Source organism: Podarcis raffonei, chromosome 4 (genome assembly GCF_027172205.1).
Source record: "Podarcis raffonei isolate rPodRaf1 chromosome 4, rPodRaf1.pri, whole genome shotgun sequence".
NCBI classification, from domain to species: domain Eukaryota; kingdom Metazoa; phylum Chordata; class Lepidosauria; order Squamata; family Lacertidae; genus Podarcis; species Podarcis raffonei.
Genome location: NC_070605.1, coordinates 9,031,529 through 9,175,707, shown reverse-complemented (window position 1 = coordinate 9,175,707; position 144,179 = coordinate 9,031,529). Strand labels below are relative to the sequence as shown.

At 46.5% G+C, this 144,179-nt stretch overlaps 1 protein-coding gene across 1 annotated transcript; it reads left to right on the top strand.

Annotated features, from left to right (window-relative positions):
• The first annotated feature begins 37,718 nt into the window (after positions 1-37,718).
• P2RY2 (purinergic receptor P2Y2) lies at positions 37,719-88,669 on the top strand. Its single transcript, XM_053385403.1, has 2 exons — positions 37,719-38,082; positions 86,002-88,669. The coding sequence occupies exon 2, from the start codon at positions 86,006-86,008 to the stop codon at positions 87,086-87,088; it is 1,083 nt and encodes a 360-aa protein (XP_053241378.1). The 5' UTR covers positions 37,719-38,082; positions 86,002-86,005; the 3' UTR covers positions 87,089-88,669.
• Positions 88,670-144,179: the final 55,510 nt, after the last annotated feature.

The following is a 144,179-nucleotide window of genomic DNA, read 5'->3' as shown; positions in this document are numbered from 1 at the left end:
TCACACAGGGTCCCCGGACGTTTCACCGTCTATTGATCCGTGTGCCACCACTTTATTTCTCACTGCCACCACCCAGGCCCCACCTGGTACAATACTGAGTCCAGTCAGGGTTAAATTGGAACATAAACTTCTGTTTATTTATTGCAGTTTAACAAGCGTGTGGTTTCATAAACGGTATCGGTCAATTACAATCATGGGGTGCCTATCCAGTCCTATAACTTCCGCTACCTGCTCTCCCCTCACTAAACCACCTCTCAGATATTGACTTGTCTTCCTAACTCCTAACTGTTCCGGACTCAGCGTATTTCGCTACACTAACTCAACCTACCCACAGACTCTATCCCAATTCACTCCCACTTCAACCAACCACCCAACTCCCAATGAACTCCTCCCTTCGCCCCTCCCAGAGCTGGTTTTATAGTCCCTCTGACTCCACCCCCCTGGGTTCTGATTGGGTAACCTGTTTAACTATTTCACCTCCAGCACTCTCATGTTAACGTCACAGCTATAGGGTGTGCAATGGTCAGGAGCTTGTCCGCCCTGAGATGTTTGCAGATGTGGTATTGAAAGCGGGATCATGTATAACCGGCTCCTAGACCATCAGGAGTGCAAATCCTCATGAATGCACAATAAAAGGGGTATCTGGAGGGCCCCAGAGTCTCTTTAAATCATCATTTTTTAAACATTTTAATGCTTCAAATTGCTGACCTGATCTAAGGCAGCTTCCTGTGTTCCTAGAATGGGCTCAAATAGAGGAGAGGCAAAAGAGGTGTGCACTCAATAGCTTCAAAAAAAATGCAGAGAGCAAAACCAACCCCTGTATATAGTGTTTATTGACCTGACTAAGGCTTTCGACACTAAATTGTAATGCCCTGTGGACTGTCCTTCTGAAAATTGGCTGCCCAGATAAATTTGTGAACATCCTTCGGCTCCTCCATGATAACATGACAGCAACAATCGCAGACAACAATGGCTCTCAAAGTGAACCATTCACAGTGGGATCAGGTGTTCAACAGAGTTGTGTTATTGCCCCACCTCTATTCATTATTTTCATTTGGGAAACACTTATTTCATTCATTATTTTCAACTGGGAAACACTGGCCTTCGAGCATTCCAGTTGGAGAACAGCCTTTTCCAAAGGTGTCATGGGCTTTGAAGACGCTCAAACTCAGGACGCAAGGGAAAAAAGCGCTAAGAGGAAGGTACGCTTGGCAAATCCACACCATGATCAACTCCCGCCCGGAAACCTATGTCCCCACTGTGGAAGGATGTGTGGATCCAGAATTGGCCTCCACAGTCACTTATGGACTCATTGTGAAAACTGTGTTTATGGAAGACAATCTTACTTGGCTACGAGGGATCGCCAAAGAAGAAGCACAAAAGTATGCCACCTTGAACGCCTTGGATCAATGGTGGGATGATGATGATCTGGAAAAGCTGTTAGCTTAAGTATTCTGCCCAAACCATGGTTTGCTGTTTTGTGCAAGCTACTCCACATCCTTTACCCCAGCTGTTTCCTTGTTGTTTTGGTTCTCGCCACACGAGGGAGCGCTGCTCCCACAAACCAAAGTAACCAAACAATTAAACCCCTGTGTTGCAAACAAATACAGTGGTACCTCGGGTTACATACACTTCAGGTTACAGACTCTGCTAACCCAGAAATCTTGCTTCAGCTTAAGAACTTTGCTTCAGGATGAGAACAGAAATCGTGCTCCGGTGGCGCGGCAGCAGCGGGAGGCCCCATTAGCTAAAGTGGCGCTTCAGGTTAAGAACAGTTTCAGGTTAAGTACGGACCTCCGGAACGAATTAAGTACTTAACCCGAGGTACCACTGTATCGGTAATATCCAAAGGCAACACAATGACCAAGTACAACAATGCGATGTCAATATAAACTCTTTATATAATCTATACAGAACATTGAACAATATGAAATATGCACTCTCTGCAAAACCAAATAAACAGAAATCTTCTAAATCTCTGAAAGTCACAAAACATGCACTCTTGATGGATTCTCTTGAAAACATAGAACCAAATAAACATAAGTCTTATAGGTCTCTGAAAGATTATATAAAGAGTTTATATTGACATTGCATTGTTGTAGTTGGGCATCGTGTTGCCTTTGGATATTACTCACAAACCAAAGGCCAGGAAAGTATATTTCTGAAGGACAAAATGAGATCATATTTAAGGAGCACTGGATTGGTAAAGTGTTGAACATCACGGATTCAACTTTCTGCTGATGCTAGTGTGGTCTCCACACCACTGCAAACTTAGGCATCTGTTCAACCGACAGGCATCCATCAGGTGAAACCATTGCTGCCTCTTCATATCCATGGCAGGATCTGTACCTTTGCGATGGCTTCTTGTCATATGATCCCTGCCCGGTGTTTTTTTAAATAAAGGGGGAGACCATCATAAAAAATGTGTTGACATGTCAGCTGGACGCAGAAAGAATGACGTGCTCGAATAGCCATTCTGCCACATTCCTCAGTGCTGTGGTTTAGGTTGTTGCTCCCATTTTACATAGAGGAAACTGAGGCTGAGAAAGAAAAAAACCTGGCTGTGGTTCCTGGAAAAGGTATATTTCAGGGTGTTACTCCGGTGTTCTTGGGTACAATCTGGGCTACCTTCCCAGGCTGATGAGCCCCCAAACCCTAACACCCCATAGACCATAATTGCAGAAACCAAATTTGCTGGCATGCAATGGAATCTCACCCGAAAATAGTAACAGCCTGGAAAGCCCCCCCTTTGTTCTTTATTATTATTTCAAGCCTGCCGGAGTGCAGCAATTCCGTTCATGCATCCTCCTAGCTTGGCTGTTAACTCTTTGACTCATAATATTTATGTTCCTTGGGTGTGGGTAGCGGGATTAGTCTCCATGGGAAACATCTGCAACACAGAGCCAGCTGCCAGTCGTAGATCTCTCATGGGTTTTTAAATGTTTGGCTTGGGAGAGGTAGACCCGCAGACGGAAAATGAAAACAGAATCCTAGATCAGGTGGACTATCTCCTTGGTTCACATTTGGCCCTGGAGAATATTAACCACTCTCAATTTTACCTGTGGACTGCCATCTGTCCAGATTTTAATTTGTTCTGAACTAGTTTTAAGATTTGGGACGCGGGTGGCGCTGTGAGTTAAACCAGAAGAGGCTTAGGCATGCTGGCCACATGACCCGGAAGCTGTACACCAGCTCCCTTGGCCAATAAAGCGAGATGAGCGCCACAACCCCACAGTCGGCCACGACTGGACCTAATGGTCAGGGGTCCTTTTACCTTCAGTTAGTTTTAAGATGCCTGGCTCTGGCCGGGGAGAGTGGGGTATAAATAAAAAATTCTTATTCTTCTTCTTCTTCTTCTTCTTCTTCTTCTTCTTCTTCTTATTCTTATTATTATTATTATTATTTATTCACCTCTCTGAATGTGATGTCCTGCCTTTAAAGGCTCCCTGCCTTTTGCCCGGCTACTCTTCTCTTGAGGCTTGAAGGAGAAAGTTTGCATTTAAAAGGCGAACCTGCCAAATCAGCGCTTTCCCAAACGAAATGTGAACAGGCAGACAGCTGTCCTGTGAAATTTGCATTTTTCAGAAATGCAGTTCCCCACACAAGTGATGTTTTAAAAAATGCATATGCTAAAGTGCGCAGTAAAGGTAAAGGACCTTTACCTTATAGAACCAGTGCCAGTAAAGGTAAAGGACCCCTGACAGTTAAGTCCAGTTGCAGACGACTCTGGGGTTGCGGCGCTCATCTCGCTTTATTTAATAAGAGAAAACTACCTGAAAATGCACCATAGGTGGTATTTAACACCGGAGAGATTGGCTAAAATGAATAAATTGCTTAGTAATAAGCGTTGGAGATGCACAAAGCAGATTGGAACCTTCTACCATATGTGGTGGACATATCCAGAGATCAAAAGGTTCTGGGACATGATCCATGAAGAAATAAAAAAGTTACTAAGAACTTCACATAGCAAAAGACCAGAAACATACCTTTTGGGAATATTGAATAGTGATATTTCTAGAGAAAATACTAAATTCTTTCTGTACGCGACATCTGCAGCGAGAATCCTGGTGGCTAAGTACTGGAAGGGTAACCAGGTACCGACCAAAGAGGAATGGTTATGTAAATTATGTGAATATTTGGAACTGGCCAAATTGACGGATATAATAATATTAAAGCCAATGAATACAGTCAAGAAGGAATGGAAATGCTTGAATGATTATTTAGAAAGACAAGGTTCTAATGTAAAAATTTGGCTGTGTCTAGAATGACCTTGTGAATGCAAAAGGGAAAACATACACACACACACACACACACACACACACACACACACATATCTATACAGTGGTACCTCAGGTTACATACGCTTCAGGTTACATATGCTTCAGGTTACATACTCCGCTAACCCAGAAATAGTACCTCGGGTTAAGAACTTTGCTTCAGGATGAGAACAGAAATCGTGCTCTGGTGGCGCGGCAGCAGCAGGAGGCCCCATTAGCTAAAGTGGTGCTTCAGGTTAAGAACAGTTTCAGGTTAAGAACAGACCTCTGGAACGAATTAAGTACTTAACCTGAGGTACCACTGTATATTAAGATGAAAATAATACTGAAATACAGATAAATTATGAAATGTGAAAGGAAGTGTTGTGAGAGTGATGGAAGTCTATTACTATTATTATTTTGTAAAATAGTGTTTATTGTATTGAAATATTATACTTTTCTTTATTCTTTTACTGTCTACTTTTCTTCGCTTTTTGCTTTCTTTTTTCTTTTTCTTTATATTATTCTTTATGTATGGCCTGGTATTGATGTATTTACTTTACAATAAAAATTCTAAATAATAATAATAATTAATTGCTCGCATAATAAGGCACTCTGGCCAGGACGCAAAGGACTGTGAGATTTGGCCCAAAGATCGCAAGGAACTTGTTCGTCTTGCATCTACCTTTCCCCACATGAGATGGCGTAAGCTCGTGGATGAAAATATACTGGCATGCGGATGAAAATATACTGTGAGCTCGGAGACCGAGTGTCATCAGCAACTGCAGGCACGTTCTTCTTCTTTCCCATTCCTACAGGCTATTTCTTGCTGCGTGATGATGCATCTGGTGTGAAGCACCCTGCCTTGATTTAAGAGCCGAGAGGGTGTTGCTGCTTCTAGTTTAAAATATACTAGACGGTGTAATTGCCATGCAATATGTTTTCAGCAGTTCACAATATGTCATGGGTGGTGCGGTGCGTGAAGCATAGCTGTCAACTTACAAATTTGAAAATAAGGGACCAGCAGCCCAAATAAGGGACCTGCAGCCTCACCTGTTCCAGGCACTCCAGTCTTCCTGTCCTCCTGCAGTCTGGTCAAACTCATGCTGGTAGCTTCAAGAACACTGTCCAACCAGCTTTCTAACCAGAGGTTCAACTGAATAGAATCTGAATCACATGCACCACAAGGCCTATGCAGCCTCGACTTAAGATGGCTCCCCAGCCTGGCTTTGCACTGCAAAGTTTGCAGCGGCACGTGCAACAAAATGGCATCCAGCATTCAAAAACCCCCTCAGCTTGCATTAACTAGCCACACACAAGGCAATGCAAGCTCCACCCCCCAGTCATTCTTAGACTTCTTATTGGGGGAGCAACACAGCCAAGCAACACAGTTGGAGCCTCCCTCCTCCCTGGCTGGCAGGGAGGGAGGGAGAGGAGCAGCTTCCTTTGAAATTTAAGGGACATCAGTTAAGGGACATCCATCAATAAGGGACAGCAGCGGGACATGGCGCTGGAATAAGGGACTGTCCCTTCAAATAAGGGGCATTTGACAGCTATGGCTTGAGGTGGCAGGCTGTGGCGTGCATTTATCCAGCTGTGTGCTGACGGTGAGACGCTGGCATTCCTCACTCAGATATAGAACCAGTGCCGGATTTACGTATATGCTGAACAAGCTATATCTTAGGGTCCCACTCTCTTGGGGGCCCCAAAAAAATCAAAGGGAAAAACAACTGGATGCACATTTCCAAAATGTAAGATAAAAAACATTTTGTTGTGTGCAAATGGCTTGAGATACCTATTAGTTCCATAAATTACCATATAGCATACCGTATTTTTCGCCCTATAGGACGCACCGGCCCATAGGACGCACCTAGTTTTTTTTTTGGGGGGGGAATAAAGAAAAAAAATTATCCCCCCCCCAGCCGCGGCTTCAGCGCGCCCCGCGCTCCGGGCAGCAGGCTGCTATCCGCAGCCTAGGTAGCCCTGCAGGAACTCCGTGGGCTCCCCAGGCTTGCTGATAGCTTCCTGAAGCCTGGGGAGCGAGAGGGGTCGGTGCGCACCGACCCCTCTCACTCTCCAAGCTTCAGCGAAAGCCTGCATTCGCCCCATAGGATGCACACAGATTTCCCCTTCATTTTTGGAGGGGGAAAAGTGCGTCCTATAGGGCGAAAAATGGGGTATATCCAACACCAAAAACTCCTAGGCTCCTAGGATGTAAGCCATGGGCCCCACCTGCTAGCCTGCTCCCTAAAATATCACTGGTTTGCTCATTTCTATATATAGGGTGCCTACATTCTACATGGAGGGGTTGCATAGCAATATGTAGCATGCAGCTGCAGACTGCAGTGTAGCTCAGTTGAATGTAGGTCAAGCTGTTGTACCTGTTGTTTAGTCGTTTAGTCGTGTCCGACTTCTCGTGACCCCATGGACCAGAGCACGCCAGGCACTCCTGTCTTCCACTGCCTCCCGCAGTTTGGTCAAACTCATGTTTGTAGCTTCGAGAACACTGTCCAGCCATCTCGTCCTCTGTCATCCCCTTCTCCTTTCCCAACATCAGGGTCTTTTCCAGGGAGTCTTCTCTAGCGGCAGCTAGACTGGTGACTGGGAGCAGCCGCCAAGACCACATAACACCGGTCTTGAAAGACCTACATTGGCTCCCAGTACGTTTCCGAGCACAATTCAAAGTGTTGGTGCTGACCTTGAAAGCCCTAACAGGCCTCGGCCCAGTATCCCTGAAGGAGCGTCTCCACCCCCATCGTTCAGCCTGGACACTGGGGTCCAGCTCTGAGGGCCTTCTGGCGGCTCCCTCACTGCGAGAAGCCAAGTTACAGGGAACCAGGCAGAGGGCCTTCTCGATAGTTGCACCTGCCCTGTGGAACGCCCTCCCACCAGATGTCAAAGAAATAAGCGGCTATCTTATCTTTAAAAGACATCTGAAGGCAGCCCTGTTTAGGGAAGTTTTTAATATTTAATGCTGTATTGTTTTTAACACTTGATTGGGAGCCACCCAGTGGTGGCGCCTGCCCTGTGGAACCCCCTCCCATCAGACGTCGAGGAAATAAACAACTATCTGATGTTTAGAAGACATCTGAAGCTTTTAATATTTGATGAATTATTGTGTTTTTAATATTTTGCTGGAAGCCGCCTCGAGTGGCTGGGGAAACCCAGCCAGATGGGTGGGGTATAAATAATAAATTATTGTTGTAATAATAATAATAATAATAATAATAATTATTATTATTATTATTTATTATTTATACCCTGTCCATCTGGCTGGGCTTCCCCAGCCACTCTGGGTGGCTTCCAACAAAATATTAAAATACAGTAATGCATCAAACATTAAAAGCTTCCCTAAACAGCGCTGCCTTCAGATGACTTCTAAAAGTCTGGTAGATGTTGTTGTTGTTGTGTGTGTGTGTGTGGCTTTATTTGGGGGGGGGGATATTTCTTAAGGCTGTCCAACGATGAACAATGCGTTCCTAGAGGAAGTGATTCAAACCCCCAAGAAACACCCAGAGAAAAGGAAGGCTTTAATTCTGTCTCCAATAAATACTCCCAAAGGAAGCCGTGTTTTCTTCCTCCTCCCTGTGATTTTCAGTAGGATTGAAATGCATCCTTTCCTCTGCCAGGACGCATCGTTCTTTGCAATGTACAGTGCTTTGGCATGGCTTCTGCGTGGGCTGAATGGGCTCTCTGAATGCCCAGCACAAAAGCCTGGGTTTTCCCCTTGTCTGAGTCAGCCAGCACTGAAGGCTCGTTTGTAGGAACAACTGTGGCTTCCTTCAGATCACACAGCACAGAGACATTCCTACTGCCAGCTAACATCCCCTTGTGCTTAAGCTGTGGTTATCAAGTTCAGGATAGAGTGCAAAGCATACTGAAAATGTGCAGAGCTGCATAGATTGGCATTTTGAGCCTAATGCAGGTTACGATTGCTGCATGTCTCGCTTGAGAATTTCATCAGCCTTTTCTTCTTCCCTTTGATAGTTTTCTTTTACCATTAATACATCGAAGAGATCAAAAAGAAACCTTGTTTGTCAAATAAGATACCATTAGACTAGATTAAAATCACACAGGACTGAATGTTGTCATTAAACTAATCATTACAAAGAGCACCTATTTTTCTATAAACTTATTACATGATTTTTTTGGTAGTATTTTAACTTAATCAGTGTTACAATAGACCAGACCTTTTTTAATCCCTTCGTGTTTTGTATGCCTTCCCCCAACTCTTAGCAGTCATTATTCTTGAAGCTTTCAGAAGATTAATTACTATTTCTAGATCGTTTTCCAAAATAATATCTAAGCAGGAAGGCTTTAGGTTCCAAAGGTATATGACATTCCATCATTCTGCACTGTTTTCCAAAAGATTTGGAGCTGTAGACAAGAGATAAGTATAAAATCAGCTTTAGCTGAACCACGTCTCCAGCAATTGTCAACTCTAAGCGCATATTAGCTTTGATCATTTTCAAATGCAATTTCTTTTGTCTTCCATTGATGGAGAACAGTAGAAAGAAACACAAGGAAGGTATTTTAGCACAGCACTATCAGGAACATGACCCCTGCCCTTCCAAATGAGCGGAGCAAACCCAGGTTTAAATGAATCATTTTGCTCCCATCAGGAGAACCCTAGAATTCTAGAATAATGGAATTGCAGAGTTGGAAGGGACCCCGAGGGTCATCTAGTCCAACCCCCCACAATGCAGGAATCTCAACCAAAGCATCGAGGACAGATGACCATCCAACCTCTGCTTAAAAACCTCCAAGGAAGGAGAATCCACAACCTCCAGAGAGAGACCATTCCACTGTTGAGCAGCTCTTACTTTCAGGAAGTTTTCCCTTATGTTTGGCCAGAATCTCCTCTCTTGTAACTTGAGGCCATGGGTTCAAGTCCTGCCTTCCACAACAGGAGAAAACAAGCTGCTCAGTCTTCCATGGGACAGCCCTTGAGATATTTGAACATGGCAATAATAATAATAATAATAATAATAATAATAATAATAATAATATATTATTTATACCCCGCCCAGGGGGCTTCCAACAAAATAATAAAATACAGTAATGCATCAAACCTTAAAAGCTTCCCTAAACAGGGCTGCCTTCAGATGTCTTCTAGAAGTCTGGTAGTTGTTCTTCTCTTTGACATCTGGTGGGAGGGCGTTCCACTGGGCGGATTCCACTACCAATAAGGCCCTTTGCCTGGTTCTCTGTAACTTCGCTTCTCGCAGGGAGGGAACCAGCAGAAGGCCCTCGGCACTGGACCTTAGTGTCTGGGCTGAACGATGGGGGTGGAGACGCTCCTTCAGGTATACAGGACCCGAGGGCGTTTAGGGCTTTCAAGGTCAGCACCAACACTTTGAATTGTGCTCGGAAACGTACTGGGAGCCAATGTAGGACTTTCAAGACCGGTGTTATGTGGTCTTGGTGGCTGCTCCCAGTCACCAGTCTAGCTGCCACATTCTGGATTAGTTGCAGTTTCCGGGTCACCTTCAAAGGTAGCCCCACGTAGAGCACATTGCAGTAGTCCAAGAAAGAGATAACTAGAGCATGCACCACTCTGGCGAGATGGTCTGCAGGCAGGGAGGGTCTCATCCTGCGTACCAGATGAAGCTGATAAACAGCTGCCCTGGAAACAGAATTGACTCCCAGGCTGCGCACTTGGTCCTTCAGGGGCACAGTTACCCCATTCAGGACCAGGGAGTCCTCCACACCCGCCTGCCTCCTGTCCCCCAAAAACAATACTTCTGTCCTGTCAGGATTCAACCTCAATCTGTTCGCTATCATATCTCCTGTCAGTCTCTGCAGGCTGAACATACCCAGCTCCTTCAACCGTTCCTCATAATGCTTGATTTCCAGACCCTTGATCATCTGGGTTGCCTCTTCCACGCATTCCAGCTTGCCAATATCCTTAAAGTGTGTTGTGCAGAACTGGACACAGGACTCCTGGTGTGGTCTGACCAAGGCAGAATAGAGTGGTACTATACCTTCCCTTGGGACGCAGATGGCGCTATGGGTTACACCACAGAGCCTAGGACTTGCAGATCAGAAGGTCCGCGGTTCGAATCCCCGCGACTGGGTGAGCTCCCGTTGCTCGGTCCCTGCTCCTGCCAACCTAGCAGTTCGAAAGCACGTCAAAGTGCAAGTAGATAAATAGGTGAACGATGTTTCCGTGCGCTGCTCTGGTTTGCCAGAAGTGGCTTAGTCATGCTGGCCACATGACCTGGAAGCTGCACGCCGGCTCCCTCAGCCAGTAAAGTGGGATGAGCGCCGCAACCCCAGAGTCATCTGCAACTGGATTTAATGGTCAGGGGTCCCTTTACCTTTACCTTTATACCTTCCCTTGATCTGGACACTATACTCCTGTTGATGCAGCCTAGAATAGCATTACGTTTTTTTGCTGCTGCATCACACTGTTGACTCATATTAAGCTTGTGATCCACCAAGACGCCTAGATCCTTTTCACATGTACTGCAAGTGAGCTAGAGACATCCCTGCCTGATGTTTAGCATTATAAAAATCTCTGGCCAGGCAGCAACAGCCTGGACATCCAAATCTTTCCTTAACAACAGAGAAATCTGCCCCAACAAGTTCCCTGTTACTTATTAATCCACTGAGAAACAGAGGTGGCATATTCGGTCTGCAAATGGCATTGCGGCGCCAGCGACCTGCCATGGTTAACAAGCGCAGAAAGATTCCTGCCTTGTGTAATACGTATATTGCTCCATCCATGTTTAGTGGCACATCACTTAAATGTTAGAGCAGTGGTTTCCAAAGCCTTTTCAGGCCACTGCCCTCTTGGTTCCATAAACTCGTCCCCAGTGCTGTCCACCCTAAGGTAAAGGTAAAGGGACCCCTGACCATTAGGTCCAGTCATGACCGACTCTGGGGTTGCGATGCCCATCTCACTTTATTGGCTGCAGACAGCTTTTCCGGATCATGTGACCAGCAGGACTAAACCGCTTTGTCTGTGACTGTGACCCTGGTGCAAACTCCTATCTCAGACATGGCCTGGAAAGAATAATTAACATGATGATTCCAGTAGTTGCAGAGAAGTTCGGCACGCTCATCCTAATGTTTACCAGCAAAGCTTTCGTTATCCTCCTCCAGTAACTTCCTCATTCCTGGAGAATTTTGGGTTTGTATAGGTCCCTAAGCTGTTGGAAGAAGCCAGAGCGCCTTGTAAGCTGCTCGGCTTATTACACAAGCTACATTTCACCAGACCTCTGTGGCAAATAAACTAGGATCAGAATTTATTGTGATAATCACCATCCGTTTATTAATCACTTTCTACACAATTGTCTCAAAGTGATGTACCAAAAAACATCAACCAATAACATGAAAAACAGCAGGAAAACTGATATTTAGAAGGACTTGATGGAAAGAATCTGGTAGAACAGCACCTATGTGCTGCCAATGCAGTTGAAGATCTTTATCACTATTTACTATACCGTCCCTTGCATTCTGAACCACAGGCAAAGTTTATTTTGCAGTTGTTGAATAAGAAACCTGATATTGATGATCAAGCAAACATTCCGTATTTGTTGTCTGATTCTGACAAACTGGTGACAGACGACATTACAAGATTTGCAGGAGTAGCCCAAGAGCGAAGGATAAATCTTACTGAGACGAGTGTGCCAAATTGCCTTGATTTAATTGGATCATTTGATTTTCAAATTTATCTGGATGCTTTTAAATGTATTAGCTCTCCTAACCGTTTGCATTTTAATATATGGTTTGTTTTATTCTTTTTTAACCTTTTTATTATTATTAATAATAATAATAATAATGTGACGACATTTTGGTAAATGCTGTTTTTCAATATTGCACTGGTATATGTTGTTATTTTTCTGTGGCTTGTCAGGAGTGCGTGCAGGAGCCGGGCCCTGTGACCAGTAGTGCTTCGCAGGACCAGGGCCTTCCTAAGTTTGTTCTGGAGAGGCAAGGCGCACAGGTGAGGCCACTTGGTAACTCACAGCACCTGGTGGCTAGAGCCGGGAAGGGATATAAGGTCAGCATTTTCCTACGGCTCTTTGCCACAGCAACATGCTTCCTGCCTTGCTGCGTTTGGCTTCTTGCTTCCTGATCCTCGGACTTTGACTTCGTGACTCCTTGCTTCTCGACCCTTGGACCCCTGACTTCGTGACTCCCTGCTTCCTAACCTTCGGACGCCTGGCTTCTGGACTCTCGTTCCTGCTCCCATCCTGCCATCTTGCCCCCAGTTCCAACATCCTCAGCTGGGACTTCGATCTCCCGTAGACCGGACTGTGACATGGCTGATATAATAATAATAATAATAATAATAATAATAATAATAATAATAATAATAATTTATTATTATTTATACCCTGGGCCTCCCCAGCCACTCTGGGCAGCTTCCAACAGAACACTAAAATACAATAACCTATTCAACATTAAAAGCTTCCCTAAACAGGACTGCCTTCAGATGTCTTCTAAAAGTCTGGTAGTTGTTCTCTTTGACATCTGGTGGGAGGGCGTTCCACAGGGCAGGTGCCACCACCGAGAAGGCCCTCTGCCTGGTTCCCTGTAACTTGGCTTCTCGCAGCGAGGGAACCGCCAGAAGGCCCTCAGCACTGGACCTCAGTGTCCGGGCCGAACGATGGAGGTGGAGACGCTCCTTCAGGTATACTGGACCGAGGCCGCTTAGGGCTTTAAAGGTCAGCACCAACACTTTGATATGACCATGATGGTCAAAACACCAACAATATAAAATAGACACTCATGGAAAAGACTGATTCATCCTGCTCTGAGTTCCTACGGAGCAGATTTCTGGGATCCTTGCAACAGACAGAACAAATACGTTGTGGGTGGGGGTGTAAACCTATTACGTAACTATGGCAATGCAAAACTTCCTGTGCTGATACTAAACACATTGCCCAAGAACCGGAGATCTTCCACTTTGAGGATCCATTTTTCCGCATTCAAACAGCTGGTGCAACGAAAGCTGAGTAGCACCTGGAGAATTCCCCCCCCCCCCCCGAAGCATATTTCACATAGTTAATTGTGCGTGAAGCATCTGCGAAAATTTGCACACCAAAACTGCCCTAGATGCGTCGCATTCCTGTTTGTAACCTTTTGCGGCCTAGCTGTTGCCAGTGTGTCAACCCCAAATCTTCCTTACTTGGTTTGGGTCCAATCAAGGAATGACCCCCTCTCTCCTTTCTCCATCCACTGGAAGAGGGAGTCGTTTTGCAAGGCATGTCAGGAATTTGTTACAGGATCCATGCTTAGCCGAGTTTCTTTTCCAGCATATCTCAGGGTAGCTGGAAGGCCCCTTTACTGCTCATACCTATTGTTATAAGAATTTTAAGGTCTTAGATATATAGTAAGGTAAAGGGGAGCCCTGACCATTAGGTCCAGTTGTGACCGACTCTGGGATTGCAGCGCTCATCTCGCTTTATTGGCCGAGGGAGCCCGCGTACAGCTTCCGGGTCATGTGGCCAGCATGACTAAGCCGCTTCTGGCAAACCAGAGCAGCGCACGGAAACGCCGTTTACCTTCCCGCCGGAGCAGTACCTATTTATCTACTTGCACTGTGACGTGCCCGACTCTTCGTGACCCCTGGACCAGAGCACGCCAGGCACTCCTGTCTTCCACTGCCTCCCGCAGTTTGGTCAAACTCATGCTGGTAGCTTCGAGAACGCTATCCAACCATCTCGTCCTCTGTCGTCCCCTTCTCCTTGTGCCCTCCATCTTTCCCAACATCAGGGTCTTTTCCAGGGAGTCTGCTCTTCTCATGAGGTGGACAAAGTCTTGGAGCCTCAGCTTCAGGATCTGTCCTCCCAGTGAGCACTCAGGGCTGATTTCCTTCAGAATGGAGAGGTTTGATCTTCTTGCAGTCCATGGGGCTCTCAAGAGTCTCCTCCAGCACCAGAATTCAAAAGCATCCATTCTTCGGCGATCAGCCTTCTTTATGGTCCAGCTCTCACTTCCATACATCACTACTGGGAAAACCAGAGCTTGAACTATACGGACCTTTGTTGGCAAGGTGATGCATAATGTTTGTATAGACATGCAAATCTTTTAATCAATAAAGAATAGATAGTAAAAAAAAAAAAAAAACTCCCAAGAAGCAGCAGCAATTTGTTTCAAGAAAGCGTCATTTACACCATCCTTCGGCAACCTGGGGCTCTCTAGATTCTTTGGACTGCAACCCCAGCACAAATGATGCTCAATGCTTTTATTTCTTCCTTCATGTGTAGTATTCACCCAGATGCTCACTTCAGGCCTCTGGGATTTCTGCGCAGCTGTATATGCGTTTGACAAGCAGCGCCCCCCCTCCTTTTCTTTTTCCGAAGAGGTTCTGTCCTTCAGCTGCTACATTCCAGTCCTGGGAGTTGTCCTACTAAGTCTCTCATGGACCTATCAAGTCAGGTTTACTCAAGGTGGGGACAGCGAGGCAGGGGGTGGATGGTCACAAAAGAAGGATTTGCATTCCTCCCACCCACCCGAATTGGAAAAAAAGAGGTCTGCAATTATCAATGGCGTATGGTTGTTTGTATATTTAGCCACGAAGTTAATTGCAATACAGTGGTGCCTTGGTTCTCAAACGCCTTGGTACTCAAACAACTCAGAAACCAAACACTGCAAACCCGGAAATTAAGTGTTCCGGTTTGTGAACTTTTTTTGGAAGCCGAACGTGCTCCGTTTTGAGTGTTACACTTCCGTTTTGAGTGCTACGCTGAGGTCTGTCTGTTTTTGCTATTTATTTTGCGTTTTTGTTTTTGTGGCTTTTTTGTTTTGTTTTTGTGACTGTGTGGAACCCAGTTCAGCTACGGATGGATTGATTGTGTGACTGCAGTACATTGTTTATTGCTTTCGTTTTATGGATCAATGGTCTTGTTAGATCGTAAAATTCATGTTAGATTGCTGTTTTAGGGGTTGTTTTTAAAAGTCTGGAACGAATTAATCCATTTTGCATTACTTTTTATGGGAAAGCGCGCCTTGGTTTTGGAACGCTTTAGTTTTGGAACGGACTTCCGGAACGGATTAAGTTTGAGAACCAAGGCATTACTGTAATTTGAATGGAAATACATCTCCCCGCAGTAGGGAAGACACAAAGTGACCTGGGTGGCTGCTCATTCTTTTGGGGAGCTGATGAGAGGCCTTACCTCAGTGGCCAGCTCTGCCCCTGCCTGGATCACATGCAGGCACATCTGCCCTGGGCACAGGCAAACAGCGCTATGCCCCTGTCCTCTATTCCCAATTTGCTAACTACTGCAGACCCCCTGTTTTTCAAAAAACCAAAGCCATGGACCCACTACTGCCTCGGTCCAGTATACCTGAAGGAGCGTCTCCACCCCCATCATTCTGCCCGGACGCTGAGGTCCAGCGCCGAGGGCCTTCTGGCGGTTCCCTCATTGCGAGAAGCAAAGCTACAGGGAACCAGGCAGAGGGCCTTCTTGGTAGTGGCGCCCACCCTGTAGAACGCCCTTCCAGCAGATGTCAAAGCGATAAACAACTACCTGACATTCAGAAGACATCTGAAGGCAGCCCTGTTCAGGGAAGTTTTTAACATGTGATATTTTATTGTATTTTTGGTTTTTATGGAAGCCGCCCAGAGTGGCTGGGGAGGCCCAGCCAGATGGGCGGGGTATAAATAATAAATTATTATTATTATTATTATTATTATTATTATTATTATTATTACTACTGTTGAAAATGCGGATATCTCCGTGGTATTTTTTGTTATGTTCACGGTGCCACCTACCCTCCAATTTGTGTCCTAGCGCAAAACTGAGACGCGTTCCATCGTCGTAAGTTGCATGACCCACTCAAGAGCATGGTGCCCCAAAAATGCACGCAAGATGCTCGTCTAGCAGCAATCTCACCTGTTTTGGGGTGCTGTGCTCTTGCAAATGAGATGTCCTGGACAGTTGACGGGTATGTGCCACAGACCCCCTGGGTATGTTATGCAGACCACCAGTCGTGAACAACTGCTTTATTTGATTCTGACCCTCACCAGTGTGGTGTACTGGTTAAGAGCGGTAGACTCATAATCTGGTGAACCAAGTTCGATTCCCCACTCCTCCACATGCAGCTGCTGGGTGACCTTGGGCCAATCACACTTCTCTGAAGTCTCTCAGCCCCACTCACCTCACAGAGTGTTTGTTGTGGGGGAGGAAGGCAAAGGAGAATGTTAGCCGCTTTGAGACTCCTGAAGGGGAGTGAAAGGCGGGATATCAAATCCAAACTCCTCTTCTTCTCTTCTTCACTGACTACAGGACCCCAAGTTTCGGGAGGGAGGCAGGGCATCATCTAGACTGATGCCTCCAAACCCACAATATCATCATTCATTCCCAAAGGGTGAGCCAGAGGGCGTGATGATCAGTGGACTTAATATACTTAGATTATTTACGGGATTAGAGTATTTACAGGACCACCTCTCCTCGTATGCCCTGCAGAGGACCTTAAGGTCCATGAATAATCATAGGTCCCGGACCCTAAAGAAGTCAGATTATCCTCCACCAGGGCCAGGGCCTTCTTAGTAATGGTTCCACCCTGGTGGAATGCTCTGTCCCACGAGACCAGGGCCCTGCAGGATTTAACTTCCTTCCACAGGGCCTGTAAAACACAGCTATTCCGCCTGGCTTTCAATTTGAACTTATCCTGATATTTTATTTCCCTTCCTTCCCTCCCCCTGCCCTTTTTATGAAGATTCCCCGCTCTGGGATCCCACAGCTAATTCTCCCCTGGTCTCCTCGCTGGCCCAAATAGTACTAATTTAGCCAGCTAGCCCTGGTGATCATCTAATGTTTATTGGATGGATTTCCCCCCCTAAATTGATTTTCGAATTCTGAATTTATTGTTACTTACGTTTTATACTGTATTTTATGCTGTTTTTTTGTTGCATCAATTAAGTGTTTTAAATTTGTTGTTAGACGCCCTGAGCCTGGTTTTTTGAACCAGGAAGGGCGGGGTATAAATAAATTTTTATTATTATTTATTATTCAGAGACCTGTCCTCATACATACCACTTATTTATTTCTTTATTACCTGCCTTCACCGTAGGGTAGCAGGGTGGGTGACATTATTTGAAAAAAAAATTAATTTATTTTTTTTAAAAAAGGTGATTTCTAAAAATGTACACCTCAAGTGTCAAAAGCCAGGCTTAAGAGGTGCGTCTTCAGTATCCTCTGAAAGATGTGGAATGAAGGACATACCTCTGAACACATGCGTGGAGTTCCACAGATGTTTTGTGCTACAGCTCCCAATCAACTCGAGCCGCCAGCATCTTGAGAAGTCATGGGGCCCAGTGATGGAGCAGGAATGAGACCTTTGGGCCATCGTACAATCAAATTGCAAAATATGCTCTGAAGCTCAACATCAAAAAAACTAAGACCAGGGCCACAGGTCCCATCACCTCCTGGCAAATAGAAGGGGAAGAAATGGAGGCAGTGAGAGATTTCACTTTCTTGGGCTCCATGATCACTGCAGATGGTGACAGCAGCCACGGAATTAAAAGACGCCTGCTTCTTGGGAGAAAAGCAGTGACAAACCTAGACAGCATCTTAAAAAGCAGAGACATCACCTTGCCGACAAAGGTCCATATAGTTCAAGCAATGGTTTTCCCAGTAGTGATGTATGCAAGTGAGAGCTGGACCATAAAGAAGGCTGATCACCGAAGAACTGATGCTTTTGAATTATGGTGCTGGAGGAGACTCTTGAGAGTCCCATGGACTGCAAGAAGATCAAACCTATCCATTTTGAAGGAAATCAGCCCTGAGTGTTCACTGGAAGGACAGATTGTGAAGCTGAGGCTCCAATACTTTGGCCACCTCATGAGAAGAGAAGACTCCCTGGAAAAGACCCTGATGTTGGGAAAGATGGAGGGCACAAGGAGAAGGGGAAAACAGAGGATGAGATGGTTGGAGAGTGTTCTTGAAGCTACCAGCATGAGTTTGACCAAACTGCGGGAGGCAGTGGAAGACAGGAGTGCCTGGCGTGCTCTGGTCCAGGGAGTCATGAAGAGTCGGACAGGACGAAACAACTAAACAACAACAACATAATTGAATCACAACTTTCCCATACGGAAATCGAACCTGCAACCTCAGCACTACGCTCTTAACCAACTGAACTATCCAGGCTCAGCCAAAATAGAACTCTCAATATCGCATTTCCGTTGTGAAAATCTGTGCTGCGACCGCATTTGCAATCCTGTGTAATGTTCTGGTTGCCACACCTCAGAAAGGATATTGTAGAGTCCGAAAAAGTTTAGAAAAGGGCAACCTAAATGATTGAGGGGAAGCGGCAACTCCTCTCTGAAGAAAGGTTACAGCGTCTGGGACTTTTTACTTTAGAGTAGAGGCGAGTAACAGCTGATAAGATAGAAGTTTATAAAATTATACATGGTAGGGAGAAAATGGGCAGAGAAAGCATTTTTTCCTCCCTCTCTCATAACGCTAGAATTCCTGGAAATGCCATGAAGGTGAAGGTTGGAAGATTCAGCCCAGATAAAAGAAAGGTCACGTAATTAAACTATGGAGCTCCCTCCCATAGGTGTTGCTGAAATCATCACCATTATCGCAATCCTTGCCAAGTCCCAGAAAGATTCCCAAGTTGCACATCAGGAAATTGCTTGAGTGCATCTGTGGAGGTGACTAAATCATCCTTCCTTCTGCTAATAGCAAAACAAGATCTTTATTTGGGCCAACCGGAAAACATCACGGTCGTGTGCCAACTTTCAAGCAGCCTGGAACTTTGTGATTTCGGCTGTTTTAATTACTTTGTTGTATATAATTTTTATTAAATTTTCTGTTTTACAATTTAAACTACTTATTTTACATCCTTAAGATATCACCTTGCCAACAAAGGTCCGTATAGTAAAAGCTATGGTTTTCCCAGTAGTGATGTATGGAAGTGAGAGCTGGACCATAAAGAAGGCTGATCGCCGAAGAATTGATGCTTTTGAATTATGGTGCTGGAGGAGACTCTTGAGAGTCCCATGGACTGCCAGAAGATCAAACCTCTCCATTCTGAAGGAAATCAGCCCTGAGTGCTCACTGGAAGGACAGATCCTGAAGCTGAGGCCCCAATACTTTGGCCACCTCATGAGAAGAGAAGACTCCCTGGAAAAGACCCTGATGTTGGGAAGGATGGAGGGCGCAAGGAGAAGGGGACGACAGAGGACGAGATGGGCGGACAGTGTTCTTGAAGCTACCAGCATGAGTTTGACCAAACTGAGGGAGGCAGTGGAAGACAGAAGTGCCTGGCGTGCTCTGGTCCATGGGGTCACGAAGAGTCGGACATGACTAAACGACTAAACAACAACAACAACAAGATATCAATAACTTCCCTTCTCCTCTTTCCATGGTTCATTTCTGCATATCATAAATCCCTGAATAGTTTACAAAAACTACACCATTCAGTATTCCATTATTGCATCCATCAAAACTTATTTACACTGTTGAATTTCTCTTAATGCTGCCATTGTTTTCAGTTGTACACAATTATTTCCCATATACTCAGTATATGTTTTCCAATCTTCTTTAAATGTGTGTTCTTCTTGTTCTCGCATTCTATATGTTACGTCTGCAAGTTGTGCATATTCTGTCAACTTAAGCTGCCATTCTTCTTAAGTTGGGACCTCGCTCGTTTTCCATTTTGGGGCTAACAAAACACAGGCTGCAGTAGTAACATACATAAAGAACCATTTTTGACACCTGGGAATTCCAGTCTGAATTATCCCCAACAGAAAGGACTTTGGTTTTTTGGGGAAAGTACTTTAAAACATTGTTTTCAATTCATTATGGATCATTCCCTAATGCTCTTTTACCCTTTTACAAGTCCACCACATATGAAAGAACGTTCCTTCCACTTCTTTGCACCTCCAGCGCCTATCTGATTCAGTCTGATACATCTTTTTTGGGGAAATAATATTTATTAAGTTATCCATTTTAATAATCCAATAAAAACCACATTAAAACATTCCAAATTACAATGCAATCAGAAATGCCAAATATAAATGCCAAATTGTATAACTTTGGGTGACTCCCATGCTCTGAATTTTGCGAAGTGCTGATCATCTAATATCACGTTGCATTTCTTAATTAGTCAATAAACCATTCCAATGTGAATCCTTCATTTAATTTTAATTTATTTTTACAACCACTGGTCTGTTCAGCTTTCACCGTCGTAGTTCTGTGTGAAATATTTTCCCCAGTCTTATACATCTTAGCAAGACGCCTCAGAGTTAAATACCACCCGTGAATCATTTTCATGTAGTTCTCCTTCGAAGAATAACATGCTGTAAACTTCAAGTCCCTTTTACAATCCTTATATGGGTTTAAAAGTGAACCAGCTTGCACCACTTGTGCATTTGGGTTCATCATTTAGTTCAGGGGTCCCCAAACTAAGTCCCGTAGGCTGGATAAGGCCCGAGGGACTTTTCCCAGCAGACTGGAGGAGGGCAAATGTTGTCCCTATTTTCAAAAAGGGGAAAAGAGAGGACCCAAATAATTACCGCCCAGTCAGTCTGACATCAATACCAGGGAAGATTCTGGAGCAGATCATTAAGCAAACAGTCTGTGAGCACCTAGAAAGGAATGCTGTGATCACCAATAGTCAGCATGGATTTCTGAAAAATAAGTCATGTCAGACTAACCTGATCTCGTTTTTTGACAGAATTACAAGCCTGGTAGATGAAGGGAACGCAGTGGATGTAGCCTACCTTGATTTCAGCAAGGCATTTGACAAGGTGCCCCATGATATTCTTGTAAAGAAGCTGGTAAAATGCGGTCTTGACTATGCTACCACTCAGTGGATTTGTAACTGGCTGACTGACCGAACCCAAAGGGTGCTCATCAATGGTTCCTCTTCATCCTGGAGAAGAGTGACTAGTGGGGTGCCACAGGGTTCTGTCTTGGGCCCGGTCTTATTCAACATCTTTATCAACGACTTGGATGATGGACTGAAGGGCATCCTGATCAAATTTGCAGATGACACCAAACTGGGAGGGGTGGCTAACACCCCAGAGGACAGGATCACACTTCAAAACGACCTTGACAGATTGGAGAACTGGGCCAAAACAAACAAGATGAATTTTAACAGGGAGAAATGTAAAGTATTGCACTTGGGCAAAAAAAATGAGAGGCACAAATACAAGATGGGTGACACCTGGCTTGAGAGCACTACATGTGAAAAGGATCTAGGAGTCTTGGTTGACCACAAACTTGACATGAGCCAACAGTGTGACACGGCAGCTAAAAAAGCCAATGCAATTCTGGGCTGCATCAATAGGAGTATAGCATCTAGATCAAGGGAAGTAATAGTGCCAATGTATTCTGCTCTGGTCAGACCTCACCTGGAGTACTGTGTCCAGTTCTGGGCACCACAGTTCAAGAAGGACACTGAGAAACTGGAACGTGTCCAGAGGAGGGCAACCAAAATGGTCAAAGGCCTGGAAACGATGCCTTATGAGGAACGGCTAAGGGAGGTGGGCATGTTTAGCCTGGAGAAGAGGAGGTTAAGGGGTGATATGATAGCCATGTTCAAATATATAAAAGGATGTCACATAGAGGAGGGAGAAAGGTTGTTTTCTGCTGCTCCAGAGAAGCGGACACGGAGCAATGGTTCCAAACTACAAGAAAGAAGATTCCACCTAAACATTAGGAAGAACTTCCTGACAGTGGAATTTGCTGCCAAGGAGTGTGGTGGAGTCTCCTGCTTTGGAGGTCTTTAAGCAGAGGCTTGACAACCATATGTCAGGAGTGCTCTGATGGTGTTTCCTGCTTGGCAGGGGGTTGGACTCGATGGCCCTTGTGGTCTCTTCCAACTCTATGATTCTATGATTCTATGACTCGTTTATCTGGCCTGCGGCAACCCCCGCTGCCCGCTCTTACCGGCGCTGTGCTGCGCAGCTGCCCACATCCAGGTCGGAGGAGCGCCGGTAATAGCATGTGCGCATGCATTATTTGCACATGCGCAAGCGTTATTCCCGTGCACATCTGGGTCGGAGGAGGCCTGTGCACATGCACACAAGCTATTTCCGGTGCTCCTCCGACCCGGAAGTGCGCTGGAAATAGCGTGTGCGCATGCGTATGGGCACGCGCTCCTCTGCCCTCTGGCCATAACTGTCAACATTTTCCTTTTTTAAAGGGAAATCCTATTCGGAATAAGGGATTTCCCTTTAAAAAGGGAAAAGTTGACAGCTATGCCTCCAGTCCGCTGCGCGATCGGTGCTGGAGATCCCGGCCCAAGGCACAATTGACTGATTTAGTCAATTGTGGCTTTGGGGGAGGCATGTCGGACGACGGCAAAATGCCGGAGGGAACAAAACGAACGAGGATGTGAAAATGCAAAGCCCCTCTGCTCCAGCAAACAAACAATAGTGACCTCGACGCAGGGCATGGAACCATCAGGCCCTGCCAGTCAATGGGATGACGCAACAGCATTCTGCAGCCTCCTGGTGGATTTAATCCATGTGCAGAGGGCTCAGATTTCATCGCAGGGCCGGCGCCTGCCAGCAGCAGCAGAAGCCACCAGCGGCACCCTTACTAAGCAGTACAGCTTTCCTGTTTCCCCTGCGTTGCTGACAAGGCAGCGGCAGCCAGCCAGCAGAAAACATGGGAATGGCTCTCGCTTGGACCGCAGGGAAGGCCAGTCGCATTAGGAGCAAAATAGGCTGCAGACAGGCCATCTCACCCGGATACTCTGCTCTCTGACATTCGCTTTCTAGGTTCTCAAGCAGGGACCCCTGCAATCAGGAACGAGCAGATCAGTCAATCTCAGACCCTCCAAGTGTTCCCAATTTCCAGGGACAGTCCTGGATTTACAGAAGCTGTCCCAGTTTCTGACTTGATCCCAGAATGTCCCGCTTTTCCTTAGGACGTCCCTACTTTTAACAAAGAAATGTAGGCAGGTATGGTAAAGTAAAGGTAAAGGGACCCCTGACCATTAGGTCCAGTTGTGGCTGACTCTGGGGTTGCGGCGCTCATCTCTCTTTATTGGCTGAGGGAGCCGGCGTACAGCTTCCGGGTCATGTGGCCAGCATGCCTAAGCCGCTTCTGGCGAACCAGAGCAGCACACGGAAACACCATTTACCTTCCCGCCGGAGCGGTACCTATTTATCTACTTGCACTTTGACGTGCTTTCGAACTGCTAGGTGGGCAGGAGCAGGGACCGAGCAACGGGAGCTCACCCCGTCGCGGGGATTCGAACCGCCAACCTTCTGATCGGCAAGTCCTAGGCTCTGTGGTTTAACCCACAGCGCCACCCGCGTCCCTGGCAGGTATGGTAAAGGTACCCCTGCCCGTACGGGCCAGTCGTGTCCGACTCTAGGGTTGTGCGCCCATCTCACTTAAGAGGCCAGGGGCAAGCGCTGTCCGGAGACACTTCCGGGTCACGTGGCCAGCGTGACGAAGCTGCTCTGGCAAGCCAGCACCAGCGCAGCACACGAAAACGCCGTTTACCTTCCCGCTATAAAGCGATACCTATTTATCTACTTGCACTTAGGAGTGCTTTCGAACTGCTAGGTAGACAGGAGCTGGGACTGAAAGACGGGAGCTCACCCCGCCGTGGGGATTCGAACCGCCGACCATACGATTGGCAAGCCCTAGGCGCTGAGGTTTTACCCACAGCGCCACCTGCGTCCCGCAGGTATGGTAGGACGTCCCTATTTTCATCGGAGAAATGTTGGAGGGTATGGTTATGCGACCCCCGAGTGAAGGAGATAAGTAACAATGCAACCTTTAGAAGACATCTAAAGGCAGCTCTGTGTAGGAAAGTTTTTAAATATTTAATGTTTTATTGTGTTTTTATGTATGTTGGAAGCTGTCTAGAATGGCTGGGGCAATCCAGTCAGATGGGCAGGGTATAAATAATAAATTTGTTGTTGTTGTTGTTGTTCTTTTTATGATGATGGAATAGGACGTCCCTATTTTCACCAGAGAAATGTTGGTGGGTATGCAGCCTCTCTCTCCATTTTTTGTCCTTCCAACCTCAAATTCAGTTCTGCATTTGCGAAAATGGCATTTAAAAACGTGTTGTATTTCTTTGTGGGGGGAAAATGTGCATCTTAGGCAAGATTGCATGTGAAAAGGTGTAGAGACAGTATGAGATTAAGAGCCTCATGCATGAGTCTTGAGGGGCTGCCAGGCTCAAAATGAGGGGGAACAGGAGGATGATTGATTGATTGATTGATTGCCATAGTGGAAGCTGACACATGGCTAAGGATGTACAAATCTGTGAGTTTTGGTTTCTTCCAGGCTCTTATTTTGCCAAACGCAGGACTCGAACTCACAACCCCGAGATTAAGCGCCTGATAGATTCTATGATTCTATTATTTGCATGCATGCCTTAAAGGGTAAAGATAAAGGGACCCCTGACCATTAGGTCCAGTCGTGACCGACTCTGGGGTTGCGGCACTCATCTCGCTTTATTGGCCGAGGGAGCCGGCGTACAGCTTCCGGGTCATGTGGTCATCATGACTAAGCCGCTTCTGGCAAACCAGAGCAGCGCACGGAAATGCCATTTACCTTCCCGCTGGAGCGGTACCTATTTATCTACTTGTACTTTGACGTGCTTTTGAACTGCTAGGTTGGCAGGAGCAGGGACTGAGCAACGGGAGCTCACCCCATTGCGGGGATTCGAACCACCGACCTTCTGATCGGCAAGCCCTAGGCTCTGTGGTTTAACCCACAGCGCCACCTGTGTCCCTTGCCCTGGCGCATATGCATTTTTGCACACATTACTTGGCTGGAGAGCTGCCTTGCAAAAATCAGAGAAGTGAGGATACTGAAGGATTCCTGTGTTTGGGCTCACCTCTTGTTTCGGGAAGTGCATAGGTAGATTCACCTGATGCCTGCAACCTGGTGCTTTTAACTGGGGAGGGAGGTTCGGCATCCAGCCAGGAGCCTTCTGCGTCCAGAACGGTTGCCTCCCCAACATGGAAACATCTATTGTCGCTGTTGGGATACTGCCAGGGAGATAAAGTCCATCTGAGCCCCAAGCTCGGTGCCGGACGATCCATCGACCTCCCTTAGTCACGCAGTATCTAGCAATTATAGCGACACGAAGCCTCAAGAAAAGATAGCCACATTCTTGGACTTGTGCACACTCTATCAGCAGAATTCACACAACAGAAGTTGCACAGCATGAGAGCAGAACATGCATATTTACAGTTTATTAGGCGTTGGTCAGAACAAAGAAGGCATGACCGTCTGCTCCGACTGCTCAGGCAAAACAGCTGAAAACGAAACGAACTTACAACATAAACATCCTGTGAGACAGGAACTTACGCAGGCTGTTATACAAACATCCTGCTCCCTTTTAAGGTGGAACGGAAATATCCTAACAGTCGCAGGTCAGACTATTTGTCCATCTAGTCCAACATTGCCTACACTGGCAGGCAGCAGCTCTCCAGGGTCACAAACAGGACTTCTAAATTACCGTATTTTTCGCTCCATAGGGCACACTGGACCATAGGGCGCACCTAGTTTTTAGGGGGAGAAATAAAGAAAAAACAATTTACCCCCCCAGCCCCCAAAAGCAAAGAAGCCAAGACAGCTAGTGGGATCCATCCCGCTGGCTGTCTTGGCTTCCTCTTTAGCCGTGCGCAACCTCTCCAGCCGGGAAAGGCTGCGCGCGGATTGGCAGAAGCCAAGACAGCGAGCAGGATGTCTTGGCTTCGTTTTTACCCACGGGGCTGGGGCGGGGTAAACCCGAGCTTCCCCCGACCCCAGCCCCCAGAACAGGTCCAGGAGCGGTGGCAAGGTTGCATGCAGCCTTGCCGCCGCTCCCGAAGCTTGTGGGGCTGGGGGCGCACTCTGAAGGCTTGCGGATAGCTGCCTGAAGCCTGGAGAGCGAGAGGGGTCGGTGCACACCGTAGGACGTAGATAAATAGGTACCGCTCCAGCGGGAAGGTAAACGGCGTTTCCATGCGCTGCTCTGGTTCGCCAGAAGCGGCTTAGTCGTGCTGGCCACATGACCCGGAAAGCTGTTTGTGGACAAATGCTGGCTCCCTCGGCCTGAAAGCCCCATAGTTGACTTTGACTGGACTTTTTTTTTTAATTTTAAAAATGTAATTTATTTAACATAATTCTTACAAAATATAAGCAAAATATTGCAAATACATACATATATATTCCAGATAAGCACACATATATTAAAAAAAGAACAAAAAGAACAGCCAGTAAAGCGAGATGAGCGCCGCAACCCCAGAGTGGGCCACAACTGGACCTAATGGTCAGGGGTCCCTTGAGCAGGGAACCAGAGCAGCGCATGGAAACACCATTTACCTTCCCACCAGAGTGGTACCTATTTATCTACTTGACTTTTACGTGCTTTACCTTAAATAGGTATCTCAAGCCATTTGCACATAACAAAATATGTATTTTATCAAAGTAATTGTTGAACTGAAATACAATTAAGAAGAAGTGTATTAACAGTGAAATACAATTGAGAAGAAGTATAATTTTGGGGGCGGGCCAAGAGAGTGGGGCCCTAAGCTGTAGCCCGTTTAGCTTATATGTAAATCCGGCACTGGTGTGGAGAACGTGTTGGCATTCAGTCCTGACTTGGAGAAATGTATCGTGACCATGCTCATCTGACTTCAATCCTGCACCTCGACATTCCAGGCGTTGTTGCATATTACAAGCAAACAGGCCGACAAACAAACTTATGCCTGGAATGAATGCCTGTCATGGATGAGTACAAACAAACGCATCATTTCGCAGGGGCCAATTATGGTTATTTTAAGGTTGTTGTCCAATGGCCCCTCTACTGTTTTGTAAGCATACTCGCATTTTTCTCTCTCCCAGGCAGGCAGGAAAAAGCAAAAAACAAACAAACAAGGGGCTGGAATAATCCCGCTATGGGGGGCGGGGAAGGTTATGACATTTGAGGTTTGGGGTTTCTTTGGTTTAGAAAAAAAGAGAGGAGTAGGGTAAAGGGAAGTGACAAGAAGTATGTGGACAGCAAGAAGTTTTCCTCCATCTCTCAAAGAAATTTAAATTTTATCTTAAAAATTGTTGCAAAATCAGTGAGTGTTAAAATGTCATGGGTAAAGCATAGCAGATTTGCAGCGATAAATGATTGGATAAGAGAAAAAAAGGGTTAAAGAAAGGGATTTATAAGTAATTTAGATCAGGGGTTGCTGAAAAAATTTAAAACAGGGATGCAGAAAAGGGAGGCATGGGGAAGTCGTTGAAATTGGGAATAAGAAAAAATGATTATGAAATTATACATGTTTATATGTTTGTTTGTTTTTGTATTGTTGTTGGTAATGTCTTATAATATATGTTGAAAAACCAATAAAAATTTTATAAAAAAAAAAATGAAACTGACAATTCAGGATGACAGAAAGAACTTCTTCACAAAGTACAAAGTAATCTAAGGCAATGATGGCTGCCTACCTGTATGGTTTTAAGAGGATAAGGCAAATTCACGAAGGATAACAGGGGTCAGCAAACTTTTTCAGCAGGGGGCCAATCCACTGTCCCTCAGGCCTTGGGGGAGGGAATTATATTTTTAAAAAGAAAAAATAATGAACGAATTCCTATGCCCCACAAATTACCCAGAGATACATTTTAAATAAAAGGACACTTTCTACTCGTGTAAAAACACGCTGATTCCTGGACTGTCCAGATTTAGAAGGCGATTGGGCCATATCTGGCCCCCGGGCCTTAGTATGCCTGCCCATGGATAAGACTGTCAGCAGCTACTACCATTATCCCAGGTCCTGAACAAATGGGGTGACTGTGCCCCTGAAGGACCAGGTGCGCAGCCTGGGGGTTATTTTGGACTCACAGCTGTCCATGGAGCGCAGGTAAATTCTGTATCCAGGGCAGCTGTCTACCAGCTCCATCTGGTACACAGGATGAGACCCTCCCTGCCCGCAGACTGTCTCACTAGAGTGGTGCATGCTCTGGTTATCTCCTGCTTGGACTACTGCAATGCGCTCTACGTGGGGCTACCTTTCAAGGTGACCCGGAAACTACAATCAATCCAGAATGCAGCAGCTACACTGGTGACTGGGAGCAGCCGCCGGGATCATATAAATCCGATCCTAAAGGATCTTCACTGGTTCCCAGTACGTTTCTGAGCACAATTCAAAGTGTTGGTGCTGACCTTGAAAGCCCTAAACAACACTGAGCTGGATGGAGAAAAGATTTAACTCTGCAGACGGCCTAGCTTTCTGGTGGTTGGCATGAGGCTGCTAATAACGTGACTTAGGAACGTTCCTCTGAATTTCCCCCTCCAATTTCTCCTTTCCGGCGCCTCTCCTCTCCCTGGCAGCTGGTGGAAAGAGGAAGTGGGACCCCTTTCTCCGCTACCCCCTTGCCCTTCTCCTGGGAGACGCTTCCTCTAAAAACCTCACACTCTGGGTTTTTCTTCTGCATCAAACCCAAATTAGGGAAACAAAAGTTTGAAGGCAGGATGAAAGAAACCACACCCAGAGCCACAAAATTGAAGTCTTTTCTCACTGACATATCTCTGCAAATCTGCTTTTGGCTGTAAAATGAAGTCGGGAACCACCCAGCAATTTGTCTCCTTAAGCCAGAGGTTTTCAACCTTTTTTGGTCCATGGCTCCCTTGACCAACTACATTCCTTCTGCGGCACCCCTGTGGGGTTCAGGAACCCAGTTCTGCCCCCCCTTGCCTGCAGAGCTGGCAGCCCCTCACTCCTTTTCGAACACCCTTCCTTGTGGAGGGTTCCCTCAGCCTCCTCTCCCCTCTCCTGAGTGTCCTCTGGGCAGCCCCAGTTGCCGCCCCTGTCCCAAAGAGAGATGCCTCATTGCACCACCCCACAGGGGCCTAGGAAACACCCCCTGGCCAGCCCCACAGGCACCTTTCACCTGCAGGGCTTATAGCCAGGGCTGCTGCAACAAACAGCTGTGCAAGACTTTGCGTGGCGAGTTCCTGCCCCCCCAGTGGAAATAAAGACACATGACACAATTATTAAGGTTAATGGGCTAAATAATTAGCAAGCCAGAGTGGTGCATGCTCTAGATATCTCTCGCTTGGACTACTGCAATGCGCTCTATGTGGGGCCACCTTTGAAGGTGACCCAGAAATTACAACTAATCCAGAATGCGGCAGCTAGACTGGTGACTGGGAGCGGCCGCCGAGAACACATAACACCGGTCCTAAGAGACCTACATTGGCTCCCAATACGTTTCTGAACACAATTCAAAATGCTGGTGCTGATCTTGAAAGCCCTAAACGGCCTCGGTCCAGTATACCTGAAGGAGCGTCTCCACCCCCATCATTCAGCCCAGACACTAAGGTGCAGCTCCGAGGGCCTTCTGGCTGTTCCCTCCCTGTGAGAAGTGAGGTTACAGGGAACCAGGCAGAGGGCCTTCTCGGTGGTGGCGCCTGCCCTGTGGAACACCCTCCCAGCAGATGTCAAAGAGAAAAACAGATACCAGACTTTTAGAAGACATCTGAAGGCAGCCCTGTTTAGGAAAGCTTTTAATGTTTAATAGGTTATTGTATTTTAGTGTTCTGTTAGAAGCCGCCCAGAGTGGCTGGGGAAACCCAGCCAGATGGGCAGGGTATAAATAATAAATTATTATTATTATTATTATTATTATTAGGCCACAATTTTATTGGTTACAGGTGATGAGCGGTATTGGCTTAGGCATTGGTCCTAACCGACTATATCCGACTTCAATCCGTCCGCTTGAAATCCGGGAAGGGTTAACCACCAGTAGGGGGAGTCCTGCTGATGCACATCAACTAGGAACTCCCCCGGGGACACTGATAGGGGGCGTGCCTTATGCCCTCACCTCCCTAGGCTTCGGACAGAGCCATGCCCACCAGAATCCTTTATCGGACTACCCTTCAATATGTGGGGCAGGTGATGGTGCTACCTCCCCTCTTCCATCTATAGAACAATACCAATGCCTAACCGCCAATACCAAGAAAGTTGTGACGATTTGCTACGAGTTAGGTGAAAACCATGGGACGCGGGTGGTGCTGTGGGTTAAACCACAGAGCCTAGGGCTTGCCAATCAGTAGATTGGCGGTTCGAATCCCCGTGACGGGGTGAGCTCCCATTGCTTGGTCCGTGCTCCTGCCAACCTAGCAGTTCGAAAGCACGTCAAAGTGCAAGTAGATAAATAGGCACCGCTCTGGCGGGAAGGTAAACGGCATTTCCGTGCGCTGCTCTGGTTCGCCAGAAGTCCTCAGTCATGCTGGCCACATGACCCAGAAGCTGTACGCCGGCTCCCTCAGCCAATAAAGCGAGATGAGCGCCGCAACCCCAGAGTCGGCCACGACTGGACTTAAACTGTCAGGGGTCCTTTACCTTTACCTTTTTTAGGCAAAAAACAAGTGGCTAGAAAAATTCCTACCAGGCCCCTCAACGGCGACCAACCAAGGTCCATAGCAAGGTCAAGGAAGGAAAACCTTATAGGGAGGGAGGGTGGCAAACAGGAACAGCTGGTAGGCGGCAAAGGAGGGAGATCCCCGGCCGCATCCTGCCTTAAATAGGGCAGGCCACGCCCCCAGAGCCAGCCTATTGGCTGACCAGGGGGTGACACGGACAGGAATTCCCCCAGTCGTGCAGAGACTGGGCTCCAGCTGCCGCGCGTGTGGTGGGGCCGTGAAGCCCGCAACCCCACCTCCGAAGGGCGGAAGTGGCTTTGTGAGGCAGGTGTTCATCAAATTATAGACTTGGAAGGGTCCCCAAGGGGTCATCTAGTCCAACCCCCTGCAAAGCACATGACGTGTGCTGCTCATTTTGCAACTTTGGATGAGCTGAACTTGGCCTGGTTGAGGAGCACGCTCTGTTAGTGCAGCCCTTGTTCCCCAACTCACACAGTACAAATTCATTGCCGTTGTCGGACTCCTTTTTTTTTTAAGATATTTATTAAATTTCCAATTTTATACAAACAAAAAGAAAAAAGCAAAAAAGTTTAAAAACACATACTGTTCACAGTACTTAATTTTCAATAACATATTTCCCTGACCTCCTCATACCTCCCCTTCTTGTATTCCAATTCAAATTATTTACTCAGCAAATCCTTATTTCAAAACATTGCAGCTGGAAACCCCTTAATTTCAATCCAACATCATTCAACATTCTTTAATTTTACAATATTTCTGTAAATAGTCCTTAAATTTTTTCCAGTCTTCTTCCGCCGACTCTTCTCCCTGGTCACAGATTCTGCCAGTCATTTCTGCCAATCCCATACAGTCGATCATCTTCATCTGCCATTCTTCCAGAGTGGGTAAATCTTGCGTCTTCCAATACTTTGCAATAAGTATTCTTGCTGCTGTTGTAGCATACATAAAGAAAGTTCTATCCTTTTTTAACACCAACTGGCCGACCATGCCCAAGAGAAAGGCCTCTGGTTTCTTCAAGAAGGTATATTTAAATACCCTTTTCAATTCATTATATATCATTTCCCAGAAAGCCTTAATCTTAGGGCACGTCCACCAAAGGTGAAAGAATGTACCTTCAGTTTCCTTACATTTCCAACATTTATTATCGGGCAAATGATAGATTTTTGCAAGCTTGACTGGGGTCATGTACCACCTGTATATCATTTTCATAATATTCTCTCTTAAGGCATTACATGCCGTAAACTTCATACCTGTGGTCCATAACTGTTCCCAGTCAGCAAACATAATGTTATGTCCAACATCTTGTGCCCATTTAATCATAGCAGATTTAACTGTCTCATCCTGAGTATTCCATTTCAGCAGCAAATTATACATTTTTGACAAAGTCTTAGTTTTGGGTTCTAACAGTTCTGTTTCCAATTTAGATTTTTCCACCTGGAAGCCAACTTTCTTATCCAAATTGTAAGCCTCCATTATCTGATAATAGTGAAGCCAGTCTCGCACTTTATCTTTTAATTTCTCAAAACTCTGTAATTTCAATCTGTCCCCTTCTTGCTCCAAAATTTCCCAATATTTTGGCCATTTGGCCGCCGTTGTCGGACTCCTATAGATACAGAAACAGGAACTGCCACAATCTTGAAACCAGCAAAACAGGATGGCTACTTGATTTGTAGTTTCCTGAGAAAAGTCCCTAAAAGAAAAAAAAGGGGGGGGGAGCAAACTGTATCCTCCTTGGATTGCTGGTTGACCAGGAAGTATGTGGGGGGGGGGGAAACCCCACAACTAGCCAGTTTTAGTTTCTAATTCTTATTTTCCCCCACTTTCGGACCACTTGCCAGAAAAGGGAGAAGGCGTTTTTTCTCCCCATAACCTTTGTGTGAAGCAGAAGTGGGCATCTATTTCTCTGTTGGGGGCTGCATTGCATCAGGGTGCCCTGTAGGGGGCAGCACTGCCAGCAGAGGCGGAGTCAAAAGTGGGTGGGGCTAAACTAAGGATGGGCGGAGCTACCCCACATTCTCTGCTTACTGCCCTGTCTGTCTGTCTGTCTTTCTCTCTCTCTCCATATCTGTCCCCCAGAAGGGGCTCTCTCTGTGGTGGCCCCTTGCCAATGATGATGATGATGATGATGATGATAATACAGTGGTACCTCGGTTTTCAAATGTCTCTGTTGACAAATGTTTCGGAATTCGAACACCAAAAAAACTGGAAGTAAATGCTTCTGTCTTTTTTAATTTTTTTAAATTTTCAATGCAAAATTACAACAAAAATTACAAACATTGAATCCAAAATAAAACAGTACAAACAAGAAAAAAAGAACACAAGAGAAAAAAGAACACAAAAAACACAAAAAACAAAAACAAACATGTACAAATAAAACCATATCATCATTCTAATCTCGTCATTACATACATATACACATTGATTTCCTTCCTTTGTTCTAAGACCTTGAAATTTTTACTCTTTTTAAGTTGTCTACTGTAGATTACCTCTATCTTTATACTTTTTACACCATTTTTCTCTTTCTTTAACCCTGCAAAGCATCATTCATTACATACCGATATGCTTACTCCAGAACAATGTTTTTTTCATATACTCTTTAGCGCATCCCCATCCGTTTAATAATTTCTGGTCCGATTGTCCCCTTATGAAAGCTGTGAGTCTTGCCAGATTTATATATTCACAAAATTTAATTTGCCTTTCTTTCATTGATGGAATTTTTCTCCTTTTCCAATGTTTTGCTATGAGCATCCTGGCAGCTGTTGTCGCTTCAGCAAGCTCCTCTCTTAGATTTTAACCCTTGCTGGGGCAAGGATTCCAAGGATTGGAAGGGACTCAGGATGTCATCCAGACTGACCCCCCCCAACCCACAGCAGTGCATTTAGGATCTGGAAGCGGGAAGCCCCACAGTTCTTGCAGAGGCCTCTGCCAGCGTGGTGGGAGATGCTGGGAAGCTTTTTGCAGAGGCTCCTGGGAAATTAAAAATCCTCTTCCTGTGATAAACGATCCCTGGATGGTGTCCAAAGAATAGAAAGCCGGTTGCACATTAAAAGGGTTACATTATTAATGTCGAATTAATGTCACATCCGAAACCACATGCCAATTATATGGGGTTCGACAGCTGGTCGAGGTAGATGGGCTCTTTGAGCCCTTACTTCTGGCAAAAGGTTGAGACTGATTCCCTGGAAAGGCTATACCAATTGTAGACAACCTAAGGCCCGGGGGCTGGATCTGGCCCAATCGCCTTCTCAGTCTAGCCCACGGACGGTCCGGGAATCAGCGTGTTTTTACATGAGTAGAATGTGTCCTTTTATTTATCTCTGGGTTATTTGTGGGGCATAGAAATTCGTTCATCCCCCCCTTCAAAATATAGTCCGGCCCCCCACAAGGTCTGAGGGACGCTGGACCGGCCCACGGCTGAAAAAGGCTGCTGACCCCTGGGCAATACCATGCCCCCCCCTTGATCAATGGATAGATGATATGGCAACTCTTGAAATGTGTGAACGGTATTGCTTTGAGACACACCACCATTTAAGGAGGATGTTGACAAGCTGGAAGGTGTGCAGAGGAGGGTGACCAAGATGATCAAGGGTCTGGAAACCAAGCCTGATGAGGAACGGTTGAAGGAGCTGGGTGTGTTTAGCCTAGGAAAGAGAAGATTGAGAGGAGATAGGACAGCGAGACTGGTGACTGGGAGTGGCCGCTGAGACCTTATAACACCGGACCTACATTGGCTCCCAGTACGTTTCCGAGCACAATTAAAAGTGTTGGTGCTGATCGTTCAAGCCCTAAACAGCCTCGGCCCAGTAGAATGAAGGAGCATCTCCACCCCCATCATTCTGCCTGGACACTGAGGTTCAGCTCTGAGGTCCTTCTGGCGGTTCCCTCCCTGCAAGAAGTGAGGTTACAGGGAACCAGGCAGAGGGCCTTCTCGGTGGTGGCACCCTCCCGTCAGATGTCAAGGAAATAAACAACTACAGCGGTACCTCTGGTTGTGAATGGGATCCGTTCCGGAGGCCCGTTCGGAACATGAAAAGAGCGCAACCTGCAGCAGCGTGACTGCGCATGCGTGGGTTGCGACTCGCCGCTTCTGCGCATGCGCGTGGCGTCATTTTGCGCTTCTGCGCATGCGCGAGTGGTGAAACCCAGAAGTAACCCTTTCCGGTACTTCTGGGTCGGGTCGCCGCGGGACATAACCTGAAAGAACGTAACATGAAGCGGACGTAACTTGAGGTATGACTGTATCTCACTTTTAGAAGACATCTGAAGGCAGCCCTGTTTAAAAAAGGTAAAGGTACCCCTGCCCGTACAGGCCAGTCTTGACAGACTCTGGGGTTGTGCGCCCATCTCACTTAAGAGGCCGGGGGCCAGCGCTGTCCGAAGACACTTCCGGGTCACGTGGCCAGCGTGACAAAGCTGCATCTGGCGAGCCAGAGCCGCACACGGAAATGCCGTTTACCTTCCCACTAGTAAGCGGTCCCTATTTATCTACTTGCACCCGGGGGTGCTTTCAAACTGCTAGGTTGGCAGGCGCTGGGACCGAGCAACGGGAGCGCACCCCGCCGCAGGGATTCGAACCGCTGACCTTTCAATCGGCAAGCCCTAGGCGCTGAGGCTTTTACTCACAGCGCCACCCGCGTCCCTGGCAGCCCTGTTTAGGGAAGTTTTAATGTTTGATGTTTTCTTGTGTTTTTAATATTCTGTTGGGTGCTGGTCAGAGTGTTTGCTGAAACACAGAAAGATGGCGGGGTATAAATATTATTATTATTACTATTGCTATTATTTACAAATATATCAAGGGCAGCCACATGGAGGATGGAGCAAACCTGTTTTCTCCTGCTCTGGAGGGTAGGATCCGAACCAATGGCTTCAAGTTACGAGAAGGGAGCTTCTGACTAAACATCAGGAAGAACTTTCTGACAGTTAAGAGCTATTCCACAGTGGAACGGTCTCGCGCGGGAGCTGGTGGACTCTCCTTCCTTGGAGGTTTTTAAGCAGAGGCTGGATGCCCCTCTGTCATGGATGCTTTGGTTGAGATTCCTGCATTGCAGAGGGTTGGACTAGATGACCCTCAGGGTCCCTTCTAAGTCTGCAATTCTGTGATTGAGTTTGTATACATACTTAAGGCACACATGTAAGAAGCCCATTTATCATTATATTTTGGGAATGATTCAGGCTCTTATGTAGCAGCCTTGCTTTAAACTACCTCGACATCCCCTGATCATATTATAAATTAGTGGAGTTCTAGGTCATAAATCAAGCACTGCTAGGAGTGGTTTATTTCTGTTTTCCAAAGTATCCTTCCCATTTTAAAAAAATTAATCCAGTTTGGCGCAAGCAATTTTTAAAATATTTATTTATTTTTAATCATTTTTTATTAATGTTTATAGAGAAAAACACAAAACTTAGTATCTTTCTCCCTTTTTAAAACCAAACCAAGGCTTTTATATACCAACAATAAAAACACGAAAGGGGGAGGCAGAGAAATAGAGAAGGAAAAAGAAATAAATAAAAAGAGAGAGATAAGAGGTTCTTAATCTGTCTGCCAAATAAAAACAATATTCACTTTGTCCAGACCAAGGGTAGGCAAACTAAGGCCCGGGGGCCAGATGTGGCCCAATAGCCTTCTAAATCCGGCCTGTGTACAGTCCGGGAATCAGCATGTTTTTACATGAGTAGAATGTGTCCTTTTATTTAAAATGCATCTCTGGGTTATTTGTGGGGCCTGCCTAGTGTTTTTACATTAGTAGAATGTGTGCTTTTACAGTGGTACCTTGGGTTACATACGCTTCAGGTTACAGACGCTTCAGGTTACAGACTCTGCTAACCCAGAAATATTACCTCAGGATAAGAACTTTGCTTCAGGATGAGAACGCTGCTCCGGCGGCAGCGGGAGGCCCCATTAGCTAAAGTGGTGCTTCAGGTTAAGAACAGTTTCAGGTTAAGAACCGACCTCCGGAACGAATTCAGTTCTTAACCAGAGGTACCACTGTATTTAAAATACACCTCAGGGTTATTTGCGGGGCATAGGAATTCATTCATATTCCTCCCCCCAAATATAGTCCGGCCCCCCACAAGGTCTGAGGGACAGTGGTCCGGCCCCCTGCTGAAAAAGTTTGCTGACTCCTGGGTCTACAGACCAATCCAATATAATAACCCACAGAGCCACTTTATAGAAACAAACATCTTCAGCCCTCAAATCCAGATGTAAAGGTTTCATTTTCTTTCTTTTTTATGCAAAAAGTCACAGGTTCACAATGACTTTTTTCTGATTAAACATGCATTTTTTTTATTCTGAAATGGTGGCCTGGAGTGGGCGAAAAAAAGTTTGAGCGCCACTGATGCAAACAGACAACGCTGCGCTAAAGTGGACCGAAGTTCTGAATCTCTGTAGAAGGAAGATTCCTGGGTTGCCGGGGGTGGGAAGTGAAATCTGGGCTGGGAAATCCGGCTTGTTTCATAGAATCATAGAATCATAGAGTTGGAAGAGACCACAAGGGCCATCGAGTCCAACCCCCTGCCAAGCAGGAAACACCATCAGAGCACTCCTGACATATGGTTGTCAAGCCTCTGCTTAAAGACCTCCAAAGAAGGAGACTCCAACACACTCCTTGGCAGCAAATTCCACTGTCAAACAGCTCTTACTGTCAGGAAGTTCTTCCTCATGTTTAGGTGGAATCTTCTTTCTTGTAGTTTGGATCCATTGCTCCGTGTCCGCTTCTCTGGAGCAGCAGAAAACAACCTTTCTCCCTCCTCTATGTGACATCCTTTTATATATTTGAACATGGCTATCATATCACCCCTTAGCCTCCTCTTCTCCAGGCTAAACATGCCCAGCTCCCTTAGCCGTTCCTCATAAGGCATCGTTTCCAGGCCTTTGACCATTTTGGTTGCCCTCCTCTGGACACGTTCCAGTTTGTCAGTGTCCTTCTTGAACTGTGGTGCCCAGAACTGGACACAGTACTCCAGGTGAGGTCTGACCAGAGCAGAATACAGTGGCACTATTACTTTCCTACGAAGGATTTTGACCCCGAGCTGTTCGGCTCTGCTCTGACAGCTGGCGGCAACTGGGTGTCGCGTTTGCAGCGTGCGCCTTTGCCAATCTGACTTGAGAGCGCAGCAACTTGCATTCCTAGTCATCTTTGCCCAGAGAGAGAGAGAGAGAGAAAGGAAGAGAGAGAGAGAGAGGCAGGGCAGCCTCCTCTCTACTCTTTCCCCACCCAGGGGCCAGTCTGGGCAGGCCAGTTCGCAGTCCCAGGCACGCCTCTCTGCCTCCACTCCGCTTTGCTCCTGCGTCTCTTTTGCAAACCGAGACAGAAACAAGCGAAGTGTTGGAAAGAAAGGAGCGCAAGAGCGCGCGAGAGAGAGATAGAAGCCAGCCAAGGAGAGGCGGGTAGAGGGGCTGGGATATTGTATTTCCCGGCGATTCCTCCTCTCCTGCTTTTATCAGGCAAAGGAACTGAGCATGGAAAAGCAAAGAGACCCGGCATCGTGAGATTCTCCCCGGAAAAAAGCAGAAACTGTAAGTTTGGGGTGGGTGCGTTTGCAGGTTGCGGAATAGCTCGCGGAAAACGTCTCTGACACACTCCAGCAGCGAGGAGTTCCAGAGATCAGGCACTCCGTGGAAACTTCCACCCTCCTCACACATAAGTGTTCCCTTTGATCCTATCTGGGTCTTTTCCTTCTCTCCCCCCTCCAGGTTTGTGATAACTGAATCCCCCTGCGATGTCGATCGCTCCCTCTTGCGCTATTTTTAGGTTCCTGTTTTGTCAACCGCCGGTTTTAAATAGGTTGTGACCTGCTAGGGAGATGGGACCCAACACCTAGATCAGTTTGCAGCCTTGATGACTTAAAAAACACACAATTAAAGGGCCATTAAAAAAAATTCTTTTAAAAAATAAGGCCATGCAATCAGCCCTTGGGGGTTCAAAGCGGTATATGAACAGGTTTAGAAAAAGGCTTTTGAGTAATTGCAACATAGCTCACATTTTGCACGATAACGTGATTTATTTCATGATGATTCATGGTTTATTTATGATGTACAAGTGTGGTTTGTTTGGTTTTTTTAAAAAAGGTTGCTGGCTGCTTCCTTTTGAGTAAGCATGAATAAACTCTGGCATTAGGTTCTTGCAAGGGGGGTTGTTACACCATTGTATTCCCCACTCACTACAACCTCCGAGGTTTCCCAATAGCCTTCATATCTGACCAAGATTTGAACCCAGTGCTTCTGAGCCCAGTGTTGTGTTGGTTGTTAAGTGTGGGTGGGCTAGGAAGCAGAGGTGTGGGTGGACATTACTTGGAAGGACCCGGCCATTAATAAATCTGAGCAAAAAGTTATTCAACTGTTAGTTATTTGATGAGTCAAATCAAATCCTTTAGTAATCTCTGTGGAGCAACTGTGAGGACACAGGCAGACCTTGGAAAAACACATTTAGGAAGAATATATTGTGATTTCTATTATGCTACCTCCCTGTTCAGCTCAGGTTGTTTGGGTTTGCGAGGAGCTGCTGTTTATTCTTTTTGCTGTATTGGGATTTTTTGTCCAGGCTGAGAGTTTAAAATATATTACTTGACCTGCCCAAGTGGCATGGACACCCATAGTTTGCAGGGGGTCTGGGAATTACTGGATGAACCCCAATTCCCCAGATCCCCAGCTTTCATTAAACAAAAAACTTCCTAGTATTTGTGAGCCTGAGATTTGAAGCAAAATATACTGACACTGTTATGATCATTTGTGCGTGTGCAAAACTAGCTTACTCCTCACTTTCAGAATTTGGTTTCCCCACCCTCCCAAAATTCCTGGGAACACCCATGGCTCTAAGGATGAAGATTCAGACACAGAAATAATATTGCAGCAGCATAGCTGTCAACTTACAGATTTGAAAATAAGGGACCAGCAGCCTCGAAAATAAGGGATCAGCAGCCTAAATAAGGGATCAACAATTACTTTGATAAAATACATATTTTGTTGCGTGCAAATGGCTTTAGATACCTATTAGGTCCATAAATTACCATATAGCATATATTCAACACAAAAAAAACAGCAACAATTTGTTGTTGACAAAGGACAGCTGGACATAGAAAGGGCCCCATTACCTTCAGTAGCTTATTTAAGAGACATCATCAATAAGGGACAGCAGTGGGACATGGCACTGGAATAAGGGACTGTCCCACCAAATAAGGGACGCTTGACAGCTATGTGCAGCAGTCCATCAAACACACAACACACAGCCCCTCTAGGCTTTGCCAACTCAGTGCCCTCCAGAAGTTTGGGACTACAACTCCCATCAGCCTCAGCCTGCACAAAACATCTGAAGGGCACCAGGTTGGTTAAGGCTTTGAGGGTCTTCTGTTTTTGTTTTACAGTTGTGGGATGTATAAATTTTATCAAACAAATAAATAAATTACAGGATGACTCGTTCTCTCACAGGTTTGTCACAACCTGCACATAGACGTCTCCGCAAATTAGTAGTTTCTGCATCCTGCATCAGACAGAAGGAATTCGAGCTAAGCTCTTATTTACTTAGTGTACTGCAAGGTGTTCAGTTGGAGCAAGCCTCCTTTAATTCCCTCGTAGCATGCACTGGAAGCACAACTTGAACTATTAAGCGCACGTTTCCCTGCTTCCCAGAAAGCCACGAGAAACACAGGCTGCTATCGTGAATGAAACGATGCCAGAAAGCAGCATCTAGCTTCTAAAATTTCCAGGTAGGGCAGAGTGAGGCCCCTTGCCCATGAAACCCTGGATAACCTCTGCTAGTCTGGGTAGACAATGCTGAGCTAGGTGGAGCAGCAGCCTGGCTCCTTTTCAATGCAGCTTCCCATGTATTTAAAGCACAATTGTGTTTTGGAATGTCAAAAACAATTGGCTCTGTGCTTGCAAAATGATCCGATCTAGTTTCGAGCGAGTCTTAACGCCCAGTGGGCAATCAAAATAGGCACAGGTGGCGTGTTAGCGACAGGACTGGGAACAAACCTCATCCTCATTGTTATACGCACAGAAAATACCGTAGTTACTTTGCTTGCTTTAATAGAAGGATGAAAGGAAGGATCAGATGACTCCATAGAACACACCAACACACCAACACGAAAACACCCCTTGCTTTGGAAACCCTAACTTAACCCCCCTAACCTTGTCCTTTCATTTGTTTATAATTGAAGCGAAACCTGGTTTTGTTCTTGCGAGACATGAATTTGCTTGGAGTTGTCACGGCACCGTCAATCTCTTAATTTGTTTGCGGCGCAGGCAAGGGGAGCGTTTGCGTAGAAACAAGGATACCGACAGGAACTGAAATCACTTCTTGCCTAGGACCCACGTACCTACGGGACCGCCTCTCCTGGTATGCCCCGTGGAGGACCTTAAGGTCCACAAATGACAACACTTTGGAGGTCCCAAGTCGCAAGGTGGTTAGATTGGTCTCAACTAGGACCAGGGCCTTTTCAGTACTGGCCCCGACTTGGTGGAACGCTCCGTCACAAGAGACCAGGGCCCTGCGGGACTTGACATCTTTCCGCAGGGCCTGCAAGACAGAGCTGTTCCGCCTGGCCTTTGCTTTGGACTCAGTCTGACCCTTATGTTTCCCTCGCCTTATGGTTTTGATGAGGCTGCATTTTAAATTGCATTTTAACCTGTATTTTAAATTGTTCCCCCCCCCCCCCTATTATGTTTTTACTGTAATTTTACTGGTGTTAGCCGCCCTGAGCCCAGCTCTGGCTGGGGAGGGAGGTATAAATAAAAAATTATTATTATTATTATTATTATTATTATTATTATTATTATTATTATTATAAACTCCAAAGTGATAAGGAGGTGGCGTTGCCAGAGTGGTGGATGTTTCAGGAGGAAAACACACTCAGGGAAACAGGGTGCCTATTTGGTGGCCAAACTCTTACTATGCCCGGATTTGCAAAATATAGTCCCCAGATGGGGCATTGCTTCGGCAAGTGAACCCCATGCTCTTTCACTGTTCGAAAATGCCCTGGCTGTTGCTCAGATACGACCGGAGCTGCCACCAACACCTGGCATTTGAGGGCAGCTGTTGGGGCCTCCAGTGTCCCCGGCAGGGCACACAGCCATGCCTGTCCTAATCCCGCCCACTCCCCTTTAAATTCTTTCCTGGCCCTGCAGTCAGTGCTGGATTAACCCCTCTGGAAGCCCCATGGCAGTTGAAATCTTGGGACGCCCCTCGCAAATGATCCGCTAATACATTTTTTTTGTTTGATCTTTCAAGATCAAGGCAATATTACTTCGATTGGTTGCCACGGGACCCCTAAAGAACATGGGGCCCATAGGGCAGTAACCTACTCTGCCTATTTGGTAGGGTGGCGCTGTGATCTAAACCACTGAGCCTCTTGGGCTTGCCGATCGGAAGGTTGGCGGTTCGAATCCCCGCAAAGGAGTGAGCTCCTGTTGCTCTGTCCCAGCTCCTGCCAACCTAGCAGTTCGAAAGCACACTGGTGCAAGTAGATAAATAGGTACCGTTGTGGCGGGAAGGTAAATGGCATTTCTGTGTGCTCTGGTTTCCTGTTGTGCCAGAAGCGGTTTAGTCCTGCTGGCCACATGATCCGGAAAGCTGTCTGCGGACAAACACTGGCTCCCTCGGCCTGAAAGCGAGATGAGCGCCGCAACCCCATAGTTGCCTTTGACTGGACTTAACCATCCAGCGGTCCTTTACCTTACCTTTACCTGCCTATTTCAGCACTGCCTGAATCTGATGGGATTCAAGCCACAGGCCACACAAAAGCCTTCACCCACATGGTGATGTTTTGGACCACATCTCCCACCTGTGTCAGTCCTGAAATTCTTTCCCAGTCCAGTCCAGTAACACGTGAGTCGTAATAACAGTGTTGTGTAGATGTTGCAAAGCGGGGGAGACCTTTGCACCCAAAATGCTCCTCTCCTGGTCCCTTGGCTCTCTAAGCAGCTCTGGGAAGCCCCAGCCTGAAAGGGACTTTGCCCCTTTGGCAACCAGCAGCGTCGTAACCTGAAGCAAGACACACTTCAGCTGCTTATAGGAGCACAGCGTCCGAGAGGGCAGACTGAGGTTAGTGGGGCAATGCCCCATTGGCCCTAATGACCCCAATCCACCAGGTAGCAGCATGGCTTTCAGTGTGCGATGCTTGCCATGCTTCCCTACAGACCCTCTCGGGTGCCAAGATCAGCCAAGAGGCCCCTCTTGGTAGTCCCCCCGCCCTCAGAGGCCCAAAGCGGTGGTAGTCTTCTCTGTGGCCCCTAAGCAGTAGAACTCGCTCCCCACGAAGGGGCCTTGGGCACCTTCATTGTACAGCTTTCGGAGGATGCTGAAGACACACCTGGCTTTTGACACTTGAGGTCTACATTTTTAGGACTCACCTGATTTTAATGATTGTAAGTTGTTTTAAGTTGTTTTTTAATGTTGTACAGTGGTACCTCGGGTGACAGACGCTTCAGGTTACAGACGCTTCAGGTTACAGACTCCGCTAACCCAGAAATATTACCTTGGATTAAGAACTTTGCTTCAGGATGAGTACAGAAATCGCGCGGCAGCAGCGGGAGGCCCCATTAGCTAAAGTGGTACCTCAGGTTAAGAACAGTTTCAGGTTAGGAACGGAGAGTGAGAGATTGAGAAAGAGAAGACATTCATTGCTCCTCTTCCCTGGACGAGGTGGGTGTTAGAATTCCTGCTCCGTGATTGCAGTCATGGGATTGTTGACATCACATGACGGTGGACGTTTTGACTCCACAAAGTGGGAAGTAACGGAGACAGAATGTTTGTGTTACTGTGTTCCATGAAGTGGGACTATTGTCCTTTGTTTTTTCTCTTTGCTGTCTGATACTAGAGAGAGAGGGAGCCATGTTGCAGTGCTCTGTGTGTGTTTATATGTAAATAAAGTAGATTAGCCAAAATGCTGAGTTCCTGAGGTCTGTTACGCAAGCTGCGCAGACTCTGCGGATCCCTAAGTGTGCCGGTGTCGGTGGGCATCGGTCGCTGTGATGTTCGGGCAGAAGAAAGCTTTTGAAGCTCCCGAACGAAAGACCAGGAGGGAGAGAACATGCCAGTTGGGCATGTGTCTCTGCCAGGGCCCTACGCTAGTGTAGGCTGAGCTCCTGACAGCGGGTGAGTTGGGGGGTGGCTGCCCTTTCTCAACGGCACAGAATTAAAATCCTGCTTTCCGTTCACAAATGCATAGGCTCCAGTTAAGTCACGGGGCCCAACTCAGAATCAGAAAGGTGTCTTTGCTCTAGGCAAGAAGGTAAGATTATCGTTATCAACTGAGAACCAGCATGGATTTCTCAAAAGCAAGTCATGCCCGACAAACCTCATCTCTCTCTTTTTTTTAGCAGAGTTACAAGTTTGGTGGATCAGCACAGCTGTCAACTTTTCCCTTTTCTTGCGAGGAATCCTATTTGGAATAAGGGAATTTCCCTTAAAAAAAGGGAAAAGTTGACAGCTATGTGGATCAGGGGAATGCTGTGGGTGTAGTGTATCTACTGAGATTCTATGATCATTAATGCTCAAAAAACAGGTTTTCTGGAGGAGACCTCAGACGGGGAGGGGGAGAGAGGGGGGGCTTCACACAATTTGCAGTGAATGTGCATACAGTGGTACCTTGGTTCTCAAACTTAATCCGTTCCAGAAGTCCGTTCCAAAACCAAAGCGTTCCAAAACCAAGGCAAGCTTTCCCATAGAAAGTAATGCAAAACGGATTAATCCTTTCCAGACTTTTAAAAACAGCCCCTAAAGCAGCAATTTAACATGGATTTTACAATCTAGCAAGACCATTGATCCATAAAATGAAAGCAGTAATCAATGTACACAGCCAATCGATCAATCAATCAGGAGCTGAACTGGGTTCCACACAGTCACAAAAACAAAACAAAAAGAGCTGCAAAAACAGAAACGCAAAATAAATAGCAAAAACAGACAGACCTCAGCGTAACACTCAAAATGGAAGTGTGGCACTCAAAACGGAGCACGTTCGGCTTCCGAAAAAAGTTTGCAAACCGGAACACTTATTTCTGTGTTTGCAGTGTTTGGGTCCCAAGTTGTTTGAGTACCAAGGCGTTTGAGAACCAAGGCACCACTTGGTTTTGGGGTGGGACAGGAAGCCTGCCATGCTCATGCCAGTTCCTGCCGCCCAAAAGCATTTCACCCTAACGCCATCTGAAAAAGGCTCAAGCGCCCAGCAACCAAACTGTGACAACTCAAGTGGCGGGGAGCCATGTGTGAACTGACCCCCGAGAGAATGATCTGGCAAGCTGAACTGGCAGAAATCCTTCCGATACCCAGAGACTGAGGGGACGACCCCTGGGTGGTGGGGGGGAGAACAACCTGAACAAAATGTTCTGTTTAGCCGGACGTCAACACAAATAGTTCACCGTCGGAGCAAGTTTGTTTGCTGTGTCTGCACAGAAGCACGCCAGGGCTTTTGGCTGCAATGCCTGGCTGGTGTGTGGGGCACCCCACTATTCTTCCAGAACCCTCTCCCCACAAACTGCTTCCCCGTCATTGCAAACGAGGGGAGGCCACTGTGAGAACAGGATTCTGGGATAGATGGGTGATCCAGTTACAGAGCTCTTCTTCTTCTTCGGTACAGATTTGCATACTGAAGTTTCTTATGCACTGGTCTCTTCCCATGTTCATACGTTCTGTAAAAGGGACTGGGTTCAGAGCTCGTGCGTGTCAATACGCCGTCCGAGTCCTGTTGTCGAGCGAGCAGGCGCTAGGAATCTCCGACGAACCCTAGCCTGAGATCAGAATTCGCATATTAAGTCTGACAGTCCAGAGATCAGGGAATCCAGATGATCACAGAGCCAAGGGTACAGACAGAGAATAATAATAATAGTTGTTGTTGTTGTTTAGCCGTTTAGTCGTGTCCGACTCTTCCTGACCCCATGGACCAGAGCCCTCCAGGCACTCCTGTCTTCCACTGCCTCCCGCAGTTTGGTCAAACTCACGTTCGTAGCTTCAAGAACACTGTCCCACCATCTCGTCCTCTGTCGTCCCCTTCTCCTTGTGCCCTCCATCTTTCCCAGCATCAGGGTCTTTTCCAGGGAGTCTTCTCTTCTCCTGCGGTGCCCAAAATATTGGAGCCTCAGCTTCAGGATCTGTCCTTCCAATGAGCACTCAGGGCTGATTTTTTCCAGAATGGAGAGGTTGGATCTTCTTGCAGTCCATGGGACTCTCAAGAGTCTCCTCCAGCACCAGAATTCAAAAGCATCAATTCTTCGGCTATCAGCCTTCTGTATGGTCCAGCTCTCACTTAAATACATCACTTTGTATGTAAGCTTTGACTATACAGGCCTTTGTTGTTTGTCTCTGCTAATAATAATAATAATAATAAATTTATACCCTGCCCATCTGGCTGGGTTTCCCCAGCCACTCTAGGCGGCTACCAACAAAAGATTAAAAATACATTAAAACATCAGTCATTAAAAAACTTCCCTAAGCAGGGCTGCCTTCAGATGTCTTCTAAACATCAGATAGTTGTTTATTTCCTTGACATCTGATGGGAGGGCATTCCATGGGGCGGGTGCCACCACCAAGAAGGCCCTCTGCCTGGTTCCCTGTAACCTCACTTCTCGCAGGGAGGGAACCGCCAGAAGGCCCTTCGAGCTGGACCTCAGTGTCTGGGCAGAACGATGGGGGGGGGGAGACGCTCCTTCAGGTCTACTGGGCTGAGGCCGTTTAGGGCTTTCAAGGTCAGCACCAACACTTTTAATTGTGCCTGGAAATGTACTGGGAGTCAATGTAGGTCTTTCAGGACCAGTGTTATATAGGCTTGGCGGCCTTTCCCAGTCACCAGTCTAGCTGCCGCATTCTAGCTGCAGTAAGGTAGGGCCAAGAACCACAGGCGTCGTTTCCAGCACCTGACCATTGCTGAGAGCTCTGTTTCAGAAGGCTGGAGCCAGCTGATTCCCATTAGTGCCTTCTCATAGAATTGTAGAGTTGGAAGGGACCCGAGGGTCATCTAGTCCAACCCCCTGCAGTGCGGAAATCTCAGCTAAAGCAGCCATGACAGATGGCCACCCAGCCTCTGCTTAAAAACCTCCAAGGAAGGAGAGTCCACAACCTCTGGAGGGTGAAGCCTGATCAGCTGCAGATGGAGTCATTCTGCCATCTCCCCCTTCAGGCTGGTATTCAGCAGGTGAAGCTGACCCCTGGCCCATGACTGTGTCAGTCACCCCTTAGGGCAGTGGTTCTCCACCTGTGGGTCCCCAGATGTTGTTGGACTACAGTTCCCATCATCCCTGAGCTCTGGCCTTGCTAGATAGGGGTGATGGGAGTTGTAGTCCAACAACATCTGGGGACTACAGATTTGTTTCCGCTTTCTGCAGCAGCGGCCGGTGGTATCTGCAGGCTTGGCCCACTTCCATCTCTCAACTCTTCTCCTCGGATCGGCAGCTATTTAAGAGTCTGTCTTGCAGATGGTTTAGCAGGAATCAGAGCAGAGGTCTCCGCATGTGTGCATTGAAGGAGGAGCCGGCGAACATCAAGGACTCAAAACACTTCTAGTTTTCAAGGAACCTTTACAATCTTGTTAAAACCTCAGAGAGGACAAAGGGTGAAAATCAGAATATATTATAGAGCTGTTAGTGGTGGGAACTCGCCCTTCCTGGCAGGCTACGTAGGGAAGCTGCCTTAAACTGGTCTATCTAGCTCCATAGTGTCCACACTGACTGGCAGCAACTCTCCAGGATTTTAGATAGGGTTGTCCCCTCCTACTTACTAGACTCAGACCTGCAAAGTGGTAGCTTTGTGTAGCTTCAGACCCATTTTTGTTGTTGTTTAGTCGTTTAGTTGTGTCCGACTCTTCGTGACCCCACGGACCATTGTGCCAGTGTGGTGTGGTGGTTAAGAACGGTGGACTCGTAATCTGGTGAACCGGGTTCGCTTCCCTGCTCCTCCACATGCAGCTGCTGGGTGACCTTGGGCTAGTCACACTTCTTGAAGTCTCTCAGCCCCACTCACCTCACAGAGTGTTTGTTGTGAAGGGAAAGGAGATTGTTAGCCGCTTTGAGACTCCTTAGGGGAGTGATAAAGCGGGATATCAAATCCAAACTCTTCTTCTTCTTCTGTTCAAGAAGGACACTGACAAACTGGAACGTGTCCAGAGGAGGGCAACCAAAATGGTCAAAGGCCTGGAAATGATGCCTTATGAGGAACGGCTAAGGGAGCTGGGCATGTTTAGCCTGGAGAAGAGGAGGTTAAGGGGTGATATGATAGCCATGTTCAAATATATAAAAGGATGTCATATAGAGGAGGGAGAAAGGTTGTTTTCTGCTGCTCCAGAGAAGCGGACACAGAACAATGGATCCAAACTACAAGAAAGAAGATTCCACCTAAACATTAGGAAGAACTTCCTGACAATAAGAGCTGTTTGACAGTGGAATTTGCTGCCAAGGAGTGTGGTGGAGTCTCCTTCTTTGGAGGTCTTTAAGCAGAGGCTTGACAACCATATGTCAGGAGTGCTCTGATGGTGTTTCCTGCTTGGCAGGGGGTTGGACTCGATGGCCCTTGTGGTCTCTTCCAACTCTATGATTCTATGACTTCTATGACCAGAGCACGCCAGGCACTCCTGTCTTCCACTGCCTCCCGCAGTTTGGTCAAACTCATGCTGGTAGCTTTGAGAACACTGTCCAGCCATCTCGTCCTCTGTCGTCCCCTTCTCCTTGTGCCCTCCATCTTTCCCAACATCAGGGTCTTTTCCAGGGAGTCTTCTCTTCTCATGAGGTGGCCAAAGTATTGGAGCCTCAGCTTCAGGATCTGTCCTTCCAGTGAGCACTCAGGGCTGATTTCCTTCAGAATGGAGAGGTTTGATCTTCTTGCAGTCCATGGGACTCTCAAGAGTCTCCTCCAGCACCAGAATTCGAAAGCACCAATTCTTCGGCTATCATTTTTGAGATTGCATCCCAGTACAGCTTCTGCCACTCTTTTGTTAACTATGAGGGCCACTCCATTTCTTTTACCGGTTTCTTGCCCACAGTACCCTGTTCCTATAGGGACACTGAGGATTTTCTCTCAGAGCTGAAGATAAATGGTGATTTCAGTTTATATCCACCTTTCTTCCAAATACCAACCATTTAAACAAGCATTCTCAAAAGAACCGAAAAACATTCCAAACACAGTTTAAAAACATTCACCCAGTGGTTTCACAGGGTTGCCAGGAACAGTATATTTCAGCCATCAAATGTCTGGGTAAATAGGAATGTTTTAAAATTCCTTCTGTGAGACAGCAAGGAAGGAAGTAGACACACCTCACAAGGGAGGGCATTTGGGAAACAAGGAGCCACCGCCGAAAAGACCCTGTCATTGCTCAATGCCAGCCACGCAGCCCACAGTGGTGTCACCACCAGCAAGGCATTGCCTGATGATTGTAGGGCCTCTAGTTGCCTTGGCAAAGTACAGTTCATAATCAAGGTTTGGTTTGTGTAGAAATGAACTTTGTTTGTCCCCGGCTGTTAATAAGTGGCCTGGTCCTGACTCTTCTGTTGGCCCAAATCCAGGTGTCCTCAGCAGCTCCAGGAGAGACTCTGCTTACCGCGCATGTTCTGTGTGTGTGGTTTGGGAGCTGCACGGTCAGGGAAAAAGCCATGCTGTCCAGGGCTGTAAAGACTGCAGAGAGAATAATTGGGTTCCCTCTTCCCACCCTGGGTCAAATCTACGCTTCCAGGTGCCATAAGAAAGCTGCAGAGATAGCGCAGGATAGTGCACACCCCGGAAATGATCTCTTTCAGCTTCTGCCTTCTGGAAGAAGGTCCAGGGTTATTAAGACTAGGACTAGCCGCCTGAGAAACAGTTTCTACCCAAATGCGATTTTGGTTTTAAACACAGTGTAAGGAGTCTATATGGGAGTATATTGTATTTAAAAATGGGGTATCAAGAGATTTTAGGGGGCTAACCAGGTTGGGATAGCTGGGATAGCAGGCTTCTTGGTTTTGAATGCCTTATGTAGATTCCCCCCCTCAATTTTGGGTGGCACTGTGGGTTACACCACAGAGCCTAGGACTTGCTGTTCAGAAGGTTGGCGGTTCGAATCCCCGCGATGGAGTGAGCTCCCATTGCTTGGTCCCTGCTCCTGTCAACCTAGCAGTTAGAAAGCACGTCAAAGTGCAAGTAGATAAATAGGTCCTGCTCCGGCGGGAAGGTAAACGGCGTTTCCGTGCGCTGCTCTGGTTCACCAGAAGCGGCTTAGTCCTGCTGGCCACATGACCCGGAAGCTGTACGCCGGCTCCCTCGGCCAATAAAGCGAGATGAGCGCCGCAACCCCAGAGTCGGTCACGACTGGACCTAATGGTCAGGGCTCCCTTTACCTTTACAGAAGAGACACAGGTGGTGCTGTGGGTTAAAGCACAGAGCCTAGGGCTTGCCGATCAGAAGGTCAGCGGTTCGAATCCCCGCGACGGGGTGAGCTCCCATTGTTCGGTCCCTGCTCTTGCCAACCTAGCAGTTCGAAAGCACGTCAAAATGCAAGTAGATAAATAGGCACCGCTCTGGCGGGAAGGTAAACAGCGTTTCCATGCGCTGCTCTGGTTCGCCAGAAGCGGCTTAGTCATGCTGGCCACATGACCTGGAAGCTGTATGCCGGCTCCCTCGGCCAATAGAGTGAGATGAGCGCCGCAACCCCAAAGTCGTCCACAACTGGACCTAATGCTCAGGGGTCCCTTTACCTTTACTAACTCCACATTTAATGCACATTTATGTCATTTTAAGAGCCATGGCTTCCTGCAATGAACCTCGGGAACTATAGTTCACCCATCACAGAACTAATTCCTAGCACCCTTAACTGACTACAGTCCCCAGATTCTGTGTGAAGCCTCATTCCTGAAACTCATGGTGCGGGTGTGACCTCAATCCCATAATGGCAAGTTCAGGTTGTGTAATTAGAGTTGATTGGGAGGTCATGTGCCACAAACCTACTTCCCCACCCCCGAAGAGCCGGCTTTTAGCAATAAGGAAGTTGGCAGAAAACACACCGGAAAGTGTGAGCCAATATTTGCTTTGACACAGGAGCATCTAACCTAAATCGGAATGCTCATTGAATAACCAAATAGTCTAATTGCCCCACAAATGAATTGGGATTACTCACTAAATAGCCAACCTTTCCTAAACTCCCTGCAAAAAACAACGCAGAACGAATTCTCGTCTAATCTCCCTAAAAACAAAGCAGAACAAAATCTCATTCAAGAGTCAACTTTGTGTCATCTCCCTGCAAAGGAATCGGGATGAATTCCTCAAGAAACAGGTAACCTGGAAGTGCCCCCTCCAAAACAAACAAACAAACAAAATCCTTAAGTGCACCTATTTCATTTGGTCTTCCTCCTTTCAACGTCTTGTCTAAATTGGCCTCTTATCTTGGAAAAGTTCCTTCCCATCATTAAACGCGAAACCCTTTGTCTTTCCCGATGTTCCTCCCACACACCTGAGCGGCCTATAAAATCACCCCACGCTTCACAGCATGATGACTTTGACCTATTAAAGCAATGAGTCACCCAACTGGAGACGCAGGAGGGCAGAGGGAGAGAGAGAGAGAGAGAGAGAGGGCGCCTAGGAAGACATCTCTTCCAGCAGAGCCACACCACTTCTCAGATGACTGATAGTTGGGGCTGGGATTAGGGTTGGGATTAGGGTTGGGATTAGGGTTAGAGTTGGGATTGGGGTTAGAGTTGGGATTAGGTTTAGGGTTAGGGTTGGGGTTAGAGTTGGGATTAGGATTGAGGTTAGGGTTGGGGTTGGGGTTAGAGTTGGGATTAGGGTTGGGGTTAGGATTGGGGTTAGAGTTGGGATTAGGGTTGGGGTTAGGGTTAGGGTTGGGGTTGGGGATAGAGTTGGGATTAGGGTTGGGGTTAGGGTTAGGGTTGGGGTTGGGGTTAGAGTTGGGATTAGGGTTGGGGTTAGGGTTAGGGTTGGGGTTGGGGTTAGGGTTGGGGTTAGAGTTGGGATTAGGGTTGGGGTTAGGGTTAGGGTTGGGGTTAGGGTTGGGGTTAGAGTTGGGATTAGGTTTAGGGTTGGGGTTAGAGTTGGGATTAGGGTTGGGGTTAGGGTTAGGGTTGGGGTTGGGGATAGAGTTGGGATTAGGGTTGGGGTTACAGTTGGGGTTGGGGCTGGAGTTGGGGTTGGGGTTAACTGGAACCTGCTAGATGTTTCAGACTGTTTTTGTTTACCTGAAAGATTTCAAACTGTTGAAAGCAGCCAGTACGCATGCCTGTCTTTGTGCAACAGGAAAAAAGAGGTGCTTTTCAGTTTACTAATATGCTTTCTTTTAACAAAGGCTTTCAGAAACATTTCGATTTAGCAGACATTTGTGGATTTTCTAAGTGATACGGCTGCTTAGAACAGCTGACCACATCAAGAAGTGGTTTTGGCTTGTGGGGAAATGTCAGAAAGGAAGCTTTCTATTTCTTTCATTTCCCTAATAAGATGTTAATATGGGCTGAGAAGCAGAATATCTGGGTGAAGTGGTCGGCCGCTGTGAGTAGAGGATGCTGGAAGAGATGCGCTGCTGGCCTGATCCAGATGCAGCACTCTCCTTATGTACTTAAGGTCTCAGTTCATTCCTTGGTATCTCCAGTTGGGCTGGAAGAGACCCTCTGCCGGAAACCCTGGAGAACTACTGCCAGTCAGTGTAGACAATATTGAGTTAGATGGACCAATTGACTCAATATAAGACAGCTTTCTATGATCTTGTGTTTTTCATGCAAAAGGTCCCAGGTTTCAGTCTCCAACATATCCATTCAGGGATGGGACAGAATCCTGTCCTAAACCCTGGACAGCCACTGCTCAGACAGCAGACCCTCCCAGTGTCACTATTTTCCAGGGACAGTCCTGGATTTACAGAAGGTGTCCCGGTTTCTGATTTGATTCCGGAATGTCCTGCTTTTCCTTAGGTAAAGGTAAAGGGACCCCTGACCATTAGGTCCAGTCGTGGCCGACTCTGGGGTTGTGGTGCTCATCTCGCTTTAGTGGCCGAGGGAGCCGGCGTACAGCTTCCGGATCATGTGGCCAGCATGACTAAGCCACTTCTGGCGAACCAGAGCAGCGCATGGAAACGCCGTTTACCTTCCCGCCAGAGCGGTGCCTATTTATCTACTTGCACTTTGACGTGCTTTCGAACTGCTAGGTTATTTTATTTATTTATTTACGGCTATTAGCCCATAAAATATGTACAAACATAAAAACACAGAGACATAAAGACCGATATATCTGACAACAGAAGGTGAACACCACGATGCAAGGGTGGGTCATTGAGCAGAGCCAAATGACAGCTTGGGGCCAGGAGAGCTCCAAGGGACGGATCACAGAAAAAGAAAAACTGAAGACGAAATCCGACATGCACTCTCATCATAACAGTCCGATTAGTTTTGATGTTTTTGTTGTTTTTTGGTGGTTTTTGTGTGAGAGATAACTGCATTCAGGAATCTCGCCACCTGCAGAGTTACAGAAGGATCTGTATCCTGCAAAAGCAGTGCGGCGTGTAACTCAACAGGCCTGCCAACCAAGCGCAGTAAAGCAGGACCCAGGAATTTAGTCCTGGCTATGCTATGTAGGGGACAGTTGAACATTATGTGTGGAAGAGATTCAACAGTTTTCCTGTCGCACACGCATAGCGGGGACACCAAAACCTTGGAAAATCTGTGGCTCAGCAGGTTCGATGGAAAGACATTGAACCTTGCACGAATAAATGCGAGTCGATGTGGTACTGATGAAAGAGATGACATGTGTCAGCGCTGCCCAAGGTCCCAGCTCACACAAGACCAACGCTGCTTCTTCCTCAAGTAAAAAAGTCTTTATTGAAGTTCAGTTCCATTTCCAGACGCGCAGCGCGCAACGCTACGTCTATGCCTTAGACCGTAGAAGTCCCATCTGAATCTCCTCCCCCCTGACACCAGCTTAAGATTCTAGCCTTACTCCACCTCTTCCTCTGTTCCTTCTTTCTCTGGGTCCTCCTGCTAGTCGGAGTCTCAGCCCTCCTCGATTCCTCTGACGCTGAGTCCCCTGACTCTTCTCCCCCCCTCCTTCGGGCTTTAGGACCTGGCTCCCAATCCGGGTTTTCTGCTGTTCCGCGCTCCTCCACATTTGAACTTGGCGCGCGCGCGCAGCCTCCCACCTTCCTTCTGACCGTTACACTTGTGTCACTGTTCCCTCTTTCGGGGAGGCTAGCTGGACCTGGCCTTCCCTCCGTTTCCCCACTTCCCGATGGGGGCGTGGTCACCCCTGACTCATCTTCTCTCCCCGCTGGAGGAGAAGCTGGTCCTGACTCATGTGACTCTTCCCCCCCACTGTGCTCTGGTGGGGGAACTGGTCCTGATCCTCCGCTACTCCCTTGGGAGTCCCCTCTGGTCCCTTGTTTATGGAGCATCCCCCCTGGGACTCCCCTCACCCTTACCATAGGCGCCCCCTCCTGGGAATCTTCTGATTCGCTGGAGAAGCTCATGGAATCTCTCGGGTCACTGTCATATTCCCCTACGCTCCCCTCTGATTCCTCTCCTCCGCTCTCTATTTGCTCTCTCCCCTGCTCTTCTGCTCCTGAGCCTCTGACAACATGTATGATGGAAGGCCAAGTGGTGGGGTTATTCCGTGATACCTGGGGGAGCAGACACCCCCACCACTGGTGAGGTTGTGTTGATTTTCAATGTCTGCTAATCTTTGCTCAATAAGGCTTTTGGCTGAGCGTAAGTTCATCTTTAAGGAGTCCGCTGGGGAAATTCCGATGCTCAGAAGTTTGGCAGGAGCTAGGTTGGCAGGAGCAGGGGCCGAGCAACGGGAGCTCACCCTGTTGCGGGGATTCGAACTGCCAACCTTCTGATCGGCAAGTCCTAGGCTCTGTGGTTTAACCCACAGCGCCACCCGCGTCCCTGAAATGTGGAGTTATCCTGCTCCAAAATAGCAACAGTGCTAAAGTGCCCTTTGTTTTGTTTTTAATGAAGAAAGGGAACGTGCTGAACATCCCATGTATAAAATGTATGACAAGCTTCTGTTCACTGTTTCTTCTTCTCCTCCGTTTTTTATAAATCTTTTTTATTCAGTTTTACTCTATACATTTAAATTCAGACATTAATCATAATCATCAACATTCACGATTCCCTGAATCCTTGAACTTCCCTCTCCCCCTCCATGATTTCCCTTTTCAAACTTTTTTCTCCCTTTTCAAACTTTTTATATTTTCTCTATTTTCTTAAAATAATCTATTTCCTCCTTAGTTTTTAATACATCACAAGCGTCACTCAAATCCTGCCATAGTTTTAATTTGTTTACAGTGTTCTCTTAAGTAAATTATAAATTTTCTCCCATCCCTTATTAAAGTTTCTATCTTCCTGGTTTCTGATTTTCCCGGCCATTTTTGCCATTTCGGCGTAGTCCATCATCTTCATCAGCCATTTGTCTCTGGTCAGGACTTTAAAGTCCCTGTTCACTGTTTCAGCCAGCCGGGTGAACCTTCTTCCACGATACTCCATCATGTTCCCCTCTCCCCATTTTCCACTCCTCCCTTCAAAAAGAGAAATTCAGTATTCCATGACCAAAGAGCATGGGTTGGCAACCTAAGGCCCGGGGCCGGATCCAGCCCAATTGCCTTCTAAATCTGGCCCATGGACGGTCTGGGAATCAGTGTGTTTTTACATGAGTAGAATGTGCCCTTTTATTTAACATGCACCTCTGGATTATTTGTGGGGCCTGCCTGGTGTTTTTACATGAGTAGAATGTGTGCTTTTATCTAAAATGCATCTCTGGGTTATTTATGGGGCATAGGAATTTGTTCTTCCCCCCAAAAAAATATAGTCCGGCCCCCCACAAGGTCTGAGGGACAGTGGACCGGCCCCCTGCTGAAAAAGTTTGCTGACCCCTGGTCGAAGAGCACAGGCTGCTTTGGGTATCCTTTGGCCTCTTTTCAGTTTGGTTTTCCCCTAAAGATTTTGTGAACTGCTGCAAACTTTGGGGTTCCCCCTGCCCACCTGCAGATCGCTAGCTCCCTCTTGTGGGTCTCTCGCTTGGGGCACCTAAGCACAGGCGCTCAAGAGAACCGGGAGAGTTATTAGTTTAGATATGATGATAAGAAGATAAGAGCGGAAAAGCGAAGGAGAAAAAGGATCGGAGCCAAAAATGCAAAACCTAACGAGAAGAATAGTGTGGAAAGAGCAAAGGACATGAGATTAAGCGTACGGTAGATGAAAACTTAAAAGAACAAAGATAAGAAACTGATTTGCTGTGTCATCATGATATTCCTCTCTCTGTTGTATACTACTCTCCCACAAAACGGTGTCCACAGTTGTGGCTCGTGGCAGATCAAATGAGCAATAGCAATCCAGAAAAACGTATCAGAAACAATTAGGAATAAACATAATGCTAATAAGCAAATGCAAGCCATCCGGCCCCACTATAGCAAAAGAAACTAGCCTAATTTGACAGTTTAAGAGTAAACGGAATACAGTGGACGCTCGGGATGCGAACGTGATCCATGCAGGAGGCACGTTCGCAACCCGCAGCATTTGCAACCCACAATGCCACGTCTGCACATGTGCGGGTTGCAATTTGGCACTTCTGCACATGTGCGGGTTGCAATTTGGCGCTTCTGCGCATGTGCAAAGCACGATTTAGCACTTCTGTGCATGTGTGACCGCCAAAACCTGGAGGTAACCTGTTCTGGTACTTCCAGGTTTCAGTGCGTCCGTAACCCGAAAACATGCAACCTGAAGCATCTGTAACCGAGGTATGACTGTAATGCAAAACACAGAAATAAAATAGTGGCATACAAACTTCACCATGTTGCAGAGGATGTCACCAAAAATTTGGATTGGAGACTAAGTCATCAAACATCCAGGCACCCCACCTGGAGGAGGGCAGACAGTCCCTTCCCGGTTTTCCTTCAGAGGCAGTGCTGGATTTACGTATAAGCTAAACAAGCTATAGCTTAGGGCCCCACTCTCTTGCCCCCCCCCCCCAATTTCACTATTAATATATTTCTTCTCAATTGTCTTTCAGTTCAACAATTATTTTGATAAAATACATAGTTTGTTATGTGCAAATGGCTGCTAGCCTGCTCCCTAAAATATCACTGGTTTGCTCATTTCTATATACAGTGGTACCTTGGGTTACAGACGCTTCAGGTTACAGACTCCGCTAACCCAGAAATAGTACCTCGGGTCAAGAACTTTGCTTCAGGATGAGAACAGAAATCGCTCTCTGGCGGCGGGAGGCCCCATTAGCTAAAGTGGTACCTCAGGTGAAGAACAGTTTCAGGTTAAGAACAGACCTCCAGAACGAATTAAATTCTTAACCCGAGGTACCACTGTATAGGGTGCCTACATTCTGCATGGACTGGTTGCATGGCAACATGTGCAAAAATGGCTTTAGATAACCTATTAGGTCCATAAATTTTGTTTAGTCGTTTAGTCGTGTCCGACTCTTCGTGACCCCATGGACCAGAGCACGCCAGGCACCTCTGTCCTCCACTACCTCCCGCAGTTTGGTCAAACTCATGCTGGTAACCTCGAAAAACACTATCCAACCATCTCGTCCTCTGTCGTCCCCTTCTCCTTGTGCCCTCCATCTTTCCCAGCATCAGGGTCTTCTCCAGGGAATCTTCTCTTCTCATGAGGTGGCCAAAGTACTGGAGCCTCAGCTTCACGATCTGTCCTTCCAGTGAGCACTCAGGGCTGATTTCATTAAGAATGGATGCGTTTGATCTTCTTGCAGTCCATGGGACTCTCAAGAGGTCCATAAATGGTCCATAAATTACCATAGAGCATATATTCAACACCAAAAACAGCGACAATTTGTTGTTGACAAAGGCCATATAAAGGGCCCCATTACCTTCAGTAGCTTAGGGCCTCATCAAACCTAAATCTGGCCCTGCTCAGAGTGGCCTTGCGCCCACCATTCTTGGGGTCTCCCACCCCACATGGCAGCCATAACATCTCTTCCCCCCTCTTCCACTAAGCAACATGTATTCCTCCTTCCCAGAGCCATGCGCAAAGCCTCAGAGCCTCACTCCCAAAGTGCTGACTCCCCAAAGGAGCAAGTTCACCAGAAGGGCCTCTGCTGTTTGCTTTCCACATCTGGCACTCAGAGGCAGACAATCCGTGTACATGGGTGTTCCTCTCCGTTTATTATATTGATATTTCACATCACACACCCCAAAGTGATTTGCAGGACAGTAAAATATGGAGGTACGCCGTGCAGTGGGAAGTTCACACACCTATAGACATACAAAAAGCGTTCGTCAAAAAATAAATAAATGAATCACTTAGAAACGCAAAGTCTCTGCCCACAACAGAAAACAAAAATGAACCCCGACAGCTGCCAAAGGGTCAATTGTTAAAGGTAAAGGTAAAGGCACCCCTGACCGTAAGGTCCAGTCGGGGCCAACTCTGGGGTTGCGGCGCTCATCTCGCTTTATTGGCCGAGGGAGCCGTCGTACAGCTTCCGGGTCATGTGGCCAGCAGGACTAAGCCGCTTCTGGCGAACCGGAGCAGCGCACGGAAACGCCGTTTACCTTCCTGCTGGAGCGGTACCTATTTATCTACTTGCACTTTGACGTGCTTTCGAACTGCTAGGTTGGCAGGAGCAGGGACCGAGCAACGGGAGCTCACCCCGTCACGGGGATTCGAGCCGCCGACCTTCTGATCGGCAAGTGCTAGGCTCTGTGGTTTAACCCACAGTGCCACCTGCGTTCAATTGTTAGTGCTGTCCAAAAAACCCCAGGAAGAGTCAGAACATCTTTCCCTGATGCTGAAAGGAAGGTAGAGGAAGGTCTGGCAGAGAGTGTTCCATAGATGAGAGGCTAATACACAAATCATTGCTGTCATTGGCGGTGATCATTGATGGGCCAACTTGCCTGTCTCGGTTTCTTCTCAGTTTCCAGTTTTTTCTGACCCTAGATTCACCTTAAATGAGATGATCTTAACAGAGATTCTGACTAAATATCAGAAAAAACTTTTTGGCAATAAAAGCTTAGGGCCCTCGTATCTACGGGACCGCCTCTCCTGGTCTGCCCTGCAGAAGACCTTAAGGTCCATGAATAACCATAGTTGAGAGGTCCCGAGCCCTAAGGAAGCCAGACTATCCTCCACTGGGGCCAGGGCCTTCTCTGTGATGGCTCCGACCTGGTGGAATGCTCTGTCCCATGAGACTAGGGCCCTGCAGGATTTAACCTCCTTCACTCAGGCCTGTAAGACAGAGCTATTCCGCCTGGCCTGTAATTTGAATTCAGCCTGATCTTTTCTTTCCCTTCTCTTCTCTGCTCTTCTCTTCCCTCCCCCTCCCCTTTCATGAATAATTCTCCCCAGGGCTCCTCGCTGGCCCAAGTAGGACCAATTCAGCCAGCTAGCCCTGGGGATTATCTAATGCTTATCTCCCCTAAATTGATTTTTGAATTTTATTGTTATTATTGTTTTTATACTGTATTTTATGCTGCTTTATAATTAAGTGTTTTGAACCCTGAGCTCGGTTTTTGAACCAGGAAGGGCAGGGTATAAATTATTATTAAAGGTAAAGGTAAAGGTACCCCTGCCCGTATCGGCAGTCTTGACAGACTCTAGGGTTGTGCGCCCATCTCACTCAAGAGGCCGGGGGCCAGCGCTGTCCGGAGACACTTCCGGGTCACGTGGCCAGCGTGACATCGCTGCTCTGGCAAGCCAGAGCCGCACACGGCAACGCCGTTTACCTTCCCGCCAGTAAGCGGTCCCTATTTATCTACTTGCACCTGGGGGTGCTTTCGAACTGCTAGGTTGGCAGGCGCTGGGACCGAACAACGGGAGCGCACCCCGCCGCGGGGATTCGAACCGCCGACCTTTCGATCGGCAAGCCCTAGGCGCTGAGGCTTTTACCCACAGCGCCACCCGCGTCCCTAAATTATTATTATTACTATTATTATTATTATTCAATGGTGGAACGGACTTCCTCCGGAGGTGATGGACTCTCCTTCCTTGGAGGTTTCTAAGCAGAGGTTAGATGGCCATCTGTCATGGTTGCTTTAGCTGAGATTCCTGCATTGTAGGGGGTTGGACTAGATGACCCTCGGGTCTCTCCCAACACTGCAATTCTATAATTTGCTTCTCCGCATTCCTACATCAGTTTGTGGTTTGGTTTTGTTTATTAAAGAGTCCCCATGAAAATTTGTCAGCATTTGTCAGCGTTTCTCCTACTATAGAAAATTCATGTGCGACTTTTCCCCTGATACATGCATTTTTGCAAAGCAGTTTTCCTGACATAACACATTTTGTACGTTATTTTCACCAACTATGCAGTAATATGGACACTTCAGCCTAGTGCATGTATTCCAGTACACATCACTTGACTGGAAAACAGTCTTGCAAAATTCAGAGAAGTATACATTTCTGGATATGGCTGTGTTTTGGTTTGTTTATTGTTCCAGAAAGTGTGAGTTAGTTAAGATCATCTCTAAGTGTGACCTGAATTGAAGTCTCCCCAGGCTCTGTTGGGAATCCATCAGTGGCTACAACAGGTCTTGCCAGCATCTCGGAGCCTTTTCAGCTGAGTAAGGGGGCTGCATGCTGGTGCCTGGAGATCTGAATTCTCAGCCCCTTTGATTTTGCAGTTCAGCCTGGGATGGTAGATGTGATTTTGTACTCCAGACTTGGCTGGGGAACTGCGTCGCAAAATTCAGAGCAGTGCGAATTTCAAAGGAGAGCTGTGTTTCAGTTCACAAATTTGGCATGCTCGCCGTTCGACACAAACTGATTTGGATCTCTAGTGATTGTTCAATCTGCCATGAGTTTGTCTAAGAAAAAAGCGCACCAAGAACTCTGGCCAATATAAGTTTCAGTAGTGGAAGTGGTCCCTACTCGCAAATCAATAGTCAATTGTAACAAAAACTAATCCATTCAAATGTATTCTGACAAGGATTACAAACTCAAACAGAGATTTCAAACTCAAACAGAGATTACAAACTCAAACTCACAAGGATATGTATAACACAATAATTCGTTACAGTATTAAAAATAAGAGTTTATGAGTAGAGATAAGTTTATGTTAGTCCATAGTAAGATTTGATGTGAAGATCTTAGTTTCAATCATTGAGCAGAAGTCAGAAGTCAATTATGAATCAGAAACCAGGACGGGGCCCTGTTTCGATGTATTCACCTTCATCAGCTAATTTTTAAGGGGTTGTGTAAGTTCGAAAAATTCGCATAAATATATCCTGTTATTTTCTACGTTTCTCAGAGATAACAACTAAGTGTGGGTAGATCAACGTGTATCTTGAGCTTTTCTTAAAGAAAAAAGGAAGGAAGGAAGGAAGGAAGGGAGGAAGGGAGGAAGGGAGGAAGGAAGGAAGGAAGGAAGGAAGGAAGGAAGGAAGGAAGGAAAGCTATCTGAGCCGCACCCTGGAATTGTAAGTTCACGAAGGGAGGAGAACAGTCATGGCTTTCAAAGTTAGGAGGCTAATGCTTACAAAATTAGGAAAGATATCAGTGGGGTTGAAGGGTGACAAGGAAAGGTGTCTTCAAAGCTCTGAACTGAAGGAACAAAACGCTGAACAGGAAGCGAAGTGTTAAGCTTGGGGGAAAGGAAGGAGAGGATTGTAATTCCATTCAAAGCCTGAGCTGGTGCTTGAACACTTTCAAGATGCTAAATCTGCCCTTGGTGTTGTGCTGCATGTTGTACGGCGGGCCTTTCGAGCACAGAGAATCAAAGGAAGGCAGAAGCCGAAGCGATGCTTAGAACATAACAGAAGGACATCAGAAGAGCCTGGCAGCTGGATGAGGCCAAACCCATACTGGTCCAGCATCTCGCAGGGCCCTCGTATTTATGGGACCGCCTCTCCTGGTCTGCCCCGCAGAGGACCTTAAGGTCCATGAATATCCACAGTTCAGAGGTCCCGGACCCTAAGGAAGTCAGACTATCCTCCACCAGGGCCAGGGCCTTCTCAGTGATGGCTCCGACCTGGTGGAATGCTCTGTCCCATGAGACCAGGGCTCTGCAGGATTTAACCTCCTTCTGTCGGGCCTGTAAGACAGAGCTATTCCGCCTAGCCTTTAATTTGAATTCACCTGATCTTTTATTTCCCTTTTCTTCCCTCCCCCTCCCCTTTTTATGAAGATCACCCGTTCTGAGACCCCACAGCTAGTTCGCCCCTGGCCTCCTCGCTGGCCCAAGTAGACCCAATTTGAGGGCCCTTCATTAAATACGAGGGCCCTTCATTTGATGAACCAAAGGGCCAACCAAAATTGTTAACCTTTTTTTAGGATTGAAGTAATAAACTGCCACAGGGGCTGGGTTAAACTGTCTTTGGACATGCCGGGTCTAGCACCTAAAGGTGTATAATGAAGACACCGGGCAAGCCTTCCCGGGGAGATCATCACACAAATGGGGAGCCACTGCAGAAAAGGCCCTGTTCTCGTGTTGTCACCCTGAGGACCCTTGTGGAGGAGGCACACGAAGAAGGGAAGAGGGGTTGATTATTAAATTGTAGTGCTTTCTAGTGCACGATGGGGCCTTAGTTCCTTAAAGGTAAAGGGTAAAGGGACCCCTGACCATTAGGTCCAGTCATGACCGACTCTGGGGTTGTGGCGCTCATCTCGCTTTACTGGCCGAGGGAGCCGGCGTACAGCTTCCGGGTCATGTGGCCAGCATGACTAAGCTGCTTTTTGGCGAACCAGAGCAACACACGGAAACGCCGTTTAGCTTCCCGCCAGAGCGGTACCTATTTATCTACTTGCACTCTGACGTGCTTTCGAACTGCTAGGTTGGCAGGAGCAGGGACTGAGCAATGGGAGCTCACCCCGTCATGGGGATTCGAACCGCCGACCTTTTGATCGGCAAGTCCTAGGCTCTGTGGTTTAACCCACAGCGCCACCCGCGTCCCCCTTAGTTCCTTACAAGCTAAGTAAAAAAAACCCCACAAGAGAAGAGTATCGGGCTTCCTGCTTGCGAACAGAGAGGCATTTACAGCCACTGGCATCTGTGTGACCCTGTCGCTCTTTGCAAACTTGCCAGCGCAAGGCAGATTTGCCTAGTGCATTGCGCACGCACGACCTTCCTGCTCCTCTGGCACATTTTTGTCTGCCCACACCAGACTCCGCAAGAAGGTCACTGTGTTCCAACATCTTTGCTCTGGGCGCCTGTGGATATTCTACCAAGGTCCCCAAGGAAGTAGGATTTGCTTCCCAGGATTCGCAGGAATGCAGATCTAAAAGCTGGTCCAATACCAGCCCAAAAGACGCTATAAATTCACAGTACAGCAGCAGTTTGTGGGTTCAAGATGTCTGGCAGGGTTTGCCGCACATGCCCGAAAACAACATTTGCTGTTGCCATGCGAACGGGACTCCATGGCTCTGACATTTAGAGCGTGTGGGGTTTCTTAGATTTCTCCCTCTTTGCCCTGGCTTTCCTGCCCCATATAATCTGGTGCCCTGCAGTTTGTTGTCATTAGCAGCCAATTTGTAGAAATCTGAAAATCAATTAGAAAAGATTTGGCACAATGATGGACTTTTTGGAGCTGGCCGACCTGACTGGAAGAATCCGCGACCAGAAAGAAGAGGAGATACAAGAGGACTGGATGAAATTTAAAGAACATTTAGCTAAATATTGTGGTATAAGATAAATAGAAAATCCTTGGAAGTATCAGATAGGCTTAGGGGTAGAACAGGAATAGGTGTTAGTAAGTATTAAAGATTAGAATAATAGGATCTTCTTGCAGTCCATGGGACTCTCAAGAGTCTCCTCCAGCACCAATACCAGGAGTATATATGAGGATATTGTGTTCAATACCAGGAGTATATATGATGATAATTATATTAATCTTCTTGTATCTTATAGTGTGATGGTTTGTTTGATTTTTCTGTTATTTGCTTGTATGTTTGTTTACTTGTATTTACGTCTGTTTTTTCATAAATGTATTTATTTTAAATTAAGAAAGATATATTTAAAAAAAGAACTGTAGAATGGCAGTTGAAAGGGACCCCGAGGGTCATCCAGCCCAGCCCTCTGAGACGGGAAGTGCAGGAATGTCAGCCTTTGAAGAAGGCACCGTCGACTAAACAACAACAACTGCTTTAAATGCCAAGTGCCGGTGGGGGTCTCAGAGAGCCATAGCTGAAGCAGCGACATTTTTAGCAGTGAGCTGCCAGTCCAGGCCCACCCCAGGAGATGGAGACTGGTGGCTCATACCTAGCTGGAGAGATTGGGGGCTACCGTGAGATCATGAGACTGAAACTGCTTTGGTCACGCTGGTTGATGATCTCTGGCAGGCTAGGGACAAAGGTGAGAGCTGTTTCCTAGTTCTGCTGGATCTCTCAGCGGCGTTTGATACCATCGACCATAACATCCTTCTGGACCGTCTTGAGGGGCTGGGAGCTGGGGGCACTGTCATACAGTGGTTCCGCTCCTTCCTCCTGGGCCGTGTTCAGAAGGTGGTGGTGGGGGATGAGTGTTCAGACCCCTGGGCTCTCACTTGTGGGGTGCCTAAGGGTTCTGTCTTCTCCCCCATGCTTTTCAACATCTACATGCAGCCGCTGGGAGAGATCATCAGGGGGTTTGGGCTGGGTGTTCATCAGTATGCGGATGATACCCAGCTCTACCTCTCTTTCAAATCGGAACCAGTGAAGGCGGTGAAGGTCCTGTGTGAGTGCCTGGAGGCGGTTGGAGGATGGATGGTGGCTAATGGATTGAGGTTGAATCCTGACAAGACAGAAGTATTGTTTTTGGGGGACAGGGGTGGGCTGGCGTGGAGGACTCCCTGGTCCTGAATGGGGTAACTGTGCCCCTGAAAGACCAGGTGCACAGCCTGGGAGTCATTTTGGACTCACAGCTGTCCATGGAGGCGCAGGTCAATTCTGTATCCAGGGCAGCTGTCTACCAGCTCCAGCTGGTATGCAGGCTGAGACCCTACCTGCCCACAGACTGTCTCGCCAGAGTAGTGCATGCTCTAGTTATCTCCCGCTTGGACTACTGCAATGTGCTCTATGTGGGGCTACCTTTGAAGGTGACCCGGAAACTATAACTAATCCAGAATGCGGCAGCTAGTCCGGTGACTGGGGGGCGGCCGCCGAGACCACATAACACCAGTCTTGAAAGACCTACACTGGCTCCCAGTACATTTCCGAGCACAATTCAAAGTGTTGGTGCTGACCTTTAAAGCCCTAAACGGCCTTGGCCCAGTATACCTGAAGGAGCGTCTCCACCCCCATCGTTCTGCCTGGACGCTGAGGTCCAGCGCCGAGGGCCTTCTGGCGGTTCCCTCATTGCGAGAAGCAAAGCTACAGGGAACCAGGCAGAGGGCCTTCTCGGTGGTGGCACCCGCCCTGTGGAACGCCCTCCCTTCAGATGTCAAAGAGATAAACAACTACCTGACATTCAGAAGGCATCTTAAGGCAGCCCTGTTCAGGGAGGTTTTTAATGTGTGACATTTTAGTGCATTTTTGGTCTCTGTGGAAGCCGCCCAGAGTGGCTGGGGAAACCCAGCCAGATGGGTGGGGTACAAATAATAAATTATGATGATGATGATGATGATGATGATGATGATGATGATGAGAGCCTGCTAGACCAGGCCAAAGGCGTCTCATCGAGTCCAGCACCTGTTCTCGCAGAGACCAAATACTCATGAGGAATCGGGAATAGACTGCCTCTAGACCTGGAGGTTCCATAAGAGCATTGGGAAAGAGTGCTGGATCAATGGCTCACCTAGTCCATTCTGTTCTCGCCATGGCCAACCATGATGGGGAACCCAAAGTGAGGCCTGAAAACGGGACCCAAGCCGGGATCGCTCTCTCTGCTTATCTGAGCCCCTGTTGACCGAACGCCCAGATTCCCCGCAATCTGCAGGGCGGTATCTCCCCTCTTCCACCCTCAGCTCACAGGAGGGCAGAGCCATTATCTCCCTCGCGCACACGAGGAGGCCCAGGGAGGCCAGCTGCCGGGGAGATGGGCTGGGCAGGCAGCCATGGGGAGCTGGATGGGGAGGTGTCCTTGCCTATCCGACTTTGAAAAGCTGTCACCACTGGATCAAACCCACCCGCTTTGTTGCATTAATTAAACTGAATAGTTTTCGCTGGGTTTTGAATAGACGTGCATTTAATTGTTGCAGTTTTGAACTTCGTTGGGTCCTTATCTTCCTGAGTGGGCTGTGCACTCTGCTTTTCTGAATCATGGTTTTGGTAGGGGAGGGGCACTGGGGAGGGGGTCATGTAATCAAGAGGGTAGTCTTTTCCCACCCCCCCAAAATATTCCATCAACTTCCCCCAAATTCCTCTTCTGGTACGTTAGGTGTTTACTTCCCCTGCTTGTTTTTCCCTACCTTGATATTGCAGTCTTTAAATTAAATATTGTTATATCCCTAACATTTTTGCACCATGCTTGTTTTCAAATTACCTCTTGCACTTTGTTATTTTCCAGTTATTACGTCTTAATTTCTATGTTTGTTAATTGCAAGTGTTTACTCAGACCCTGCTAGTGAGTCCACTTCTTTAGAAGGTTTCTGTAAGTACGACATAAACGGTTCCCAGTCCTTTTTTAAAGTCTCTTAAGTTTTCCAGTTAACTTTGCCATTTCAGCACATTCCATGAGTTTTTCTTGCCATTCTTCTTTCACCTTGTCGTCTTCTCTTCTCATGAGGGGGCCAAAGTATTGGAGCCTCAGCTTCAGGATCTGTCCTTCCAGTGAGCACTCAGGGCTGATTTCCTTAAGAATGGATGCGTTTGATCTTCTTGCAGTCCATGGGACTCTCAAGAGTCTCCTCCAGCACCATAATTCAAAAGCATCCATTCTTCGGCGATCAGCCTTCTTTATGGTCCAGCTCTCACTTCCATACATCACTACTGGGGAAAAAATTATTATTATTATTATTATTATTATTATTATTATTATTATTATTATTAATACCCCGCCCTCCCCAGCCAGAGCCGGGCTCAGGGTGGCTAACATCAATGAAATTTCAGTAAAAACATAAGAATAATAAAAAAACAATTTAAAATACAGGTTAAAATGCAATTTAAAATGCAGCCTCATTTTAAAAGTCAAAACCATAAGGAGGGAAACATAAGGGTCAGACTGAGTCCAAACCAAAGGCCAGGCGGAACAGCTCTGTCTTGCAGGCCCTGCGGAAAGATGTCAAGTCCTGCAGGGCCCTGGTCTCTTGTGACAGAGCGTTCCACCAAGTCGGGGCCAGTACTGAAAAGGCCCTGGCCCTAGTTGAGACCAATCTAACCACCTTGCAACTTGGGACCTCCAAAGTGTTGTTATTTGTGGACCTTGAGGTCCTCCGCGGGGCATACCAGGAGAGGTGGTCCCGTAGGTACGAGGGTCCTAGGCCGTGTAGGGCTTTAAAGGTCAAAATCAGCAGCTTAAACCCGACCCTGTACTCCACCGGGAGCCAGTGCACTCTGCTAAGTAAAGGAATTTGCCAACGCAAGTTAGGGAGGATATTAATAAACAATATATCCTCTCCTGCCTCCCTGAACATTCCCACAGCCCTCCCCCTGCGAGCTGGAAGGAAGCCAGGAAAACCTGGAGATTTCAGGTCAAGGCTGGATATCTGGCAACCTGAGTCTTTTGTTACATGCTGGGCAGAAAACTGACACCCTCTAATCTCATACCGTGCATTCAACAGCTGCAGAAACCAGCAGGCGATTCATTTGGAACAAAACATAACCTTCTGCAACCCCAGAATCATAGAGTGGTAGAGCTGGAAGGGACCACAAGGGTCATCTAGTCCAGCCCCCAGCCCTGCACATAGAATAATTGGGTTCCCTCTTCCCACCTTGGATCAAATCTATGCTTCCAGGTGCCATAAGAAAGCTGCAGAGATAGCGCAGGATAGTGCGCACCCCGGAAATGATCTCTTTCAGCTTCTGCCTTCTGGAAGAAGGTCCAGGGTTATTAAGACTAGGACTAGCCGCATGAGAAACAGTTTCTACCCAAATGCAATTTTGGTTTTAAACACAGTGTGAAGTAGTCTCTGGGACACGAGTGGCGCTGTGGGTTAAACCACAGAGCCTAGGACTTGCTGATCAGAAGGTCGGCAGTTCGAATCCCCGCGACGGGGTGAGCTCCCATTGCTCAGTCCCTGCTCCTGCAAACCTAGCAGTTCAAAAGCACTTCAAAGTGAAAGTAGATAAATAGGTACCGCTCCGGCGGGAAGGTAAACGGCGTTTCCGTGCGCCGCTCTGGTTCGCCAGAAGAGGCTTAGTCATGCTGGTCACATGACCCGGAAGCTGTACGCCGGCTCCCTCGGCCAGTAAAGCGAGATGAGCGCCGCAACCCCAGAGTCGGCCACGACTGGACCTAACGGTCAGGGGTCCCTTTACCTTTACCTAAGGTTGTTTCTGTGGGAGTATATTGTATTTAATTATGGGGTATCAGAGTTTTGAGGGTGCTAACCAGACTGGGATAGCTGGCTTGTTGGTTTTTGAATGTCTGTTGTAGATTTTTTCAATTTTGTTGTTCTGTATGGGACAATGACAATAAAGATTATCGTATTGTATTGTATTGTATCGCAAGAACCTTTTGCCCAATGTGGGGTTCAGGCCCACGGCCCTGACAGTAAGAGTCTCATGCTCTCGTGACTGAACTATCTTAGGTTCTATGTGTCTGGAAAGTTTGAAGGTTGAATGTAATCAAGTGTAATGTGGTGCTAAGCCAGGGTAAAAAATAATAATTTCGCATATATGCTCATTGGGTTTGAATTGGCTGGGAATGACTAGGAACGAAACCTTGGGCTCATAGCATGAACATGTGCGGCAGCTATGAGAAAGGCAGATTCCATGCTAGGGAACATTAGGAAAGGAAGATGAAGGTGCTGATATCACGATGCTGTTACGCAAATCTGTGGTGCGACCACATTTGGAGCGATCTGTAGAGTTCTGGTTGCCTCACCTCAAAAAAGGATATTGCAGAGTTGGAAGTTGCGGGAAAGGGCAAGCAATGATCAAAGGGATGGAGCAATTCCCCTATGAGGAAAGATTGCAGCACTTTAGGGCTTTCTAATTTAAAGAATCCAGTAGTGATGTATGGAAGTGAGAGCTGGACCATAAAGAAGGCTGATCGCCGAAGAATGGATGCTTTTGAATTATGGTGCTGGAGGAGACTCTTGAGAGTCCCATGGACTGCAAGAAGATCCAACCTCTCCATTCTGAAGGAAATCAGCCCCGAGTGCTCACTGGAAGGACGGATCCTGAAGCTGAGGCTCCAAGACTTTGGCCACCTCATGAGAAGAGAAGACTCCCTGGAAAAGACCCTGATGTTGGGAAAGATGGAGGGCACAAGGAGAAGGGGACAACAGAGGACGAGATGGCTGGACAGTGTTCTCGAAGCTACCAGCATGAGTTTGACCAAAGTGTGGGAGGCAGTGGAAGACAGGAGTGCCTGGCGTGCTCTGGTCCATGGGGTCATGAAGAGTTGGACACGACTAAACAACAACAACATTGGGCTACAACTCCCATCATCCCCCGAGTATTGGCTACGGTGGCTGAGAGTGGTGGGACTTGTAGTCGAAAATGTCTTGAGGACACTAGGTTTGGGAGAGGTTGCCTTAGTGCCCATGGTGGGGTAGCGGGCAGCCTGGCCTGGCCTGACGTGGGCTTCTTTCTCTCCTCCTCGCGGGTTATTTGAGACTGGCAGGATTTCAAGAATCCCATGCCTGGGCACGAAGCGCCCGCTCGCAAAGGGCATTTGGAGAGAAGAAAGGCGAAAGGGGAGTCCGGTTCTCGGAACTGAGAGCTTCTCCCTGCCAAAGGGAGTCAACAATCGGGTGGCATTTTGAGCGGCACGGAAACAATGGTGGCTTTGTTGCTGTCGGCTAAAGCTGCAGCCAGGCCGCATCCTTTCAGCTGTGATAGGAATTTTGAGGTCTTAGATATATGTTAAATGTTCACAAGTGTACCAACCAAGCACGTCCATAAGATCAGCACAGGAAGACCAACCTGAAAACATTTTGATTCCCAAACTGAGCAAATGTTTTCTCTGCAAGTTCAAAGGAAAATGGAAAAGCCTCCCTATTATCTTTTCCTTCACAAATCCTGTCTTAAGGGCACATTTAAGATATGAATAGGGTGGGAGCCTGTGACCTGGCTCAGGAACGAAGTATTTATTGTTACAAAAGACTGGCCAGGCTTCCCAGGCAATCCAATCAAATGACCATGAAACAGGTAACCTGGCAGACAGGAGGTAAACAAACCACTCAGATTTCTGCTGTAAACCGCCCTTTCTGTGATGTAGGTATGATGTATGGAGGGGTGGTCGTGAGCTCCAGGGCAGGGAATTTAAAATGTCTATATAAGGCCCTGCACGCCATTGTTCTGGGTTCCTCCTCCCTCCTTTGCTCATATGAGGAAGCACTGAATTGCAACCCGCGCATGTGCAGATGCGGGTTGTGAATGCTGCGGGTTGCGAACGTGCATCCCACACGGATCATGTTCGCAACCTGAGCGTCCACTGTACCAATCATTCAGATGACAAATTATATAATTTAGGTAGCCTCCCGTGTGCTAGAATTGATGGTTTGATTATTTACTTTATTGCTGCGTTCCAAAATCTTATTCATCTCAATTACACTCCAGCCAAAATAACAATCCCTTATACAACAACTGCAATATTAATGACTTCCATTTGTAGTGACACATTAAATGATTTATAAATCTACAAGCAAAGCTTGCAAACTATATCCTTGTTCTTTCTGTGTGTGGCAATTATTCGGTCCGTGATGTTTCTTCCTATCCTTGTAAAATATTATGTCTATCTATACCGCCTCTAGTATTCAGGCTTGTGCATGAAGATCGCTACATGCTCACCTGCGCAACAGACTATTGGTGATGGATTGGGAGTGTTACCAGACAGAGCAAGTTCTGGAGATGGTGGGTTGAAAATGTTTGAGAAACTCTGTCCCAGTGAATTTTAGAAAGGGAGACAGAGAGAGTTTCCTAAACTGGGCACCTCTCCTTGGGCCTCCTCTCCCGCTTAGAATAAATTATGCAAAGCACATGCCTGATTTACATAATGCAGCCAGGCCACTCCAATATGAATAAATAAAAGGATTTGTTTATTTAATCATAACGTTTCCCCGCATGCTTTCCCCTTCAGCCTGGACGTCTAAGGAGGTCAACTTCAACCAAAATAATTTCCCAACAACCTTACGCCAAAAATGCATCATAGTGGCTTGTCAAAATCTGATCCATAAAAATAACAATTCCCGCTCGTCATAGGATGAATTCAGTCTGACCCCAAACTAAAGTGTTTAAGGTCCAGAGGCCTCATCTGCCTGATGTCCATTTGGCATGCAAGTAACCAAACAATTTAACCCTTGCGTTGCAAACAATAGTCAGTAATATCCGAGGCAACACGATGTCCAAATACAATGACACGATATCAATATACACTCTTTATATAATAGGAAATATATGAAATCACATAAACAGAATCTCTGAAAGTCACAAAATATGCACTCTTAATGGATTCTCTTGAAAACATAAAACCAAATAAACATAAGTCTTATAAGTCTCTGAAAGTCTTTGAAGACTCTGCAAGTCTCTGAATGAAGCAGTGGGTCAGATCTGGTGAAAACAGGCTGCAAAGCTTTGTTTATGGCGTCCAAAGTAGTTCGCAAACAGACGTTGTGAACAGTGATTCTGGATATACCCACGGTTTCGTGGAATTCTTCAGCACAGCAGAAGGATACAGAAAGGCTTCATAAACCCATCTATATGGTGAATGGGAAAGTATAACAACAATTGCTATGGAGCAGTGGTCATAAAGTTAGGTAGTCATTGCTGACTTTCATATTATATTAAGGGTTTTCAATGCAAAACCCATTGTCCAACTCCTGTATGCTGCAAATGTCTGGCATAATGGGGACCTGCCAAAGCTAGATGGCTTTCAGGCAAAATTTAAACAAAATGCTTGTTTAACCTGGAGGGAGGCTGTATGAATTGTGCATTGCTTTGTAACGATTTGTTAGGTCTCTGGACCGTAATAAAGATTGATTGATTGCTATAAAGAGTGTATATTGATCATGACATTTAGCATGCAAAGCTGAGATATCCATATTTCACAGCTCCTGTTCTGAACGACAGCTAATATGACAAAGCAGAAGAATAAACTCAATAGGTACCTGCTTATTTCACTGAAATTTACATCCGTCTGTCTTCTCATCAACCTGCAATCAGCAATGTTTTCTTGGGAGAAGGCAAAGTAGGCAAAGCGACTCTCTTTCTCAGAACAAGGAATTGGGCTGTGTCAAAGTGGTTGATTGACACAAAAATCTGCAGTGGGGAGAAGGGAGGGAGGGAGATAAATGCAACTGCTGCCAGCGATACACACAACAAGGTCAAGTTGGGCGTTTTTCCTGTCCAAAGCCCAACCATCACTTGGGCTGTGTGTGCACACCATACATTTAAAGCACCTTGTTGTTGTTGTTTAGTTGTTTAGTCGTGTCCAACTCTTTGTGACCCCCTGGACCAGAGCACGCCAGGCACTCCTGTCTTCCACTGCCTCCCGCAGTTTGGTCAGACTCCTGCTGGTAGCTTCGAGAACACTGTCCAACCATCTTGTCGTCTGTCGTCCCCTCCTCCTTGTGCCCTCAATCTTTCCCAACATCAGGGTCTTTTCCAGGGAGTCTTCTCTTCTCATGAGGTGGCCAAAGTATTGGAGCCTCAGCTTCAGGATCTGTCCTTCCAGTGAGCACCCAGGGCTGATTTCCTTCAGAATGGATCGGTTTGATCTTCTTGCTGTCCATGGGACTCTCAAGAGTCTCCTCCAGCACCATAATAAATAAAGAAATCTGGAAACTAGTTTGCCCCGGCGGAAGATGCAGAGCGGCAGGGGTGCCGGGGCTTGCCAATGCTTTGCAGTTCGGCTCGCCAGTTGTTGGTTTGGGAGTTGCGGGGGGCTGGGGAGGGCAGGCCAAATGTCACCCCCTTCAGGATGGTACCCAGGGCAGCCCGCCCCCTCCATCCCCCTTCCTCTGCCACTGGGCGGAACCAGCACCCTTAACAAACTACAGCTCCTAGAATTATTTGCAAGGATGTGTGTGCTTTAAATGCATGTTTTTGGGCAGCCTTCTTCTCTAATGCGATGGTGGGAGACACAGCAGTCGGGAGATGGGGAGCGCTTAACGCAAAGGCCCTTTTTCCACTCTAAGGGCCGCATTACCTTCTCAGCGACCTTCGGGGGGCCACATGCCAGGGAGACCAGAGGCAAAAGTGAGCAGAGCAGCGGGTGTGAATTACAGCTTTGTACAATAGGCTTGTTTCTACACCTAGGACCCTCGTACCTACAGGACCTCCTCTCCTGGTTTGCCCCGCGGAGGACCTTAAGGTCCACAAATGACAACACTTTGGAGGTCCCAAGTCGCAAGGTGGTTAGATTGGTCTCAACTAGGACCAGGGCCTTTTCAGTACTGGCCCCGACTTGGTGGAACGCTCTGTCACAAGAGACTAGAGACTGGTGAAAACAGACATTGTGAACAGTGATTCTGCAAAAGTATAACAACAATTGCTATGGAGCAGTGGTCATAAAGATATGTAGTCACTGCATAACTTTATGACCACTACTTCATAGCAATTGTTGTTATCATAGAATCATAGAATCATAGAATCATAGAGTTGGAAGAGACCACAAGGGCCATCGAGTCCAACCCCCTGCCAAGCAGGAAACACCATCAGAGCACTCCTGACATATGGTTGTCAAGCCTCTGCTTAAAGACCTCCAAAGCAGGAGACTCCACCACACTCCTTGGCAGCAAATTCCACTGTCGAACAGCTCTTACTGTCAGGAAGTTCTTCCTAATGTTTAGGTGGAATCTTCTTTCTTGTAGTTTGTATCCATTGCTCCGTGTCCGCTTCTCTGGAGCAGCAGAAAACAACCTTTCTCCCTCCTCTATGTGACATCCTTTTATATATTTGAACATGGCTATCATATCACCCCTTAACCTCCTCTTCTCCAGGCTAAACATGCCCAGCTCCCTTAGCCGTTCCTCATAAGGCATCGTTTCCAGGCCTTTGACCATTTTGGTTGCCCTCCTCTGGACACGTTCCAGTTTGTCAATGTCCTTCTTGAACTGTGGTGCCCAGAACTGGACACAGTACTCCAGGTGAGGTCTGACCAGAGCAGAATACAGTGGCACTATTACTTCCCTTGATCTAGATGCTATACTCCTATTGATGCAGCCCAGAATTGCATTGGCTTTTTTAGCTGCCGCGTCACACTGTTGGCTCATGTCAAGTTTGTGGTCAACCAAGACTCCTAGATCCTTTTCACATGTAGTGCTCTCAAGCCAGGTGTCACCCATCTTGTATTTGTGCCTCTCATTTTTTTTGCCCAAGTGCAATACTTTACATTTCTCCCTGTTAAAATTCATCTTGTTTGTTTTGGCCCAGTTCTCTAATCTGTCAAGGTCGTTTTGAAGTGTGTTCCTGTCCTCTGGGGTGTTAGCCACCCCTCCCAGTTTGGTGTCATCTGCAAATTTGATCAGGATGCCCTTGAGTCCATCATCCAAGTCGTTGATAAAGATGTTGAATAAGACCGGGCCCAAGACAGAACCCTGTGGCACCCCACTAGTCACTCTTCTCCAGGATGAAGAGGAACCATTGATGAGCACCCTTTGGGTTCGGTCAGTCAGCCAGTTACAAATCCACTGAGTGGTAGCATAGTCAAGACCGCATTTTACCAGCTTCTTTACAAGAATATCATGGGGCACCTTGTCAAATGCCTTGCTGAAATCAAGGTAGGCTACATCCACTGCGTTCCCTTCATCTACCAGGCTTGTAATTCTGTCAAAAAACGAGATCAGGTTAGTCTGACATGACTTATTTTTCAGAAATCCATGCTGACTATTGGTGATCACAGCATTCCTTTCCAGGTGCTCACAGACTGTTTGCTTAATGATCTGCTCCAGAATCTTCCCTGGTATTGATGTCAGACTGACTGGGCGGTAATTATTTGGGTCCTCTCTTTCCCCCTTTTTGAAAATAGGGACAACATTTGCCCTCCTCCAGTCTGCCGGGACTTCGCCTGTTCTCCAGGAATTCTCAAAGATGACTGCCAGTGGTTCTGAAATCACATCTGCCAGTTCTTTTAATACTCTTGGATGCAGTTCATCTGGCCCTGGAGACTTGAATACATCTAGACTAGCCAAGTATTCTTGTACTATCTCCTTAGTTATTCTGGGCTGTGTTTCCTCTGCTGAATCATTTGCTCCAAATTCTTCAGGTCGGGCATTGTTTTCTTTATCGGAGAAGACTGAGGCAAAGAAGGCATTGAGGAGTTCAGCCCTTTCTGTGTCCCCTGTTTGCATTTCACCATCTTCTCCTCTGAGTGACCCCACTGTTTCTTTGTTCTTCCTTTTGCTACGAACATACCCATAAAAGCCTTTTTTGTTGCTTTTAACCTCTCTAGCAAGCCTGAGTTCATTCTGTGCTTTAGCTTTTCTGACTTTGTGTCTACACGTGCTGGCTATTTGTTTGAATTCCTCTTTGGTGGTTTCCCCCCTTTTCCATTTTTTGTACACATCCTTTTTTAATCTTAACTCAGTTAAAAGTTCTTTAGATAGCCACCCTGGCTTCTTTAGGCACCTTCCATGTTTCCGTCTCATTGGTATTGCCTGAAGTTGTGCTTTTACTATCTCCCTCTTAACAAACTCCCAGCCATCATGAACTCCCTTTCCTTTTAGTATTACTGTCCATGGGATCTCACCCAGCACTTCCCTAAGTTTTATGAAGTCGGCTTTCTTAAAGTCGAGAAATTGAGTCCTAGTATGCTTGGCTGCTCCTTTCCGCTGTATAGTAAACTTCAGAAGAGCATGATCACTCGCGCCTAATGATCCTTCCACTTCTACCCCACTAACCAGGTCATCAACATTGGTTAGGACCAGATCTAAAATGGCTGTTCCTCTTGTAGCTTCTCCCACTTTCTGGACAATGAAGTTGTCTGCAAGGCCAGTGAGGAATCTGTTTGACCTTATGCTCTTGGCTGAGTTTGACATCCAACAAATATCCGGGTAATTGAAGTCCCCCATTACTACTATCTCCCTTCCTTTTGCATGCTTGGCCATCTGTTCCAGGAAGGCATCATCTATGTCCTCCGTTTGGCTTGGGGATCTATAGTAAACTCCCACAATGAGGTCACTGTTATTCTTCTCTCCCTTAATTTTGACCCAAATGCTCTCACTTTGGCTTTGAGGTTCTAAATCTTGGATCTCTTCACAGGTATACACATCCCTGACATATAACGCCACTCCTCCTCCTTTCTTGTCTGGTCTGTTTCTCTGAAATAGATTGTATCCCTCCATTATTACATTCCAATCGTGGGACTTATCCCACCAGGTTTCAGTGATGCCTATTATGTCATATTTAGTTTGCTGTACCAAGAGCTCAAGCTCATCTTGTTTATTTCCCATACTTTGCGCATTAGTGTACAGACATTGAAGTCCATTAATCATTCCCCCGTGTCTCTTATTTAAGGATTTTTTCCTCCCACCACTAGGTCTGCGTGCTGTTTGCTCCATTCGGTCTATGACATTTGGATGATCATCTTCATCAATTGATAGACTCCTACCTTCAGGAGCACTGTCTCCCTCCCCCACATTAGTCAGTTTAAAGCCCTCCTGATGAGGTTTCTGAGATTTTTTGCAAAAACATTCCTACCAACCGTTGTGAGGTGCAGCCCATCGCTTGCCAGAAGTCCATCTTCAAGAAACTGCATTCCGTGATCTAAGAATCCAAACCGTTCCTGTTTACACCATTTGCGAAGCCAGTTGTTCACTTCCACTATTTTTCCCTCTCTCCCTGGGCCACGTCGTTCAACTGGGAGGACAGATGAGATGACAATTTGTGCATTTAATTGCTTCAATTTCCTGCCCAGAGCCTCGTAATCTCTTTTGATCTTCTGGAGGCTATTGCTTGCAGTGTCATTGGTTCCCACATGAACCAAGAGGAAGGGGTATTTGTCAGTGGGTTTTATGATTCCTTGCAGTCGTTCAGTTACATCTTGGATCTTAGCCCCGGGGAGACAGCACACTTCCCGAGACATCTTGTCAGGCCCACAGATCACTGCTTCTGTTCCCCTCAGTAGGGAATCCCCTATCACCACTACACGCCTCCTCTTAGGTCTGGTCGGGGTTCTTCCGTGAGCTGTCCGTTCCAAGGTCGCCTGCACATTCCCTGAAGACTGCCTTTGCTGCTCGTCTTCATATACCTGATCGACTGTAATGAGGGAGAGATCCTCAAATGGAGTCTGCTCTTCGTCTTCCATGCTAGGGGAAAGGACCTCAAAGCGATTGCGTATTTCTAAACAATCAGAGCGAACCCTGGGCCTCCTACTTCTTTGAGTCACGTTTCTCCATATATCTGGCTCCTGTGTTGGTGAACTAGCCTCCTTCTCAGGGGAGTCCCCTGTCTCCTCCTTGGTGGAGACGGTGTGCTCTGTTGCTTCCAAGAAGAGCTCCAGCTCTCTAATTCTTTGGAGCGTAGCTACACGTTCCTCCAGTTGCTGGACTTTGTCTTTTAAGAGGGCAATCAACATGCAATTGCTGCAGGTAAAGCTGCCTGCAACCTTTGGCAAGATGGCAAACATTGCGCAGGAACCACAGGCGACTGCAGCTGTTCCCTCACCCTCCATCTTGAGAAGGTGTCGTTGGGGGTGACTACAGCGGTCCTCCATCATAAAAAGCGTGAAGACAGGACAAATAAATCCCCCCAAATAAACCTATATCTCCCCCAACAAACGTTTGAGACTAGCTCCCCTAAATCTAAAAGATGGATCAAACTGTGTTATACTTTCCCATTCACCATATAGATGGGTTTATGAAGCCTTTCTGTATCCTTCTGCTGTGCTGAAGAAGAATTCCACGAAACAGTGGGTATATCCAGAATCACTGTTCACAACCTCTGTTTGCGAACTACTTCGGCAGCGTTGGACGCCATAAACAAAGTTTACAGCCTGTTTTCACCAGATAAGAATCTGATCCATTGCTTCTTTCAGAGTCTTGCATAGTCTTCAAAGACTTTCAGACTTATAATACTTGTGTTTATTTGGTTTTATGTTTTCAAGAGAATCCATTAAGAGTGCACATTTTGTGACTTTCAGAGATTCATAAGTTTTCTGTTTATGTGATTTCATACATTTCATATTATATAAAGAGTGTATATTGATATCGTATCATTGTATTTGGTCATCATGTTGCCTTGGATATTACTGACCACTGCTAGGGTGGTCAACTTTTTGGGGGGGTTTCAGCCCCCTCAAATATTTATGGGGCGGCCAAGGGACCTCTGTCCCTATGAGTTGGCTTCTATGGAGAGAGCAAGACTTGGAAACTGCCCAACAACAGACTGAGAAAGCACACAGACCACCTGTTGCATAACCTCCAATATTTCTGCAATGAAAATAGGGATGCCCTGTTTTTATTTATTTATTTATTTATTTATTATTATTATTATTATTATTATTATTATTATTATTATTACCCACCCATCAGAATGGGTTGCCACAGCCACTGTGGGAGGCTTCCAATATACATAAATACATTTTTAAAAAATTAAACATTAAAAACTTCCCTATCCAGGGCTACCTTCAGTTGTCTTCTAAAGGTTGTATAGTTCCTTATCTCCTTGGCTCAGGGGTTGCTGGTGAAAATAGGGGCGTCCTACCATACCCTCCAACATTTCTCCGATGAAAATAGGGATGTCCTAAGGAAAAATCGGGTCAAATAAGAAACTGGGATGTCTTCTGTAAATCCAGGACTGTCCCTGGAAAATAGGGAAACTTGCAGGGTCTGCTGTTGACAGCTTTATTGCCTCTGTACTGAGATGAACTACATTTCTATCTAAATTATTAGGTAAAGGGTCAAGGGACCCCTGACCATTAGGTCCAGTCATGACCGACTCTGGGGTTGCGGCACACATCTCGCTTTATTGGCCGAGGGAGCCGGCATACAGCTTCTGGGTCATGTGGCGAACCAGAGCAGCGCACGGAAATGCTGTTTACCTTCCTGCCGGAGTGGTACCTATTTATCTACTTGCACTTCAAAGTGCTTTCGAACTGCTAGGTTGGCAGGAGCAGAGACCGAGCAATGGGAGCTCACCTCGTTGCAAGGATTCGAACCGCCGACCTTCTGATCGGCAAGTCCTAGGCTCTGTGGTTTAACCCACAGCGCCACCCGCGTCCCCCTTAGTTCCTTACAAGCTAAGTAAAAAAACCCCCACAAGAGACGAGTATCGGGCTTCCTGCTTGCGAACAGAGAGGCATTTGCAGCCACTGGCATCTGCGTGACCCTGTTGCTCTTTGCAAACTTGCCAGCGCAAGGCAGATTCGCCTAGTGCATCTAAATTATCTAAATTATAGTCATTTCCAAATTTGTATCTACACACAAAAAGAATCTGTGTCCTTTTTTTAACCTCTCTTTTGGGGGGGCAGTTTGGGGACGTGGTGTGTGGTCCATAAATGGCCACCTTGGTCCATTTTGGCCTATTCAGAGGCTACTTAACTGGTTAGGCTGCTGAAATCAGAGCAAAGCTTTCCGCTTATGCAGCAAAACCAGCCTGTTTGCTTTTTCATCTTCCCCCTCTGCATGACAGCTGGCCGGCACCTTCTGGGAGTTAATAATTAAAGTGCAAACTTTCCTCCTGAACCCGGAAAGAGTCATTTAATAGGAAGGATGAGGAGCAATGAAAGAATTTTTTCTTGCACAATGAAAGAATGTTGTTTGTGCAACTCCCAGAATAGAAAGAGATTTTTTTATTATTATTTGTAGTGTCATGAGTGCTGCGGGGGCAATAAACTGCCATCGAGCATTTATTGGACTGGCAATTTGGGTTAAAAGGGTGGTGACAGTGGAATTTCCCCTTGCTTTTGCCTTGGTTACTTGAACGCATCCGGACCTCATCTTAATGTGGATTGTGAACTCTGTTAATTCCTCCTTCCCCATAAATCTATTGATTTCCCCTAAATCCAGAGATTCCTTATGCTTTGCCAATCCCAGTAATAATAATAATAATAATAATAATAATAATAATAATAATAATAATAATAATTTATTATTTATACCCTGCCCATCTAGCTGGGCTTCCCCAGCCACTCTGGGCAGCTTCCAACAAAATATTAAAATACAGTGGTACCTCAGGTTAAGTACTTAATTCGTTCCGGAGGTCTGTTCTTAACCTGAAACTGTTCTTAACCTGAAGCACCACTTTAGCTAAAGGGGCCTCCCGCTGCCGCCGTGCCGCTGGAGCACGATTTCTGTTCTTATCCTGAAGCAAAGTTCTTAACCTTGAAGCACTATTTCTGGGTTACCAGAGTCTGTAACCTGAAGCGTATGTAACCTGAAGTATGTAACGTGAGGTACCACTGTACAGTAATGCATCAAACATTAAAAGCTTCCCTAAACAGTAAGACAGCTACACTGATCGCACTGGGAATCTCCACATTCCCGCAACATTTCACAATGCAATTTGCTTTTTAAAATCCTTGTGAAAACCTGTTAGCGTTTTACTTCGAATTTCCTTCTAACAAAGACACACTTTGGCAAAACCATTTCGCCTAACGCAATGCATCTTTGTATGTCATTTTCGCGAACATATGCTTTTCGATGGATGCGGTTCCCTAACGCATGTGTTTTTGTTTTTTAAATGATATTTATTCAAGGTTTCATGAATACATAAATACGAAAAAAGAAAAAAAACAGTAAAATACAACAAGAAAAAATAAGATAAAAAGAAAAACAAAAAAAAAGGAAAATACAAATCTCAAATTACATCTTTTCATTTGCTTATTTCTTGGACCTCCTCACACCTCCCTTTTTGTATTCTAATTTAATTCATTATTCCAGCAAATTCTTCCCATATTTCTCAATTTTAATTTAAATAATTTATCTTAACAATCTATCTTATTTATTAATTCAACATATCTTTACCATCTTTTAATATATTCTGTTATTCAATTTACCTTAATTTCTTTAACCTTATCTTGTCTTAAAAACCTTAAAATTTCAAAATTTAAATCATATTCATACATAATCTCCTTAAATCTTTTTTACTAAAGCCAATTTAGTTCCTTTCCAACATGTTCCCTGATATTTCATTAATATTGCACTAATTCCAGAAAAAATAAAAAAAGATTTTTCTTGATATCTCTAATTTTTATCCAGCGTCCCTTCTTCCTGGTCTCGGGTTATGTCAGTCTTTTCTGACCATTACATCCAGTCCATCAACCTGGTGATCTTATGTCCGAGGCCCTCAAGTCTCTTCTAGGCCCCTTCTGCAGATTTTCTTGTTCTTGTTTGTGCTTACGTTCTTCTTTATCTTTTGTTGGTTTCTTTCCTAGTTTCTTTCCTTTCTCCTTGGGGAGTGGGTCTCCGGGGGATTCGAACCGATAATAATCTCCATTTTCCTTCAACAAGCTAGCCCATACCCCCCGGTCCCACTCCCCGTCATCGTTGTTGTAGTTCAAAAAGTAGTTATCCAGAAGATAGTTGTCCACCTGTTTCATAGTCCCACTAGAGTTAAGAGCTTCCTTGACTCCAGACACTTCCATCCACACTCCATGTTCAATCTTCCAAAGCAGCGGCTTTTGCTCCTCCAAAACTTTAGGTCTCACCATTTGTGTTACTTGGGGTACAGTCGCAACCTCTTCTGTCTTCATCTGCCCTTGGACTTGCCCTGTCAAGCCAGTTTCCTGAATTGGTCTCTGTATAGTTTCTTTATCCTTGTTTCCTGTTAAGTCATATTCACTGGCTACAGCAGTCATCAAGTCCAACTTTTCATTCATCAAGTTCATTTTCTCATGCAACTGCTCCAGCAATACATTTGTCCTGCCAAGGGCAGACACCAAAACTTCCTCCCAACACATTTCTGTTCAAGGCCACACGGCTGATCCCACGATCTCTATCTTGCAGATGTGAAGTCTCCGAGTAAACTAAAACAGCAAACTGACAGGCTCCCTCTAGGGGACACAATTTCTATTTGTATCCATCTTTGAAAAAACGTATCCAACAAAGAAAAGTTACTTTCGATTTTCAAGTACTTTGTTTCTTTAAAATACAAAAATGCAGAAAACAGCGTTGAAGTTACTTTGTTTCTCCTTTCCCCCCCCCCCACTATCTGTCAAAGTACTCCACTTTTAATCGATGGACGTCTCTCACACTTTCTGTCCTGACACCCCGTTCCCAAGTTTGGGACGATGGAAACTTATATTCCTTTACTCTCTCTCCTGCAGGCTTAAACAGTCAAATCACCCCCCCCCCTTTTCTCCTGCTTCCAGGGGGGTTTTGTTGGTTGTAGATGCAGGAAATTTCAATCTTTAAAACAACTTTCCAGGCTATTAGATTGCAAGGTTTTTGCTTTAGTCTGTTTACAAAAAGCGGGAGGCAGACTTCCTGTTTAAACCTTCCCGCTTCAGTGCCTAATTCACAAAATTCATGAATTTTCTTAGTCCAATTTTCCATTTTTACTCACGGGTACTTTGTTTAGAGTCCAATTGTCATCAGGAAAAAGTCAGCGCTCTCCGGCGATGGCTGTGTGGCTTCCCTCCGTGAAAGTAGCAATCGGTTCGCTGCACCGCGCTGCTCACCCCACTTCGCTCCAGAGCCCCCAAAAGGGGGTTTCCCTGCGAGTAGAGGAGGCGCTCTTGGTGCTCTGCCGAACCCCACGTTCCCAGGCTTCTCCGCCTGGGATTTCTAGCGGGTCCCCGCCTTCGCCGCGGCGGGAAGACCCAGTTTCCACGGAGCCCGTTCCTCCAGTTGGAGGAACTCCGCCATTCGCCGATGGCGCTGACCCGGAAGTCCCCTAACGCATGTGTTTTTGTTCACATTGTATGGCTGGAGAACTGCAGCAGAGGTTCCAGAGTTTTGAAAGAGAGCTGCGCTTCCATTTGTGTTCTGGTTCAAGGAGTATGAATGCAAAGAGAATCAAATTTCTTCCCCATCCCATAGCCTTTGAGTTCTGCTTATGGCATTTGCTTCAGCCACACCTGGGTTCCTATTCCTCTCGCTTTGACGCTCTTGGATGCTAAATCTCCACAAACCTCTTTTTATGTTGCTGGGTCTACAACTTCATTCATTCATTTGGCGAATTTGCCTCCCAAAAAAGCCCCACAACTTTTCTGTCCGGATTTTCACAGTTTGAATTATGGCAAGCAGTGCCGGATTTACGTATAAGCTAAACAAGCTATAGCTTAGGGCCCCACTCTCTTGGGGCCCCCCAAAAAAAATTAAAGGAAAAAAAACCTGGATGTGCATTTCCAAAATATAAGATAAAAAACAAATGAAATAAAACCTACATGCAGCAGCAGTGTTTTGTGTTGTGTAGGCTCCTATGATGTTAGTCATGGGCCCCGCCTGCTAGCCTGCTCCCTAAAATATCACTGGTTTGCTCATTTCTATATATAGGGTGCCTACATTCTGCATGGACAGGTTGCACAGCAATATGTAGCAATTAGCCGCAGATTGCAGTGTAGCACAGTTGAATGTAGGTCAAGCTGTTGTACCTGTTGTCGCTCCACACAAAGAAAATGGTAGAGTTACGCAGCTGTGAATTAATTAATTCATTCATTTTCTTAGCTATCTTCCCCGGGCAGGTTTCAGCAACAGCATATCCAATGATTTGTTGTTGTTGTTGTTTAGTTGTTTAGTCGTGTCCGACTCTTCGTGACCCCCTGGACCAGAGCACGCCAGGCAATCCTGTCTTCCACTGCCTCCCGCAGTTTGGTCAAACTCATGCTGGTAGCTTCGAGAACACTGTCCAACCATCTTGTCCTCTTTCGTCCCCTTCTCCATGTGCCCTCCATCTTTCCCAGCATCAGGGTCTTTTCCAGGGAGTCTTCTTTTCTCATGATGTGGCTAAAGTACTGGAGACTCAGCTTCAGGATCTGGTTGTACCTGTTATCTAATATTAAAGAGTGCTTGTAGACTGATGATCAGGCAGCAGAGACTAAGGGTATGTCTTATGCCTACTGACTGGTTTCGTGTAACAATTACTTTGATAAAATATGTTATGTACTGAAGTTCTCACCCTAGGCCAGCAGGGGGATACTGTAGATAGTTTTCACCCAGGTCCACATATGCAAATAAGGGATTGAAAGTGACGTTCAGTGATTGGATAGTTACAGAAAGCTGTTACAGTTGCGTTGTACTGGAGCTCTATATAAGCAGGCTGGCTGAACCCTTCAGTTCAGTTCTGGCCTGGCCTGTGAATAAACAAGAGCTGTTTGAAGAATTGCTGTGTCATCTAATATGTTCACCCACAACTTAACAAAATACATATTTTGTTATGTGCAAATGGTTTCAGATACCTTCAGACGCGGGTGGCGCTGTGGGTAAAACCTCAGTGCCTAGGACTTGCCGATCGTATGGTCGGCGGTTCGAATCCCCGCGGCGGGGTGCGCTCCCGTCGTTCGGTCCCAGCGCCTGCCAACCTAGCAGTTCGAAAGCACCCCCGGGTGCAAGTAGATAAATAGGGACCGCTTACCAGCGGGAAGGTAAACGGCGTTTCCGTGTGCTGCGCTGGTACTGGCTCACCAGAGCAGCTTCGTCACACTGGCCACGTGACCCGGAAGTGTCTCCAGACAGCGCTGGCCCCCGGCCTCTTAAGTGAGATGGGCGCACAACCCTAGAGTCGGACACGACTGGCCCGTACGGGCAGGGGTACCTTTACCTTTACATATTAGGTCCATAAATTACCATATGGCATATATTCAACACAAAAAGAGCGACAATTTGTTGTTGACAAAGGACAGGTGGACATATAAAGGGCCCCATTACCTCCAGTAGCTTAGGGCCTCATCAAACCTAAATCCAGCCCTGATGGCAACCCTAGTATGTGTATTTTTTTGAGCTAAATTGAGTGAAAGATTACGCGTCACGGGGACATGGACAGTGAGTACACGAACCTAACAGTGCTATGTTTATCTTTCGATGGCTATTTCGTTCATGTTGCTAATATTTTTTCGCAGGATATAAACGCTGCGTTTGTTAATCATCTATTCAGACATTTCCTTTAATTGTGCTGTTTAGCTGATTTGTTCAGTTGCTCCGTGAACAGTGTTCTATAGATTACTATTGTTTCAAGGATGGTTTGTGGATTGTTCCATATGATTTATGCCGTGTTTGTGATGTTCTCTTAGGCACTGTCAGGCTCTTGTTATTTATTGTTTGTAAGCCGCTTCAGGATTCATTCGAATGAAAAGTGGTGTAGAAATATTGTCAAGCAATAATCTTTTACGGCTTTTTTGTATTTGATTTTTATTTGTGGCATTTTTAGGATGTTGTGTAGCGCTTCTAGATTTTCTTTGAAATATGGCTGATTAAATAATCAACAATAAACTGTGGGGTGGGTTCATTGTTTGGCTTGCAATTATGTATCTTTGCATTTTTATATTGTACAGTGGTACCTTGGGTTAAAAACTTAATTCATTCCGGAGGTCCGTTCTTAACCTGAAACTGTTCTTAACCTGAAGCACCACCTTAGCTAATGGGGCCTCCTGCTACCGCTGCACCGCCACTGCACAATTTCTGTTCTCATCCTGAAGCAAAGTTCTTAACCCAAAATACTATTTCTGGGTTAGCGGAGTCTGTAACCTGAAGCCTATGTAACCTGAAGTGTATGTAACCCAAGGTACCACTGTAAACTATCCTATGCTCCTTATTTTAATCATCATCACCGTCTTCCTTGGCGATCCCTCGTAGCCGAGTAAGATTGTCTTTCATGAACACAATCTTAACAGTGAGTCTGTAAGTGACTGTGGAGGCCAATTCTGGATCCACACGTCCTTCCACAGTGGGGACATAAGTTTCCGGGCGGGAGTTTGATCACAGTATGGATTTGCCAAGTGTGCCTTCCTCTTAGCACGTTTCTCCCTTGCGTCCTGAGTTCGAGTGTCTTCAAAGCCCATGACACCTTTGGTAAAGGCTGTTCTCCAATTGGGGCACTCGCAGGCCAGTGTTTCTCAGTTGTTGGTGTTTATGCTACATTTTTAAAGATTTCTCTTGATAATAATAATAAATTTTTATTTATACCCTGCCCTTCCTGGTTCAAAAACCAAGCTCAGGGCGGCTAACAACAAATTTAAAACACTTAATTGTAAAAGCAGCATAAAATACAGTATAAAAACATGAATAACAATAAAATTCAAAGTTCAGAAATCAGTTTAGGGGAAATCCATCTAATAAGCATTAGATAATCACCAGGGCTAGCTGGCTGAATTGGTCCTACTTGGGCCAGTGAGGAGCCCAGGGGAGAATTAGCTGTGGGGTCTCAGAGCGGGTGATCTTCATAAAAGGGGAGGGGGAGAGAAGAGAAGGGAAATAAAAGATCAGGCTGAATTCAAATTAAAGGCCAGGCGGAATAGCTCTGTCTTACAGGCCCGACGGAAAGAGGTGAAACTTAAAGACTTGAGAGTCTTTTGTTGACCACCAGCATTACACTTCCATTTTTAAGTTTGGAATAATAATAGTCCTTCCATGACTGGCACACTGTCAACCACCAATGCTGCTCCTTTCTAACCTTCCCTCTTTTGGTTCTCCCCAGGGCTATGGCGAATGCGTCCCTGCTGCTCCTGCTGCGCTCCTTGAACACGAGCGCCAACACCTCCGACGCCGACTGCGAGGAGGAAGACCCCTACAGGTGCACCTTCAACGAGGAGTTCAAGTACATCCTCCTGCCCGTCTCCTACAGCCTCGTCTTCGTGGTGGGCCTGTGCCTCAACCTGCTGGCTCTTTACATCTTCCTTTTCCGCATCAAGACCTGGAATGCTTCAACCACCTACATGTTCAACCTGGCTGTGTCGGACACCTTGTACGTGATCTCTCTGCCGCTCCTGGTCTACTACTACGCCAAGAGGAACCACTGGCCCTTCAGCGTGGGCTTGTGCAAGATCGTCCGCTTCCTCTTCTACACCAACCTCTACTGCAGCATCCTCTTCTTGCTCTGCATCAGCATCCATCGTTTCATGGGCATCTGCCTCCCGTTGAAGTCCCTGGAGTGGGGACAAGTCCGCTATGCACGGTGGGTCTCGGCCACCGTCTGGGCGGTCGTCATCGCCTGCCAGTCGCCCGTGCTCTACTTTGTCACCACCAGCCCCCGGTGCGACAAGATCACTTGCCACGACACGTCGGCGAAGGACCTCTTCGGGGACTTCATCATCTACAGCACCGTGATGCTGGTCCTTCTCTTCTGCATCCCCTTCCTGGTCATCATCGTCTGCTACTCCCTGATGGCTCGCCGGTTGCTCCAGCCCACCCGCGGCACCACCCGAATGTCCAGCTCCAAGAAGAAGTCGGTCAAGATGATCGCCGTCGTCCTGGCGGTCTTCATCATCTGCTTCTTGCCCTTCCACATCACTCGGACCTTATACTATTACTTCCGCGACTGGGACCTCAGCTGCGCCACTCTCGACGCCATCAACTTGGCATACAAACTCACCCGGCCCCTGGCTAGCACCAACAGCTGCCTGGACCCTATCTTGTACTTTTTAGCAGGGCAGAAGTTTGTGAAATTTGCTTGCCCCAAAACGCCGGGGCCGGGCGAGAACCAGATGACCTCAAACACCACCGTCAACTGCCGCTTGCGGGCCAGAGACCAGTTAGCGATGAAAGCGAAAAACATCGTGTCGTAGGCGCTTGACATTTCCGCCTTCGCCCGTCTGCAAAGTATTACTTACCTGTCTGTGTCGGTTGGGAAAAGTTCCATGTTGCAGGGAGAAGGGTTTGGTTCTCGACCTGTGAGACGCCGGAAGTGTATTTTCAACCTGAATCTGCAAGACATGGTTCGAAAAGTGATGGACACGTCACTTTTTCCTTTCCCCGACACTTGTTGTTGTTTTGGAAGCTAGGTACTATATTAAGCGTGTTGTCTAATCTGACAACGGCACAATAGACACTGAGTTGTGTGAATAGGGAACCCTACACAAGGTGTGTAGTGAGAGGCAATGTAGCGTAATGGGCGAAGGATTGGGTTTAGACCCATTGAATACAAGCAGTGTATCACATGGAAAAATTGTTTCTAGACTGCACCACTTCAGTTTGCATTGGCAAACTGTGTGTGTCACAAGTCTGAATGCTAAAACATTACTCTTCCACAACCAATGGAACCTACAGAGCTGCTGTATACAGAGTCAGACCACTGGTCTAGCTAACCCAGTATCAACAAGTTTTACTGGGGCTGGATCTACATTGATCTGCTAAACATTTTTTAAAAAAATAATGTTCTATAATGCTGAATAGCAGTTTTCCATTGCTGATGGCTCTCTGCTCTGCAGCGCCCTCTGGGGTCAAATTTTAATAACGTATTTTAACGTTATAAACGACGTGTGTAGATCCACCAAGGGATTTCAGGTCGAGAGCTTTCCCCAAGCCTACTTGGAGATGCCAAGGGACCTTTTGCATGGGCTCTATGGTCCTAGAATGAACCTCAGGCATCTAGTTTTCAATACACGGGAAATCTTTTATTTAGGTGAACATTCAGCATTGCACCCGCCCACCCAAACATCTGCCGCTCGAAGCCATACAGTTCAGAAATGGTTTCATCATTTCGTCTACCGTTCGGTCAGACCACAGCTGCCCCCTTCCTTGTTTCCTAGAAAGGGCTCACCGGGTGAGGCAGAGCTGCCACACTAACTTACCAGCAGATGGCTATATTATTGTTATTAATATTATAGATGCAAGAGTAACCTCAGACCAGCTTCCCGTGAGCCCCACTTACTCCAGGCCAGTCCCAGCCAGCGGCAACCCTCATACAGGCAACCATTTAGTTAGACCCCACTCTCAGTATCCTTGAGCAAGCTCTTGCCTCTCATCCTGACCCACCTCACAGGGTTGTCGTAAGGATAAAATGAGCCCCGCGCTTTCTGCCCTCGCTGCTTGTGCTTTTTCTCATTTAAACCCAATGTCTAGATGCTGCCTGCCTTTCTGGGCAAAACCTTCCCATGCTTACCCATGCTTTCCCTCCAGGCTTGACTACTGTGATGCACTTTACGTGGGGCTGCCCTTGAAGGTAATTTGGGAACCGCCGCTGGTGCAGGATGTTGTTGGCTGTCTCTTTGCCGATTGGTCCACCTCCCGGGCCCGAGCGAAGGTCTGCTTTTTAACCTACAAAGCCCTTTGTGGGCCTGAAGGAACACCCCTCCCCGAATCAGCGGCAGGCGAGTGTGCGAGCCCCGGTTCCCATGCCTTCATACGGCAGTGGCTCCAAGAAATTGGACCTTTGACACGAGAGAGTCCACTCCTGGCTGTCTTCTGCATAACACACTCCCTCTGCGTCCGCCTAAAACTCCACAAAGTCAGCAAGACCCATTTCATCAGGCATTTAATTGAATCAGTAGTTTCAGTCTGTTTTGCTGTTGTTGATGTCTTTCCGCCTCGTGGTTTTATGATCCTACTGTGTTGTTGTTTTTTCAATATTGTATGCTGCTTCGAAAGTGGCCTATAGCAAGGTTAAATAAATTTATTATTATTAGCATTAACAAATATAGTGGGGGAAGGTTGTACAGGCATAGCAGGGAGAGCCCCCCATGTAAGACGGATAGCTGGCCATTTTGCATAACTGAGTTTTAGACTAAGCCGGATGGAGGAGGTTCTGGGTTGCCATATTTCTTCTACTGGCCCTGCTCCTGTGCCCTTTGCACCTTCACGACTGGCAGGGATTTAGCCCGAGGAGACTCTCCTCCTGGCATGCAGGAGGAGAAAAATGCCGCCTTCTAAATTCCTGTGGGTTGTGCAACTACTTAAAAGGCATAGAAGAAACAAAGTTGGCAACAGCAGTAGGGTGGCAGGAGGGATGGAACTGTGCCCTAAAACCCTGGACAATTCAGTTGAATGAAAATGTGACTGACGCTTTTTTTTTTTTGCAAAAAAAGAGAAAGAATAAAATCTCAGCTATTTTGGGAAACCCAAACGAAGGTGTTGTGGTGGCATCCAAGGGTGAAATCCAGGACACATTCACCTGCATGGAGAAGAGTTGGTGTCCCAGTGGGTACCTTATTACTAGGAGGGATGTAGGTGGCACTGTGGTCTAAACCACTGAGCCTCTTGTGCTTGCCAATCGTAAGGTCGGCGGTTCGAATCCCCACGATGGGGTGAGCTCCCATTGCTCTGTCCCAGCTTCTGCCAACCTAGCAGTTCGAAAGCACACCAGTGCAAGTAGATAAATAGGTATCGCTGTGGTGGAAAGGTAAAGTGTTTCTGTGCGCTCTGGTTTCCATCACGGAGTCCTGTTGCACCAGAAGCGGTTTAGTCCTGCTGGCCACATGACCCAGAAAGCTGTCTGTGGACAAATGCCAGCTCCCTCGGCCTGAAAGCGAGATGAGCGCTGCAACCCCATAGTCGCCTTTGACTGGACTTTTTAAAAAAATTAATTTATTTAACATAATTATTACAAAATATAAGCAAAATGTTGCAAGTACATACATACATATATATTTCAGATAAGCACACACATATAAAAAAAGAACCAAAGGGAAAAGAGGAAGAAAAAATAAAGAGGAGGAGGAGGAGGAGGAGGAGGAGGAGAAGAAGAAGAAGAAGAAGAAGAAGAAGAAGAAGAAGAAGAAGAAGAAAAGATGGAAGAATTTCTTCCAAATTTATTCTACAAATATCTCAGTAATAAAATTTTGTTGATTGACTTCCATCACTTACACTGCACTTCCTATATACATTTTAAGCAAGATTGTATCTGTTATTCTGTATTTCCCCCCATACAATCTCACACAAATATTCTATAGTCGCCATAGTCGCCTTTGACTGGACTTAACTGTCACGGGGTCCTTGACCTTGACCTTTACATAACTAGAGAAGTGCAGTCTCTGGGTCTTCGGGGGAATGTCTTCACTACACATTTAAACCAATTTAACTGTATTGGCTGTCATCCGAAGAACCCCACGGGACTGCAGTTCTCTGAAGCGTCCCTAGGATTCAGGCCGAAGCTTCTTGGAGCTCTCACAAAATGGCACCCCTTGCAGTGAGCGTTTGGGAAGCCTCGTGTGTAGCCCCCCTTTTAAATGGAACCATTTTTTTTTTTTGCATTAAATTTTTATTGATATTAATATTATATACATATAAACCTATACAAAATCCAACATAAAAATTACACATAATATGACAAATCCATAAATCCTAAATATAACTCTAGGCTCTGCCGAGCCTTGGACTCCCCTCCACTCCTTTGGTAAGACTCTAATAAATTCTATCAACACGTATTTTGTCTCTTCTAAGAGCTAACCCATTACTGTTGAAGTTGTTCCAGTCCCGCCAGTGTCTTTTATAATTGGATTCCAATGTACGTCGCATATTTAACCCAATTGTCATGAAATTTCTGTTCATCTTGATCTCTTATTCTTCCCGTTATTCTAGCAAGCTCGGCATAGTTTATCAGTTTGACCTGCCAATCGCTTATATTTGGTATAACCTCCGTTCTCCAATTTTGCGCTAACATGGTTCTTGCGGCTGTAGTAGCATATAGGAATATTAAATGGAACCATTAGGATCAGGGGGTTGGACTAGATGAACCTTGGTGTCCCTTCTGACTGTCCAGTTCTGTGATTCCTTCCTGTAGCCCTCTACTGCTCCAAAGCTCTGCAATGTGTATGTGAAAAAAGGGCGGGGAGGGAATACTGCTGTGCCTGTTCTCACTCAACAGGCTTTCGTTGCAGTTGTGGGGTTTTTTGGGGGGGAGGGTTTGAGGAGAAACCATCACACAGACATAGCTGTCAACTGTCCCTTATTTGGCAGGAAACTCCCTTATCCCAGCGCCGTGTCCCACTGCTGTCCCTTATTGATGATTTCCCTTAAATTTCCCAGGTTTCAAAGGAAGCAGCACCTCTCCCTCCCTCCCTGCTGGCCAGGGAGGAGGGAGGCTCCAACTGTGTTGCTTGGCTGCATTGCTCACCCAATAAGGAGTCTAAGAACGACTGGGGGGTGGAGCTTGCAGGCCTTGTGCCGATCAAATCAGCCGCGTTGCCTGGGGACTCGCCTTTGCTCAGCGCTTCCCAGCGGAGAAGTGATGCTGATTTTCCTTGCTGCATCCCCTTTGCCGGGTTGCTGCGCTGTGGGAACCACCGCTTGAGGCTTCGTTTGGCTGCTGGCTGGGCTTTCTGCCTTTGGCTCAGAGGGGCTCAGAAGTTGAACATACCTGTGCCTGGAAAATCCCTTATTTTGGCTGCTAATCCCTTATTTTCGATGCTGCTGGTCCCTTATTTTCAAATCTGTAAGACAGCTATGCACACAAATCAGGTCTGAGAAGACACGGCAGGACAGCACAGGAAACACAATGCAAAAACTGGACAACATCAGGCATCCTAGACAGCCCATTTACTGAGAGCATCCCTCCCGATTTGTCTTCACAAAGTTTGTGTGGACGTTATACGGTGTTTATTGAGCATTCATCCCTATTTGCTTGTACGGCGGTAGTACAACATCGTGCCAAATGATGTTTATTCCACACTTTTCTCCACTGCATTTCACCGTCACCTTCCTTTCCTTTTTTTTGGGGGGGGAGCATCTAGAGCAGGGGTCAGCAAACTTTTTCAGCAGGGGGCCGGTCCACTGTCCCTCAGACCTTGTGGGGGGCTGGACTATATTGGGGGGGGGATGAATGAATTCCTATGCCCCACAAATAACCCAGAGATGCATTTTAAATAAAAGTGCACATTCTACTCATGTAAAAACACCAGGCAGGCCCCACAAATAACCCAGAGATGCATTTTAAATAAAAGTGCACATTCTACTCATGTAAAAACACCAGGCAGGACCCACAAATAACCCAGAGATGCATTTTAAATAAAAGGACACATTCTACTACTACTACTACTACTACTACTACTACTACTACTACTAATATTTATTATTTATACCCCGCCCATCTGGCTGAGTTTCCCCAGCCACTCTGGGCGGCTTCCAATCAAGTGTTAAAAACAATACAGCATCAAGTATTAAAAACTTCCCTAAACAGGGCTGCCTTCAGATGTCTTCTAAAAGTCTGGTAGTTGTTATTCTCTTTGACATCTGGTGGGAGGGCGTTCCACAGGGCAGGCACCACTACCAAGAAGGCCCTCTGCCTGGTTCCCTGTAACCTCACTCCTCGCAGGGAGGGATCTGCCAGAAGGCCCTCGGCGCTGGCTCTCAGTGTCCGGGCTGAAGGATGGGGGTGGAGATGCTCCTTCAGGTATACAGGATGTAAAAATGTACATTATGTACATTATACTCATGTAAAAACACACTGATTCCTGGACCGTCCGCGGGCCGGATTTAGAAAGCGATTGGGCCAGATCCGGCGCAATCGATTAATAGATCAGTTTCAGGGGTATGCATTTCAAACCGGAGGCACGGCTGGCTATTCCGATCCATTGCAAGGAGAAAACTCGACCGAGCTACGAATCTGTGCTTAAAGACCCCCTGAGGATGTTTTGAACCTTAAAGACCTCTCTTGCAGGAGAACACAGGCCTCTTCTTAAGCAAAACAACAGATGCTCCTTTTGTTAGTGAGACCGATGGCACAGGGCCTCAAATACGCCATTAGCTGGGTTTGGCATGGATGCAAACGTCGAGTTCTTCCGCCTAATGCAACGGGGAGAGTTGAGGTTTCAACACATCCTGTCCGGGCTGGAATTTGTTGCGGAGGTGTGTGTGGGAAAATACACCGGGGAGAAAAACTGGCCGTCGCTTTTGCACGGCCCAAAATGAGGTACCCCGGGGAGGTGTCATGCTTTTAAGGCAATGACTGAGGCTGTATCTTACACAGGAACCAAGGAAGGAGGTGGGAACTTGCAGCCCCCACCCAACCCCAAATTGGCCTGTTGGGTCAGGAGGCCGGAGCCTGCCAACCGTCTCCATAGCAACCACAGCAGATCGTAACCGGAGCCCCCTGGCCTGCGCCTATCAAGCTTTCTCTTCTCCCATCCGCCGTTGCTGATTGGCCAGCCTGGCCCTGCTCCCTCCTCATTGGGTTAATGCCAGGATATATTTCGGAGGTTGTGTTGCTGTTTGTGCAGTCGGGTTTCTCTCCACGGCAACTGTCACCCCAGGCGTGATGGATGCAACTTGCTGAGCCGGAGTTTGCAGATTTTCGTCGCTAATCTCCCTCTGTCTTTTTAAAGGATCGGCTGTCCTGGGTTGCTCTGACTCGACAGCTCAGCAACGATGCAGTGCTGTTCAGAGGAGGAGAAGAAACGAACCATTTCCTGGGCGCCTCAATGTCCAGGATTTTATATGTCTTTGGAGAGTGTGTTTTAACAGAGGCAATATATAGGGTGCTATGTTTAGGGAAGCTTTTAATGTTTAATAGGTTATTGTATTTTCGTGTTTAGTTGGAAGCCACCCAGAGTGGAAACCCAGCCAGATAGGCGGGGTATAAATAATAAATTATTATTATTATTATTATTATTATTATTATTATTATTATGCAAGCAAGGCCACATTCGTACCAGGAATTTAAAGCACTAGATACCACTTTAAACAGTCATGGCTTCCCCCATAGAATCTTGGGAACTGTAGTTTAAGGGTGCTGAGAGGTGTCTAGGAAACCTCCCTATTCGTCTCTGAGAGCTACAATTTTCAGAATTCCCTGCAAAGAAGAGGCATTGATTGTTAACCTAATATGGGGAATTTTCACAGTTTACTCCCACCCTCCCAGCACCTAAATTCAGTTCTTCCTATTTCCACAGCAGTTAACTTTTTTCTTTTTAAAGTCCCCCTGAAAACACCTCATTTTAATGTAAATTTCTCCAAACAGGCTTTTGTTTAAATGCAAGTTTGCCTCATATACACAATTTTGCTACACCATTTCCCTCCTAATAACGAATTCCTATAGGTCATTCTCACTAGTACAGTATATGCATTATACGCAAAGCAAACCACAGCTGAGCTTTGAAATTCACATTTTTCTGAATTTTGCAGTGCGCTTCTGCAGCCAAGGAATGTGCACAAGAATGCATGCGCTGGGATAGTGGGTGCATGAAAACGCATGCATTAATAAAAATAACTTACAAAATATCTAATAGTAGGAAAGAACGCACCACGTTGGGGGACATTGCTTTGCAAAAATGTACGTGAGGCGAAATCATGTACAGAAATTATTCTGTTATGAGAAATTCACACTGAAATGCTGGTGAATTTTCACGAGGGATTTAAAATCAAGCAAGCCGCAAACTTGTGGATATGTGGAGAAAGGAACATAAGATAGGAAAAATTTGATACGCAGGATGAGACCCTACCTGCTCGCAGATTATCTCGCCAGAGTGGTGCTTGCTCTAGTTATCTCCCGCTAGGACTACTGCAATGCGCTCTACGTGGGGCTACCTTTGAAGGTGACCCGGAAATGACAACTAATCCAGAATGTGGCAGCTAGACTGGTGACTGGGAGCGGCCGCCAAGACCACATAACACCGGTCTTGAAAGACCTACATTGGCTCCCAGTACGTTTCCGAGCACAATTCAAAGTGTTGGTGCTGGCCTTGAAAGCCCTAAATGGCCTCGGCCCAGTATACCTGAAGGAGCGTCTCCACCCCCATCGGTCTGCCGAGACACTGAGGTCCAGCGCCAAGGGCCTTCTGGCGGTTCCCTCCCTGCGAGAAGCCAAGTTACAGGAACCAGGCAGAGGGCCTTCTTGGTGGTGGTGCCCGCCCTGTGGAACACCCTCCCATCAGATGTCAAGGCAATAAACAACTATTTTACTTTTAAAAGACACCTGAAGGCGGCCCTGTTTAGGGAAGTTTTTAATGTCTGACGCTGTATTGTTTTTGATATTTGGTTGGACGCTGTCCAGAGTGGCTGAGGAGACCCAGTCAGATGGGCGGGGTATAACTAAATTATTATTATTATTATTATTATTATTATTATTATTATTATTATTGAAAAGTGAGAGACCAAAACGGACAATTCACTCCTCCCTAGTGTTGTGCCGTATCACATAACAATGTGAGAAAGAGGCGGCCTGTTCTGCAGTCCGGTCAAGACAACACGCCTCTAAGAATGTCACTCACCTAGAACATGCAGATGTTTCTCTGCTTACTGCTGCGCTCACTTGGCAAAGCTCCCGGACGCACCTCTCTGGAGCTGACCCAGATTCATCTCAGCCCATAGGGAAGGGCCAGACACCATGTCACAATGTCTGGATGAGACCTAGTTCCATTCCAACTCTGCCTCCAGGGACCTCTGGCAATGTTGAATTTCAGCCCATTCTAACGTTCCTCTGCCTTCTAACCATAGCTGTCAACCGTCCCTTATTTGGCAGGAAAATCCCTTATCCCAGCGCTGTGTCCCGCTGCTGTCCCTTATTGATGATGTCCCTTATTGATGATGTTCAAAGGAAGCAGCTCCTCTTCCTCCCTCCCTGCCAGCCAGGGAGAAGGGAGGCTCCAACTGTGCTGCTTGGCTGCGTTGCTCACCCAATAAGGAGTCTAAGAACGACTGGGGGGTGGAGCTTGCATGCCTTGTGCCTATCAACTTGGCCGCATTGCCTGGGGACTCGCCTTTGCTCAGCGCTTCCCAGCGGAGAGGTGACGGTGGTTTCCCTTGCTACATCCCCTTTGCTGGGTTGCTGCGCTGTGGGAACCACCGCTTGAGGCTTCGTTTGGCCGCTGGCTGGGCTTTCTGCCTTTGGCTCAGAGGGGCTCAGAAGTAGAACATACCTGTGCTCTGAAAATCCCTTATTTTGGCTGATGATCCCTTATTTTTGAGGCTGCTGGTCCCTTATTTTCAAATCTGTAAGTTGACAGCTATGCTTCTGACCCAGTTGTCCATTCTGCACCTGAGCAGGCAGACAGCTGGTATTATACCAGACGGATTTACATATAAGCTAAACAAGCTACAGCAGCGATTCTCAACCTATGGGTCTCCAGATGTTGTTGGACTACAACTCCCATCATCCCTGAGCTCTGGCCTTGCTAGATAGGGTTGAAGGGAGTTGTAGTCCAACAACATCTGGGGACCCACAGGTTGAGAAAGGCTGAGCTATAGCTTAGGGCCCCACTCTCTTGGGCTGCCCCCCAAAAAAAATTAAAGGAAAAAACATCTGGATGTACATTTCCAAAATATAAGATAAAAAACAAATAAAATAAAACCTACACGCAGCAACAGTGTTTTGTGTTGTGTAGGCTCCTATGATGTAAGTCATGGGCCCCGCCTGCCAGCCTGCTCCCTAAAATATCACTGGTTTGCTCCTTTCTATATATAGGGTGCCTACATTCTGCATATATAGGGTGCCTACATTCTGCATGGACTGCTTGCATGGCAACATGTGCAAATGGCTTTAGATACCTATTAGGTCCATAAATGACCATATAGCGTATATTCAACACAAAAAACAGCGACCATTTGTTGTTGGCAAAGGACAGCTGAAATGGTGTAAAATACTATTGTTCACCGTTCATGGCTGTTGTTATTCGTCCATCACCTTCTGCCCAGCTCCCAAAGCGATGTGCAAAATATACAGTGGTACCTCAGGTTAAGAACTTAATTCATTCCGGAGGTCCGTTCTTAACCTGAAACTGTTCTTAACCTGAAGCACCACTTTAGCTAATGGGGCCTCCCCCTGCTGCTGCGCCACTGTGGCGCAATTTCTGTTCTCATCCTGAAGCAAAGTTCTTAACCCGAGGTACTATTTCTGGGTTAGCGGAGTCTATAACCTGAAGCGTCTGTAACCCAAGGTACCACTGCAACTTTAAAAAGCTAAAACAGTTGCAAAAGTAAGATGAGTTTTGAAGCGATACAAAATGGGCATCTTGGGCAAAGAACTATTCATCCAACTCAGAATGTTCATGGGTATATTTAGGTATGCAGTGGACGCTCGGGTTGTGAACGTGATCTGTGCGGGATGCATGTTCGCAAACAGCAGTGTTCGCAACCCGCAGCGCCGCGTCTGCACACGCGTAGGTAGCGATTCGGTGCTTCTGTGCATGCGCAAAGCACGATTTAGCGCTTCTGCACATGAGCAAGTGCCGAAACCCAGAAGTACCCCGTTCTGGTACTTCCGGGTTCGGCACGGTGCGCAACCCAAAATCGCGCAACCCGAAGTGTCTGTAACTCGAGGTATGACTGTATTCTTAAATTTAGGGTGTTGCAACACAGGCTCGCCACTTGGTGGCAGCACCAAAAAGCGACAAAACCATTCCGGCGGAAAATGAAAAGCAAATAACAGAAAGTGTCTCACAACACCGAGTTTCTTTTTTCGATGTTCAAAGACAAATTTGGACAAATCTTCTGTATAAAACAACTTTTTTTCTTTCTGCAATAAACTGTTTTATGAGTGCACCAAATTGCCTCAAATCGCAGCCAGCACCAGGTTCCCTGGAACTGATTTCACGGTGAATTCTATCATAGAACCATAGGATCGTAGAACTGGTGGGACCCTCAAAAGTAATCTAGTCCAACCCCATACAATGCAGAAATCTGACCGCGCAGACCCCTATACAATTTGAAACCATTACAGACCCTGCTTCCACCATTGCCAGAAAGCCCCCTTTTCCCCGAGTTTCGGTGAAAGATTGGCAGAATAGCAGCGCCGTCAGACGTAAAGTCCTACTTTATCTCCAGGGTTTGCCCAGGATTATTATAAATAAATAATAATAAATTTTTATTTATACCCCGCCCTTCCCGGTTCAGAAAACCGGGCTCAGGGCGGCTAACAACAAATTTAAAACACTTAATTTATGCAACAAAAAACAGCAAAAAATACAGTATAAAACGTGAATAACAATAAATTCAGAATTCAAAAATTAATTTAGGGGGAGGAAATCCATCCAATAAACATTAGATGATCCCCAGGGCTAGCTGGCTAAATTTGTCCTATTTGGGCCAGCGAGGAGACCAGGAGAGAGTTAGCTGTGGGATCCCGGAGTGGGTGATCTTCATAAAAAGGGGAGGGGAGGAAGGGGAATAAAAGATCAGGCTAAGTTCAAATTGAAAGCCAGGCGGAATAGCTCTGTCTTACAGGCCCTGTGGAAGGAAGTGAAATCCTGAAGGGCCCTGGTTACATGGGACAGAGCGTTCCACCAGGTTGGAGCCATCACTGAGAAGGCCCTGGCCCTGGTAGAGGATAGTCTGACTTCCTTAGGGCCCGGGACTTCTAAACTATTCATGGACCTTAAGGTCCTCTGCAGGGCAGACCAGGAGAGGCGGTCCCGTAAATACGAAGGCCTTAAGCCACAAAGGGCTTCAAACCAGCACCTTAAACCTGACCCTATACTCCACCGGGAGCCAGTGCAGCTGGAAAAGCACTGGGTGAATATGCTCCCATGGCAGAGACCCCGCGAGGAGCCTCACTGCAGCATTCTGCACCCGCTGGAGTTTCTGGGACAGCTTCAAGGGCAGCCCCACGTAGAGCGAGTTACAGTAGTCAAGTCTCCAACAGCAGAAGAATGCTTGTGGAGGAGCAACTTAGCAGTGGGGCAGAGCAGAGGGGCACCCCCAAACCAGCGTGATAATAATAATAATAATTTATTATTTATACCCCACCCATCTGGCTGGGTTTCCCCAGCCACTCTGGGTGGCTTCCAACAGAACACTAAAGTACAATAACCTATTAAACATTAAAAGCTTCCCTAAACAGGGCTGCCTTCAGATGTCTTCTAAAAGTTTGGTAGTTATTTTTCTCTTTGACATCTGATGGGAGGGTGTTCCACAGGGCGGGCGCCACTACCGAGAAGGCCCTCTGTCTGGTTCCCTGTAGCCTCACTTCTCGCAATGAGGGAACCGCCAGAAGGCCCTCGGCGCTGGACCTCAGTGTCCAGGCAGAACGATGGGGGTGGAGATGCTCCTTCAGGTCTACTGGGCCTTTGAGGCCATTTAGGGCTTTAAAGGTGAGCACCAACACTTTGAATTGTGCTCAGAAACGTACGGGAGCCAATGTAGGTCTTTCAAGACCGGTGTTATATGGTCTCGGCAGCCGCTCCCAGTCACCAGTCTAGCTGCCGCATTCTGGATTAGTTGTAGTTTCTGGGTCACCTTCAAAGGTTGCCCCACGTAGAGCGCATTGCAGTAGTCCAAGCGAGATATAACCAGAGCATGCACCACTCTGGCGAGACAGTCTGCGGGCAGGGAGGGTCTCATCCTGCATACCAGATGGAGCTGGACCTGCGCCTCCATGGACAGCTGTGAGTCCAAAATGACTCCCAGGCTCCGCACCTGGTCCTTCAGGGGCACAGTTACCCCATTCAGGACCAGGGAGTCCTCCACACCCGCCCGCCTCCTGTCCCCCCAAAACAGTACTTCTGTCTTGTCAGGATTCAACCTCAATCTGCTAGCCGCGATCTTAATCATGGTCTGAGTTCGCAATGATGTCGAAATCCAGGCTTTGTAAAGGAGCCGAGAGGAAGTTGAGCAGGACTCGGTGCGTACTTTTGTGAATGAAGGCTCTCTGAGTCGCTTGCGGCTGTTCCCTAATGTTGGTTTTGGATGGCCTCGCTTGTTAGCTCACAGCGAGTCCCCGGGGCATGAAACCAAGATCCCACATGCAGTCCAGATGTTGAAGGAGCACGCGGGGAGTTTTGACTGGAAGGCGCAGGAGTGTCTTAGCGGCAGAATGGATGTCCAGCGAAGTCCCAGCTTCGGTCCTTGGCATTGCCAGCTAAAGCCTCAGGTGGTCTCAGCCACTGCCTGAAAAAAAGTAGTTTTTATTCATAATTTCAACAACATATCATTATCACAACATATCATCTTCACCATTCCCCCCCCCAGTTATTCCCCTCCTCCAAAAACCCTCCCCCCCCCAGGACTTCCCTCAACTCCTCTCTCTGATTTTTCAACACATGTTGTTCTCTGCATATTATAAAATTGTAAAGATCCTTAAATGATCTACCTATTATGCTAACAGTCAATAAATTTGTGGTATGTTTATTCAAAACCTGCCAAGGAGTCCAGTTCATTTTGTTGTTTTTTTAAGTAGTTTGTAAAAAGTTCCCATTCTTCTTTAAAGTCACAGTTGTCCTTGTCTCTGAGCTTGTATGTCAATTTCACCCATTCTGCATAATCCATCAATTTCTCTTGCCACTGTTCTTTTGTCGGGATTTCCTCGTTCTTCCATCCTTGTGCTATTAAGTCTCTTGCCGCCGTTGTCGTGTACATAAAGAAATTCTTTATTTTCCTTGGCAGGTCTTTTCCTACAATCCCTAACAAAAATGCCTCTGGTTGTTTTGTTTTGTCTTACAAATGTTAGTTTATTGCCTGAAATCTTAAAGCAGGCTTCCCCAACCCGGCGCCCTCCAAATGCTTTGGACTACAGCTGCCGTCAGCTCCAGCCAGCCGTTTTTCCTCCCTCTTTCATCATACCCATGGACAATGAATCTGAATCTTGGAAGATTCAGGAAAGACATAAGAAAGTGCTTCTAAATGTGGCACATAGTTAACCTGTGGAACTCCCTGCCACAGGAGACAGTGATGACCACCAATGTGGATGGCTTTAAGAGAGGATTAGATAAATTCATGGAGGGTTATTGATGGCTACTAGTCATGATAGCTGCACATGGTTTCCATGGTTGGAGGCAGTGATGCTCCCCAATGCCGGTCGCAGGAGGGGCGAGGACTCTTGCGCACAGATCCTGCTTGCCAGTTTCACATTGGGGCATTTGGCTGGCCACTGTGAGAACAGTGCCATCTTCAAATATCTCAAGGGTTGTCACATGGAGGATGGAACAAGCTTGTTTTCTCCTGGTCTGGAGGGTGGGACTCGAACTCATGACTTCAAGGAACAAGAAAGGAGATTCTGACTAAACTAAACTTCTTCCTTCCTTGGTGATTACTCGTGGCCGAGTAAGATTGTCTTCCATAAACGCCATCTTAACGGGGAGTCCGTAAGTGACTGTGGAGGCCAATTCTGGACCCACACGTCCTTCCACAGTGGGGACATAAGTGCAAAAGACCAGGGACTCGGGGTTCCTGGCCGACACCCCAACAACACCTCTGGCCCAGGCTCCAGCAAGTTCAAACTCCATGGCCCCTGGCACACAGATAACAGTATTATGGCTTCCCCTTTGCACCTCAGCTAGGAACACAAAGAGGCAGAGCAGGCATTGGCGACTGTTGCTTCCCTTTTCTTTGACGGTGACAAATATACTGTTCGGGGTGTGGGTGTGTTTGTTAGATACAGCCCTGATGATGTCAGGCCAAGATAGGGCCAGATTCAGGTTTGATGAGATCCTAAGCTACTGAAGGTAATGGGGTCCTTTATATGTCCAGCTGTCCTTTGTCCACAACAAATTGTCGCTGTTTTTTGTGTGTGTTGAATATATGCTATATGGTAATTTATGGACCTCACAGGTATCTCAAGCCATTTGCACATGCAGAATGTAAAGGTAAAGGGACCCTTGACCATTAGGTCCAGTCGCGGATGACTCTGGGGTTGCGGTGCTCATCTCGCTTTACTGGCCGAGGGAGCCAGTGTACAGCTTCCGAGTCATGTGGTCAGCAGGACTAAGCCGCTTCTGGCGAACCAGAGCAGCGCACGGAAACGCCGTTTAGCTTCCCGCCAGAGCGGTACCTATTCATCTACTTGCACTCTGACGTGCTTTTGAACTGCTAGGTTGGCAGGAGCTGGGACCGAGCAACGGGAGCTCACCCCATCGCAGGGATTTGAACTGCTGACCTTCTGATGGGCAAGCCCTAGGCTCTGTGGTTTAACCCACAGCGCCACCCGCATCCCTATGCAGAATGTAGGCAGCCTATATATAGAAATGAGCAAACCAGTGATGTTTTAGGGAGCAGGCTAGCAGGCAGGCCCATGACTTACATCCTAGGAGCCTACACAACACAAAACACTCTTGCTGTAAAGTTTTATTTTATTTGTTTTTTTATCTTATATTTTGGAAATGTACATCCAGGGGTTTTTTTCCCTTTAATTTTTTGGGGGGGTCCCCAAGAAAGTGGGGCCCTAAGCTATAGCTTGTTTAGCTTATACGTAAATCTGGCACTGGGCCAAGATGTCACCCTCTCTGTGCATGGTACCAGGCTGGTTTATGGCAGATTCTGATGGGGGAGAGGAGATCACTGTGGGTAGGTTTATGGCATATATCCAGGCAGCTATACCAACTTAGAACAAACAAAGCCATAAGAAGAGCCCTTCAGGATCAGGCGCATGGCACATATAATCCATCTTGTTCTCACAGTGGCTAACTGGACACAGTGGCCAATCAGCATTTTAATGCTGATTTATCCTAATTTACCAATTTTTGTATGCAATTTGGGCTAATCTACACATTTTTTTTTGCAAAGCACTTTCCCCTAATGTACTTTGTGGTGTTTACCTGCACTCCTTACCCTGCTGTATGCAATTTTGTACACATCCCTGGGCTGGAGAACTGCATTGCAAAATTCGGAGATGTGTGAATTTCGAAGAATGGCCATGATTCGATTCGTGTATTGTTTAAAAATGTGACAATTAGGGAGGTTAGCCTTGAAAAGTGAACTGGATCAAATGACTCACCCATCGCTGGCGGCATGCGGAAGGTCCTAGCTTTATTCCCCAGCTACCCCGGGTAGGGCTGGGAGAGATCCCGGCACAAAAATTCCTGGAGAACTACTGCCAGTCTGTGTAGACATTATTGAAGTAAATGGACTAAGGTTCTGAGTCAGTAAAGGTAAAGGGACCCCTGACCATTAGGTCCAGTCGTGGCCGACTCTGGGGTTGCGGCGCTCATCTCGCTTTATTGGCTGAGGGAGCCAGGGTACAGCTTCCGGGTCATGTGGCCAGCATGACTAAGCCGCTTCTGGCGAACCAGAGCAGCGCACGGAGATGCTGTTTACCTTCCCGCCAGAGCGGTACCTATTTATCTACTTGCACATGACGTGCTTTCGAACTGCTAGGTTGGCAGGAGCAGGGACCGAGAAACGGGAGCTCACCCCGTCGCTGCGGGGATTCGAACCGCCAACCTTCTGAACGGCAAGCCCTAGGCTATGTGGTTTAAGCCACAGTGCCAACCGCATCCCTCTGAGTCAGTAGAAGGCAGCTTTCTCTGGTGCTATGTTTGCTTTTGCATAACATCTAGGGTGGACATGAGCTTCTGAACGACACCAGATCTTGTGAAAACAGATCCCATAAATTGGCTATTACGCATCGTGTGAAGAACTGATTCTGTCTGCCTGCATATAACCAAGTGCCAATATATTTCCTGGCCTGTACAGGCAGTCCCAGGAAGTGCTGCAGATTGTACCTGCAACTGCACATTTCCAGGCACAATGCTTGTTTGCACAAGTGTTTTCCCCAGGAAAACAGGCTGTGCTTTTCTGGAGAAAGAAAGAAAGAAAGAAGAAAAACCCAGATTGCGTCAACCAGCCCTTGGTCTCTGCAGAAACAGCTCCCAAACCTCCAACACCAAGAAAAAACACTGATTCTTTGAAGTTTGCCCTCTCTCCTTTCATCCCAGCCCCTTTGGGGCAGGGGGGAAAAGAGAGAAAATTTAGCCTCTCCAGACACAGAGCCTGATTCTGTTTGAGCAACAAGCGCAGCCACATCCCATCAGATAACCACAGCCTTGGCAGCATGGCCGTGGCTGCGTTGTATCAAAAGTTTTCTCTCCCTCCTTGCGGCAGATGAAGAATGACAGGCTCAGCTGCGCCGTTCAGAAATTGGAGTGGAGAAGATGTGTGGTCCTTTTGCCGTTCACCACAAGCCTTGTCCCCTGGGGAAAGGCCCTGGGGTGGGAAGAGCCTCGGCACGCCCTGCGTTTGACCTCCTGCCCCAGTGATGTGTCACTTAGCGGCATGTTTGGGCTCAGCTCTGTGATACCTGATCCGGTTCCTAGAGCAATAATCCGCCAACGAATTTGGGATGTGGAACTGCAATGCCAGGTGAGCAAGAGGAATAAACACCCAGCAATAAAAGAAAACGGGAGAGGATTTACCCCAGCAAATTATTTGTCAAAATTTGTTGTTGTTGTTGTTTAGTCGTTTAGTCGTGTCCGACTCTTCATGACCCCATAGACCAGAGCACGCCAGGCACTCCTGTCTTCCACTGCCTCCCGCAGTTTGGTCAAACTCATTCTGGTAGCTTCGAGAACACTGTCCCACCATCTCGTCCTCTGTCGTCCCCTTCTCCTTGTGCCCTCCATCTTTCCCAACATCAGGGTCTTTTCCAGGGAGTCCTTCCTTTTGCATGTGACTAGAGTTGGGTGTGACCTTACCTGTCCAGCTAACAAAAGGACAAGGCACGCAGCCCTCCTACCTCTCTTTGACTTCCTCCGTCGTTGGACCAGCAGCTTTTTAGCTAGAGATGCTCTGTTGGCTTTCAGCCAAAAGAGGACAAAGGGACTGTTCACATATGAGATAGACTCACATGTGTATATCAGCCTTCTTTAGGGTTCAGCTCTCATTTCCATACATCACTACTGGCAAAACCATAGCTTTTACTATACGGACCTTTGTCGGCAAGGTGATGTGTGTTAATTCTTTTAAGAGGGCTATAAAGGGGACTTACCAGGAACCTAATAGTGAGAGGCTTACACAAGCCTGCAACCAGCTATCTGCTGTGCGTTTAAAAGGGGAATGTGAAACTCTGCTAAGTATAGGAACTTGCTAGCGCAAGTTAGGAAGGATATTAATAAGCAATATATCCTCTCCTGCCTCCCTGAACATTCCCACAGTTCCAAAGTTCAGGAGATTGTTGTTGCATTTATATATCACCTTTTCTTCCAAGGAGAGCATGGTTCTCCTCCTTCCCATTGCATCCTCACAACAACCGTGCGAGGTAGGTCAAGAGTCTGCGACTGGCCCAAGGCCACCTGGTGAGCTTCAAGGTCGGCCAGGTCATAGTCCAGTGCTCTAACCATTACGCCACGCTGCCTCCCATGGCTGCACACCCCACAGAGAGTCCACAGCCACACTCCAAAGAAGAATCCAAAAATGCAGACAACTGTATCAGCTATGGGGACGCTTGGACTCCAGATGTTACTGAACGACAACTCCCAGCAACCATGGCTAGAGATTTCACGTGACGAGCCCAAGATTATCAGCAAGCTCTGCTCTATAGGCTTGCCTGGGAGAGAGTCAAAGTTAAATTTCAGAGAGAGAGAGAGAGAAAGAAAGAGAGAGAGAGAGAGAGAGAGAGAGAGAGAGAGAGAGAGAGAGAGAGAGAGAATGAATATTTTAAGAGCATTTCTTGTGGTTCCTTTGGAATAACCACATAATAACTAGATGTATCCAAAGTTCCTTCACTAGCTGTAATTGTCTCAAGGACTGTGGACATTAGGGCCAAGCTGCATTCTTTGAGCTCCCAGCCTAGTTTTCTTTTTGCAAAAGCGGCCTAATTTGGATGTGCAGAGGAGATGCGATGCTCTGCGTCCTCTGTGCAGCTCCTGATCTCTCCCATCTTGTCCCCGCACTCCCGGAGCTGCTATTAGCTAAGGAGCAGAACATCTGGGGCAGGCCTAGGCAAACTCCAGTTCTCCAGATGTTTGGGACTACAATTCCCATCATCCCTAGCTAACAGGACCAATGGTCAGGGGGAGATTATTTTTTCATCTGGTGCTGAGGTGTCTTCAGAGCAATCCATTATAATCTATTGCTGCCTAACAGAGCGACCCCTCACACAAGCACATGAACTTGTAAATCTGTCCGTACTTGGCTACCCTAACTTGGCAGACAGACAGAGAGAAGACCCGAAATGCAGGATAAAACTGTATCAATACAGGTGAAATGCTTCTGGGAGATGATATATAATGAGATGAAAAAAATGTTGAAATATACATTCATAAAGAAACCAGAAGCATTTTTACTGGGCATTGTGGGGAATGATATAAATAGAAAGGAATGTAGGCTCTTTTTATATGCAATAACAGCAGCAAGAATATTACTGGTCCAAAAATGGAAGCAAGAAGAATTACCAACAATTGAAGAATGGAGGATGAAATTAATGGACTATGGAGAACTAGATAAACTAACAGGAAGGATTCGAAACCGGCGGGACCAGAAATTCACGGAAGACTGGAGTAAACTTACGGACTATTTGAAAAGTATTTGTGAAGATCAGACGACGTTTGTAGGGATGCAAGAAGTTTTGTGAGGAGTATTATTGGAAGTATTGCAAAAATGGAGAAGGGGGAGGATGATTTGTTAAGAGATGTAAAGGCTATATAAAGTCAAGAAATGCATAGGAAGTGGTTAAAACGGTGGATCATCAGAGGTGCTGATGGAAGTCTCAAAAGATTGTATAAGTGATAAGTTTTGTGGTACATTTTATAATTTATATGTTAAAATCAATTAAAAAAACCCTGTGTCAATACAGGACATAGCCTTTTACACTGAAATACAGTGGTACCTCGCAAGACTTGAGCTTGCAGGGCAGCAACTGAAGAAGGAGCAAAAAGGGTTTTCTCGTGTGTGTGTTTCTTTGTGGCTGATTAGCTGCTCTCCCTGTGCAAAGGTCAGAGGGGACAGGGTTTCTGTTGAGGCAGGTGATTAGCTGTTTGATCCATCTTATAGATTTAGGGGAGCTAGTCTAAAATGTTTATTGGGGGAAACCTAGGTTTTTTGGGGGGGGAGTTATTTGTCCTGTCTTCACGCTTCTTATGATGGAGGACCGCTGTAGCCACCCCCAATGACACGTTCTCAAGATGGAGGGTGAGGGAACTGCTGCAGTCGCCTGCGGTTCCTGCGCAATGTTTGCCATCTTGCCAAAGGTTGCAGGCAGCTTTACCTGCAGCAATTGCATGTTGATTGCCCTCTTAAAAGACAAAGTCCAGCAACTGGAGGAACGTGTAGCTACGCTCCAAAGAATTAGAGAGCTGGAGCTCTTCTTGGAAGCAACAGAGCACACCGTCTCCACCAAGGAGGAGACAGGGGACTCCCCTGAGAAGGAGGCTAGTTCACCAACACAGGAGCCAGATATATGGAGAAACGTGACTCAAAGAAGTAGGAGGCCCAGGGTTCGCTCTGATTGTTTAGAAATACACAATCGCTTTGAGGTCCTCTCCCCTAGCATGGAAGATGAAGAGCAGACTCCATTTGAGGATCTCTCCCTCATTACAGTCGATCAGGTATATGAAGACGAGCAGCAAAGTCAGTCCTCAGGGAATGTGCAGGCGACCGTGGAACGGACAGCTCACGGAAGAACCCCGACCAAACCTAAGAGGAGGCGTGTAGTGGTGATAGGGGATTCCCTACTGAGGGGAACAGAAGCAGTGATCTGTGGGCCTGACAAGATGTCTCGGGAAGTATGCTGTCTCCCCGGGGCTAAGATCCAAGATGTAACTGAACGACTGCAAGGAATCATAAAACCCACTGACAAATACCCCTTCCTCTTGGTTCATGTGGGAACCAATGACACTGCAAGCAATAGCCTCCAGAAGATCAAAAGAGATTACGAGGCTCTGGGCAGGAAATTGAAGCAATCAAATGCACAAATTGTCATCTCATCTGTCCTCCCAGTTGAACGACGTGGCCCAGGGAGAGAGGGAAAAATAGTGGAAGTGAACAGCTGGCTTCGCAAATGGTGTAAACAGGAACGGTTTGGATTCTTAGATCACGGACTGCAGTTTCTTGAAGATGGACTTCTGGCAAGCGATGGGCTGCACCTCACAATGGTTGGGAGGAATGTTTTTGCCAAAAATCTCAGAAACCTCATCAGGAGGGCTTTAAACTGACTAATGTGGGGGAGGAAGATAGTGCTCCTGAAGGTAGGAGTCTATCGATTGATGAAGATGATCATCCAAAGGTCATAGACCAAATGGAGCAAACAGCACGCAGACCTAGTGGTGGGAGGAAAAAATCCTTAAATAAGAGACACGGGGGAATGATTAATGGACTTCAGTGTCTGTACACTAATGCACAAAGCATGGGAAATAAACAAGATGAGCTTGAGCTCTTGGTACAGCAAACTAAATATGACATAATAGGCATCACTGAAACCTGGTGGGATAAGTCCCACGATTGGAATGTAATAATGGAGGGATACAATCTATTTCAGAGAAACAGACCAGACAAGAAAGGAGGAGGAGTGGCGTTATATGTCAGGGATGTGTATACCTGTGAAGAGATCCAAGATTTAGAACCTCAAAGCCAAAGTGAGAGCATTTGGGTCAAAATTAAGGGAGAGAAGAATAACAGTGACCTCATTGTGGGAGTTTACTATAGATCCCAAGCCAAACGGAGGACATAGATGATGCCTTCCTGGAACAGATGGCCAAGCATGCAAAAGGAAGGGAGATAGTAGTAATGGGGGACTTCAATTACCCAGATATTTGTTGGATGTCAAACTGAGCCAAGAGCATAAGGTCAAACAGATTCCTCACTGGCCTTGCAGACAACTTCATTGTCCAGAAAGTGGGAGAAGCAACAAGAGGAACAGCCATTTTAGATCTGGTCCTAACCAATGTTGATGACCTGGTTAGTGGGGTAGAAGTGGAAGGATCATTAGGCGCGAGTGATCATGCTCTTCTGAAGTTTACTATACAGCGGAAAGGAGCAGCCAAGCATACTAGGACTCAATTTCTTGACTTTAAGAAAGCCGACTTCATAAAACTTAGGGAAGTGCTGGGTGAGATCCCATGGACAGTAATACTAAAAGGAAAGGGAGTTCATGATGGCTGGGAGTTTGTTAAGAGGGAGATAGTAAAAGCACAACTTCAGGCAATACCAATGAGACGGAAACATGGAAGGTGCCTAAAGAAGCCAGGGTGGCTATCTAAAGAACTTTTAACTGAGTTAAGATTAAAAAAGGATATGTACAAAAAATGGAAAAGGGGGGAAACCACCAAAGAGGAATTCAAACAAATAGCCAGCACGTGTAGACACAAAGTCAGAAAAGCTAAAGCACAGAATGAACTCAGGCTTGCTAGAGAGGTTAAAAGCAACAAAAAAGGCTTTTATGGGTATGTTCGTAGCAAAAGGAAGAACAAAGAAGCAGTGGGGTCACTCAGAGGAGAAGATGGTGAAATGCAAACAGGGGACACAGAAAGGGCTGAACTCCTCAATGCCTTCTTTGCCTCAGTCTTCTCCGATAAAGAAAACAATGCCCGACCTGAAGAATTTGGAGCAAATTATTCAGCAGAGGAAACACAGCCCAGAATAACTAAGGAGATAGTACAAGAATACTTGGCTAGTTTAGATGTATTCAAGTCTCCAGGGCCAGATGAACTGCATCCAAGAGTATTAAAAGAACTGGCAGATGTGATCTCAGAACCACTGGCAGTCATCTTTGAGAATTCCTGGAGAACAGGCGAAGTCCCGGCAGACTGGAGGAGAGCAAATGTTGTCCCTATTTTCAAAAAGGGGAAAAGAGAGGACCCAAATAATTACCGCCCAGTCAGTCTGACATCAATACCAGGGAAGATTCTGGAGCAGATCATTAAGCAAACAGTCTGTGAGCACCTAGAAAGGAATGCTGTGATCACCAATAGTCAGCATGGATTTCTGAAAAATAAGTCATGTCAGACTAACCTGATCTCATTTTTTGACAGAATTACAAGCCTGGTAGATGAAGGGAACGCAGTGGATGTAGCCTACCTTGATTTCAGCAAGGCATTTGACAAGGTGCCCCATGATATTCTTGTAAAGAAGCTGGTAAAATGCGGTCTTGACTATGCTACCACTCAGTGGATTTGTAACTGGCTGACTGACAGAACCCAAAGGGTGCTCATCAATGGTTCCTCTTCATCCTGGAGAAGAGTGACTAGTGGGGTGCCACAGGGTTCTGTCTTGGGCCCGGTCTTATTCAACATCTTTATCAACGACTTGGATGATGGACTCAAGGGCATCCTGATCAAGTTTGCAGATGACACCAAACTGGGAGGGGTGGCTAACACCCCAGAGGACAGGATCACACTTCAAAATGACCTTGACAGATTAGAGAACTGGGCCAAAATAAACAAGATGAATTTTAACAGGGAGAAATGTAAAGTATTGCACTTGGGCAAAAAAAATGAGAGGCACAAATACAAGATGGGTGACACCTGGCTTGAGAGCACTACATGTGAAAAGGATCTAGGAGTCTTGGTTGACCACAAACTTGACATGAGCCAACAGTGTGACGCGGCAGCTAAAAAAGCCAATGCAGTTCTGGGCTGCATCAATAGGAGTATAGCATCTACATCAAGGGAAGTAATAGTGCCACTGTATTCTGCTCTGGTCAGACCTCACCTGGAGTACTGTGTCCAGTTCTGGGCACCACAGTTCAAGAAGGACACTGACAAACTGGAACGTGTCCAGAGGAGGGCAACCAAAATGGTCAAAGGCCTGGAAACGATGCCTTATGAGGAACGGCTAAGGGAGCTGGGCATGTTTAGCCTGGAGAAGAGGAGGTTAAGGGGTGATATGATAGCCATGTTCAAATATATAAAAGGATGTCACATAGAGGAGGGAGAAAGGTTGTTTTCTGCTGCTCCAGAGAAGCGGACACGGAGCAATGGTTCCAAACTACAAGAAAGAAGATTCCACCTAAACATTAGGAAGAACTTCCTGACAGTAAGAGCTGTTTGACAGTGGAATTTGCTGCCAAGGAGTGTGGTGGAGTCTCCTTATTTGGAGGTCTTTAAGCAGAGGCTTGACAACCATATGTCAGGAGTGCTCTGATGGTGTTTCCTGCTTGGCAGGGGGTTGGACTCGATGGCCCTTGTGGTCTCTTCCAACTCTATGATTCTATGATTCTATGATTCTAAGACGAATGCCTCGTAAGACGAAAAACTCGCAAGACGAAAGAGTTTTTCCTTTTTTGAGGTGCTTCGCAAGACGAATTTCCCTATGGGCTTGCTTCGCAAGATGAAAACGTCTTGCAAGTTTGTTTCCTTTTTCTTAAAACTGTTAATACCCAGGGTGCATTGCTTGAAGAGGTGCAGTTGCGACTTGACTTCGAGGAGCAACTCATAGCATGCGGTGTGGTAGCCTTTTTTGAGGTTTTTGAAGACTTTGGTGATTTTTCAAGCTTTTCCAAAACTTCTTTTGCAGCCATTTGGTAAGTTAAACTTTTAAAACTTTTTTGGGGGTTTTTGGATTTTGGGTTGGGGTGTTTGGAATTCAAGGACTCGGTGTTGGGGAGGGGTTTGCAAGAATCTGGAAGCTTGTGTGTTTTTTTCTGCATTTTTATGATTTTTTGTGACCATTGGGGCACTCTGCTGTTGTTAAAAAAAAAGATTTCTGGGTTTGGATTTCTGGGGCCCAAGAAGACTGCTGCTGCAGAGGCCGGCGAGAGGAAGAAGGAGAAGGTTATGCTGGAAATGAAGAAGGAGATCATCTGGAAGCACGACGGTGGAATGCATGTGACAGACCTCGCCAGGGAGTATGGGATGAATCCATCGACCATCGGGACCATCCTGAAGATGAGGGAGAAGATCCTTGCGACTGATGTAGCCAAGGGAGTCACCAGGATCGTGAAGAACCGCCCAGCTGTTCTGGAGGAGGTGGAGAAGTTGCTGCTCATCTGGTTAGAAGAGAAGCAGCGTGCAGGGGACACAGTGACTGAGGCCGTCATTTGTGAGAAGGCCAAGGCCTTGCACGCAGACCTCGTCCGGCAATAGCCAGGAACCTCAGGCGAGCCAGAAGTCTTCAAGGCAAGCAGAGGCTGGTTTGACCGGTTCAAGACGAGATCTGGAATCCACAGCGTGGTCAGGCATGGAGAGGCTGCCAGTTCTGATGTTCCTGCGGCTGAAGACTTTGCAGCGGAGTTCCTGGAGGTTGTGACGACGGAGGTCTACGTTCCACAGCGGCTGTCCTCCAAAGAACTGAGGGACATTTGCCAGAAGTGGAAAGATGTGCAGGCTTTTGCACAGCGGCACCACCCTGACAAGGACCTGACACGTGACCTTGCGAACACTTTTGATACGAGGGTCATGTCGTCTTTCAGGGAGGTGCTGAAAAGGTGGATGAAGCAGCAGGCCATGGACAGGTTCTTCAGCAAGAAGCAAAGAGTGGAAGAGGAACCTTCTTCGAGTTGTCCCCCAGAGTCTTAGAAAATGTATGTACAGTACTGTACACTTTGGTGATTTTTAAATGCTTTACTGTCATGTTTAGAAACTTAAATTATTGTTCCTTCAATTTTTGAAATGCTCTTTACAGTATGTGTGACTTTAAAGAGCACTTAATAAACTCTTTGTGTACCAAATTTGGCTTTGTTTGGACTTTTTTTGACCATAGGAATGCATTAATTCATTTTCAATGCATTCCTATGGGAATCCGTGCTTCGCAAGACGAAAAAACTCGCAGAACGAATTAATTTTGTCTTGCGAGGTACCACTGTACAGGACAATCCTGTATTATACAGGACAGGTGGCAACCCTATGACTGTAGAGGCAGAGAACAGCCATTGGGGCTAGAGGCTTGTCCTCCACAAATTGGTTTAATCTGCTGTTAAAGCCACTCAAGTCGCTGACCATCATTGCCCCCTGCCAAAGAGAGTTCTGTCGTTAAGCTAGGCACTGTGTGAACTTTCTTTAACGTGCCCTGTGTGGAAATGTTGTGGAAAGTAGGAGTGGATATGTAGACTAAATATTATCTTTCCTTGGAAGCAAGTTGATGGATTTGTTAGAGTCATATAAGTGGAACGATCCTGTCTGGCTTGTCTAGATTGGATTGTTCCTGGTAAATTTCTCCTTTAGTTCCCTCTTAAAAACAGTAATGACACAACAGTCTTCTTTAAGAGTAACGGTGCAGTTTACTTATATTCAGTTCACAGTCGTGTCCCAGAGACAGGCTTTATCTTGCGGTTACAGGTTGTTGTTGTTGTTGTCGTTTAGTTGTGTCCGACTCTTTGTGACCCCCTGGACCAGAGCGCGCCAGGCCCTCCTGTCTTCCACTGCCTCCTGCAGTTTGGTCAAACTCATGCTGGTAGCTTCGAGAACACTGTCCAACCATCTCGTCCTCTGTCGCCCCCTTCTCCTTGTGCCCTCCATCTTTCCCAACATCAGGGTCTTTTCCAGGGAATCTGCTCTTCTCATGAGGTGGCCAAAGTCTTGGAGCCTCAGCTTCAGGATTTGTCCTTCCAGTGAGCACTCAGGGCTGATTTCCTTCAGAATGGATAGGTTTGATCTTCTTGCAGTCCATGGGACTCTCAAGAGTCTCCTCCAGCACCGTAATTCAAAAGCAAGGTACGTTTGTAGATAAGAGAAGTCTGAGCTAGGCCTCAGAGTTTCTACCTTGTGGCTTCCATCCTCTGTGAGGATGAGCCATGTGCTGTTGGCTAAGAGCCAGCTGAAGAGTCCAAAAGGGCAAAAAGGAGGCAAAGAGGAAGATGGCTGTGTGACTGGCCCTTTTATAGGGTCTGCTAGGGTGCCGCCCATCTACCTGGTCACACACAGGGGGCGGATGCTCCAGACCAGGTGTGACAGGAAGTCCTCCCTGTCCGGAGCAACATTCCCCTGCGTGTCCACTCTAGGAAACAGGAAATGTTGTATTTGACTGCTACAGTGATGATACCTCCCACATCCTGAATCTTCCAACATCCGGCCTCCTTGAGTGTCCTCTTCAGCAACCCAAAAGAATGAGCTTGGAGACATAATAATAATAATAATAATAATAATAATAATAATAATAATAATAATTTATTTATACCCCGCCCATCTGGCTGGGTTTCCCCAGCCACTCTGGGCGGCTTTCAACAGAATATTAAAATACAATTAAACATTAAAAGCTTCCCTAAACAGGGCTGCCTTAAGATGTCCTCTAAAAGTCTGGTAGTTGTTTTTCTCTTTGACATCTGGTGGGAGGGTGTTCCACAGGGCAGGCGCCACCACCAAGAAGGCCCTCTGCCTGGTTCCCTGTAACTTTGCTTTTCGCAGCGAGGGAACTGCCAGAAGGCCCTCAGCACTTGTTTTGGAACAGGAAGGTGACAAGCTGAAATTGCAGAGTTATGAGAAGCTCAAAGGGAAGGTGTGAGACTGGTTACATTATTTTCAAATAAGAGAGGTTTATAATCAAGATAAAAAAATTGGTTTCCAGGTGGAAAAATCAAAGCTGGAAACAGAATTGTTGGAACCCAATGCTAAGATATTGTCAAGAATGTATAATTTGCTGTTGAAATGGAGTACTGAGGAAGAAACGGTAAAATCTGCTATGATTAAATGGGCACAAGATATTGGTCATAATATTTTGTTTGCCGAATGGGAGCAGTTGTGGACCACTGGGATTAAATTTACGGCATGTAATGCCTTAAGAGAGAATATTATGAAAATGATGTATAGGTGGTACATGACCCCAGTCAAGCTTGCAAAAATATACCATTTGCCCGATAATAAATGTTGGAAATGTAAGGAGATTGAAGGTACATTCTTTCACCTTTGGTAGACGTGCCCGAGGATTAAGGCTTTCTGGGAGATGATTTATAATGAAATGAAAAAGGTATTTAAGTATACTTTCGTGAAGAAACCAGAGGCCTTTCTCCTGGGCATAGTCGGCCAATTGGTGCCAAAGAAGGATAGACCTTTTTTTATGTACGCTACAGCAGCAGCAAGAATACTCATTGCAAAGTATTGGAAGACACAAGAATTACCCACCTTGGAAGAATGGCAGATGCAAGTAATCGACTATATGGAAATGGCTGAGATGACTGGCAGAATCCGAGACCAGGGAGAAGAGTTGGTGGAAGAAGATTGGAGGAAATTTAAAACTTATTTACAGAAGTATTGTAAAATGTATGAATGCTGATGACATTGAATTAAAATGAAGGGGTTCTAGTAATAAGAGATAAAAATTTGAAATTTGGGAGGTAAAATAAATAAGGATAAAGTAGTAGGATACGAATTTGCTGAACTAATTGTTAAAAAGGGATATAAAAAAGGGAGGCGTGAGGAAGTCAGGAAAATAAGTTAATTGAAGATGAATAATTGGAAAAGAGTGATTTGTGTTTTTCTTATTCGACTTTTTGAGTGTTGATTGTCTTTTTTTGTTTTCTTGTTACATGTTTGTATTTTATGTATCGTGAAAGTTTGTATTGTTGTGTTTTATATTTTCTTTGTGTTTTTATTGTTCTACTTTTCTATTATTAAACTTAATAAAATATTATTTAAAAAAAAAACAACAGAAGGCCCTCAGCACTGGATCTCAGTGTCCCGGCTGAACGATGGAGGTGGAGACGCTCCTTCAGGTCTACTGGGCCAAGGCCGTTTAGGGCTTGAAAGGTCAGCACCAGCACTTTGAATCGTGCTCGGAAACGTACTGGGAGCCAATGTAGGTCTTTCAAGACCGGTGTTATGTGGTCCCGGCGGCCACTCCCAGTCACCAGTCTAGCTGCCGCATTCTGGATTAGTTGTAGTTTCTAGGTCACCTTCATAGGTAGCCCCACACAGAGCGCATTGCAGTAGTCCAAGCAGGAGATAACCACAGCATGCATCGCTCTGGCGAGATGGTCTGCAGGCAGGGAGGGTCTCATCCTGCTTACTTGTGATGGCCTGGGATTCGGACTCAGATGCTGAACCTGGGGAATTCCAGCCTGCACAGGAGTCCCCGCCTCCAGAACCAGCTGAGCCGGGGCTGGGGCATGAGCCTGAAGGGTCCTCACCTGTGCTGGATCCTCAGGTGCAGGCACCAGCTGAGCCTGCTCTGGCTCCTGAGGTGATGGAGGACCCATTGCCTGCAGGTACTCCACTTTCAGCCCCGTCAGGGGAGGCTGAGGTTGCCTCTGGGTCCGGTAACCCTCCAGCCTCTCCTGAGCTGCAGAGGCTCAGGGCAGAGAGGCGGAGGAGGGGTGCTAGCCTCCAAGCCAGGAGAGGCGAGTCACCAGAGGATCGGGGCCGCCCTATTCCTCGAGGCAGATAAAAGCCAGCCAGCCCCAGTCCCAAGTTGCAGGAGCAACATTGCTGGTTGCCAGTTCCTGCCCGAACCCTGTCCTGCTTTTCTGCCAGAGCTCCTGACCCGCCCTGGCTCCCTGCTTGCAAGCCTGTTCCTGACTTCACCTGACTCCCTGCCCTTTACCCAGCTTCAGCTACTACGGACCGCCTCCATGTTGCACCTTTGACCACGGACCGGACTTGGACCTCGCCTCTCGGGTAACCCACGGGACCAGCACTGTACCAGATGGAGCTGATAAACAGCTGCCCTGGACACAGAATTGACCTGCGCCTCCACGGACAGTGGTAAGTCCAGAATGACTCCCAGGCTGCGCACCTGGTCCTTCAGGAGAGAACTCAGATTGGCAGATCCCTTCATCCCTAACTGGATGGCATGTTGCTCGCCCTCTGTTCTTTGCTAAAGTCTTTACTAAAACTGAAATTACCCAGAGCAAGGTGGAGGCAAGAGTTGGCAGCCGGGTGCTTCTCATCGCCCCACTGTTATGTACTGAGTTGAATAGGATCCAAACTGCAGCAGTCTGATTGGTCCTAGAACAATAGGATTCAGAATGCAGCAGTCTGATTGGTCCTAGAACAATAGGATCCAAAATGCAGCAGTCTGATTGGTCCTAGAACAATAGGATTCAGAATGCAGCAGTCTGATTGGTCCTAGAACAATGCAGCAGTATGATTGGTTGGCAGGAACCACCCAATCATTCTCCAGATAGAAGTGAATCCACAACCTGATTGCCTTACAGTAGAATTCCGGAATTAGCCAATCATGTGCAGCCCATTGTGTAAATAATGTATATAAAGCAGATACTTTGAGGGGACTTTCATTCCCTCCTCACCACTATGAGCTGAATAAAGAGCATGAAATCCACTCTCGACTCTTGAGTATATTTCACCCACGCAGACCTGTCCATCACTCAGGACAAATGTCCCATTTGTTCAGTTTTGTAACTGGCCTTGGCCAGAAAGAGGGTCCGCGTGTTCTCTTTGGAGACAGGGCTTTCTGTTCCTTACCAATGCCCAGGGAAGATAGAATTCTGGAGCGGCGGCGGGAAGGGGGTGGGGCAGAACAAAGAGCCTTTTGTGGCACTTAAAAAAAACCCAACCCAAATGAGCAAATTTTTTGTGGCAAGAGCTTTTGTAGGCTCCCTTCTTCAGCTGTGTGAAAGCTTGCACCATAATAAATCCATTCCGCAAGACTCTTTGTGTTTGTTTTCCTTGCTGCAAGAGACTCAAATGGCAACAGGATTCCAGAAGAAGGACTTTTCCGGTGTGCGGGTCACACAAATCTACGGACATTGCTTGAGTTCTCAGCCTCTGACTGCTGCACATTTTGATAACTGTGTGAAGTGAATCTCGCCGTCTTTTCCCCTTGGACACTGGGAATATAGACACACACACACACACACACACACACACACACACACACAAAATCTACCTGGAGAAAAGAAGACTGAGAGGTGATATGATAACCGTATTCAAATATTCAAAGGGCTGTCCCATGGAAGATGGAGCGAGCTTGTTTTCCGCTGCAGGGAGGACCCAAACCAATGGGTTCAGATTGCAGAAAAGAAGATTCCAGCATTTGGAAGAACCTTCTGATGGGAATAGCTGTTCCACAGTGGATTAGATCACATTTGGAAGGTGCTGGGCTCTCCTTCACTGCAGGTTTTTAAATAGAGTTTGGGTGGTCAAGGATTCTTCAGCTGTGGTCCCATGACCATGACCATTAGGTCCAGTCGTGACCGACTCTGGGGTTGTGGCGCTCATCTCACTTTATTGGCCGAGGGAGCCGGCGTACAGCTTCCGGGTCATGTGGCCAGCATGACTAAGCCGCTTCTGGCAAACCAGAGCAGCGCACGGAAACGCCGTTTACCTTCCCGCCGGAGCGGTACCTATTTATCTACTTGCACTTTGACGTGCTTTCGAACTGCTAGGTTGGCAGGAGCCGGGACTGAGCAACGGGAGCTCACCCCGTTGCGGTGATTCGAACCACCGACTTCCCGATCTGCAAGTCCTAGGCTCTGCGGTTTGACCCACAGCGCCACCCGCATCCCTCCTTAGTGTAAATAATGTATATAAAAGCCTGAGGCTTGGGGGGCAATTCAATCACTGTTTTACAAGCTGCAATAAAGAGCATGCAATCACTACAGGACTCTGAGTATATTTCAGCTCCGGAGCAAATCCAAATCCAGACCCTCAGTTTCTCTAGACCCTTTGCTTGAAGTTAGTTCTCCTTGCCCTCCTTCTTCCTGCCGCTGTGGTCTTGGCTTCCCTGATCCAGCCAAACACAAAAACATTCATTGTTATGCAAGGAGGCTTACGGAAAGCCAGCCAGGGTTGAGTGGGAAAGGATTTGAAGGTGAGGTCACTTCTCAACCGGCTGATTTGTCTTTCGGAGAGAAGGGTTCGTTTCTGAGGTCATGTCTTCTTCACAAAGTTTAGCAAATGCCTTCTCTCTGAACTGTGCTCTGATCTGATACCATCTCAACGGCGGTTCCCAGCCCGTCCTCCTTCCCGGAAAAGAGCTGGATCTTTCCCAGTACTCTGGCGCAACCTTGTCCAGGACCACGGAAGGCGACCACTAACCACAGAGCAAAGGAAGGCAGTTGGGCTTTTCTACCTTCTCATTGTTGCATTATCCTAGGGAAAACCTGCCAGGGAAAAGACTCCACTTTCGTGGAGCTCGGATGGTCTGGGCCTGGTCAGTGTGTGGATGGGTGACTGCATGGGGGCAGAGAGCGGGTGGAATGGAGTCATAGCTGTCAACTTACAGATTTGAAAATAAGGGGCCAGCAGCCTTGAAAATAAGGGCTCAGCAGCCAAAATAAGGGATTTTGCTTAGCTTATACAGAAATCCACCACTGATGGAGCCATGCTGCTTTTGCTGTGACTGTGTTTTGCAGGGGGTTGGACTAGATGACCCTAAGGGTCTACAACTCCGACCAAAGAAGAGTGGCAGACAAAACTGATGAACGACGTCGAGATGGCAAAGCTTACAGGCAGAATTAGAAACCAGGAAGAGGACCTCTTTAATAAAGAATAGGGAAAGTTTATAATTTAGTTGAAAAGCTATTGTAAAGAGTTACATACATTGGTAGGATTGACAGAAAACTTGTAGTAAAAATTTGAACTATGGATGGACAAATGATTTATAAAAATAGAGTTATGAAAGGGATGCAGATGAGGGAAATCACTACGTTACGATGCTGCACTGGTTGGAGGGGATGCTAAGCAGCACGTCGGGGCTGCCGTCGTCCTGGCGTGAGGAGTTCCATCGGCCCTTCCCCGCCCGAGAGAGAGGGAGGGAGAGAGACTCTCGCCCACACCGCCCGTGAGCCCGGCATGAGGTGCCGCTGAAGCGCCGCCCTTCTGCATCCCTCCTCATCCCCTCTTCTTCCTCCTCCCTCAGGCCGCCTCCTCAGCCGCTGCCGCCTCCAGCTTCCCCTGGCAGCACAGTGGAAGTCTCGCAAGAGAGGGGCTGCCCGCCTGCCCGCTGCCACCCGTCTCCTCACGACGCACCCCTGAGGGGGAAAAGGGAGAGCGGACACGCGGCAGCTCATGCGTGCGCTCTCTCTCGCTCTCTCGCGGCGGAGGACTCCGAGCCGCTGCTTCCCTTCTGAGCCTGGTGAGCATGAAACCCGGGAAATTTAAGGGACATCATCAATCCGGGACAGCAGTGGGAAACGGCGCTGGGATCAGGGAGTTTCCTGCCAAATAAGGGACGGTTGACAGTTATGAATAGAGTATCCTGTAAAAGGGCAGGGCTGGCTGGAAGCTGGAACAGGAGGACTCTATGGATTTACAAAGGCGTCATTTTCTTCTACTCTCTGCTCGTTGTAGCCAGCATTGCTTCCGTTCCGCTGCAGTTCACCCTCCACCAAAAACGATGCCATTCTTACTGCTGTTTCCTGTGGTGAAACTATGTAACCTACATAATTTGTGTAATTAAGCATGTGAGGTATGTTGTCATCCTGTTATTCATTTCAACAAGAAGGACAAGCAGTGCACAAGAAGAGACTGCTGGATTCAGGCCAGTGGCCTGTCAAATCCTGTTCTCACAGTGGTCAACTATCATCATCATCATCAGCATCATTTATTTGGCCAAGGCACAGTCTGACCCCCTCTCTCCTTCTGTAATCCTCGTAGAACTCTAGCCCAATGGTTGCCATTAATTTGATCCTGAATTGATTTTAGAATGTATTTTAATTAATTGACTGTAATTTTATGTACACTGTGCTATTTTCACTATTTTCACTATAATAATAATATTAGTAGTAGTAGTAGTACCCTGCCTATCTGGCTGGGCTTCCCCAGCCACCCTGGACGGCTCCCAACAGAAATGATAATAATAATAAAGCAATAAAGTGCCAAACATTAAAAACATCCCCAAACAGGGCTGCCTTCAGATGTCATCTAAAAGTCAGATAGTTGTTTATTTCCTTGACATCTGGTGGGAGGGCGTTCAACAGGGCGGGTGCCACTACCAAGAAGGCCCTCTGCCTGGTTCCCTGTAACTTGGCTTCTCGCAGGGAGGGAACCGCCAGAAGGCCCTCAGAGCTGGACCTCAGTGTCAGGGCTGGATGATGGGCTGAGGCCATTTAGGGCTTTGAAGGTCAGCACCAACACTTTGAATTGTGCTCAGAAATGTACTGGGAGCCAATGTGGGTCTTTCAGGACCTACAGGTCTCGGTGACCACTCCCAGTCACCAGTCTAGTTGCCGCATTCTGGATTAGAAGCCACAGTGTGTTCTTGGCTCGGGAACCTTGGTTTGCTTTAACCATGCCTTGGCATAATGTGCACCATTCCTCAACCGTGGTTTGCTTGGCCAGCCCACACCAGATGCTAGTCAAACTGCAAGGAAGGAGAAGAGCGTATGAAAAAAGAGCTGCTGGACCACGCCGATGGCCCATCTCCTCCAGCTTCCTCACAGAGGCCAAGCAGATTCCTGTGGGAGGCCAGGGACTGGATCTGAGCACAAGATCACTCTCTCCTTCTGCTGTTTCTAGCGACTGGCAGAGAAGAGCCATTATGGCAAGAATTATGGACTCACAGATAAGCATAGTTAGAGAAGAAGCTATTCTCTGAAATCCTGCCTCTTGCAGTCTGATAAACAATGTCTCCTTCAGATAACAACCCTTTCTGGAGAAGGCCCTTTTCAAAAGCGGACTGCTGGACGACATTATTTTATATAACAACAATAATAGAATATTTCTGATACCCCATCCATCTGATTCTGTCACCCCGGCCAATCTGGGCAGCTTCCAACAAAATACCATGGGACAAAACAAAACATCAAACACAAAGAGCTTCCCCAAACAGGGCTGCCTTCTAAAAGTCAGATAGTTGTTTATTTCCTTGACATCTGAAGGGAGGACGTTGAACAGGAAGGGCTCCACCGCCGAGAAGGCCCTCTGCCTGGTTCCCATGTAAGCTCCCTTCTCGCAGGGAGGGAACCGCCAGAAGGCCCTCGGAGCTGGACCTCAGTGTCTGGGCTGAATGATGGGGGTGGAGATGCTCCTTCAGGTCTACTGGGCCAAGGCTTTTACAGTGGTACCTCAGGTCACATACGCTTCAGGTTACATACGCTTCAGGTTACATACGCTTCAGGTTACAGACTCCGCTAACCCAGAAATAGTACCTTGGGTTAAGAACTTTGCTTCAGGATGAGAACAGAAGTCTATAAGCCAAAATTGGCTTTTTTAAAAGAACTAAATATAAAAAGGTTTAAAAATAGGGACAAGAACTTGTTGAACCAACAATCTGAACTGGAATACAAGAGGGAGAGGGGTGGGGAAGTCAGGGAAATATGTTATAGAAAATAAGGATTGTGAACCTTATGTGTTTTTAAACTTTTTTTGTTTTTTCTCTTTTTTGATTTTTTATTGTAATATGGTGGAAAATCTTAATAAATATCTTTTTTTTTTTTAAAAAGAGAGAACAGAAATCGTGCAGTGGCGGCGCAGTGGCAGCAGGAGGCCTCATTAGCTAAAGTGGTTCTTATGTACTGAAGTTCTCACCCTGGGCCAGCAGGGGGATACTGTAGATAGTTATGCAAATGAAGGATCGAAAGTGACATTCAGTGATTGGATAGTTTTTATGCAAATGAAGGATCGAAAGTGACATTCAGTGATTGGATAGTTTTAGAAAGATGCTACAGTAACGTTGTACTGGAGCTCTATATAAGCAGGCTGACTGAGCCCTTCAGTTCAGTTCTGTTCTGGCCTCTGAATAAAGAAGAGCTGTTTGAAGAATTAAGTTCTTAACCTGAGGTACCACTGTATGGCTTTAAAGATCAGCAGCAACGCCAGAGTGCCTTCCATCAGCTTTGGCTGGTGGCCCAGCTACGCCCCTATCTGGACAGGGATAGCCTAGCTACTGTTGTCTATGCTCTGTTAACTTCAAGGTTAGATTACTGCAATGCGTTCTACGTAGGGCTGCCTCTGAAGACGGTTCGGAAACTTCATCTAGTGCAAAATTCAGTGGCCAGGTTGCTCACTGGAGTAAGACTTATTTGAGCATATTACACTGATCCTGGTCCGACTGCACTGGCTACTGATTAGTTTCCTGGCCCAATTCAAAGTGCTGGTTTTGACCTATAAAGCCTTAAATGGCTCAGGACCGCAATACCTCAAGGACCGCCTCTTTCCATATGAACCTTCACGGACCCTGAGATCATCTTCTGAGGCCCTCCTTTGTGTGCCTCCTCCTTGAGAGGTCCGGAGGGTGGCAACGCTTTGAATTGGTCTCTGAAACGTACTGGGAGCCGATGTAGGTCTTTGTTATATATGTCAAAGAATGTATATACAGTCATACCTCATGTTACGGACGCTTCAGGTTACAGTGGTACCTCGGGTTGCATACGCTTCAGGTTACAGACTCCGCTAACCCAGAAATAGTGCTTCAGGTTAAGAACTTTGCTTCAGGATGAGAACAGAAATCGTGCTCTGGCAGCACAGCAGCAGTGGGAGGCCCCATTAGCTAAAGTGGTGCTTCAGGTTAAGAACAGTTTCAGGTTAAGAACGGACCTCCAGAACGAATTAAGTACTTAACCCGAGGTACCACTGTACGTGTTTTCGGGTTACGGACTGCGGGAAACCCGGAAGTACCGGAATGGGTTACTTCCGGGTTTTGCCACTCGTGAATTCGCATAAGCGCTAAATTGCACTTTGCACATGCACAGAAGCGCGCCGAAGCGCGCCTGCGCAGATATGGTGCTTCAGGATGCAAACACTGCAGGTTGCGGATGTGCCTCTGTCACGGATTAAGTCCGCAACCCGAGGTTCCACAGTGCTGCTTGATTGATAAAAACATACAAACCTCAGTGTGGTTTAAGGAAATACCGTATTTTTCGCTCTATAGAACGCACCGGAAAATAGGACGCACCTTGTTTTAGAGGGGGAGAACAAGGAAAAAAAAAATTCCCCCTCTCTGCCCAGCGCCCTTCAGCGAAGCGGCAGGAGGCGCTGCACAGAGAGTGGGAGAATTTCCCCCCTCTTGTTTTCCCGCTCTAAAACAAGGTGCCATTTAAAGTGCGTTCAGGCGGCTACCTTGGAAGCCTGGAGAGCGAGAGGGGTCGGTGCGCACCGACCCCTCTCGCTCTCCAGGCTTCAGGTTCCTTTCGACCTGCTCTTTGGGGCTGGCGGGGGGAAGCCCACCACCAGCCCCAAAGAGCAGGTCAGGGAGTAGCGGAAAGGTGGGCAGTGGAGAGGCTGCTGCCATAGCCACGCGTCACCTCTCCAGCCGGGAGAGGGTCGCGGGGCTATGGCTTCTTCACTCCATAGGATGCACACACATTTCCCCTTCATTTTTGAAGGGGAAAAAGTGTGTCCTATAGAGCGAAAAATACGGTAATAAGTCAATGACATCAGCTATTTAAAACGTTCAGAAAATAATTAAAATCAACAATAAGCTGAGAACCAGATTAAAGCACACGCCAGCATTCTGCATGGCTGAAGACGCTTGCCTAAATGAAAATGCTTTTAGCGGACACTGGAAAGAGTACAGCAAAGTGCTTGCCTGATCTCAATAGGCGGGGAGTTCCAAAGTGCGCCTGCTGCCACACTAAGAGATCCATTTTTACAAATGTGGAATGGGTATTAGGTGGCATCTGTAACAGGGCCATTACGGAGGATATTGAATGTGTGTTCTCTGTTTGTAAGATGGTTGTTATGTACTGAGTTGAATAGGCTCCAAAATGCAGCAGTCTGATTGGTCCTAGAACAATAGGATTCAGAATGCAGCACTTTGATTGGTCCTAGAACAATAGGACCCAGAATGCAGCAGTCTGATTGGTCCACAGGAGCCACCCAATCCAGCTCCAGGTGGAAGTGAATCTGCAACCTGATTGGCCTACAGGAGAATTCTGGAATTAGCCAATCGCGTGGGGCCCATTGTGTAAATAATGTACATAAAGCAGACATTCTGGGGGAACTTCCATTCCTCCTCACCACTATGAGCTGAATAAAGAGCTCTGAGTATATTCCACTCTCGACTCTATTTCAATGCTCCAGTCCAAGTCTGGTTTGGAGACGAAGAAGCCTAGGAACAGAGAGCAGGGAGACTGTAAGTTGCCCATCAGCAGTGAGAAAAGTCCCATGAAAGTGGGAAAACAAAAGGAAAAAGCAGTAGAGCAGATAAAAAAGGTTGTATTGATCCAACATGTTTTTCACTCTCCTAGTCCGTCTTCAAGGAAATTGAAAATCATTTCAAAATCAATTACAGAAATGAATAATACACGACCCAGAAAAGATAAAGAAGACTTCTGGGTTAGCGCCATCGGCTAATGGCGGATTCCCTCCGAGCTCCGGAGGGAATCGGCTCCGCAGGATTGGGTCTTGCCGCTGCGGCGACGCGGGGACCCTCAAAAATCACAGGCGGTGAAGCCTGTGAACCTGTTGACTCGGCGGGCACCATTTGCGCCCCCCCGACCTGCGAAGGAGCCTTTTTAAAGGCTTCAGAACGGGGAACGGGGTGAGCGGCGCGGTGCTGAGAGTCGACTGCTTCTTCTGCGGAGTGAAGCCGCATGCCATGGTTGGAGAGCGCTGACTTCTTCTTGTGAGCAATTGGACTTTAAAGCAACAATCCGTGAGTAGTACGGAAATTGGAATTGTAAAGAAAAAAATTTTTTTTAATTAGGCACGATCGGGGAAGGCGCAAACAGGAAGTCCGTCTCCCCGTCTTGTAAATAATCTAAAGCAAGGACCTGCTAACTAAGGTCGAGAGAACCCCTTCTTTTTTTACTTGGTAAAAGACATTAATTTCACGATTTGGCAGTATAAGAAATCTTACTGGAGGATAAAGAGCTAATCTTGGGAGCTGAAGTGCCACCCCCCCCCCCGGACCCGGAAGTGCTCCACGAGAGAGCTTGTTGATGAGGTATTGAAGAGTTTGACAGCTGTCAAATTAGCTGTCAGGACGGGAAAAGAGAACTTTGTTTCTGTTGCTTCTGCTGGTTATATTTGTTACAATTTGGTTACAAATTGTTGAAAACAAGGAAGAACTGATACAAACTAACTTGATTTTTGGATTTGAACTGGAAGGAATATTAAGTTACCAAAATCCCTCTAGAGGGGGATTTGGGACATTACAAGAATGGCTGGAGGAGGGAAAATTCAAGCTGAATTGGACAGAGTTTTTGTTCTCTTGGGAAAGTTACAAGGCCAAATTGATGTTTTGGCTACAAATGTTGCAACTCTGAACTTAACAGTAAACAACATCACTGAATTTGATAAGGATTTGATTCAGGAAGTCCATGCAGCTGGACAAAAAGAGAAACTTGAGAGCTTTGAGAGTGTGGAGAAGGAGATATATGTTGTTCTTGAGGAAAAGGAAGGAGGAGCTGTAATTTTGCAGATGACAAAGGAGAGCCAGAGGCCTGACATGATGGCTACAAAGGAAAATAAGAACTTGATGTCGAAAATCTGGTCCGAATTGGAGATTGAAGAATGGAGAGATCTCCTTATGTGGAGATCTGAAGACCCAAGGATTACAAATTTGTTTAAAGTGGAAGTTGGAGCTTTGGGGACATTTGGATTTGAAAGGAGTAAGAAACAAGATTCGGGCTCCATTTTTAAGTATGGAGGTCTGGCTGGAAGAAACATGGATCCCGTTGGGCCAGAGCTTCTCCGAGATCTGGTGTTTAATATTAAGGACTATCAAAAAAACCGGCAGAGAGGAATTGAGAGAGAATTAAGAGCCTCGGACGTGAGATCTTCAGGCTGATAGTAGACTAAGACTGATGGACATTTGTTGGGGATTGAAACCGGGAAAGGGGGGGGTGGAGTTTGGGAATCCAAAGGGTGCATAATTACAATCTGTTTTGTTTTTACTTTGCTTTGTTATTTGTATGAAAATTGGGGAATTCGTGGAAGGGAATTTGGGTCGACTTTAGAAAAATGTTTTAAGAATGAGTACTGATGTATAAGTATTGATGTTTAAGTTTGGATAAGGTAAAATTGGTTTTTTTAAATGAACTAAATAGAAAAAGGTCAAAAATTAGGGATAAGAACTTGCTGAACTAACAATTTGAATTGGAATATAAGAAGGGGAGGTGTGGGGAAGTCAGGGAAATATGTTATAGAAAAATAAGGATTGTGAACTTTATGTGTTTTTAAATTTTTTTGTTTTTTCTTTTTTGATTCTTTTTTAATGTATTAAAGTTGAAAATTTCAATAAATATCCTTTAAAAAAAACACAGAAAAGATAAAGAAAATATTTAAAGATCGCTACAAGGTAGGAAAAGGAGAGCAGTTTGTTCCTCACGTTGAAAGCAAATTTGGGAGATTAAGATCTGCTTCTTTCAGTAAAAGCTTTCTAGCAGAACAACAAACACTCCCGTTCTTAATATGTCAATACCCATCTTTTAGGAAAACCGCATGCGTACACATTAGATAATCAAAAATATAAATATAAAAAGGAGATGTATTAGTGGAAATCACAAAAATGCATTATATGGGGGGTATGCTTTTTAAAAATGGATATGTTAGGCAAAAAAGCATTCAAGATTGTGTATATTAGGAGGAATTTGCACTACAGTGATGACATATTTTCATGAGGATAAAAAGAAAAAACCATGAGCCGGTGTGGAAATGTAAAGAAGTGGATTTAAGATTGGAAAAAAGAGAAAGTGAAATGGGTGGGTTCACCTATCCTCACATTGCCGCCTTTTGCAATTCCGCCTTGCAACCTTCTGTTTCTGCAAAGCCTGCTCTCTCTGATGGGTAAGTAAAGTAGCTTCATTTCGGATAACTCAGTTGGTAGACCGGTGACTCTTAACCTCGGTTGTGGGTTCAAAACCCACTTTGGTGTTGCTGTTGGTGTAAATTTGAAAAAATGTACAAAATGAGCTCAAATTTATGTTGGAAATATAAAGGTCCACATGTGGTAGACATGTACACTGGTAAAGGCTTTCTGGGAAATGACAGATAATGAACTAAAGAAAATGTTTAAAAACACATTTGTTAAAAAAAATCAGGAGCCTTTTCGTTAGGTATAATATGCGAAGAGATACCAAGAGAGGATAAAAGACTTTTTATGTACACAACGATGGCAGCAAGAATGCTACTAGCCCAGAGATGGAAGGAAGGAGAAGCACCAAGAAAAGACGAAACTGATGCGGAGATGGCAAAACTGACAGGGAAGATCCGAAACCAGGAAGATCAAGTATTTCTAAAAGACTGGAGCAAAATTTTAATTTATTTAAAAGTCCACTGTAAACAGTTAAAATCACTGGCAGCGATGTAATGACACTTGTAATGTGAAATCAACTACTACGGTAATTATGGATATACAGTATAACAGATGGACAATGGTAAATAATAATAATAATAATAATAATAATAATAATAATAATAATAATAATAATGTCTTCTAAAAGTCTGGTAGTTGTTTTTCTTTTTGACATCTGCTGGAAGGGCGTTCCACAGGGCGGGCACCACCACTGAGAAGACCCTCTGCCTGGTTCCCTGTAACTTCACTTCTCGCAGTGAGGGAACCGCCAGAAGGCCCTCGGCGCTGGACCTCAGTGTCCGGGCAGAATGATGGGGTTGGAGATGCTCCTTCAGGAAAACTGGACCGAGGCCATTTAGGGCTTTAACTTTGAATTGTGCTCAGAAACATACTGAGAGCCAATGTAGGTGTTATATGGTCTCGGCGGCCGCTCCCAGTCACCAGTCTAGCTGCTGCATTCTGGATTAGTTGTAGTTTCTGGGTCACCTTCAAAGGTAGCCCCACATAGAGCACATTGCAGTAGTCCAAGTGGGAGATAACTATAGCATGCACCACTCTGGCGAGACAGTCCGCGGGCAGGGAGGGTCTCATCCTGCATACCAGATGAAGCTGGTAGACAGCCGCCCTGGGCACAGAATTGACCTGCGCCTCCATGGACAGCTGTGAGTCCAGAATGACTCCCAGGCTGCGCATCTAGTCCTTCAGGGGCACAGTTACCCCATTCAAGACCAGGGAGTCCTCCACACCTGCCCGCCTCCTGTCCCCCCAAAACAGTACTTCTGTCTTGTCAGGATTCAACCTCAATCTGTTAGCCACCATCCATCCTCCAACTGCCTCCAGACACTCACACAGGACCCTCACCGCCTTCACTGGTTCCAATTTGAAAGAGAGGTAGAGATGGGTATCATCCGCATACTGATGAACACCCAGCCCAAACCCCCTGATGATCTCTCCCAGTGGCTGCATGTAGATGTTGAAAAGCATGGGGGAGAGGACAGAACCCTGAGGCACCCCACAGGTGAGAGCCCAGGGGTCTGAACACTCATCCCCCCCCACCACTTTCTGAACACGGCCCAGGAGGAAGGAGCGAAACCACTGTATAATAGTGCCCCCAGCTCCCAGCCCCTTTTAGATGGTCCAGAAGGATGTTATGGTCGATGGTATCAAACGCCACTGAGAGATCCAGCAGAACTAGGAAATAGCTCTCACCTTTGTCCCTAGCCCGCCAGAGATCATCGACCAGTGCGACCAAGGCAGTTTCAGTCCCATGATGAGGTCTGAATCCCGACTGGAAGGGATCCAAATGGTCCGCTTCTTCCAGGCGTGCCTGGAGTTGTTCAGCAACCACTCGCTCAATCACCTTGCCCAAGAATGGAAGATTTGAGACTGGGCGATAGTTGGCCATATTGGCCGGGTCTAAAGATGTTTTTTTTAGAAGCGGTTTAATGACCACCTCTTTCAGCAGATCTGGGAAGGCTCCCTCACAGAGAGAAGCATTCACCACCCTGCAAAGCCCATCGCCCAGCCCTTCCTGGCTATCTTTTATAAGCTAGGATGGGCAAGGATCAAAGAGACAGGTGGTAAAAGATGCAGTCAATTTAATCTTAAATATGGAACCCACAGAGGGAGAGAAAGAGGTCCAAAGGTTCAAAAGAACCTTTTATTTTAATGTTTGAAATGGTTAAAGTTAAAATGTATAAAATTGTGAAAAGCCAATAAAAAGGAAAAAAGACCCATGTTGGGAGGAAAAATTCCTGTATTGCAGAGGGTTGACCATTGGTCATCCAACTGTACAATTCTATGATTCTGCGTATGATCCATCTCAGGCCTGCTGGAAAGCTGTCTGGAGAAAGCGTTTCCCAAGAAATCTTGAAAACGAGGTTTCTTGTTGACTTTGGACCTTGGCTCACTTCCACGTCAGCGGCACGTCATCAAAGGAAGAGAAAGGTGTTGGTTTGGTGGGAATGCCTGCTGGATATTGGGAGAGGAATTATTGCAAGTGACTCAGGTCGTTGTCAGTACACCAGGGTGTGTTTCGTGTGTAGGCGGCAGTAAGCGAGATGTAAAGTAATCATTCATCTCCGTAAAGAGAAGCAGCACTTCTCGGACAAGTTTCTCTGGAAAAGTTACCTAGAATCACAAGCCCTTCGGCACATCTTGTTCTGAGGAAGCCCAAATTCCTCTGGGAGGAAGAGATAAACAACGAGGACACAGGGACATAAAACGATAACGTCGATTTAGCCAGCAAAGGTCTTAATTGTGTTTTTGTTGGTAGCAGAAAAAATGGTTATGTCACAAGGACGAACGGCTGCAGACTTTTCACACGTGGCTTAAGAATGTGTGTGTGTGTGTGTGTTTAAGAACGAAAAATGAGCCATTCAGGGAAAGATTGTGATGTGGGGCTTGTCTTGTCCAGCAGCCTGTTTTCAGAAGTGGCACCCCAGGACAGGTGTCCCGCAACAGCCTGCAAGCGGCGCAATAGCCGCACCCTCTTCCACAAAGCATGCGAAACTTGAACCACGGGCATATTTGTTGTGGTTCTGCTGGCTTCTTCGTGGCACAGTTTCTGTGCTGGTCCTGTGGGTTAACCGAGAGGTGAGGTCCTAGTCCAGTCCATGGTCAAAGGTGCACAAGGAGGCAGCCCATAGAAGCTGTAGCTGGATGTTGGGCATGGAGTCGGGTGATGTCAGGAGCAGGCATCCAATCAGGGAACCAGGGCTGGTCAGGAGCTCCGGCAGGAAAGCAGGACAGGGTTCAAGCAGGAACTGGCAATCAGCAACATTGCTTCCGCAGCTTGGGACTGGGGCTAGCCGGCTTTTATCTGCCCCGAGGCATAGGGCGGCCCCGATCCTCAGGTGACTCGCCTTTCCTGGCTTGGAGGCGAGCACTCCTCCTGCGGGAACTTAGTTCCCTCCGCCTCTCTGCCCTGAGCCTCTGCAGCTCAGGAGAGGCTGGAGGGTTACTGGACCCAGAGGCAACCTCAGCTTCCTCTGACGGGGCTGAGAGTGGAGCACCTGCAGGCAATGGGTCCTCCATCACCTCAGGAGCCAGAGCAGGCTCAGCTGGTGCCTGCACCTGAGGATCCAGCACAGGTGAGGACCCTTCAGGCTCATGCCCCAGCCCCAGCTCAGCTGGTTCTGGAGGTGGGGAATCCTGTGCAGGCTGGGATTCCTCAGGTTCAGCATCCGAGTCTGAATCCCAGGCCATCACAGTTTCACTCTTGAGGCTGCATCTAACATTAACCTCTGACCTTTCATAAAGCAGTGATTATGGAGCTAGTCGCTCCACACAAAGAAAATGGTAGAGTTACGCAGCTGTGAATTCATGAATTCATTCATTCATTTTCTTAGCTATCTTCCCTGGGCAGGTTTCAGCAACAGCATATCCAATGACAGAACAAATAAAACAGTTGCAAGCATGAAACAAGGGTTGCTGAGTTACATTCAAGGCATTGCCTTGAATAAAAAATAACTTCAACAGGGACAATCTCTGATTTACAGTAGCCACCCCGGTTTCAGATTTGATTCTGGATTCTCCCACTTTTCCTTTGTTTAGTCGTTTAGCCGTGTCCGACTCTTCGTGACCCCCTGGAGCAGAGCACGCCAGGCACTCCTGTCTTCCACTGCCTCCCGCAGTTTGGTCAAACTCATGCTGGTAGCTTCGAGAACACTGTCCAACCATCTTGTCCTCCGTCGTCCCCTTCTCCTTGTGCCCTCCATCTTTCCCAGCATCAGGGTCTTTTCCAGGGAGTCTTCTCTTCTCATGAGGTGGCCAAAGTCTTGGAGCCTCAGCTTCAGGATCTGCCTTTCCAGTGAGCACTCAGGGCTGATTTCCTTCAGAATGGATCGGTTTGATCTTCTTGCAGTCCATGGGACTCTCAAGATTCTCATCCAGCACCATAATTCAAAAGCATCCATTCTTCGGCGATCAGCCTTCTTTATGGTCCAGCTCCCACTTCCATACATCACTACTGGGAATCCCCGCAATGGGTTAAGCTCCCGTTCCTCGGTCCCTGCTCCTGCCAACCTAGCAGTTTGAAAGCACGTCAAAGTGCAAGTAGATAACTAGGTACCACTCCGGTGGGAAGGTAAACGGCGTTTCTGTGCGCTGCTCTGGTTCACCAGAAGTGGCTTACTCCTGCTGGCCACATGACCCGGAAGCTGTATGCTGGCTCCCTCGGCCAATAAAGCGAGATGAGCACCGCAACCCCAGAGTCGGCCACAACTGGACCTAATGGTCAGGGGTCCCTTTACCTTTACCTTATGTAAAAAGAAGAAGAAGAAGAAACATGCTTGGCGTGTTCTGTTGCACGGTCAGGTGCAACAGCCTTGGGATCAATGAAAGCGGAACCCGGGTCTCTCTTCCCTGCTAGCTAGGGCATGAGGAGGAAACGAAAGCTCTCTAAATAGCCACTTGGGAGGAAATTCTGCAGATGAGTTCAGCCCAGCCGTCATACGCCTGCTTAGTGTGCAGCAGCGGCCTCCTCCAAGCTGCTATGCCAAATTTGGAACGTACCGAGAGTTGCCATGAAAGCCCCTCCTTTGCCAAAAACAATCTGGAAGGTCACGGTCAAGTCCCCAGAATGGAAAGCGTTGGGTTTGACTCCTCTTAACACCACACACACCCACACCCTGCAACCATTTTCACCGGAGAAAATAATGACATGTTTGAAACGCGAGGGTTGGCGCACTGATCAAATGTGGTCAGCTCTCTACCAATTATTTGGTTGTGGTCAATTGTCAAATGAGCTATGAAACCGAGAACGCTGCTGGGTCAAGTCGAAGCTTTCGTTTACGATGACAAACCAGCTTTAAAATATTACTTAGCTTTATTTCTGTTTCTGTTCCCATTAAAGAAAAATTAACTGTAGGTAGACAGTGGTGTTGCAGGATAAAAAACATGGGAGGGGAAGCTCAGGTCTATGGGGCAAATGTGGCCCTCCATGCTTCTCTGTTTGGCCCTTGGGTTGCTCCCCACGCCACACACCCCAGGGCTTTGCTTTGCACCCTCCTTGATCGTTTTTGCCTAGCTAGAATTTGCCCTTAAATTTTGAATATGCCTCTTGCTTCTCTGGAGGGCAGAGAAGTGCGCATAAGTCTACATAGAAACTACCCTGCTGTACAAAGCTGTAATTTGCATTAATTACTCTGCTCCCTCTTCCCTTTGGCCTCAACTACCAACATGTGGCCCCTGGAAAATTGTCCGGAAGGGAAGGCGGCCCTCCGAATCGAAAGGTTCCTTTTTAACCAGGCCTTTGGTTGACCTGATCAACATCCTATACCCTTTTAAAATGTGTGTCTTTTCGGGGGGGTGTTGCCGGAACCCCTCCCCCAATCATTCAGTTTGTACAAACTCGACACACACACACACTCACACACGACACACGCGATGTTTCTGTTATAAATTCATAGAAAATCAACCGTACGTCGGATCTACTGCAGTCCACTTTTATTTTGCTCCATGAAGGAAGGACTATCAAAAGGGGATGGTTTGATACAGGACGGCCATAATCCCTTGAGCGTACGCAGGAGCCCTACCCAGTTGGCATGCCAACCTTGATGGTCCTAGACAGAAGACCAACAAGGACACAAAGAACTTGCATATGGGAGTGGATTCAACACGGACTGGAACAAAGGACAGCGATCAGCTCTTCCCTCTGGGGGCAGGAAACTGCCAGCTCCCCTTTGTCCTCTGGAAAATACTCATGGGGAGGGGGAAAGGAGGGACCAGCCACGTGACAAGGTTACCTCCACAAACCCCTCTCGCAACCCCTCCTTTTCGTGATGTATCTATGATGTAGTAGTGATGTAGTTGTGATGTAGTTCTAGGGGTGTAGCTTGGGGTATTAGTAGCTAATAAAAGTTGGGGTCTTCTTTTGTTCTGAGCTTCCATCTTGTTTCACCTGGTGGCAGGTACGAGTCCTGTTTTGCTCTGGTATTCCTGGCTGGTGTCCTTGTTTTTTGTCGAAGGGAGCCCTCAGATTTCTCCATTAACAGTGTAATTGGGTTGTTGTTTTTATTCTGCTTATATATGTTGCAATCTTTTCTGTGAACTGCCCTGAGACCTCCTGGTATAGGGTGGTATATAAATTCAATAAATAATAATAATATTAAAAAATCTGAGCCTTATTTTGTCCTCCCTGTCCCATATCAGGACACACAAAGGGTGGGGCTGGCTGAGAAATAATCAATTCATTAATCGCTGCTGAGGTGCCCCACAATTGTCAGTCCTTGGAAGACGATGTTGATACCTCTCCAGCTGTTGCCATTGATCGCGGACCACCTGGTGACATCACAAAATGAATCCCTCCCCCTGTGACATCACTGTCTTAGGCTTGGGCCATGAAATCTCAGGTTCTGGGGGGCTCCCGACCCGACAACCCTAACTATACACCCAGGGCTGGATTTAGGTTTGATGAGGCCCTAAGCAATGGGGCCCTTTGTACGTCCAGCTGTCCTTTGCCAACAACAAATTGTCGCTCTTTTTTGTGTTGAATATACGCTATATGGTCATATACGGACCTAATAGGTATCTCAAGCCATTTGCACATAACAAAACATGTATTTTATCAAAGGAATTATTGAACTGAAATACAGTTAAGAAGAAGTATATTAATAGTGAAATCATTATTAAGCTCTAACTTAAAATGGTTTTTTATTCCTAAAAAACTTAATAATGCAAACACATTGGCATTTGGCAATAACAAAAGTTCCTTTAGAAGCACAATTTACAAAGGCTCATAATCTAGTCTCTAGAAACTTACTATAACATGAAATAATAGCAAACCAGTGATATTTGAGGGAGCAGGCTAGCAGGCGGGGGCCATGACTTACATCATAGGAGCCTACGCAACACAAAACACTGTTGCTGTATATAGGTTTTATTTTATTTGCTTTTTATCTTATATTTTGGAAATGTACATCCAGTGGTTTTTTTCCCTTTAATTTTTTTTTGGGGGGGGGCAAGAGAGTGGGGCCCTAAGCTATACGTATAAGCTTGTTTAGCTTATACGTAAATCCAGCACTGAGCTCCTTCTGCGGGTGAGCAGCCAACCATCGTCGCAAATGGTGGGAAGAGCATGTTTGCTGAACTACTGAAATATTTGTCTTGAGCAAAGACAAATGCGGAAGGAAGCTTCGCACCATGAATACCATTTCAGTATTTGACATGTTGAAATATACTCGGAGTCGAGTGTGAATTTCATGCTCTTTATTCAGCTCGTAGTAGCAAATGAATGGAACTTTCCCCAAAACGCCTAGCTATCTATACATTATTGACACAATGGACTCCGCGTGATTGGCTAATTCTGGGCTGCTCCTGCAGGCCAATCAGGTTGCTGATTCACTTCCACCTGGAGCTGGATTGGGTGGCTCCTGCTGCATTCTGGATCCTATTGTTCAAGGATTCAGCTCAGTACATAACACATGCCATGATGGAGAGGCGGAAAAGGACCCAGCAAGCCTTGGGTTTGTCAAGTCAGGGAAGGCTAGTAACCAAGGGAGAAGGAGGAGTAGAGGCGCCATTTCAGATTGCAGCCAAAAAGGCATAGGGAGTCTGCAAAGTTTCAAGGTCTGCTCTGGGATGTTTTCAAGATGCAAACTGCCAAAATAAAAAATAATTAAAAGTAAGCAATGCGCTTTTAAGGACATTTGTTGTGGTTCCCTTTTTTTATACCTCCTAATAACCAGCCATGTTTTCAACACAGATTGATCTGTCTGCTGATCAAAGCGAAGGGATTTCTGCAGCTCCAAATGGATTTTTGTCCATCCATACTTGCAGTGAGAGCAATATATCATAATTTATGACAAGTGTCACTAACTCTATCCATAATGAATTGGGGGAAAATGTTTAAAAGTACTTTCCCAAAGGAATATCAGAGTCCTTTCTGTTGGGGATAATTCAGACTGAAATTCCCAGGTGTCAAAAAAGGATATTTATGTATACCACTACTGTGGCCCGTGTTTTGTTAGCCCAAAAATGGAAAATGAACGAGGTCCCAGCTAAAGAAGAATGGCAACTGAAACTGATGGAATATGAACAGCTTGCAGACTTAACATATAGAATAAGAGAACAAGAAGAACATATGTTTAGAGAAGACTAGGAAATGTTTATTGAATATATAGGAAATAATTGTGTATAGCTGAAAACGCTGGCAGCATTAAGATAAATTCAACAGTGTAAGTTTTGATGGCTGCAGTAATGGAATACTGAATGGTTTAGTTTATGTAAAATATGCAGGGATTTATGATATGAAAAATGAACCATGGAAAGAGAAGAATGGAAGTCAATGGTATCTTAAGGATGTAAAAATGAGTACTTTAAATTGTGAAACAGAAAATTTAATAAAAATTATATACAAAAAAATGTGTCATTAACTCTAAAATTAAATGCACAGTATGTTAGAAATGCAAGAGTATGCATTGTGGTCAGGAAAAAGGACTATATTCACACATGTGGTGGGGATGTAATCTGGTTAAGGAATATTGGCAAAAGATTATAAAGGTAATTTCTGGATTATTTCAAATAAACATAGAAGTTAATAGGGATTTCTTCTTTTCGGGAATACTGGGAAATAACAAAGCAAAAAGTAATAAGCAAGAGTTGTACAAGATTATGATTCTAGCTGGAATGGCAGTTATTGCTCTGGGATGGAAAGAAAAGGCCAGATGGAATATGGAAAAATGGAATGATTATGTTTTTGAATACGTACAATCAGAAATATTTGCACAGATAGTGGCAGAGGATAGATGGGAAAATAAATGCCAAAGAATCACAAATAAATGGGCATTTTACAGGAACTGGATAGAAAGAGGGGAAGCCAACCTTAATATACAAGCTCGAATGAACAGACTGTGTACATGGATAAAGATATGAAGAAGGAAGGCCTGACTGGGGGCGAGGGGGGAATTTTTTTTTTAAAAAAGGTAAACCGGATGCTATTTTGAATTGATTTTGTTATGTAAGCCTTTTCTTCAGAAACCATATATATTAATGTTATGTAGTTATGCATTGTAGTATGAATGAATTTTGTTTTGTATTCTTTGTTTTATAGAATATATATAATAACGTTATGATATTAAGAAAACTTAATAAAACAGGAAAAGAAAGAAAAAAGAAGAAAAGAAAGAAATGCAAGAGAATCTTCAGAAATCAAGTTGCCTCAAGAAGGAAAAATAAAATGCCCATTTCCAGGGCTGGTCATAGAAAATTGGGATGGTTTGGGGGGAGGGGTGTGCAATGTAGCTGCATGGGGTGGAGAAATTGGACAGAAGAAGAGTTTGGATTTGATACCCCGCTTTATCACTACCCGAAGGAGTCTCAAAGCGGCTCACATTCTCCTTTCCCTTCCTCCCCCACAACAAACACTCTGTGAGATGAGTGAGGCTGAGAGACTTTAGAGAAGTGTGACTGGCCCAAGGTCACCCAGCAGCTGCAGGTGGAGGAGCAGGGAATCGAACCCGGTTCCCCAGATTACGAGTCCACTGCTCTTAACCACTACATCACACTGGCTCCACAGAGAAAAGCTTTTCCTCTCTCTTCATGGAGCTGAGTGCTGAAATATTCAGGACAGATAAATCAAGCCCTTCTTCATGCAGTACATAGTTAAACTATGGAACCATAGCTATAAACGTTTCCCCCTTTTTTAAGGGAAATTCCCTTATTCCGAATAGCTATGTATGGAACAGCTATGTATGGAACTCACCTCCCAGGAGGCCTTGAGGGCGGCCAACTTGGTTTTGCCCTTTTCCTCGAAGGAACTCAAGGCAAGTGCTTCTCCGCCTCCTCATTAAACCCCCAACAACCCTGTGAGGTAGGGTAGGCTGTGAGAGGCAGGGACTAGACAGAAGTACTGTTTTGGGGGGACAGGGGGCGGGCGGGTGTGGAGGACTCCCTGGTCCTGAATGGGGTAACTGTGCCCCTGAAGGACCAGGTGCGCAGCCTGGGAGTCATTTTGGACTCACAGCTGTCCATGGAGGCGCAGGTCAAATCTGTGTCCAGGGCGGCTGTTTACCAGCTCCATCTGGTACGCAGGATGAGACCCTCCCTGCCCGCAGACTGTCTCGCCAGAGTGGTGCATGCTTTGGTTATCTCTTGCTTGGACTACTGCAATGCGCTCTATGTAGGGCTGCCTTTGAAGGTGACCCGGAAACTACAACTAATCTAGAATGCGGCAGCTAGACTGGTGACTGGGAGTGGCCGCCAAGACCACATAACACTGGTCTTGAAAGACCTACATTGGCTCCCAGTACATTTCTGAGCACAATTCAAAGTATTGGTGCTGACCTTGAAAGCCCTAAATGGCCTCGGCCCAGTATGCCTGAAGGAGCGTCTCCACCCCCATCATTCTACCCAGACACTCAGGTCCAGCGCCGAGGGCCTTCTGGCGGTTCCCTCCCTGCGAGAAGTGAGGTTGCAGGGAACCAGTCAGAGGGCCTTCTCGGTGGGGGCGCCCGCTCTGTGGAACACCCTCCCAGCAGATGTCAAGGAAATAAACAAATATCTGGCTTTTAGAAGACATCTGAAGGCAGTCCTGTTTAGGGAAGTTTTTAATGTGTGATGCCTTATCCTGTTTTTAATACTCTGTTGGGAGCCGCCCAGAGTGGCTGGGGAAACCCAGCCAGATGGGCGGGGTATAAATAAATTATTACTACTGCTGCTGCTGCTGCTGCTGCTGCTGCTGTTACTACTACTAGCCCCCAGTTTTAAAACCCTGTAAAAGAAGGCTGATTGCCAAAGAATTGATGCTTTTGAATTATGGTGCTGGAGGAGAATCTTGAGAGTCCCATGATCTGCAAGAATATCAGACCTATCCATTCTGAAGGAAATCAGCCCTGAGTGCTCACTGGAAGGACAGATCCTGAAGCTGAGGCTCCAATACTTTGGCCCCCTCATGAGAAGAGAAGACTCCCTGGAAAAGACCCTGATGTTGGGAAAGATGGAGGGCACAAGGAGAAGGGGACGACAGAGGACGAGATGGTTGGACAGTGTTCTCGAAGCTACCAGGTTGAGTTTGACCAAACTGCGGGAGGCAGTGGAAGACAGGAGTGCCTGGCGTGCTCTGGTCCAGGGGGTCATGGAGAGTCGGACACAACTAAACAACTAAACAACAACAACAAAAAGAAGGAAGACCTGTGGGATGTCACATCCAGCTTGGTCCTCAGATGCCAGAGCAATTTTAGCAAAGCAATTGGCTTAATTTGAGTTGGCGAGCCAGCTGGCATCCTTCCTCGGGCTGAGCTCGCGAGTCGTGCCAGCTCTGGAGCCAACAATCCATGCCAAACCCTTTTGAGAGGAGACAGACACACAATGGCCCTCTCCGCTGAGCTTCCTTGGGTTGCCTCGACTTGCAGAGGACACCCGACACCTCCTTGTCACATCAGGATGGGCTTGTTCGTGTTTGCGAAACGCTTCGGGAGCTCTGAATGAGAAATCAAACTGCCAAGGGGGGTGGATCTGAATTGCTTAATGGGGCTCCACCTCTTGTGTGGCCAGAAGGAATTATAAAGGAGGAAAGCTGAGACGCAGCCTTTGGATGAATGATGGCCTGTCCGTTGCCAGCATCTAGGCTTTCGGTTACTATGGGAATAAGGATGCTGGCATAACTGGCAGGTTTGCATAGTCTGTTCTTGTTTGGATTTATCAAAATTTGCATTCCAAAGAAATGCAAAATATGAACAACTCGGCTGAACAGTTCAACAAAGTCGAGCATCTGGTGCCGGGTGGCCAGGAAAAAAAATATATAGTTAAGGAAAGTTGCTCGTTTCACACATAATAAAAGCCCTAGTTAAAGCAAACCACGGTTCATGAGCCAACCACACTCCATGGTTTCAGACTGTGGTTTGTTCACAGTAAACAAACCATAGTTAAGCATTTGGACTGTGAAACAAACCACAGTTTATTTATTTATTTATTTATTTATTTTAACATATAAATTATAAAATGTACCACAAAACTTATCACTTATACAATCTTTTGAGACTTCCATCAGTAGCTCTGATGATCCACCGTTTTAACCACTTCTTATGCATTTCTTGACTTTATATTGCCTTTACATCTCTTAACAAATCATCCTCCCCCTTCTCCATTTTTGCAATACTTCCAATAATACTCCTCACAAAACTTCTTGCAAACCTACAAACGTCGTCTGATCTTCACAAATACTTTTCAAATAGTCCATAAATTTACTCCAGTCTTCCATGAATTTTTGGTCCCGCCGGTTTCGAATCCTTCCTGTTAGTTTATCTAGTTCTGCATAGTCCATTAACCTCATCCTCCATTCTTCAATCATCGGTAATTCTTCTTGCTTCTATTTTTGGGCTGTGCCCAGCCTTGAAATCTAGGGTAGAGGGCTAGAAAAAAAATATAGTTAAGGAAAGTTGTTGGTTTCACACATAATGACAAGCCCTAGTTAAAGCAAACCACGGTTCATGAGCCAACCACACTCCATGGTTTCAGATTGTGGTTTGTTATTTCAGCCTAGCCCACCTCACAAAGTTGTTGTGGGAGCAAACATGCAACCTTAAGCTCCGTGGAGGATGGGTGGTGTTATGTACTGAGTTGAATAGGATCCAAATTGCAGCAGTCTGATTGGTCCTAGGACAATAGGATTCAGAATGCAGCAGTCTGATTGGTCCACAGGAGTCACCCAATCCAGCTCCAGGTGGAAGTGAATCCGCAACCTGATTGGCCTACAGGAGAATCCCAGAATTAGCCAATCACGTGAGGCCCATTGTGTAAATAATCTATATAAAGCAGACATTCTGGGGGAACTTCCATTCCTCCTCACCACTATGAGCTGAATAAAGAGCATGAAATCTGCTCTCGACTCTGAGTATATTTCAGGTGGGATAAAACTCAGGGCCGTCAATCTCATTCAAAACCACATCTCTCAAACCCACACTTTGCATTACAATGCACAAACTGAAATAGAGCTGTCATTTGGAATTTTTGGAGTTTTGTGATCCAGTTCTCGCTATGCATTTTTTGTTTTTTTTACAAAAATGCATTCATAAGGGGAAAGCAAGCATAAAAATGAAGATATTAATGAAAATAACATACAAAAATGCATTATATTGGGACATATTGCTTGCAAAAAAAAGTGTGCTTCAGTCAAAACCGCATATAAGAATGCGTTTGTGAGTAGAAATTTGCTCTAAAAGGGTGATGGTTTTCATTAGGGCGTTAAAAAGAAATGGGAAATTGTTGCAAAATGTGGAGAATTGAATTTAAGAAGAATATGAAATGGAGACAACAGAAGTTGGCAGATTCTTCCGTGCCAATCACAGAACAAGCTAAAGAAGGTTCATTCAGACAGGAGTCCTGCTGCGCTCGATGAATCTTATTTAAAATCACGTCCGATTGCGCTCTTAATCAATGAAATCTGCATGTGACTGAATCAAGAGTTCTGGTGAAAAACAACCTGCTTTATTTTTAGCCCATTAACAAGTCGTGACCTTTTTTAAAAATGGCAGGAGAGGCAAGGCTGAAGGCAGCGACCTTCACCTGCTGTTTCCCTCCCACGGCCTGCCAGGAAATGGCACTATTAAGAGACACGTTTCCAAATAGGTTCCAAGAATCCATTAGTCACTGGGAAGGCCCAGTGTCTCATTGGTGTAGCACATCTGCTTTGCAGGAGAAAGGGACTCAGCTAGACTGGTGAAGAAAAAGCGATTTCCATGGGCTGTGTCTGTGACATAACATGGTACCACCAGGTGGCGATGTGGAGCCCCCGTTTCCTTCCACCGGTTTTCCCTGTTTAAATTGACAACACCTTAAACTGAAACACGTCTTTGATGTGTCTAGGATCCAACCATGGTTTGATCCCTGGCATCCCTAAGTAGGCTTGGTAATGCCCCCTGCCTGAAACCCTGGAGAGCTTCTGCCAGTCAGTGTAGACAATATGAGGCTAGGTGGACAATGGTCTGACTCAGTATACGGCAGCTTGTTTTGTTCCTGTATCCCTAAAACCTAGGGTCCAACCAGGACAGGGCTATGGTTCACTGGGAGAGCGGCTGCTCTGTGTGCAGGCTCTTTTATAATGGAGGCAGTGAGAGATTTTACTTTCTTGGGCTCCATGATCACTGCAGATGGTGACAGCAGCCACGAAATTAAAAGACGCCTGCTTCTTGGGAGAAAAGCAATGACAAACCTAGACAGCATCTTAAAAAGCAGAGACATCACCTTGCCAACAAAGGCCCATCTAGTTAAAGCTCTGGTTTTCCCAGTAGTGATGTATGGAAGTGAGAGCTGGACCATAAAGAAGGCTGATCGCCGAAGAATGGATGCTTTTGAATTAGGAGGACACTCTTGAGAGTCCCATGGACTGCAAGAAGATCAAACTGATCCATTCTGAAAGAAATCAGCCCTGAGGGCTCACTGGAAGGACAGATCCTGAAGCTGAGGCTCCAAGACTTTGGCCGCATCTTGAGAAGAGAAGACTCCCTGGAAAAGACCCTGATGTTGGGAAAGATGGAGGGCACAAGGAGAAGGGGACGACAGAGGACGAGATGGTGGGACAGTGTTCTCGAAGCTACCAGCATGAGTTTGACCAAACTGCGGGAGGCAGTGGAAGACAGGAGTGCCTGGCGTGCTCTGGTCCATGGGGTCACGAAGAGTCGGACACGACTAAACGACTAAACAACAACATGTTTTATTTATGCTTTTCGGGTTAATACATTTCACTGATTTTACAATCATTTTAACATTTCAAAACTCAACTTCCTTCCCCCTCTTTCTACGGCTCTTTAAATTTATTTTTTAATACCTTCTGCATATCCAAATTAACTTAATTTGCTCTTTTATTCATCGACTGTAAATATAAACTCTTACAAAACTGCAGGTTATTACAATAATCCTGCCAGTGTTCTTATCTGTTTACCATTTCTCTGTAAATATTCAATAAACCATTTCCTTTCTTTTATAAAAAGTTTGTTGTCTTGGTTTCTTATTCTTCTGGTAAGTTTCGCCATTCCTGCATATATTCTGTAAGCTTCTGTCTCCATTCTTCTTCCTTTGCTGGGACTTCTGTTTGTTTCCATTTTGGGGCAAGTAAAATTCTTGCCGCATACATGAATAATTTCCTATACAGTTTTGGTATAATAATAATAATATTAAATTATTTATACCCCACCTATCTGCCTGGGTTTCCCTAGCCACTCTGAATATTAAAAATAATACAGCATCAGACATTAAAAATTCCCTAAACAGGGCCCCCTTCAGTTGTCTTTTTAAAGTAAAATTTAAAAGTTTTTTGCCTTGACATCTGCTGGGAGGGCGTTCCACAGGGCGGGCGCCACCACCGAGAAGGCCCTCTGCCTGGTTCCCTGTAACATCACTTCTTGCAGCGAGGGAACTGCCATAAGGCCCTCGGAGCTGGACCTCAGTGTCCAGCCTGGATGATGGGAGTGGAGATGCTCCTTCAGGTCTACTGGACCGAGGCCATTTAGGGCATTAATGGTCAGCACCAACACTTTGAATTGTGCTCGGAAACGTACTGGGAGCCAATGAAGATCTTTCAGGACCGGTGTTATGTGGTCTCGGCGGCCGCTCCCAGTCACCAGTCTAGCTGCCGCATTCTGGATTAGTTGTAGTTTCCGGGTCATCTTCAAAGGTAGCCCCACATAGAGCGCATTGCAGTAGTCCAAGCGGGAGATAACCAGAGCATGCACCACTCTGGTGAGACAGTCTGCGGGCAGGGAGGGTCTCATCCTGCGTACCAGATGGAGCTGGTAGACAGCTGCCCTGGACACAGAACTGACCTGCACCTCCATGGACCGCGGTGAGTCCAAAATGACTCCCAGGCTGTGCACCTGATCCTTCGGGGACACAGTTGCCCCATTCAGGACTAGGGAGTCCCCCACACCTGCCTGCCCCCTGTCCCCCCAAAAAAGTACTTCTGTCTTGTCAAGATTCAACCTCAATCTGTTAGCTGCCATCCATCCTCCAACCGCCTCCAGGCACTCGCACAGGACCTTCACCGCCTTCACTGGTTCTGATTTAAAAGAGAGGTAGAGAAAATCAAGATTGCATTGGTACCAACCCATGGGCCCAGCTGCAACTCTGGCCGAGAAGAGGGGAAATTGGTCTGTAGCCTGCCCCCCCCACTCCTTTTAAAGCTACATCTTTTATTAATTTTAACATATAAATTATAATACACCACAAAACTTCACCACTTATACAACCTTTTTTTTTTTTTTTTGGACTTCCATCAGCACCTCTGATGGTCCACCATTTTAATCACTTCTTATGCATTTCTTAAATTCACATTGCCTTTAATTATCTTAACTAACCATCCTCCCC

Coding starts and splice junctions, on each gene's coding strand:
- P2RY2 (XM_053385403.1), top strand. CDS start 86,006: ATGGCGAATGCGTCCCTGCTGCTCCTGCTGCGCTCCTTGAACACGAGC.